Source organism: Pseudophryne corroboree, chromosome 8 (assembly GCF_028390025.1).
Source record: "Pseudophryne corroboree isolate aPseCor3 chromosome 8, aPseCor3.hap2, whole genome shotgun sequence".
NCBI classification, from domain to species: Eukaryota; Metazoa; Chordata; class Amphibia; order Anura; family Myobatrachidae; genus Pseudophryne; species Pseudophryne corroboree.
The window spans coordinates 71,974,191-72,118,369 of record NC_086451.1 but is presented as its reverse complement, the minus strand read 5'-3'; the positions used below and the strand labels follow the sequence as shown (position 1 = coordinate 72,118,369).

At 47.3% G+C, this 144,179-nt stretch overlaps 2 protein-coding genes across 6 annotated transcripts in view; both read right to left on the bottom strand.

The window, feature by feature from the left end:
• Positions 1-27,957: 27,957 nt before the first annotated feature.
• On the bottom strand, positions 27,958-80,307 carry FPGS (folylpolyglutamate synthase). 2 transcript variants are annotated; one of them, XM_063936642.1, is made up of 15 exons: positions 80,086-80,307; positions 74,091-74,219; positions 71,416-71,469; positions 70,753-70,817; positions 69,651-69,765; positions 67,322-67,399; positions 67,178-67,239; positions 65,451-65,553; positions 63,715-63,792; positions 63,490-63,637; positions 62,826-62,921; positions 35,957-36,107; positions 31,442-31,517; positions 30,535-30,601; positions 27,958-28,739 (listed from the first exon to the last, which is right to left on the bottom strand). In XM_063936642.1, exons 1-15 carry the CDS (start codon positions 80,209-80,211, stop codon positions 28,312-28,314), a joined length of 1,776 nt encoding a protein of 591 aa, XP_063792712.1. In that variant the 5' UTR covers positions 80,212-80,307; the 3' UTR covers positions 27,958-28,311. The 2 variants fall into 2 exon arrangements, with proteins under 2 accessions (XP_063792712.1, XP_063792711.1); XM_063936641.1 differs by lacking the exon at positions 80,086-80,307 and adding an exon at positions 76,357-76,477.
• A 58,633-nt stretch (positions 80,308-138,940) lies between these two features.
• Positions 138,941-144,179, bottom strand: part of CDK9 (cyclin dependent kinase 9) — a 13,623-nt gene continuing 8,384 nt past the window's right edge. For 2 of the 4 annotated variants that reach the window (XM_063936640.1, XM_063936638.1), the window contains exons 3-7: positions 143,827-143,917; positions 142,166-142,332; positions 141,275-141,446; positions 140,011-140,159; positions 138,941-139,798 (exon numbers count right to left, since the gene is read on the bottom strand). In XM_063936640.1, the coding sequence (XP_063792710.1) occupies positions 139,436-139,798; positions 140,011-140,159; positions 141,275-141,446; positions 142,166-142,332; positions 143,827-143,917 (942 nt within the window). In that variant the 3' untranslated portion in view covers positions 138,941-139,435. Of the gene's footprint in view, positions 139,799-140,010; positions 140,160-141,274; positions 141,447-142,165; positions 142,345-143,826; positions 143,918-144,179 lie in introns of all 4 variants that reach the window. The other 2 variants (XM_063936639.1, XM_063936637.1) reach the window with 1 other exon arrangement.

Below are 144,179 nucleotides of genomic sequence, written 5' to 3'. Positions count from 1 at the left end.
TACCACAAACTAAGTGAGGACCCCACAGCGGGTTTTATTAATGAATTAAAAACTCTTCTTGACCAGGGTATAGGGAACAAATGTATATCCCAAGAGGAATATAAATATCTATACAATATACACCCCAAGATTGCTACGTTCTATCATATACCTAAAATGCATAAAAATCCAATTAGACCACCGGGCCGGCCAATAGTAGCCGGCATAGGCTCTTTGACGTCTAATGTGTCTGAAATTGTGGACACTTACATAAAGAAATATGCCACCCATCTCCCATCCTACATCCGTGACTCTACTCATGTCCTGCAGATTTTAGAAAATGTAAAATGGGAAAGCAATTACATGTGGTGTACTGTGGATGTGCAGGCTCTGTATACGGCCATTCCTCACACGAAAGGCATCAACAGTGTGAGGAATGTATTATCAGATGATCCTGAACTAAACAATCCTCTGGTTAACTTTGTTTGTGACTGTCTCCATTATGTATTGGTGCACAACTACTTCACGTTCCTGGACGACTGGTATATCCAGTCGTGCGGGACAGCGATGGGCACGATTTGTGCACCAAGCCTAGCGAACATATATATGGGTGAATGGGAAAATTCATCAATAGGGCAATTCGCCGACCACATAGTCTTATTCAAAAGATTTATAGACGATATTCTGATAATATGGAAGGGGGGTGAGGAGCTGTTGAAGACATTCATTAACAGTATTAACATCAATGAATATAATTTAAAGTTCACACACAAGGTGGATAAATTTAAAATCGAATTTTTGGATCTTATCCTTGATAGCACTGAATCTACAACCACTGGAAAAATCAATACATGCACATTCCTTAAAAAAGTAGATTGCAACAGCTACCTTGATTTTTCTAGCTGTCATTTACCAAGCTGGAAAAGAAATATTCCTTTTTCTCAGTTCACTAGACTAAGACGAAATTGTGCCACTTTGGATAAATTTGATGAACAAGCCTTAATATATACAGAGAGGTTCTTAGATCGAGGTTACCCATTAGGCTTAATTGAACATTCCAAAAAACGAGCAAGGGATAAGGATAGACAAGACTTACTTGTATATAAGGATAAAGTAGGAAACATGGAGTTGGAGAAAAATAAAAATAAAAACATATGTCCATTTGTTACAGATTTTAATAATGAAGCAGGAGATATAAAAATGATACTTAAAAAGAACTGGCACATCTTACAATTAGACCCTGTACTAGGGGAACATCTTCCCAATCACCCAGGGGTTTTCTATAGGAAAGCTAAAAATGTTAAAACAATGGTATCAAGAAGTCGGCTAGAACCCATTAGAGAGAAAAAAGAAAAACATTTTTTGGATGACCTCAAAGGTAGTCATGCATGTGGCAGCTGTACGGTGTGCAAACTCCTTGATAAGGAGAAAACCGTTTTCTATGACAAAAATAAAACTAAAACATATCAAATTAACAGTTTTATTAATTGTAACTCCACTCATGTAGTATACATGATTATATGTCCTTGCGGATATAGATATATAGGTAAAACAAAAAGAATGCTAAAAACACGTATACTTGAACATACTAGAAACATAAAAAATCAGGTTACCAATCATAGTGTTCCACGGCACTTCAGGGAACACCATTCCAGTGACCCTATGAAGCTCCGATTTAAAGGTATCGAACACATAAGTGTGAATAAGAACGGTGGAGACAGGGACCTAGAACTGGAACGAAGAGAAACGTTCTGGATACTTACTCTTAAAACACTGAAGCCAGAGGGGTTAAATGAAGGGTTTGAGATCACCCCGTTCCTTAAATGAAATTTATAAATAAGACCTCAGCTAAAAATCCTATGCATATCCATATTAATATATTTGATTTAATTATTTTGTCATTCTTGTTTCTATTATTCTTCAATATACCTTTACTGTAGTTTTATATAAGCCAAACGAGTTGGTTATATTCTTATATGTATATATTTTCCACTAAAAACTAATTTATATTCATATAAAAAAAAAATATATATATATTTTTATAATTGGATGATTAAGTAATAAGTTTTGGCGTATACATCATTTATATACTGTATCACTAGGGTTGCTGGATAATGTCTCCATCATTTTAGATATATTGTTAAACCAAGCCGCACACTGTGGTCTGTTAATCGGCTAAATCTGTTAAATTATGGAAGCAATACTGCTCTTGTAACATATACATCTTCAATGCTGAGCACTACCAAGCTACTAAATTATAGTCAATGAATATCAGACTTTCATGCAGTATTTCGGAATAATCAGAACGTATACATCTACTATATAATCAAACGACAGCCTGCGGCTTAGGTGTTGTAGTTGAGATATCTGTGTAAATCAGACACTGAATGTATTGTAAACTCAGCTGCACACTGTGGTTTGTAAATTGGCTAAATTGGTGTAACTTCTTAAAAATAGAGCTAGTACAGCTCCTGTAACCCCTACACCTCTAACGGTGAGTTGGTATTAATATCATTTAAGACACTAATTTATAGTCTACTAGTATTAGGCATCCATGCAAAATCATGGAATACTCAGATGGTATATGCCCTACATAGCACCAAACGACAGCCTGCAGCTCAGGTGTAGTCATTTTCACATTTATGTAATAAATTAGACATTGAACACTTTATAATGGATCTGAACGTCACAGACTCCAGCCCTCTGACGAAGTCTATGACGAAACGCGTTGGGGCGGAGTCTGGTGACGTATAGGATCGTTGGTATTGCCGAGCGAGGAGTCGGGGACGTGTGTGATTCCTGCCCGAGACCCTGGGGAGACCAGCCGCCGGCGGGTGGAGGTATCCGGTATGATCGCTTGACACTCGTTCCTGCTATACCTATTGATCATTTGATTTGAATCACGTGGTAACCAGCCCACACTGGTTGCCTTCTGGTACGAATATAAAACAGCTGGTTTTAACACTTTGTGTATATTTTTAAAAATAAAAAGCTTTTACGCACTATGGAGCACCCCCTATATATGTTCTATTGACAGATACATATATATATACATATATACACATATATATACACATATACATACATATATATACACATATACATACATATACATACATATACATATATATACACACACACACATATAGACACAGTAAACTCCGGAAATCAGAATATCATGCAAAAGTTAATTTATTTCAGTAATTCAACTTAACAGGTGAAACTAATATAGTACATAGACTCATTACATGCTAAGTGAGATATTTCAAACCTTTATTTGTTATAATTTTGATGATTGTGTCTTACAGTTTAAGTAAACCCAAAATCCACAATCTCAGAAAATCAGAATATTACTGTGCTGGATTGGCCAGCAAACTCACCTTACCTGAACCCTAGAGAGAATCTACGGTGCATTGCCAAGAGAAAGATGAGAGACATGAGACCGAACAATGCAGAAGAGCTGAAGATCGCTATTGAAGCATCCTGCTCTTCCATAACACCTCAGCAGTGCCACAGGCTGATAGAATCCATGCCACGCCGCATGGCGGCAGTAATTCATGCAAAAGGGGCCCAAACCAAGTACTGAGTACATATGTATGATTAGACTTTTCAAAGGCCCGACATTTCTGTATGTAAAATCCTTTTTTTTAATTGATTTTATGTTATTTTCTAATTTTCTGAGATTTTTGATTTGGGTTTTTTTTAAGCTGTAAGCCACAATCATCAAAATTATAACAAATAAAGGCTTGAAATATCTCACTTTGCATGTAATGAGTCTATATATTCGTTTCATAAATGAACTTTTGCACAACATTCTAATTTTCTGAGTTTCACATATATGTTTCACATCAGAATATGAATTAAACCCATCAGATATGTTTCCAGATAACAGTGCTAAACATTAATCCTAGTATGGGGTTCAGTATGAGACTTGCTGAGATGTCACCAGCAATCTGTAACCACAGTTCCCTCCAAGATGAATAGTTAGAAATGACGTTGTGAAAGAGTGAATTTGTGAGGCAAAGTCATGTCGCTGGGTTGCAACTGAAAGCAAATTGTTATTGCAGAGTTGTTTTTTTAACTTCTTAGACCTATACTGATGGAAAGTATGCCAGGGTTACAGAGGCGTTATCACACCCTCCCTGCTGACCTGGAGCAATGTAGAGGGGATGCTGGTCCGATGGTTGGATGTGGAGGTATAACATGGTTTATGGGGTCTATTCATCATCACCTAAATGTCACAATTTCTACACTTCCCAGGAGATGTAGAAATTGTGACATTCATTATACTCCAAAAAAGCATTTTTTTCGGAGTTTGATCGTGAAACTGTTCGTCCCCGAAACTCACCACAAGCTGCCGTGTGCAGCAGGGGTAGGAGAGAGAGAAGGGGGGTTGCGGCTGCAGAGTTACCTATACTGGGGGGGGGGGGTTTGGCTGCGGTGCCCCCTATACTGCCGAAAGGGGGCACTGTTGTTGCAGTGAACCTTAACGTGCAGACACTGTGGTCCGCCGCTACAGTGGAAGCTGGAGGAAGGGATGTCAATCCCGGGGACAATCTGTGGTGCACGGGGGTGAGGAGGAGCATTAACCTGCAGCCACGTAGGAAGCAGTGAGGGGCAATGTGCGGGGGGACTGCTGCTACAGTGGAAGCCAGGGTGGGTCACGTAAATAACATGCCGCTTGGGGAGCGGCTGCGACACATAACTTGGCGGCCAGGACACACACGTAGTGCCGGCGGGGGAGCAGCGGCTGTAGCGCTGCCTTCATCAGCCGGGCAGCCCAGTACAGTGCCGGCAGAGGGATCAGTACTCTAGCAGTGGCATGGGCAGTGTGAGGAAGTCTTTATGGACACCTCAGCTGCAAGGGGAAAAATTATAAATTTTCTGAAAACCTGCTTCTCAAATTTAGAAGTTTTTCGGAAATGATATTTTCTCTGAGAGGCATGATGAATAGTGAAAAGAATTGTGAAATATAAGGGTGAGAATTTCATGATGAATACACCCCTATGTGTCCTGTTGGTACGGGTGTGGTTCGTTTTATCAACAGTATCTAGGTCGACAATGTTTAGGTCGACCACTATAGGTCGACAGTCACTAGGTCGACATGGATGGAAGGTCGACAGGGTTTCTAGGTCGACATGTGCTAGGTCGACAGGTCTAAAGGTCGACATGATGATTTTTTTTTTTTTGTGTCGTTTTCTTCGTAGAGTGACCGGGATCCCAAATTAGTAAAGCGCTTCGCTCGCCATGCTTCGGGCATGGTGCCTTCGCTCCGCTACCGCTTCGCTCGGCACACTTTACCTTTCCAATCGTAGTCCACGTGGATCGTTAAGTATGAAAAAATAAAAAAAAATAAAAAAAGTGAAAAACTCATGTCGACCTTTAGACCTGTCGACCTAGAAACCCTGTCGACCTTCCATCCATGTCGACCTAGAGTGGTCGACCTAAACATTGTCGACCTAGACACTGTCGATCTTCAGACCGGATCCCGTTGGTACAGACCATGTTGTACAGGGACATTAACTCACTTTAGACAGTATAAGACCACAGGCGAAGCTCATCTGCGTCAGCAATACTGGCCGGGAGCGGGTAACTTTCTGCTCTGCCTGGCCAGTCTCAGGGTAGTTTTTCTAAAAATGAAGCATTTTTTGTTTCTTTTCTGAGTTGGCGATAACTGAACAGGTACTGCCTCAGTGCGTGTAAATAGGTGTCAGTGTTGTTACCGGTTTTACAGCCTTAATTTAGGGCAACGTGTTTTTTATTCATATCCATTAATATGGGATGCGGTCAAGATGCCGGCTGTTGAGATCCCCGGCAGTCGAAATAGCAACATCGGGATCCCAACACCCTTCAGAATCCCGACATCGGAACTCCGAATGGATCGAAATGCCAACGCAGGAATCCTGACAGCCGCCATCCTGACCGTAAGTATCCCTGCAATCTTAGGTTAAGGGCAGGGGGAGGGGGTTAGGTTTAGGCGTCAGGCAGGGGGTATCCCCGGGGGAAGTTAGGTTTAGGCAGCGGGGACGGGGGTTAGGGTTAGGAACCTCCGCGGTGGTGTTAGGGTTAGGCACTAAGGGGGGAGGTTAGTGCTGTTCCTCCTTTGATAAATATATACATCATAATTGTTACCTACATCTTTATTTTGCAAAACTGGCTCCCTTATTGGTGATGGCGAGTCAGTATTTAGTTTATTATCCACTAGCTGTTCTACCCGTTCTTCGCTCAGGAGTTTCTGATGTTAACGGTTGTAAATATAATGAATGTTAAAAATTTGGTAAATCTATAGCGATATAAATTTGAGACTTAATTTAAGTAAATATTAAGTAAATATTAAGCCTTGGTTCTTGGAGTTACCCGATGAGCACCCCTAGCAGAGACGGTAAAATGTTACAGGACCATTTTTGTAGTTTATTAAACTCTACACACTGGAGGTGCAATTATAATTTTGATCCGATTGTCCGTTTGGGAGTCATCATTCACGCAACACAAGCCATGCAACCATAATAAAGTCATTCTGTCAATCCCCTTAGGGTAGATATAATATAATTCTGATTATGTAGTTTTCCTATTTTCCACCTGAAGAATACCTATGTTAATTTTCAGCTTTCTAACATATCGGGAAGTAAGAGAATAAGTGATTAGTCAGTGAGTGAGTGAGGGCTTTCACATTTGTATATATAGATAAACCCAGGGTCTGGACAATGAGAATAGGCTCCCATATACTCATACTCCTGGTCCCCATATATTTCTCCGGGTGAGAACAGCACCATATGCAATACTGTTTTCCTGCCCACAAGGTGAAGACAAGGCTGTCAGAAAATAAAACTTTATTTATATAACTTGGACAGAGCTGACCAGCATGAGAATTATTCATTCCTGTGTGCTCCAGCCGTCACTCACTGATAGTGGGATTAGTGAGTGTGAGTTTGGGTTGCCTGTAGGGCTGCAGTAACATGAATATATGCAGCCAGATTGAGAGGAATTAGAATATGGACAGAGACCACGCAGGACAGGTAACTGGTTATCACTGAGTGTGGAAGGGGCGCTGTGTAGTGCATGAGGCAGCATAGAGTAAATATGGATGTGTATTTGGGGGTGTAGAATCAGACCAAGAATGTAATGTGTCTGACTGATATAACTTGGCAACCACACTAGTCCAAAGTATGGGTCACACAATGTAATGCGTTTCGTGGTGGGTGTAGACGTTATATTATTGGATTTGGGGACTTGGTGTAACCTGTGGGGTTCAGCAGACAACAAGGGGTGTGATAGGATGGGGTTACTGTGACAGATTACCTAGCAGGAAGACTCAGCAGGGACCATCCTAGTATAACTTTACACGGAGAGGAAGTAGAGGGTGTTCTCCAGAGCTGTTACTAAACATTTTGATGTCCCCTCTCCCCCCATATTTAAAATAGGCACAGCGTGCGCCAAAAGGTGCATTAAAAAAAAATAGTATTTTAATACCTACCGGTAAATCCTTTTCTCCTAGTCCATAGAGGATGCTGGGGACTTCAAAAGGACCATGGGGTATAGACGGGATGCGCAGGAGACATGGGTACACTAAAAGACTTTGACTGGGTGTGAACTGGCTCCTCCCTCTATGCCCCTCCTCCAGACCTCAGTTATAGGAACTGTGCCCAGGGGAGACGGACATTTTGAGGAAAAGGATTTTTGTTAAACTAAGGGTGAGATACATATCAGCTCACACCGTACAACTTGATTAGCAGGAATACCAGATAACAGTATGCACGAAAAAACAGCAACAAGCTGAACATAACCGTTACACAACCATTGTGTAACCGAAAACAACAACCAACAATACAACTGCAAGTAACAGTACACACTGGGATGGGCGCCCAGCATCCTCTACGGACTAGGAGAAAAGGATTTACCAGTAGGTATTAAAATCCTATTTTCTCTTACATCCTAGAGGATGCTGGGGACTCCAAAAGGACCATGGGGTCTATACCAAAGCTCCAGACCGGGCGAGAGAGTGCGGACGACTCTGCAGCACCGATTGGGCAAACATGATGTCCTCCTCAGCCAGGGTATCAAACTTATAGAATTTAGCAAAAGTGTTTGAACCTGACCACGTAGCTGCTCGGCAAAGTTGAAGTGCTGAGACCCCTCGGGCAGCCGCCCAAGATGAGCCCACCTTCCTGGTAGAATGGGCCTTTACTGACTTCGGCAACGGCAACCCAGCCGAAGAATGAGCGTGCTGAATCGTATTACAAATCCAGCGTGCAATAATCTGCTTGGAAGCAGGATTTCCAATCTTGTTGGAAGCATACAGGACAAACAGAGCTTCCGTTTTCCTAACAAGAGCCGTTCTGGCGACATAAATTTTCAAAGCTCTTACGACATCATGAGATTTTGGGACTGCCACAGCATCCGCAGCCACAGGTAACACAATAGGTTGATTTATGTGAAACGAAGAAACCACCTTCTGCAGAAATTGTTGACGAGTCCTCAATTCCGCTCTACCCACATGAAAAATCAAATAGGGGTTCTTGTGAGACAAAGCCGCCAATTCTGACACTCGTCTGGCAGACGCCAAGGCCAAAAGCATGACTACTTTCCAAGTGAGAAACTTTAACTCAACCTTTCGCAAAGGTTCAAACCAGTGAGACATAAGAAACTGTAACACCACATCAAGATCCCACGGTGGCACAAATATAGGATGGATATGCAGCACTCCCTTTACGAAAGTCTAAACCTCAGGAAGGGCGGCCAATTCTTTTTGAAAGAAAATAGATAAAGCCGAAATCTGCACTTTGATGGAACCCAATTTCAGGCCTGCATCCACGCCTGCCTGCAAAAAATGGAGGAAACGACCCAAGTGAAATTCCTCCACAGGAGCGGTTTTGGTTTCACACCACGACACACATTTTCTCCAAATACGGTGATAATGTTTTGCCGTGACCTCCTTTCTAACCTTAAGGAGAGTGGTGATGACTTCCCCGGGAATACCTTTATGAGCTAGGATTTGGCGTTTAACCTCCACGCCGTCAAACGCAGCCGCGGTAAGTCCGGAAACACGCACGGCCCCTGCAGTAACAGGTCCTCTCTTAGAGGAAGCGGCCAAGGATCTTCTATGAGCAATTCCTGAAGATCCGGATACCAGGCCCTCCGTGGCCAATCTGGAACGACGAGTATTGCCTGAACCCTTGTTCGTCTTATGATCCTCAGCACTCTTGGAATGAGAGGAAGCGGGGGAAACACATACACCGACTGAAACACCCATGGAGTTACCAGGGCGTCCACTGCACTGGCTTGGGGGTCCCTTGACCTGGAACAATACCTTGGAAGCTTCTTGTTGAGGCGAGACGCCATTATGTCTATTTGAGGAATTCCCCAACGCTTTGTCACTTCTGCAAATACCTCTGGATGAAGGGCCCACTCTCCTGGATGGAGATCGTGTCTGCTGAGAAAGTCTGCTTCCCAGTTGTCCACGCCCGGAAAGGAAAACTGCTGACCGAGCACTCACGTGCTGTTCCGCCCATCGGAGAACTCTTGTGGCCTCCACCATTGCCGCCCTGCTTTTTGTTCCGCCCTTGCGGTTTACGTACGCCACTGCTGTTACGTTGTCCGACTGGATCAGGACAGGTAGACCTTGAAAAAGGTTCTTCGCTTGCAGAAGGCCGTTGTAAATGGCTCTTAACTCCAGAACATTTATGTGGAGACAAGATTCCTGGCTTGACCATTTTTCCTGGAAACTTCTTCCTTGTGTGACTGCACCCCAGCCTCGGAGACTTGCATCTGTGGTCAGCAGGACCCAATCCTGGATTCTGAATCTGCGTCCCTCTAGAAGGTGAGAACTTTGCAGCCACCACAGGAGAGAAATTCTGGTCCTGGAAGATAGACTTATTTTCCGGTGCATGTGCAGGTGAGACCCGGACCATTTGTTCAGCAGGTCCCACTGAAACACCCGGGCATGAAACCTGCCGAACGGAATTGCTTCGTAAGCCGCAACCATCTTCCCTAGCACTCGAGTGCAATGATGAATTGACACTCTTGCCGGTTTCAGAATCTCCTTGACCATGGTCTGGATTTCCAGGACTTTTTTTCGCCAGAAGAAACACTCTCCGTAGTTCTGTGTCTAGGATCATGCCCAAGAAGGGCAGCCGAGTTGTCGGAATCAACTGAGACTTTCACAAATTTAGAATCCAACCATGATGTTGCAGAACAGTCAGGGAGAGTTCCACATTTCTCAGCAACTGCTCTTGTGATCTCGCCTTTATCAGGAGATCGTCCAAGTACGGGATAATTGTGACACCCTGCTTGCGTAGTAGTACCATCATTTCCGCCATCACCTTGGTGAAGACCCTCGGGGCCGTGGAAAGCCCAAACGGCAACGTCTGAAATTGGTAATGACAATCCTGCACTGCAAATCTTAGCAAGGCCTGATGAGGATATATCGAGACGTGTAAGTAGGCATCCTTTATGTCGACTGACGCCATAAAATTCTCCCCTTCTAGGCTGGAGATCACAGCTCGAAGAGATTCCATCTTGAACTTGAAAGTTTTCAAGTATGGATTGAGGGATTTTAAGTTCAGAATCGGTCTGACCGAGCCGTCTGGCTTCGGCACGACAAAGAGGCTCGAATAGAACCCTTCCCCCCGTTGGGACGGGGGAACCGGGACAATGACCCCCTGTTGACACCGCTTTTGTATCACAGCATTTACTACTTCTCTTTCTGGACGGGAAACTGGCAAGGCCGATTTGAAAAAGCGGCGGGTGGGGGGCATCTCCTGAAACTCCAGTTTGTACCCTTGGGACACTATGTCTAAGACCCAAGGATACAGGGCCGACTGAAGATTCGGAGACGGCCCCCCACCGGCACGGACTCCCGTAGGGGAGCCCCAGCGTCATGCGGTGGACTTGGCAGAGGTGGGGGAGGACTTTTGGTCCTGGGCGCCAGACACAGCAGGCAACCTTTTTCCCCTTCCTCTATCTTTTGAAGCGAGGAAGGACGAGCCCCTTCCTTTTTTGTATTTATTAGGCCGAAAGGACTGCATCTGATAATGGGGCGCTTTTTTCTTTTGTGCGGGAACATAAGGAAGAAAAGATGACTTACCCGCAGTAGCGGTAGACACCAGGTCAGCAAGGCCGTCACCAAACAAGACGCTACCTTTAAAAGGGAGAGCTTCCATAGCTTTCTTGGAGTCGGCATCAGCATTCCATTGATGAATCCACAGCGCCCTCCTGGCCGAGACCGCCATGGCATTGGCCCTTGATCCCAAGAAGCCAATATCCCTCGCCGCATCCTTTAGGTAAGCTGCAGCATCCCTGATATAACCAAGAGTCAAAAGAATGTTATCCTTATCAAGGGTATCCATGTCAGATGCCAAATTATCAGCCCACTTAGCAATAGCACTACTCACCCACGCCGACACCACGGCAGGCCTGAGGAGTGCACCCGTAGTGGCTTTTAATGTCGTTTCCTGCTTGCGATCCGCAGGATCCTTAAGGGCAGCCGTATCAGGAGACGGAAGCGCCACCTTTTTGGACAGTCGGGACAGAGCCTTGTCCACATTGGGAGACGACTCCCATGTCTCCCTGTCGTCAGAGGGGAAAGGATATGCCATAAAAATTCTCTTGGGAATCTGCCACCTTTTGTCAGGTGACTCCCAAGCCTTTTCATAAAGAGCGTTCAGTTCACGAGAGGGGGGAAACTTCACCTCAGGCTTTTTCCCTTTAAAATAAGAATTTACTCACCGGTAATTCTATTTCTCGTAGTCCGTAGTGGATGCTGGGTACTCCGTAAGGACCATGGGGTATAGACGGGCTCCGCAGGAGACTGGGCACTCTTAAAAGAAAGATTAGGTACTATATCTGGTGTGCACTGGCTCCTCCCTCTATGCTCCTCCTCCAGACCTCAGTTAGGGAAACTGTGCCCGGAAGAGCTGACATTACTAGGAAAGGATTTGGAATCCAGGGTAAGACTCATACCAGCCACACCAATCACACCGTACAACTCGTGATAACTATACCCAGTTAACAGTATGAACAATAACTGAGCCTCTCTCAACAGATGGCTCATACAATAAACCCTTTAGTTAAGCAATAACTATATACATGTATTGCAGAGAGTCCGCACTTGGGACGGGCTCCCAGCATCCACTACGGACTACGAGAAATAGAATTACCGGTGAGTAAATTCTTATTTTCTCTGACGTCCTAGTGGATGCTGGGTACTCCGTAAGGACCATGGGGATTATACCAAAGCTCCCAAACGGGCGGGAGAGTGCGGATGACTCTGCAGCACCGAATGAGCAAACTCAAGTTTCTCCTCAGCCAGGGTATCAAACTTGTAGAATTTTGCAAAAGTGTTTGAACCCGACCAAGTAGCAGCGCGGCAAAGTTGTAAAGCAGAGACCCCTCGGGCAGCCGCCCAAGAAGAGCCCACCTTCCTCGTGGAATGGGCTTTTACTAATTTAGGATGCGGCAGTCCAGCCGCAGAATGTGCAAGCTGAATCGTGCTACAGATCCAGCGAGCAATAGTCTGCTTTGAAGCAGGAGCACCCAGCTTGTTGGGTGCATGCAGGACAAATAGCGAGTCAGTTTTTCTGACTCTAGCCGTCATGGAAACAAAGTTTCAGGGCCCGGACTACGTCCAGCAACTAGGAATCCTCCAAGTCGCCAGTAGCCGCAGGCACCACAATAGGTTGGTTCAAATGAAACGATGATACCACCTTAGGGAGAAATTGGGAACGAGTCCTCCATTCTGCCCTTTCCATATGGAATATCAGATATGGGCTTTTACATGACAAAGCCGCCAATTCTGACACACGCCTAGTCCAAGCTAAGGCCAAAAGCATGACCACTTTCCACGTGAGATATTTTAGCTCCACGGTCTTAAGTGGCTCAAACCAGTGGGATTTTAGGAATCCAACACACGTTAAGATCCCAAGGTGCCACTGGAGGCACAAAAGGGGCTGAATATGCAGCACCCCTGTAATAACGTCCGAACTTCAGGCAGTGAAGCCAGTTCTTTTTGAGAGAAAAAGGGATAGGGCCGAAATCTTGGCCTTTATGGATCCTAATTTTAGGCCCATAGTCACTCCTGACTGTAGGAAGTGCAGGAATCGACCCCCCTGGAATTCCTCTGTAGGGCCTTCCCGGCCACACACCAAGCAACCTATTTTCGCCATATACAGTGAAAAAGTCTTGCTGTCACGTCTTTCCTAGCCTTTATCAGCGTAGGAATAACTGCATCCGGAATGCCCTTTTCCGCTAGGATCCGTCGTTCAACCGCCATGCCGTCCAACGCAGCCGCGGTAAGTCTTAGATCAGACAGGGTCCCTGTTGCAACATGTCCTGACTGAGAGGCAGAGGCCATAGGTCCTCTGAGAGCATTTCTTGCAGTTCCGGGTACCGAGTCCTTCTTGGCCAATCCGGAGCAAAGAATATTGTTCACACTCCTCCGTTTATTACAATTCTCAGCCCTCGGGTCTGAGGAAGAGGAGGGAATATATAGACCGACTGGAACACCCACGGTGTTACTAGTGCGACCACAGCTATCGCCAGAGAGTCCCTTGACCCAGCGTAAAACCTTTATCTTTTTATTGAGGTGGGGCGCCATGTAGTCCACCTGAGGCAGTTTCCATCAATTTGCAAAACTGCGTGAAGACTTCCTGATGAAGTCACCACTTTCCCGGGTGGAGGTCGTGTCCACTCCCGGAATGAACACTGCTGACAGTGCGCTTACTTGATTCTCCGCCCAGCGAAGAATTCTGGTGGCTTCTACCCTCGCCACCCTGCTCCTTGTGCCGCCCTGGCGGTTTACATGAGCCCCTGCGGTCTGACTGGATCAGAACCGGTTTCGAAGCAGGAACTCCGCTTGACTTAGGGCGTTGTATATGGCCCTTAGTTCCATGATATTGATGTGAAGGCAAGTCTGTTAGCTTGACCACAAACCTTGGAGTTTTCTTCCCTGTGTAACTGCCCCCCACCCTCAGAGGCTTGCATCCGTGGTCACCAGGACCCAGTCCTGAATGCCGAATCTGCGGCCCTCGAGAAGGTGAGCACTCCGCAGCCACCACAGGAGAGACACCCTGGCCCTGGGGGATAGGGTGATTAACCGATGCATCTGAAGATGTGATCCGGACCACTTGTCCAGTAAGTTCCATTGTCCTTGCATGGAACCAGCCGAAGGGGATGGTCTCGTATGATGCCATCATCCTTCCCAGGACTCGAGTGCAGTGATGCACTGACACCAGTTTTGGTTTTCAATGGATTCCTGACCAGTGTCATGAGCTCCTGAGCTCTCTCTATCGGGAAATAAACCCTCTTCTGGTCTGTGTCTAGGATCATGCCTAGGCGAGGCAGATGAGCTGTAGGAACCAACTGCGACTTCGGAATATATAGAATCCAGTCGTGTTGCCGTTTCACTTCCAGAGAAGGTGATACGCTGTCCAGCAACTGCTCTCTTGATCTCGCTTTTATGAGATGATCATCCAAGTATGTGATAATAGTGACACCTTGCTTCCGCAGGAGCACCATCATATCCGCCATTACCTTGGTGAATTGGTAATGACAATCCCGTACCGCAATTCTGAGGTACGCCTGATGAGGTGGATAAATGGGGACACGAAGGTATGCATCCCTTATGTCCCGATTCATTTCAGGCTTGCAATGACCGCTCTTAGCGATTCCATCTTGAACCTGAACCTTTTCAGGTATATGTTCAGGGATTTTAATACAATATGGGTCTAACCGAACCGTCTGGTTTCGGGATTATAACATGGTCGAATAATAACACCCTCTTGGGTGGGAGGGGACCCTTGACCACCACCTGTTGAAGATACAATTTACGAATTGCAGTTAACACTGGCTCCCTCTCTTGGGGGGAAGCCCGCCGGGTCCTCGGTGAGGGGGCATCTTCTCACAGTCCAGCCTGTATCCCTGCGATACAATTTCTATTGCCCAGGGATCTAACAGGGAGTGAACCCACTTGTGGCTGAACTTACGAAGGCGTGTCCCCACCGGGCCTAGCTCCGCCTGTGGAGCCCCAGCGACATGCGGTGGATTTTTGTAGAGGCCGGGGAGGACTTCTGTTCCTGGGGACTAGCTGTGTTGTACAGCTTCTTTCCTCTGCCCCCGGCTCTGACAAGAAAGGACGCACCTCAGACTTTCTTGTTTCTTTATTCGAAAAGCTGCATTTAATAATGTCGTGCTTTCCTAGGCTGTGCAGGAATATAAGGCAAAATATCAGAATTACCAGCTATAGCTGTGGAGACCAGGCCCGAGAACCTTTCTCCACACAATCCTCAGCTTTCCATATGCCTCTTAAGTCGGCATCATCTGTCCAATGTATATTCTACAGGACACGTCAAGCAGAAATCGACATAGCTTTTGTCTCTAGGACCCAGTATACTCATGTCCCTTTGGGCATGCTTTATAATTATATATCTATCACTTAAGACAGCATCTTAAAATATTTATATGCATACTAGGGTCTCAATCTCTGCTGATAAGGTACCTGTCCACGCTGCCACAGCGCTATAAACCCATGCCGACACAATCGCCGGTCTGGGTAGTATACTAGAATGTGCACACTATCTGCAGGATCCCTGAGAATAGCTAGTGCAAACAGGACACCCAAGGGGAAGATTCTCAACACATCCTGGCCCTAGTGGGGAAAGGATACTGCCTGAGAATTCTCTTGTCTAAAGATTCCCGCTCTTTTTCCTCATGAGAGGAGGGAAATTTACCTCAGCATTCTTCCCCTTAACATGTGTACTCTCGTGTCAGGGACAGATGAGTAATCAGTGATATGCAAATCATCTTTTATTCCAATAAACATATATTGAATATCTTTTAGCCCTCTTGGCTGTAACTTTGCATTATCGTAGTCGACAGTGGAGTTAAACTCCGTGTCGATACTTTGTTATTTTGGATAGTGAACATAGAGAGACTCTGAAGGACTCTGTGACATAGGGACAGACCAGGGTAGATTTCCTTTCTGTTCCCTAACCTTTTGTGCAATAATTTTACCTCAGCACTTACACATATCCAAACAGGTGTCGGCGTTGTCGACGGAGACACCCTCCTACACACATATCCGCTAGTGATGAGCGGGTTCGGTTCCTCGGAATCCGAACCCCCCCGAACTTCAGCCTTTTTACACGGGTCCGAGGCAGGTTCGAACCTTCCCGCCTTGCTCGGCTAACCCGAGCGCGCCCGAACGTCATCATCCCGCTGTCGGATTCTCGCAAGGCTCGAATTCTATCGCGAGACTCGGATTCTATATAAGGTGCCGCGCGTCGCCGCTTTTTTCACACGTGCATTGAGATTGATAGGGAGAGGACGTGGCTGGCGTCCTCTCCGTTTATAGAGAAGAGAGTAGAGAGTTAGAGACACTATTTAGTATTTACTAATTTTGGGGAGCATATTAGGACTGGAGTACTACTACTTGCTGATAGTGTGACCATTGACCACCAGTTTAATTAATCCGATCTCTGCCTGAAAAAAAACGATACACAGTGTGACACAGTCACATACCATATCTGTGCTCAGCCTCAGTGTGCTGCATCATCATATGTAATACTGTATATCTGACTGTGCTGAGTGCTCACTGCTCACACAGCTTAATTGTGGGGGAGACTGGGGAGCAGTTATAGCAGGAGTACATATTTTAAGTACAGTGCACACTTTTGCTGCCAGAGTGCCACTGCCAGTGTGACTGACCAGTGACCACTGACCACCAGTATATTGTGATTGTCTGCTGACCACCAGTATATTGTGATTGTCTGCCTGAAAAAGTTAAACACTCGTCGTGTGGTGTTTTTATAAACGCATTCTGCAGACAGTGTCCAGCAGGTCCGTCATTACATAATATATATACCTGTCCGGCTGCAGTACTAGTGTGATATATATATATATTTTAATTTTATCTCATTATCATCCAGTCTATATTACCAGCAGACACAGTACGGTAGTCCACGGCTGTAGCTACCTCTGTGTCGGCAGTCGCTCGTCCATCCATAATTGTATACCACGTACCCGTGTTTTTTTTTTCTATCTTCTTGATACTAGTAGCTTACTTTAGGAGTCTGCAGTGCTGACAGACAGTGTCCAGCAGGTCCGTCATTACATAATATATATACCTGTCCGGCTGCAGTACTAGTGTGATATATATATATATATATATATATATATATTATTTTTATCTCATTATCATCCAGTCTATATTACCAGCAGACACAGTACGGTAGTCCACGGCTGTAGCTACCTCTGTGTCGGCAGTCGCTCGTCCATCCATAATTGTATACCACCTACCCGTGGTTTTTTTTTCTATCTTCTTGATACTAGTAGCTTACTTTAGGAGTCTGCAGTGCTGACAGACAGTGTCCAGCAGGTCCGTCATTACATAATATATATACCTGTCCGGCTGCAGTACTAGTGTGATATATATATATATATTATTTTTATCTCATTATCATCCAGTCTATATTAGCAGCAGACACAGTACGGTAGTCCACGGCTGTAGCTACCTCTGTGTCGGCAGTCGCTCGTCCATCCATAATTGTATACCACCTACCCGTGTTTTTTTTTTCTATCTTCTTGATACTAGTAGCTTACTTTAGGGTTTGGGGAGTGTTTTTTGGAAGGGCCATCCTGCGTGACAATGCAGTGCCACTCCTAGATGGGCCAGGTGTTTGTGTCGGCCACTTGGGTCGCTTAGCTTAGTCATCCAGCGACCTCGGTGCAAATTTTAGGACTAAAAATAATATTGTGAGGTGTTCAGAATAGAGAAAATGAGTGGAAATTATGGTTTTTGAGGTTAATAATACTTTGGGATCAAAATGACCCCCAAATTCTATGATTTAAGCTGTTTTTTAGGGTTTTTTGAAAAAAACACCCGAATCCAAAACACACCCGAATCCGACAAAAAAAATTAGGTGAGGTTTTGCCAAAACGCGGTCGAACCCAAAACCCGAAAAATTTCAAGTGCACATCTCTAATATCCGCTCTATCACCTCCTTAGAGGAGCCTTTTACCTCAGACATGTCGACACACGCGTACAGACACACCACACACACAGGGGATGCTCTATTTGAAGACAGTTCCCCCACCAGGCCCTTTGGAGAGACAGAGAGTATGCCAGCACACACCACAGCGCTATATAATACAGGGATGTACACTATACTGAGTGATTTTTCCCCTATAGCAGCTTATATACACAGTTTTGCGCCTAAATTTATGTGCCCCCCCTTTCTTTTTTACCCTTTGTGTACCAGGATACTGCAGGGGAGAGCCTGGGGAGCTTCCTTCCAGCTGAGCTGTGAAGAGAAAATGGCGCCGGTGTGCTGAGGAAGAAGGCCCGGCCCCCTCAGCGGCGGGCTTCTGTCCTTTTATGTACTTTAATGGCGGGGGTTAATGCACATATACAGCTTATCAGACTGTATTATGTGCTTTTCGCCAAGTAAGGTAATCTAATTGCTGCCCAGTGCGCCCCCCCCAGCGCCCTGCACCCATCAGTGACCGGAGTGTGTGGTGTGCTAAGGGAGCAATGGCGCACAGCTGCAGTGCTGTGCGCTACCTTAATGAAGACCGGAGTCTTCAGCCGCCGATTTTCAACTTCTCTTCGTTCTTCTGGCTCTGCAAGGGGGACGGCGGCGCGGCTCCGGGACCGGACGACCGAGGACTGGGCCTGTGTTCGATCCCTCTGGAGCCAATGGTGTCCAGTAGCCTTAGAAGCCCAAGCTAGCTGCAAGCAGGTAGGTTCGCTTCTCTCCCCTCAGTCCCACGTAGCAGTGAGTCTGTTGCCAGCAGATCTCACTGAAAATAAAAAACCTAAATACTTTCTTTTCTAGGAAGCTCAGGAGAGCCCCTAGGGTGCATCCAGCTCTGGCCGGGCACAGATACTAACTGAGGTCTGGAGGAGGAGCATAGAGGGAGGAGCCAGTGCACACCAGATATAGTACCTAATCTTTCTTTTAAGAGTGCCCAGTCTCCTGCGGAGCCCGTCTATACCCCATGGTCCTTACGAAGTACCCAGCATCCACTAGGACGTCAGAGAAATAAACAAACCATTGTATCTGGAACAGGAGATTCCCCAGAAATATGTAAAACATCTTTAATAGCCACAATCATGTACTGAATACTCTTTACCAATTTTGGATGTAAAGTGGCTTCGCTAAAGTCGACACTGGAATCAGAGTCCGTGTCGGTATCCGTATCTGCCATCTGGGTAAAGGAACGTTTCTGTGACTCTGAGGGGGCTTGTACCTGAGACAAGGCGTCCTCCATGGATTTTCTCCACGTTTGAGTCTGAGAATCAGATTTATCCAGCCTCTTAGATAATAACGCCACATTTGCATTCAGTGTACTCAACATATTCACCCAATCAGCAGTCGGCTGTGCCGACAGAACCACTCCCAAATCCTTCTCTGCGCCCCCAATAACTTCCTCCGGGGAGAAGCACTCAGCCTCAGACATGTCGACACACGGTACAGACACACACTCTCACACTGGCCAAAGGGGACAGACCACAGGGAAGCCTGTAGAGAGAACTCACACACCAGCGCCCATATTCTACTAAAACAATAATAGAAGCTAAATTGCACTGTATTACATAGCACCAATTCGACTGTGCCCCCCCCCACCCCCAACCTTTTTGCTCCCAGTACTTGAAAGGAGAGTGGAGGTCCGGGCCAGCGTCTCTGCATGCACTGTGAAGAGAAAATGGCGCTGGTAAGCTGTGCGGCTAAGCCCCGCCCCTTCCCGGCACGCTGTAGTCCCGCTTAAATTTAAATCTTTATACTGGCGGGGGATTCATACTCAGTGCCCCGGCACCCAAAAATGCTGATTTTGCCAGGCTTAACAACTTCAATAACTTGCTGCCCAGGGCGCTTTCCCCCCCCCCCAGCGCCCTGCACCCTGTGAGTGCCGTTGGTGTGTGGGAGCATGGAGCGCAGCACGACCGCTGCGCTGTACCTCCGTTACTAAAGTCTTCTGCAGTCACTGAAGTCTTCTGTTCTTCTATATACTCCCCCGGCTTCTGTGAGGGGGTTGACGGCGCGGCTCTGGGAACAAGCAGCTAGGCGCACCAAGTGATCGAACCCTCTGGAGCTAATGGTGTCCAGTAGCCTAAGAAGCAGAGCCCTTAACTCAGCAGAAGTAGGTCTGACTTCTCTCCCCTCAGTCCCACGAAGCAGAGAGCCAGCAGGTCTCTCTGAAAATAAAAAACCTAACAAAGTCTTTTCCAGAGAAACTCAGTAGAGCTCCCCTAGTGTGTGTCCAGTCTCTCCTGGGCACAGAATCTAACGGAGGTCTGGAGGAGGGGCATAGAGGGAGGAGCCAGTTCACACCAAGTCAAAGTCTTTTAGTGTGCCCATGTCTCCTGCGGATCCAGTCTATACCCGATGGTCCTTTTAGAGTCCCCAGCATCCTCTAGGACGCAAGAGAAATATAGGGGCATGGATTCATGAGGAAGGGGCGTGGCCACAGAATAGTACCAATTCACATTACAGCACACAGTAGTATTCGTTAGCCATATTACACCACACGGAAGAGACCCTTATACACATTACGCCCCAGTAGCCTCTACTTCATCCCTCCTCATCATCATCATTCCTGGTCTGTGTCTCCGTCGTCACACCAACTATTCGCCTAAATTACACGACTCACATACTGAGAGCCAGGAGACAACTCCTATACCCAGGCGTCACTACTCACTGCAAATTCACAGCACAAGGGACGGCCGAGCACATGGAGGCACTTCCCAGTACTGCCTGCTATCATGGCTGCCAGCGCTGCAGTTCTCAGCACATATACCAAGGCGCCGGTAGACAGCTGCTATACCCAGACGTCACACACGCTGCAGATTCACAGCCAAAGCGAGGCACTGGCACACACCTGCGCCACCCTAGGTATGGCCCTGATGTTCTTATAACACAAGGGGGTGCTCAGGGCCCTCTCTAGAGAGACTGGAAATGGGAGATGAGTGGCACTAGGAATCGGATCCAGGGAAACTGCGCATCCATCAAGCAGTGATTCTGACTCTGGCACATCTCAGTTGCTTTTCACATAGGGCAGGTAAAGCTCCCGGTTTAATGGCTGGGAGATATTCAATTATTCAATTTCCCCTTGAGGTAAACCTGAGGCAATGCGCGTTACATAGTTGTTGAGGTTGAAAAGACAAATGTCCATAGAGGAGTTCAACCTATTGTACAATACATTTTATTTAATTAATTTTTTCTTTAAATATCAATTAAATGCTGTATCCCTGGATATTTTTTTCAGCTAGGAATTTATCGAATCCATTTTTAAACTTAGTGTCCACCATTACTACCTTCTGTAGAAGAGAATTCCAAATCCTTACTGCTCTTACTGTGAAGAATCCTTTTCTCCATTGGGTATGGAATTTTTTTCTCCTTTAACCTCAGTGGGTGTCCTCGTGTCCTATGTAGTGTTGTTTTGGTAAACAAATCATTTGATAGATCCTTGTATTGTCCCTTAATGCATTTATAAATATTAATGATAACCCATAGATTCCAGGTTACGTGCCAGGATCTATGGGGTTCCCTGTGTGGTAAGCCCCAATGGGTGGATTTATCACAGATTTTTCGTGGCAACTCCCAAGGCTGTGGGGAAAGCAATGCAGATGACTAGATTCGGGGGAAAGCAACGCAGATGACTAGATTCGGGGTTAAATGAAGTGTTATTGGGATAGAATGAACAATAGCATTCCGCATGTAGGGAGTGTGGATAGTCCAACAACATGCTTAACCTATATATTCACAATCATTCTATATCTAGTGTAGACATGCGGTTCTACCACAGCTGGATGTATACAGCACATAACGGTGGAAGAATGACTGTAGACAGCAGATGAGGATGTGTATTGAGATTTAGGCACCCTGTACTTGGACCAAATTGCTCCGAGTGTTGGAACGCCGACTCTACTAGTAGGCAGAAATTCCATGGGCAGAATCTATATTTTGCAGCTTGGTTTCTAACCTGGTGTTTGTTGGTGGTCTGTTTACCCAGACTCTGCTATAGCCATCATCTATGATTACTATGGAAACTAAATATGTCCAGGTGCAGCAGGAGAGGAGCAAAGGGGCATATAGCCACCACGCCCACATCCGTGGATAAGGTTATGCTGCAGAGATGTCTCTAATTTCCCCCTCCTTCAACTGTGCAATATAAAAAATAGGATTTTAGTACCTACCGGTAAATCCTTTTCTCCTAGTCCTTAGAGGATGCTGGGGACTCCAAAAGGACCATGGGGTATAGACGGATCCGCAGGAGCTTGGGCACACTATAAAGACTTAAACTGGGTATGAACTAGCTCCTCCCTCTAAGACCCTCCTCCAGACCGCAGTTAGAAACTGTGCCCAGGAGAGATGGACATTTCGAGAAAAGAATTTATAATTTAAACACAGTGAGTGTTATACCAGCTCACACCACAAACATACCGCAAGACATGGCCTTCAACAGAATACCAGCCCACTAATGGAAAAAAAAACAGCCATATGCTGAGAGAATATGCAACACAACCTGTGTGTCAACACAACCAATAATAAGAAACCGCATGCAACAGCATGAACAACGTCAGCGACAACCTGACAGAAAGGAAACACCACGAAGTGCAACCATAACCAATAACTGCAGAGACAGTACGCACTGGGACGGGCGCCCAGCATCCTCTACGGACTAGGAGAAAAGGATTTACCGGTAGGTACTAAAATCCTATTTTCTCTTACGTCCTAGAGGATGCTGGGGACTCCAAAAGGACCATGGGGTTTATACCAAAGCTCCAGACCGGGCGGGAGAGTGCGGACGACTGCAGCACCGATTGAGCAAACATGAGGTCTCCATCAGCCAGGGTATCAAACTTGTAGAACTTAGCAAAGTGTTTCAACCCAACCAAGTAGCCGCTCGGCAAAGTTGAACCACCGAGACTCCTCGGGTATCCGCCCAAGAAGAGCCCACCTTCCTGGGCCTTCACAGACTTCAGTAACGGCAATTCAGCCGTAGAATGAACATGCCGAACCTATCACAGATCCAGCTTGTAACCGTCTGCTTAGAAGAAGGGGCCCCAATTTTGTTGGGAGCATACAGGATAAACAGAGCCTCTGTTTCCCCAAACCGAGCCTTTCTGGTGACACAAATATTCAAAACTCTGACTAAATCGGAGAGACTTCGAGTAAGCCAAGGCTTAAGTAGCCCCAGGCACCACAACAGGCTGGTTCCTGTGAAACGCAGAAACCACCTTCGGCAGAAATTATTACCGAGTTCTCAATTCCGCTCTATCCACATGGAAGATCAAATAGGGGCTCTTGTGAGCCAAAGCCGCTAATTCCTACACCCGCCTTGCGGACGCCAAGGCCAATAGCATGACCATCTTCCAAGTGAGAAATTTTAACTTAACCTCACGAAAAGGTTCCAACCAGTGTGACATAAGAAACTGCAACACCATGTTAGGGTCCCATGGTGCCATTGGGGCACAAATGGAGGTTGGATGTGCAGCACTCCTTTCACGAAAGTCTGAACTTCTGGAAAGGTGGGCAAATCTTTTTGAAAGAAAATTGATAAGTGAAATTCTTCCGTAGGAGCCTTCTTGGATTCACACCAAGACACATACTTCCTCCCAATACGGTGGTAAAGTTTCACCGTTACTCCTTTCCTAGCCTGAAGCAATGTGGGAATGACTTCACCGGAAACACCCTTACGGGCTAGGATATGGCGTTCAACTGTCATGCCGTCAAACACCGCCGCGGTAAGTCTTGATACACACTCGGTCCTTGCTGTAACAGGTCCCCTCGTAGATGAAGAGGCCAGGGAACTTCGAGTAAGACTTGAAGATCTGGATACCAAGCCCTCCTTGGCTAGACCGGAACAATGAGGATCGCCTGAACCTTTGTTCTTCTTAGGTTTATCACCATTGGAAAGAGTGAAAGTGGAGGGATCACATAGACCGACTGAAACACCCAAGGTGTCACGAGGGCGTCCACTGCTATAGCTGGAGTGTTCCTTGACCTGGAACAATATCCCTGAAGTTTCTTGTTGAGGCGAGACGCCATCATGTCGAATGGAGGAATTCCCCAAAAACTTGTCAGTTCTGTGAAAACTTCTTGATGAAGACCCCACTCTCCTAGATGGAGATAGTGTCCGCTGAGGAAGTTTATTTCTCCGTTGTCTACACCCGGAACGAAGACCGCTAATAGAGCGTTTACATGTCTTTCCGCCCAGCGGAAAACTTTTGCGGCTTCTGCCATTGTCGCTCTGCTCCTCGTTCCGCCCTAGCGGCTTACTTACGCCACTGCTGTTAAGTCGTCCTACAGAATTAAGACGGGCAGATCGCGAAGAAGATGTTCGTTGTAAATAGCTCTTAATTCAAGAATGCTTATTGCAGACAAGCTTACCAGCTTGACCTTTTCCCCTAGAACTTCTTCCCCTGGAAAGACTGCTCCCCAGCCTCGGAGACCTGCATCCATGGACACCAGGATCTAATCCTGGATCCCGAACCTTTGTCCCTCTAGGAGGTGAGAACTGTGCAGCCACCCCAGGAGAAATACCCTGGTCCTGGACCATAGGATTATTTTCCGGTGCATGTGCAGGTGAGACCCGGACCACATGTCCAACTGGTCCCGCCAAAACCACTCTGGCATTTGACCTGCTCACCGAATGGCCTCGTAGGCCGCAACAATCTTCTTCATCAACGGAACGTATTGATGGGTTTACACTGTTGCAAATCTGAGCCGACTCTGGATCCTCAGATCTCTTTTCCCAGGAAAAAACACAGAACCTCAACCGGTCAGTATTCACTCTGACACCCACCTCCGAACTCTGCGTCGTTGGGAACAGTCATTCCCACTGTTGAAAGAACAGTCAGAGAGAAACAACGATTTGCACCACTCGTTTCTTGATCTCGCCTTAATCTGGAGAGCGTCCTGGAACAGAATAAGAATGACTCCTACTGTTGAAAGAGAACCATCATACCGCCATTACTCCTATGGATGGCAAAGAATCCTGGATATCCACCCAGGTAATCCGAATGCGGAGAACTACGCATTGAAACCTTAGTCTTTTTTTTTTTTTTTTTTGGAACAGCAGAACAATTCCCTGAACCTGACGCACCTCTGTACGGCGTCACGTACTACCTCCCCTTCCAGAAGGGAAACGGCAAGATTTAATAGAAAAACAGTGAAGGGTAACATTTGTAACTCAGAATGTCCCCCCTCGGATTATACAATCAAGTCACAGGTCCTAGTCAATTTTCAGACTAACGGAAAATTAGTAGACGAGTCCCCACCAGAGTGGGATCCAGCCAGATAGACTGAGCGACCTGTGGCGGACGTGTTAAAAAACAGAAACCGATATCCGGTTCCGCGGACCAAGCAGGGCTGCAGAACTCTTACCTTTTCAGCTTCCACTGTCTGCATAGAAAAGGAAAAAAGAACGGTATCTAACAATTAAAACAACTGCATCCCACCAAAGAATGCGTCCCCAACCGTTGCGAAGGAGTCTAACTCACAAGCTAGACTTACCAGTGGTATCCGCCGAGATTGACTGAACTGAGGCATCCCAGTATCTTTCGGAAACAACCTCAGCAGTTTTCCCCGGCCACACCTCCTGCCGTCACGCGGCAACCTGCTGCAATGTTATAGAATATAATCAACATAAGCAACCTTACACACACACTGTAGGGTAATTCTATCGGATGTCTGTCCGAACAGAACACTCCCCCATGTACATGCAGTGCAAATAGGTATAGAAATAAAATATCACTTAGCTTCCTGTGTAAGATCCTTTGCGACCGGCTCTGCGTCGACCAGGAGTTGACTGCCACAAAGTTCTCTCCGCGTCGGGAAGAGAATAATATTCGGACTCCTTGAGAGGATCGAAACCAACTCATCACGGCCAATCTAGAGCTTAATCAACAGAGCGACCAGCACATGATAAGAATACCATTATTTCAGCATTCCTGGATATACATCATGTAATACACAATAAATCACACATATCCTAACCATATGTATATATATATATATATATATATATATATATATATATATATATATATATATATATATATATATATATATCCTATACGCAAGTGGATTGTCCAGACCTGTCAGGTCCCTAGTGACAGTAATGTGTTCTGAATGTGTATGACCATGTACTGACACGCCCCAGATGTGGATCTACCAGGAACGTTATGGTCGACAGAAACTTAGTATATGTCGACAGCAGGGAATAGTAAACGGGTAAAACATAACAATCTTGGAACCCCGAGGGGTCTGAGGGAAGCATACATATAAATTTTTTCAATAAGACTCCCCCCACATATATCTATCTATCTATATATATATATATATCTATATATCTATATATATATATCTATATATATATATATCTATATATATCTATATATATATCTCTATCTATCTATCTATCTATATATATATATATATATATATATATCTATATCTATATATCTATATATATATATGTACAAGGCAATAACAGCCTGTTAATTTTTTTACCCAGTAAATACCGTTGATGCCGACAGGGCACCCACAAACCACCGTGTCTCCCCTAGCGTGTTTACTTTTTCAAGCACACACCCCAATCTGCTAATACTTAATCTTCCGAATCAAGTACCGTCATGCGCCGGCGAAGCAGACAGCTATCCCCACAGCAGCTTGTGACACAGCCCTCACATATGTCGACATATGTCGACTAACAGATAGTGGGTAAACAAACAGGGAAACACTGAATGTACGTATCACAACAAAGATTATGCGCCCCTTATAAAACATAATGCTATATGACTCCATATAGCATTAAAAAACACTGTGCCCCCCCCTCCTACTTACTATACAGCAAGCCTTGGCAGGGACCTGAGGAAAATGGCGCTGACACCGCTGTGAGGGCTAAGCTCCGCCCCTTCTCGGTGTGCTGAAGCCCGCTCAATAAGCATATATAAAACTACATATATTGAGCTGGGGGAACCTCTATACAGGGTATAACCCCCTGTATATACACATAAATAGCATCGCTGCCCAGGGCGCCCCCCTCTGCGCCCTCGGAAGCCGGCGGTGTGTGGGAGCAAAGGCGCGCAGCGCGATCGCTGCGGCGCCCTGGCGGGGTGACATACCCGGTGTCCAGCCAACAAAATATGTCCCCCCACCAGCGATTTAAGTCAGTATATGCCGCCCAGGGCGCTCCCCCCCCCCAGCGCCCTGCAAGAGCCGATGGTGTGCAGGAGCAGGGAGCGCAGCGCTACCGCTGCTGCTCCCTCCGTTTCGCGGCACACTGGCGGGGTGAACATACCCGGTGTCCGAACACCTAAATATGTCCCCCCGCCAGAAATCCAGACCTCAGCAACATGCTGCCAGGGCGCTCCCCCCCCCAGCGCCCTGCACCCTGCCAGAGACGTTGGTGTGTGGGAGCATGGAGCGCAGCATTACCGCTGCTGTTACCTCCGTTACTGAAGTCTTCTGTTCTTCTGCATACTCACCCGGCTTCTTTCTTCAGGCTTCTGTGAGGGGGGTGACGGTGCGGCTCCAGGAACAAGCAGCTAGGCGCACCAAGTGATCGAACCCTCTGGAGGTAATGGTGTCCAGTAGCCGAGAAGCAGAACCCTTAAACTAAAGTAGGTCCTGCTTCTCTCCCCTCACTCCCACGATGCAGGGAGCCTGTAGCCAGCAGGTCTCCCTGAAAATAAAAAACCTAACAAAGTCTTTTAGAGAAACTCAGGAGAGCTCCCCTAGTGTGTGTCCCATCACTCCTGGGCACAAAGTCTAACTGAGGTCTGGAGGAGGGGCATAGAGGGAGGAGCCAGTTCACACCCAGTTTAAGTCTTTATAGTGTGCACAAGCTCCTGTGGATCCGTCTATACCCCATGGTCCTTTTGGAGTCCCCAGCATCCTCTAGGACGTAAGAGGGGGAAAAAACAAAAAAAAAGTGTGTGTACCCCCCTCCCCACATTAAGAACACAACACACAAACATTGTTAATAAATACTTTTCTTCAGGAATGAAATAAAAAATATGCAAGGCAATTATCCAAATTTCTCCCACCTATGTACAGCGAGGTTGTCAGGAATTCCATGAACCGTTATCTGGGCAGAATAAAATAGCAGCCCTTTTGTAAAAGATGTTCCAGAGGTGATGATTATTAGTAAGGTTAAACCAGCATTGCTTCCAGAAACCCCAACACAAGGGGGCAAAAACAACACAAAACCCACCAATGTTAGAATATGGCTCTGGCAACTAAGAGGGTTTCCCACTCCAGGCAGCAGGTGGGGCGGCCGATTTCAAGTAATCATGAAGGTGTCAGATCTGTAAACTGTGCACAGGGCAGGTCACTGAGTAAGCGATTGGTCGAGCAGTTTCAGAGCTCCGCCCACTAGGTGGAGGCTCCCTGTGATGAGAACCTGGATGTGAGCAGCCTCCCGCAGCAGGATGGAACCAGAACTAGCCACGGGGTTGTGGTGGTGAAGGAGATTGGTGTCCAGGCAAGGGAAGTCGGGGTCTCTCCCCTGGGTGGCCCACTGCAAAGCATGAGAGATACACGGGAACACAAGGGAGTTACAGTTTAAGAGACGCTCTGAAGAGGGGGCAAGGAGCAGGGGGGTGCCACGGGGGCTGCCTCTAATCAGAGAGTCAACAGGCAAAGAAGAGCCCCAGGGGTCAGAGCAGCCTCGCTCCTCCATCAGCAGGTTCCATTTCTTCTGGTTCTCCAGACAACGGGTCAGGACGTTCTCTAGAGTCACGTTATAATTCTGCTGATCTGAGGAGAGAAAGCACAGGTTATACACTGCCAATAAGACACTCTGCTCATATAATACATTGATACAATGATGCTCTGTACATATATATCAGCTATCTGCTTACATGATGACATGGGGATGTAGAATCATCATGCCAGGAGATCACCTAATTCAGAGTCTCACATGAGAGGCATTTTACATGGTCTATCAGGCGTATACATACATTACACCATCACTCATGTACTTCTAACAGCTCTGTACATAGACACGAGGGCATTAGGGGTCAGATCTGCCAGGTCCTCCCCCACCTTCCACTGTGGTCATAAAGTTTAACATTTAACAAACTTTGGGGCAGATTTAACGGGTGTGGGTTGATAGACAGTGTCTAGTTAGACAGTCAATAGACAGACACCATATGTTAAACAGACATTAGGTCGACAGGGTCAAAGGGTCGATACGAAAAATGTAGACACCATGTTTTTTGCATTTTTGTGGTTTGTGTGGATAGTTTTGTCATCTGGGGACCCCCAGTTGTAGAAAGGAATACCCTCGCCACGCTTCAGGCTCGCTACAAGGTTTATAACCATCTCTATGCTAACATGGATAGAGAAGGTATGAAATAGTCCAAAAATATGTTAAGTTTAAAAAAAAAAAAAAAAAAATTCTATCTTTATGTCGATCTTTTGACCCTGTCGACCTACTGCCTGTCTAACATACGGTGTCTACCTATTGACTGTCTAACTAGACACTATCAACCAGATACCGATTTAACAGCGAGTGATATTCTTGTTATCACGTTACTAATAGTCAATGGTGCTCCGGCCAATCAGCTTCTAACTCATTTTTTAAATACCGGACATGAATCATTGCAGGAGAATTTTAGAGAACATATAGTAACTGCGGTACAATCATTTTTACTATAAATGATATGATCAGAAGAGGTGACTGTACGCCAAGACTCCATTTTATTAGCCATGTTGGTCACCACTACCCGGATAATATGCAACAAAATATAATCTGCCACAATAGGAAATTTGTTACAATTAAAAGCTGAAGCTTTGCAAAGTCTGTCCATTTCCAGTGCTGTTGTGTCACAGTCATTTATCGATCATCATCTATATAGTGAATTTCATCTAAACAGAACCTATTTGTAGATCCTCAAACATTATAATTCTTCCGAATGAATGAGGACCACGACACTGTGGCAGCAGCAATTAGGGCAGTGGACTGAGGGCAGACCTGATCGCTATGCTGCGTTTTTTGCATCCCTGTGATCAGGTAGTTGCCGCCTACAGGATGAGGGTATAGAGAGTGTGCAGGTGTGCGATTACATTTGTAGCAGAACTGCACAAACATCAGTTAGCCAAGGACTTACTCAGCCGCTGCGATTATTTAGGACCAGAGCAAACGTCAGAATACCTCCCTCCAAAAGCCTGGTCCCTCCTGTCAGTTGCCACCCACAAACGCCCTCTTCCTGTCAATCTCCTTGCAATTGCCAGTGCGTTGGGAAATTTCGCACCATCCCGTTGCTGACCGGCGATCCCTGTTGCTGCACAGGTGCGCAGTTCAGATCTGATCGCAGGCTTAGAGAAAAAACGCAGCCTAGCGATCAGGTCTGAATTACTCCCAATGATGGGATCAATGTAAATCAGACATCATAGCCAACTTAAAGCCACGTGGTTGGTGATCTGGAATAGCAGATATTAGCTGCTGTGTTGCAGCAGAATGCCAGCATTACAGAATGCACAGAAGCTGCTTCTGTAGATACCAGCTTGTATTATCTCTGGATGTGACAATGGGGGATTACATTCTTACCTGCTATCCCCACACCCGATACCTCACTGATGTTGGGGCAGAACACAGCGTAGTCAAAATCACAGGGCTGAAATACAAGAGAAGCTGGTGAGACGCTGACATTTCTCACAGTACAGGAAACATGACCATAGGACAGCTAGGAAGATACCGGTAGGCTGCAGCTACAATGGCTTAATGTAATAACCTGGCGCTGTGTGACTGAGCACGGACTGCATACAATTCCCATAAGGCCGTAATGTTGGACGCACGCTGTGTATTTGCAGCCAGATGTTGGTCTTGGCCAAGCAATCAGCCAACATAACGACTGCCAATCAAATTAATAATACAAATGTTTAGGAAGTAAGAACGCTTTATAAATGTATACCCAGTCCTTGGCTTGTTACACATTTATATATTTTTTCAAAGATCATTAATATTGAAGAATGATGACTGTAGCATGAACTTGTATATAATAATGGAGATTGTTGCGTGCTCGAGTGTTCATGCACGAGGATCAGTGACGTGCGGTGGGGTGAGGCAGGTGAGGCAGAGCCTTTCCCGTCATACTAACATTTGTACCAGAGTTTTGATTGTATAAAGTATATGAAAAATAGAAAGAATATATGTTTGAAATATCTTCTTTGAATTATTCTAATCATTTGTATAGCAAAAACTCTGGAGTTAAAAGTCTATGGCAGGTGAGGCAGTGCTGACCTTTTCTGCACTTCTCAGATCAAAACTCACCAAATTTCCAGAAGTTTATACTGCTGCACCTGTGTATAATGCCCAGACGTACCCTTTGGCTCATATGTTGCGTTTAAATCTGGCTCTGCTGCTAGCCAGTGCCTCCTGAGCCATTTAGCTCACCGCACATCACTGACGAGGATACATGTGAATTTATGTCGGGCAGATGCATGCTCGGACTTACATGTAGGAGCTTTAACAGTGCGGCGGTGTCTCTCTCCCCTGTGGCGTTAAAAACCAGTACTCGGACCACAGACCCCCTGCAAAAAAACATGATCAGTACTGTGCCTGTAACCACACAGATAGTACAAATTCCACCGTGGCAGACAGCGACACCTTGAGCAGGGCCGAAACTAGGGAGGGGCTAGGGGGGCATGTGACCCGGGCGCAGGATCGGATAGGGCGCTGGGATCCTGCTGCGCCTGATACAGCAAAAGGAGGAAGTGGAGGAACATGGGATTTGTAGTAAAGTCTGTTACTGGTTATACTTGGAGCTGTAACAGAAAGACTACAAATCCCATGAGGCATTTCACTCACCCTGCAGAGATATGGCCGCCGCTGGAGATGAAGTAGTAGTCGGCTATTCTGAGCGGCAAGCCGCACGCTCTGGCTGTGACTCGATGCAAAGCTTTCTCCAGCCCCACGCTGCCCTGCTGAGTCGCTGACAGAGACACCAGCAGTGATTGATTGCAGCAGCCCAGCACCCGTCACCTCTGTCTGATTAAAGAGTGAGGACGGAGGTAAAACACACACACTCCCTCACTCTAGTGTTAACCCCTGCAGCTCATTTAAAGCAGTTATTTAAGTTTATACAGTATATATTGCTTTAGTATATACCACTGTGACAACTAAAGTTCATATGGATAAATGTATGTATGTATATATGAAAGTGTATGTATGTGTGTGTATATATATATATATATATATATATATATATATATATATATATATATATATATATATATATATACCCCCAGCATGTCCGGTGGCACTCCATTAACTCAAAGTAAACTCAGTAATGCCGGTGCCCTCCACACGGAAAAGGGACAGTCCCCCTCCAAACGTACAACAGCAGTCAGGCGTTATCCCCCCGGGGCCTTAATGAACATCATGGGCTAGCCTGCTTTATTTGATACATCATGGGTTAGGCTATCCTATTTGATTTATCTGAGTTTATCTCATACCTGTGTCCTACAGTCATAACCTTGGCTTTTTTTCTTTTTTTCCAAATTTTTTTGTGTTAGGTGTGGAGTTTGGATGTTCTCCATATGTTTTTCACTGTTTATTAATATATATTCTTTTATGATTTTCTGCTTTACTCTGTCATAAACTTGTCTTTGTACATACACCTGCCGAAATCTCTTGCTGGATTGTTGGACCAACTCTGCAACAAGGAGAAGTGCTCTCATTGCGGAATTGGTACTATGTATTTACTATATAAGTTATTGAAGTTCATTTTGTATAGCAATCTCTTAGTAGCTATAGATTTATTGTACACAGACTTGCGGAGATAGCTGATTCTGTATGGTGCTTTTAGATTTTTCTATACGATCACTGTGTGTATGTAATTTCTTTCTTTCTGTATTAGATGTATGGTGAATCTTGTCTGGTTGTCATGACGCCGGCGGATGACGTCATTCGGCTGAGCGGGACGCGGCGGGCGGACGGCGCCATGCACAGACGGAGAAGACTATATAGGTAAGTTGGTTTCTTATGCCTTGTTGTCCTGACGAAAATTTATTTTATGCATTGAAAACGTTGACAGCTCCGCAAGGTGTCTGTGTTTCTTTCTTGTCGCCGTGAGTGCCACCTGACTGCTGATGTATGTATGTATGTATGTATGTATGTATGTATGTATGTATGTATGTATGTATGTATGTATGTATGTATGTGTATATATATATATATATATATATATATATATATATATATATATATATATATATACATACATATACACACACACATACTGTGTGTTTTACTTGGGGTCTGCTTGTCTGAGGGATATTACGGAGCATATTATTTTTTTAATTCTATTTTAGTGTATTTTTTAATCTATTTTCTACTTTTATTATCTTATTATATATATATATATATCTATATATATCTATAATAAAAAATGTTTTTATTCTTTTCAGTGTGTGTGTGTGTCGGGGGGGGGGCGCTAACTTACTGCCTTGCCCCGGGTGCCGTAAATCCTAGTTTCGGCCCTGCCTTGAGGCAGACATAGGTCGCTGCAGCCTCCTGAACATGCAATTAAAGTGGCTGAAATTTGTATTATAAAAAATCACGGTAAAGTCAAAATTCCAAATAAAACTGCAGCCGCCACTTCCTACACACGTTATAGTAGCATTTTTAACCGGTAGCAAACAGATCGGACATTATAAACCATTGTGGCTACTGTCACAATAACCATGAAGTTTTATTAGCGCATTACACTCTCCATACATATGTGGTGGAAGATATTTTGTAAAGCACCTTGTAAAGCACCTTATGTATATATACACACACACAGGTTGAGTATCCCATATCCAAATATTCCGAAATACGGAATATTCCGAAATACGGACTTCTTTGAGTGAGACTGAGATAGTGAAACCTTTATTTTCTGATGGCTCAATGTACACAAACTTTGTTTAATACACAAAGTTATCAAAAATATTCTATTAAACGACCTTCAGGCTGTGTATAAGGTGTATTTGAGACATAAATGAATTGTGTGAATGTACACACACTTTGTTTAATGCACAAAGTTAAAAAAAATATTGTCTAAAATGACCTCCAGGCTGTGTGTATAAGGTGTATATGTAACATAAATGCATTCTGTGCTTAGACTTAGGTCCCATCACCATGATATCTCATTATGGTATGCAATTATTCCAAAATACGGAAAGATCCCATATCCAAAATTCCTCTGGTCCCAGGCATTTTGGATAAGGGATACTCAATATATTATATATATATATATATATATATATATATATATATATATATATATTTATTAATAGTATATGTGTAGGTAATAGTGCTGCCTTCAGCTCATGAGCTTGGGCAGAGGTAACTAGAAGCATCAGAAATCTCCCAGCTGTTCCGGCGTCATCTCATGGATCCTGATGAGGCGATGCATGAGGGAAGGGACTGGTTGCATTTACATGCCGTAATCAATTCCTAATGTTGGGGAGTTGCAAACATCAGTGATAATACAGCCAAGCATACTATGCTGAGCCTGGAAGGTGTGATGCCCCCTGGGAGTCCCTTGCAGGGGCATAGCCAGAACTTTGGGCTCCATTGCAACAAGACCTATTATTTTGTAGGTCTACCCCAGTAATTATAACTGAAAACATTAGCTGTGCTCAACTCAGACAGACAAGCCTGCTATGAGGCTGCAGGAGCGGCAGAAAGCTATTACACAGAGCAGCAACAGTGACTCCAAGCTGGGGTGTCAGGTTACCTGCTGGATGTTGCACAAAACAGGTGTCACAAGTGCTCTTTGCAAGGAGAGGTTCTTCATACAGGGTGCTACCCAGGGACTGGCCTGTCCTAGCGAAGGTGGGACGGGATACACAGAGAACTGCCTGGCCACGCAGGGTCTACCAACCCACTTATCACATCGCAAAGCCGGGTCGCAACCAGTAATTTGAACGAGTCCTTCCCGGGTGCGACCCGGCATTGGACCCTTACGGACTGGCTCCCCAACCAGGCAATATGCCAGGTCGGGTTGCCATCAGGGGTTGGGACCACGGGGGCGGCGCTGGGAGATGAGATAATCTCCACGCCGCCTCTGCCTATACTGTGAATGGGTCGCATCGACCCAGCAACCCGTTCACACTGCACCTGACCCGGGAATAACCCTTCTTTATTCCCAGGTTGAATTACCGGGTCATTCGTCAGTGACCCCTTTCACACCGCACAGCGACCCGCATCGACCTGGCAATATACCGGGTTATTTGTGCGGTGTGAAAGGGGAACAACACACAGGCCTTCTATAGAAGGAGGATGGTGAGCGTAGTCATGCTGCAGGTGCCGCGTAGCAGGGCAAATGGTGGCATTCTCATGGAGGACGCGCACCCAGCATGGGAGAGGCAGATTTTAGCGCCCTCCTGAGCTTTCAAAATGTTTGGACCACTGGGGAGCTTCCCTTACCGCGAAAGCCCCCTGGCGCTACCATCTGAGCAGGGGTGTGGTAGTTCCTTCCCCAGCCTTGTACCCGCTCCAGTTTGAATAACGGCGATGTTTATGGCAGTAGTCTGAGGCAGTAACAATGCCATCTGCAGCGCAGGAAAACCCCACCGCTGCCACCATTCTGTACAGTGCATGGAAATCACACTGATGCAGAAGAATGAGAGCGCTATCCACTCCACAATGGTGGCAGCTCTGCCAGCGCTACACACGGTGCTGTGTAATACTATGTGGGAGCTGCCATGGCGGCCGGAGCGCGACATAGGGCAGCTGTCACATACCGTGCAGCCTAGCGCTGCTTATCCTTATGGGCTGGGGGCATCCATGTCTATAAAAGGACACATCCCCCTTGCTACTCAAGTGAGTTGGGGCGCAAGAAAGGAATGCTTGTGAGCAGGTGGTCGTAGGATGCACCTCATCATTCCACTACCAACATTATAAGAGCTGTACTACGCCAATACCCCATAAACATACAGCTTCATGTTGCCTCATTACTGGCACGCACAGAGCAAGGTCTTACATTTCAGCTTTCTCCTCGTTGAGCGCCATCTGCTGGAACCATTTGACACAGGCTTTTATACTGCTGCTGGTGTGTGCACCATCAATGTAATAGGATATGGGGCCGTGCTGTAATACCTGCGTACGTCCCAGCCATACAGTATCCTGTAAACCTGTAAGAAGATATATAGAGCACGGATTATACAATGCTGGAGGCAGTCGTGACAACATCAAAGAAAGCTGATATAAGTCCGTAAGTCTTGTGTGTTTAGACAGAAGAAAAAATGATTTGCAGGGTGACCACTTCATTCTAAAAATATACCTCAGAACGGCCGGAGGGTACTACATAAACTTCATTACCTTCACATTTGGGCGAAAACGTAAATTAACAATTCTGTAATATTTCCCACTGAATATTGCAATTTGAAAAAAAACACTCCTAATAATTAAGAACAGGAAGAGAAACGCTTACGTGACTTTTAAATTATTTTTAATTAAAAAAAACAATTGATTTTTTTTTTTTTTATAGGATTTTAAATTACCTATCGGTAAATCCTTTTCTCATAGTCCATAAGGGATATTGGGGGAGACTTAGTACGATGGGTATAGACGGGGTCCAAAGGAGCCGCTGCACTTTAAATTTTCTTCACTGGGTGTGCTGGCTTCTGCCCTCTATGCCCCCTCCCACAGGCAGTTATAGGTAAAAACGTGCCCGAAGGAGAAAGTACATATAGGAGAGAAGGAAATATGACAACAAAGAGTGGTGAGATTATAAACCAGCACACCACTAAGATACAACTACCAGCAACGACTGGAACAATAACAGCTGAACAGGTAACCATATAAAAGAAAACCTGCAGAAAAGTCACCGCACTGAGGCAGGCACCCAATATCCCTTATGGACTACAAGAAAATAATTTACTGGTAGGTAGGGAGGCCAATCCCGGGCCGTTTTTTTTCAATCCCGGGATTCGGGATTGAAAAACGCTCAATCCCGGGATTCCCGAGATCCCAGTAGGGATCAGTGAAAAGGGTGTAGGGAGCAGCGCTGGAGGGTAGGGAGCGGTGCGGGAGGCTGTAGGTAGCGGCGCGGAAGGGAGGGAGGGTGTAGGTAGCGGTGCGGGAGGGTGTAGGTAGCGGTGCGGGAGGGTGTAGGTAGCATTGCACGGAGGGAGGGTGGGTGTAAGTAATACCACTTACTATTAGGTGGGTGGCAGCCATGGACACACTGAACGCGGCGGCATTTCAAATGAAGTCGCTCCTGATTGGCTGCCGGTCCGCCAGCTCTGATTGGCTGGCGGCCGGCGCTACATTTGAAGTGCCGCCGCGTTCAGCGTTTTTCTATGGCTGCCGCCCGCCTAATACTAAGTAGTAATACTTACACATCCACCCTCCCGCACATGCGCAATGTAATCCCGTGAATCCCGGGATTGGATGCTCCAATCCCGGGATTCAAATCCCGGCATTTTTGGGCCCAAATCCCGGGAGTGGCCTCCCTACTGGTAGGTAATTAAAATCCTATTTTCTCCTGCATCCATAAGGGATATTGGGGGAGACTTAGTACGATGGGGACGTCCCAAAGCTTCCAGAACGGGCGGGAACGTGCAGATACTGCTGCAGCACCACCTGCCCAAACTGGGTATCCTCCTTGGCCAGGGTATCAAACTTGTAAAACTTAAAAGTGTTCCTCCCCCAACAGGTAGCAGCTCGGCATAGTTGCAAGGCCGAGACTCCATGGGCAGCCGCCCAGGAAGAGCCCACGGATCTCGTAGAGTGGGCTTTCAGAGACTTAGGAACAGGTAAGGCTGCCGACACATAGGCCTGTTGTATAGTAAGCCTAATCCAATGAGCAATGGACTGCTTCACGAACACGGAATCAGTCTTTCTGATCCGAGCTGTTCGCTTGACAGATTTTAAAGGCACGCACAGCATCCAATGCCTCCAGAGGAGCAGAAGTATCAGAACTGGACGGGACCACAATAGGTGAAACATGGAGACAACCTTCGGCAGGAACTGCTGTCTAGTCCGGAGCTCCACTCTGTCCTCGTAAAAGACCAAGTACAGACTTTTACACAATAAAGCCCCCAATTCTGAAACACGACGAGCAGAAGCCAGGGCCAGTAACATCAACGTCTTCCACGTGAGGTACTTGTCTTCTACCGTCAGCAGAGGTTCAAACCAGGAGGACTGTAGAAATTCCAACACTACATTCAAATCCCAGGGTGCCGTTGGCGGCACAAAAGGAGGTTGTATGTGGAGTACCCCTTGCAAAAAGGTCTGAACTTCTGGCAACACGGCCAATTTCTTATGGAAGAAAATGGAGAGAGCTGAAATCTTGACCTTAATGGAACCCAGATGTAAGCCCTTATCCACACCAGCCTGCAGGAAACGCAAGAAACGTCCCAAGTGGCACCCGCAGGCAGATAATAGGATTTTGGTACTTACCAGGTAAATCCTTTTCTTTGAATCCATAGGGGGCACTGGAGTACTCTTGGGATTCGGACGGTTTCCGTAGGAACAGGACACTGAATATTTAAATTTAGAACACTCCACCCCTCCATATCCCCGAGTACCTCAGTGTTTTTTACTGAGCCGAACAGGAACTATAGAGAGGTTGACAATGGAGTATTACATATAACATAACGGACAACAACAAAGTTGACACATAACGTTACTGACAACTAAACAGTTGACACCATAACCAGCACTTGATAATGTGAACCAGTCGGTGAGAGTGTGTTACCATAATATCCCCTGAACTTACCACAAACCAGGTAATACTGCTCTGGGTGGGCGTCCAGTGCCCCCTATGGATTCAAAGAAAAGGATTTACCTGGTAAGTACCAAAATCCTATTTTCTTTTTCATCCACTAGGGGTCACTGGAGTACTCTTGGGACGTACCAAAGCTTCCCCCGTGGGCGGGAGAGCCGTTTGGCACCTGTAGCACTAGGCGGCCAAAGCTAGATGCTGATGCCGCAAACGTATCAAACTTGTAAAAGCGCACTAACGTGTGCACTGAAGACCATGTAGCCGCACGGCAAAGCTGCGTCGTAGAAGCTCCCCGACCAGCTGCCCATGAAGTTCCCACAGAACGTGTGGAATGAGCTGTTACTGATGTAGGCGGCTGTAACCTAGCATGAAGGTAAGCCTGACGTATGGTCAGTTTTATCCATCTGGATAAGGTTTGTTTAGACGCTGGCCAACCCATCTTGGCAGCATCATAGAGAACAAACAACGTATCCGTCTTACGAACTGAAGACGTTCGGGATACATAAACGCGTAATGCGCGTACTGCATCCAGAGTTCCAGAATGTGCTGTCAACACAGGAACTACTATTGGTTGATTGATGTGAAAAGATGACACTACCTTTGGTAAGAAAGCGGGATTCGTCCGAAGTTCCGCTCTGTCATCATGAAACACCAAATACGGTGGCTTGCATGACAAGGCCCCCAAATCTGAAACACGCCTTGCCGAAGCTAAGGCTAGAAGAAAATAAGAATTTACTTACCGATAATTCTATTTCTCGTAGTCCGTAGTGGATGCTGGGAACTCCGTAAGGACCATGGGGAATAGCGGCTCCGCAGGAGACTGGGCACATCTAAAGAAAGCTTTAGGATCACCTGGTGTGCACTGGCTCCTCCCCCTATGACCCTCCTCCAAGCCTCAGTTAGGATACTGTGCCCGGACGAGCGTACACAATAAGGAAGGATTTTGAATCCCGGGTAAGACTCATACCAGCCACACCAATCACACTGTACAACTTGTGATCTGAACCCAGTTAACAGCATGATAATAGAGGAGCCTCTAGAAAAGATGGCTCACTACAACAATAACCCGAATTTTTTGGTAACAATAATTATGTACCAGTATTGCAGACAATCCGCACTTGGGATGGGCGCCCAGCATCCACTACGGACTACGAGAAATAGAATTATCGGTAAGTAAATTCTTATTTTCTCTGACGTCCTAGTGGATGCTGGGAACTCCGTAAGGACCATGGGGATTATACCAAAGCTCCCAAACGGGCGGGAGAGTGCGGATGACTCTGCAGCACCGAATGAGAGAACTCCAGGTCCTCCTCAGCCAAGATATCAACTTTGTAGAATTTTACAAACGTATTTGCTCCTGACCAAGTAACTGCTCGGCAAAGTTGTAAAGCCGAGACCCCTCGGGCAGCTGCCCAAGATGAGCCCACCTTCCTTGTGGAGTGGGCATTTTAAGATTTTGGGCTGTGGCAGGCCTGCCACAGAATGTGCAAGCTGAATTGTACTACAAATCCAACGAGCAATCGTCTGCTTAGAAGCAGGAGCACCCAGTTTTTTGGGGGCATACAGGATAAACAGCGAGTCAGATTTTCTGACTCCAGCCGTCCTGGAAACATGTATTTTCAGGGTCCTGACCACGTCAAGCAACTTGGAATCCTCCAAGTCCTTAGTAGCCGCAGGTACCACAATAGGTTGGTTCATGTGAAATGCAGAAACCACCTTAGGTAGAAAATTTGAGGACGAGTCCTCAATTCTGCCCTTTCAGAATGAAATATTAAGTAAGGGCTTTTATATGATAAAGCCGCCAATTCTGACACCCGCCTGGCTGAAACCAGGGCTAACTCGTCACTTCCATGTGAGATATTTTAAGTCCACAGTGGTGAGTGGTTCAAACCAATGTGACTTTAGGAAACTCAACACAACATTGAGATCCCCAAGGTGCCACTGGAGGCACAAAAGGAGACTGTATATGCAGTACCCCTTTTACAAATGTCTGAACTTCAGGCACTGAAGCCAGTTCTTTTTGGAAGAAAATCGACAGGGCCGAAATTTGAACCTTAATGGACCCCAATTTTAGGCCCATAGACAGTCCTGTTTGCAGGAAATGGAGGAAACGACCCAGTTGAAATTCCTCTGTAGGGGCCTTCTTGGCCTCACCCCACGCAACATATTTTCGCCAAATGCGGTGATAATGTTTTGCGGTTACGTCTTTCCTGGCCTTGACCAGGGTAGGGATCTTCAGGATCCGGCGTTCAACCGCCATGCCGTCAAACGCAGCCGCGGTAAGTCTTGGAACAGACAAGGCCCTTGCTGGAGCAGGTCCTTTCTTAGAGGTAAAAGCCACGGTTCGTCCGTGAGCAGCTCTTGAAGTTCCGGATACCAAGTCCTTCTTGGCCAATCCGGAACCACGAGTATAGTTCTTACTCCTCTCCTTCTTATGATTCTCAGTACTTTTGGTATGAGGGGCAGAGGAGGGAACACATACACTGACTGGTACACCCACGGTGTTACCAGAGCGTCCACCGCTATTGCCTGAGGGTCCCTTGACCTGGCGCAATATCTGTCTAGTTTTTTGTTTAGACGGGACGCCATTATGTCCACCTTTTGTTTTTCCCAACGGTTTACAATCAGGTGGAAGACTTCTGGGTGAAGTCCCCACTCTCCCGGGTGAAGGTCGTGTCTGCTGAGGAAGTCTGCTTCCCAGTTGTCCACTCCCGGAATGAACACTGCTGACAGTGCTATCACATGATTTTCCGCCCAGCGAAAATCCTTGCAGCTTCTGCCATTGCCCTCCTGCTTCTCGTGCCGCCCTGTCTGTTTACGTGGGCGACTGACGTGATGTTGTCCGATTGGATCAATACCGCCTGACCCTGAAGCAGGGGTTTCGCTTGACTTAGGGCATTGTAAATGGCCCTTAGTTCCAGAATGTTTATATGAAGAGATGTCTCCAGGCTTGACCATAAGCCCTGGAAATTCCTTCCCTGTGTGACTGCTCCCCAGCCTCGCAGGCTGGCATCCGTGGCCACCAGGACCCAGTCCCGAATGCCGAATCTGCGGCCCTCTAGAAGATGAGCACTCTGCAACCACCACAGGAGGGATACCCTTGTCCCTGGTGACAGGGTTATCCGCTGAAGCATCTGAAGATGCGACCCGGACCATTTGTCCAGAAGGTTCCACTGTGCGTGGAATCTGCCGAATGGGATTGCTTCGTAGGAAGCCACCATTTTTACCCAGAACCCTTGTGCATTGATGCACTGAGACTTGGTTCGGTTTTAGGATGTTCCTGACTAGCTCGGATAACTCCCTGGCTTTCTCCTCCGGGAGAAGCACCTTCTTTCTGGACTATGTCCAGAATCATCCCTAGGAACAGAAGACAAGTCGTCGGAACCAGCTGTGATTTTGGAATATTGAAAATCCAATCGTGCTGCCGCAACACTACCTGATATAGTGCTACACCGATCTCCAACTGTTCCCTGGATCTTACCCTTATCAGGGAATCGTCCAAGTAAAGGATAACTAAAATTCCCTTCCTTCGAAGGAATATCATCATTTCGGTCATTACTTCAGTAAAGACCCGGGGTGCCGTGGACCATCCCTACGGCAGCGTCCGAACTGATACAGTTCTGTACCATAACCTGAAATACCCTTGGTGAGAAGGGTAAATTTTGACATGAAGGTAAGCCTCCTTGATGTCCCGAGACATCATGTAGTCCCCTTCTTCCAGGTTTGCAATCACTGCTCTGAGTGACTCAATTTTGAATTTGAACCTCTGTATGCAAGTGTTCAAAGATTTTAGATTTTAAAATCGGTCTCACCGAGCCGTCTGGCTTCGGTACCACAATAGTGTGGAATAATACCCCGTTCCCTGTTGCAGGAGGGGTACCTTGATTATCACCTGCTGGGAATACAGCTTGTGAATGGCTTCCAAAACTGCCTCCCTGTCAGCGGGAGACGTCGGTAAAACAGACTTTTGGAAACGGCGAGGGGAATACGTCTCGAATTCCAATTTGTACCCCTGAAATATTATCTGAAGGATCCAGGGGTCTACTTGCGAGTGAGCCCACTGCGCACTGAAATTCATTGAGAACGGGACCCCACCGTGCCTGAACTTGTAAAGCCCTAGCGTCATACTGAGGTCTTGGCAGCGGCGGAAAAGGGTTTCTGTTCCTTGGAACTGGCTGATCTCTGCAGCCATTTTCCTCTCCCTCTGTCACGAGCAGAAAAGAGGAACCCTTTTGTCCGCCTGCCAACCAGGACTGCGCCTGATAATACGGCGTCTTATTTTGAGAGGCGACCTGGGGTACATCCCCTCTTTTAAGGCAATACTTCCAAATGCCGTTTGGAATCCGCATCACCTGACCACTTTACTGGAATAATTGGACAACGCACTTATACTTGATGCCAGTCGGCAAATATTCCGCTGTGCATCCTGCCTATATAGAAATGCATCTTTTAATTGCTCTATAGGCAATAATATACTGTCCTTATCTAGGATATCATATTTCCAGTCAGGGAATCCGACCACGCCAACCCAGCACTGCACATCCAGGCTGAGGCGATTGCTGGTCGCAGTATAACACCAGTATGTGTGTAAATACATTTTAGGATACGCTCCTGCTTTCTATCAGCAGGATCCTTAAGGGCGGCCATCTCAGGAGAGGGTAGAGCCCTTGTTTTTACAAGCGTGTGAGCGCTTTATCCACCCTAGGGGGTGTTTCCCAACGCACCCTAACCTCTGGCGGGAAAAGGTATACTGCCAATAACTTTTTAGAAAATATCAATTGTTATCGGGGGGAAACCCACGCATCATCACACACCTCATTTTATTTCTCAGATTCAGGAAAACTACAGGAAGTTTTTCCTCACCAAACATAATACCCCTTTTTTTGGTGGTATTCATATTATCAGAAAAGTGTAAACTTTTTCCATTGCCTCAATCATGCAATGTGTGGCCCTATTGGAAATCACGGTTGTCTCTTCACCGTCGACACAGGAGTCAGTACCCCTGTCGGCGTCTGTATCTGAGGTAACGGGCGCTTTAGGGCCCCTGTATAAGACGTCTGGACATGCACAAGCTGAGTAGCCGGCTGTCTCATGTCAACCACTGTCTTTTATACAAAGCTGACACTGTCACGCAATTTCAACAGTACATCCACTCAGGTGTCGACCCCCTAGGGGGTGACAACACTATTTCAGACACTCTACTCCGTCTCCTCATCATTTTTCTCCTCATACATGTCGACACCAACGTACCGACACACAGCACACACACAGGGAATGCTCTGATAGAGGACAGGACCCCACTAGCCCTTTGGGGAGACAGAGGGAGAGTTTGCCAGCACACACCAGAGCGCTATATATATACAGGGATAACCTTATATAAGTGTTTTTCCTTTTATAGCTGCTGTATTGTTATATACTGCGCCTAATTTGTGCCCCCCTCTCTTTTTTAACCCCTTTCTGTAGTGTAGTGACTGCAGGGGAGAGCCAGGGAGCTTCCCTCCAACTGAGCTGTGAGGGAAAATGGCGCCAGTGTGCTGAGGAGATAGGCTCCGCCCCTTTCTCGGCGTCCTTATCATCCGTTTTTCTATATGTTTTGGCAGGGGTTAAATGCATCCATATAGCCCAGGAGTTATATGTGATGCATTTATTTTAGCCATATAAGGTTTTATCGATTTATTGCGTCTCAGGGCGCTGCCCCCCCCAGCGCCCTGCACCCTCAGTGACCGGAGTGTGAAGTGTGCTGAGAGCAATGGCGCACAGCTGCGGTGCTGTGCGCTACCTTATCTGAAGACAGGATCGTCTTCTGCCGCCGATTTCACCGGACCTCTTCGCTCTTCTGGCTCTGTAAGGGGGCCGGCGGCGCGGCTCCGGGACCCATCCAGGCTGAACCTGTGATCGTCCCTCTGGAGCTAATGTCCAGTAGCCTAAGAAACCCGATCCACTCTGCACGCAGGTGAGTCCGTTTCTTCTCCCCTTAGTCCCACGATGCAGTGAGCCTGTTGCCAGCAGGTCTCACTGAAAATAATAAACCTAAACTAAAACTTTCACAAAGAGCTCAGGAGAGCCCCTAGTGTGCACCCTTCTCGTCGGGCACAGAAATCTAACTGAGGCTTGGAGGAGGGTCATAGGGGGAGGAGCCAGTGCACACCAGGTGATCCTAAAGCTTTCTTTAGATGTGCCCAGTCTCCTGCGGAGCCGCTATTCCCCATGGTCCTTACGGAGTTCCCAGCATCCACTAGGACGTCAGAGAAAAATTGTTTTCCAAGTGAGAAACTTTATATCCACTTGCTGTAAGGGTTCAAAATACGAAGACTTGAAGAAATCTAAAACCAGATTCAAGTCCCAAGTAGGTGGAATGAATGGAGGCTGTACTCTGAGGACACCCTGCAGAAAAGTGTGTACCGACGGCAATAGAGCCAATCGTCTTTGAAAATAAATTGACAACGCAGATACCTGCACCTTTAGTGTAGATAAACGCAGTCCTCCATCCAACCCCATCTGTAGAAATAACAGAAGATGGGATAACTTGAAAGATGATGTCGGAAACTTACGAGTTTCACACCAACCTATATAGGCACGCCAAATTCTGTAATAATGAGCTGCCGTAACTGGCTTCCTAGCTCGTAACATTGTTGGTATAATAGATTCTGGATTGCCCACTCTTCTTAAGAGGGCGGTCTCAACAGCCACCCCGTCAAACGCAGCCGCCATAAATCGGGGTAAAGGAACGGACCGTGCTGTAACAAGTCCGGACGTAGAGGGAGCGGCCAAGGTTAGTCTGCGAGTAGTCCGCGGAGATCCGAGAACCAAGCTCTCCGAGGCCAATGAGGCGCCACTAGTATGACTGTGACAGACTCTCTTTTGATCCGTTTTAGCACCAGAGGGAGCAACGGAAACGGTGGAAACAGATACAACAAGGCTGTACGGCCACGCGACGGTGAGAGCATCCACCGCCACTGCCTTTGGATCTCTCGTTCTGGACACATACTGGAGCGTCTGGTGATTGTGTCGAGATGCCATCAGGTCCACCTGAGGATAACCCCACCGCTGAACCAACATGTGAAACACTTCTGGATTTAATGCCCATTCTCCTGGATGAAAATCCCGACGACTGAGATAATCTGCTTCCCAGTTGTTCACTCCCGGAATGAACACTGCCGACAATATCACCTGGTGGTATTCCGCCCAATTGAGGATTCGAGCTACTTCCCGCATTGCCATTCGGCTTCTCGTTCCTCCTTGTTTGTTGATGTATGCGACCGCCGTCGCATTGTCTGACTGCACCTGGACAGTGTGAGACCGAAGCATGTGCACTGCTTGTCGTAACGCATTGTAAATTGCGCGGAGTTCCAGGACATTTATAGACCGCAATCTCTCGTGATCCGCCCAGAGACCCTGGAGCTGACAATTTTGAACTACAGCTCCCCAACCTCTGAGACTGGCGTCCGTCGTTAGAATTATCCAGTTCCAGCCGCCGAACAGTCTCCCTGCGGTTAGATTGTGTTTCTTGAGCCACCAGAGCAGAGACACCCTTGCCCTTGGCGACAACCTCACCCTGTGGTGAATCTGCAGATACGAGCCCGACCACTGTGCGAGCACATCCAGTTGAAATGGACGCGAGTGAAATCTTCCGAACTGAAGCGCTTCGAAAGCTGCCACCATTGTGCCTAAGAGGCGAATGCACAAATGTACCGACACTGTGCGTGGCTTGAGCACTAATTGTACCAGATGGCGTAGAATCTGTACTTTCTGTTGTGGTAGGTAAATTCTTTGATTGACCGTATCGAAAATCATACCTAGGAATTGAAGGCGTTGAGACGGAATTAGATGTGATTTCTTGAAGTTGACAATCCAACCGTGGTGAACCAGTACATTGTACGTTAGCAGCGCATGTTGGAGAAGTATGTGTTGAGACGGGGCTTTGATGAGCAGATCGTCTAAATACGGAACTATTGTCACTCCCAGGGATCTGAGATGAGCTATCATCACAGACATCACTTTGGTGAATACCCGAGGCGCTGACGATAGGCCAAACGGTAGAGCCTGAAACTGGTAATGGTTCTGGCGTATTGCAAACCGCAAGAATCTCTGATGAGGCTGCCAAATCGGAATGTGTAAGTACGCATCCTTGAGATCTAGCGCAATCATGAATTCGTTTGGCTCTAAACCCGCAATCACGGAACGCAGAGATTCCATCTTGAATCTGTAGTAAGTTACGTACCGATTGAGACCCTTTAAGTTCAATATTGGTCTGAATGAGCCATCCGGCTTCGGTACCACAAACAGACTGGAATAATAACCCAGACCCTGTTGGTGTACAGGGACCGGAATCAAAACTGCTGAATCCAGTAGGGACTGAATGGCAATTTGCAGAACCGCCCTCTTGTCGTCCGACAGAGGCAATCCTGTCTTGAAAAACCGCAGTGGCGGAAGACAGTCGAACTCTATTTTGTAACCTTTTAACACTAAATTGCAGATCCACCCATCCGCGGATGTCTGGAACCACGCCAACTGGAACGTCTGAAGGCGTGCTCCCACAATCGGAGAACCGAGATGGGCTGGGAGCCAGTCATGCCACTGGCTTGTCGGTAACCTTAGCGTCCTGACGACTTGTGTTGGTTTGTTGGAAACCACGTCCACGACCACGTCTACCAGGCGTGGCTGTTCCTCTAGTGTTTTGCGCTTGGTGCACTGATTATCTAGATTTTGATAAATGGATAGGCAAATAGATAGCACTATTTAATTGTGTGTCTGTTTTACTTCAATTAACACACATGGAACTTGCTTTCATAAAAACCAACTAGAATATTTTAATAGCATTACACATACATAAATCATGTATACCAATATTGGATATATTAAAAATCAATAAACTATAACACACTGAAAGAATGCGCTTAAATTGTCTAAAACACAGATTATATAATAGTGTCCATAAGTAGTAACAAGTGGACGGCAACAATGTATCATGTGAGTGCTACACAAGCATGCCTCATCAATTTACAGCAGCTGCTGGAGCCTACTGATTTGTATCTAATGTCTCTAATCCTCTTGCTACTGGCGTCCCAGTGCAGAGGAATATTACTAGCAATATATTTACCCGAACAGCGGGATTCTCCACATATAGCGTATATTACCAAGAGGATATCCTTAAGGCGTGCAGCCACAGCGTCCGCCGCTTGCACTGTTCTTGGTGCAGTGAGGATCTCTGTCCTGGCAGGCGGATAAGGATCCTTCAGGTGTCAACAATCAGCGGGTTGATTCAGGTAATGGTTCAATTTTGCAGAGAGAAATCCTAAGACGTGAAGCCACAGCGTCTTGCCGCTAGCACTATCTGTGGTACAGGAGAAGTCTCTGTCCTGGCAAAGCGGGTGGGCGCTTACGTGGCCGCTGTTCTGATCAGCAAGTATCTGTGCTATGGTTACCTCCACAGGGATGACCGTCGGCACCAAGCACAGATTGTAGGCACCAGTGATTGCACTCAGGTCAGTGTTGCCGTCAGTGTGAAAAGCGGGGAGATGACGTCAACGCGTTTCGTCCCGTCACAGCTCGGGACTTCCTCAAGACTATGCCTATCCATTTATCAAAATCTAGATAATCTAGATAATCAGTGCACCAAGCGCAAAACACTAGTTTTATCTTTTTTCTTGTGCTTCTCCGAGGATATTGCCAATCCTTTAGTGTGTGCAGCTGGTGTACTGAATAAATTAACTACATATTTAATTATATTTGCGCCAGGAGCTGGGGTGTTAATCACTCCTAAATTTTGTTTTTTTGTGTGGCTGTTCCTCTGCCACGTCCTCGAAAGGACTGAGGTCTAAAGGATTTGAACGAAGGTCCAGAGTACCTCGTTCTTGGTACCGGTGGAGGCAATGGTAAGAAAACCGACTTTCCTCCCGTAGCCTCAGCAATCCATGTGTCCAATTCAGGACCAAACAACTTCTTGCCATCGTAAGTTAACGCCTCTATACCTCGTTTGACCTCTGCCTCCGCTTGCCAAGCACGCAGCCAGAGTGCTCGTCGTGCCGTAACTAGCGACGATGAAATACGAGAAGTGAGCTGACAGACGTCAGTAGAAGCTGTACAGAGATACTCTGCAGCCTCACACATTTGCTCAGCAAGAAGTATAAGGTGTTCGTCATGTAAGACAGACTTAAGTTCTGTTATCCATACTATGAGCGCCTTAGTGACCCAGATACCAACCAAGCCAGGTCTCAGCAGCACTCCTGCTGCTACATACATGGACTTTAGCATAGTTTCTATTTTGCGATCTGAAGGGTCTTTAAGCGTAGTAGCCGCTGGCACTGGTATGGTTAATTTCTTTGTAAGCTTCGACACTGACGAATCAACTATTGGTGGATTCTCCCATGTACATGTCACAGAATCTGGAAACGGGTAACTAGACTTAAATCTGCGAGGTATAGAAAACCGTTTATCTGGAGCCTGTCGTGTTTCTACTAACATCTTATTAAGAGACTCCGACACAGGAAAACTTATTGGAGTTCTTTGTCGTTTAGTAAAGACAACCTGATCATTTGTGAGAGGCTCCTCAGTTTCTGTAAACTTCAGAGACTGACGCACCGCTCTGATGAGATTATCAATGCCGGAGCTGTTAAAATCCTCACCATCTGACTCCACTTCGCCCTCCTCACCCTCATCTTGTGCCGTGAGGTCTGGCATGGAATCGTCAGAAACTGGTAAATCATAAGACATATGAAATTTATCCCCTCTACCCAAATTGGATTTAGACCTTTCGCAAGGCTGAGACGCCTCCGGTAGTTCTGGCGGTCTCACCCTAGACTCAGATCTTGCCGTTTCCCGCTCCTGTCGAGCGGCGGTCAATTCTGATTGCAACCCAGCCAGTACATTGGCTAGCATTTCCCAAGGCGGGTTCGGGGAGGAAATTGGCTTTAAAACCGGAGCAGAAATTGTATTCTGAACCGAATCCACAAAACATACTGTACATGTGGTAGATCCATCCGCTAACACACTGCTACAGACTTTGCAATTATGCTTTTTAGTTTTTGCTGGTGCCTTACTCATTATGGCGACAGACAATACAATACACAAAAAACAGACACTTGCACGACTCAGTAAAATAGTACTAAGGTGTCTCTATATATATATATCTGGGCAAGTGCAGTACACGTGGCCAGTACTATGTAATGCGATCCCAAATTCCCTCTAACACCCCTGCGCCTCCGGTGGAGTAGAGATGTAGTACTGGAACGTTCTGGAATCACAGAGGAAGACACAGGAAGCATGGTTAAAAATGGCTGCCATGCTCTCACATATAATCACAGTGCAGTTACTATCCTGTGTAAATACCCCTGCAGCCTAGCATCTGCTGTTGCTGCAGGTTTATCTTATGCCACTGTATTGCCCCCTTCTATTGCCCCTCTGTTATCTATCTCCGTTTATTGCCCCCCTCCGTGAGGTAATGCCCCCTCTTCCCCCTGCATGCTCTTTCAGATGCAGAGCGGCGGGCAGCGCAGCGTGTGGGGCCGCCAGCGGGAGCCAGGTATCAGGCGCAATGACAGAAAGACAGAGAGCGGGGATCGTGAAGTGCTGTGAGCAGCGGGAGCCGGGTATCGAGCGCTGTGAGCAGCGGGAGTACAGCGGTGGGGGCCGGAGCAGCGTGAGCGGGCAGAGCAGCGGCGGCGGCCGGAGAGGGATCTCGGTGCATAACAATGTCCCCACACCTCGGGGCGGCAGCGGGAGCTGACCGCCCCGTTCACATACCTTCACTCCTGCAGCGTGTGATGAGGCTCCGACGGGGCTTCTGTACAAGCACCGGCCAGCCTGTGCAGGAGGATCTTTGTGTGGCTGTGAGGGAGCTCATTTAGTGAGGACCGACACGCCACTGCTGCTATCAGCAGCTTACACTATCCCTGACCCTGCCTTTTGGAAGGGGGAAAGGGATGTCAAAAAAAAAATATTAAAATTTTAAAACAAAAATTCAAAAGAATTGTGGACCCAGCCACAAACGACCTGTTGCTACTTCGAGCACAGAAAAAACACTGAGGTACTCGGGGATATGGAGGGGTGGAGTGTTCTAAATTTAAATATTCAGTGCCCTGTTCCTACGGAAACCGTCCATATCCCAAGAGTACTCCAGTGACCCCTAGTGGATGAAAAAGAAACGTGCGTTCCTTGCACTAAGACATGGGTCTTCAACCTGCGACCCTCCAGCTGCTGTGGAACTACACATCCCAGCATGCCCTGCCTCAGTTTTAGCATACCTTAATAGCAAAACTGTGGCAGGGCATGCTGGGATGTGTAGTTTCACAGCAGCTGGAGGGCCACAGGATGAAGACCCATGCACTAAGACATATCTTCTCCAGATATGATGATAGTGTTTTGACGTCACAGGTTTCCTGGCCTGAACCATGGTAGCAATAACCTTCTTGGAAAGGCCCTTGTGAGCTAGGATGTTGCGCTCAACATCCATGCCGTCAGACGAAGTAGCAGTAAGTCCGGGTAGACGAACGGTCCTTGATGAAGAAGATCTCTTCTGAGAGGTAGAGGCCAAGGGTCTTCTCCAGAAATGTCCAGAAGATCTGCCTACCACACCCTCCGAGGCCAATCCGGGGCCATCAGAATTGCCTGTCTGATGCGCCTGAGCACCCTTGGGAACAACGGAATCGGAGGAAACCGGTAGACCAGCCGGTAAGGCCAATACAACGTCAGTGCATCTACTGCCCTCGCCTGAGGGTCCCTGGTTCGTGAGCAATACCAATGAAGCTTCTTGTTGAGACGAAAAGCAATCATGTCTATCTGTGGGCAGCCCCACCGGTGAACCATCTGTTGGAAAACCTGCTGGTGGAGACCCCACTTCCCCACGACTCAGGAAATCCGCTTCCCAGTTGTCCACACCCGGAATGAAGATTGCCGACATTGCTCTTGCGTTTGTTTCTGCCCAGAGGAGTATTTTTTACACCTCTCACATGCAGGCTCTGCTTTTTGTTCCTCCTTGTCGATTGATATACGCCACTGACTGTACTTGGATCGCGCGATCCGTGAGCAGAGGAGAGGCCTGAAGCAGAGCATTGTAGATCGCCCAAAGTTCCAGAATGTTGATCGGAAGGAGGGCTTCGTGGGCTGACCACCTGCCCAGGAACTGCGCCCCTTGGGTGACAGCTCCCCATCCTCTCAGACTCGCATCCGTTGTCAGGAGGATCCAAACCTGAATCCCGAACCTCCAGCCTCCCAGGAGATTGGAGGATTGCAGCCACCAGAGGAGGGAAATCCTGGCTTGAGGCGATGGCCGTATCATCCAGTGCATCTGAAGATGTGATCCGGACCATTTTCCCAGGAGATCCAGCTGAAAAGTTCTGGCATGGAACCTGCCATATTGGATCGCCTCGAATGAGGAGACCATCTTTCCCAACAATCTTATGCAAAGATGGATGGACACTCGAGTAGGTCGGAGTACCATGCGGACCATCTCCTGAAGTGTTCTCACCTTGTCCTCTGGTAGGAACACCTACCGGGCCACAGTATCCAGCAACATCCCCAGGAACAGGAGCCGCTGAGAAGGCTCCAGGTGGGACTTCTGTAAGTTGAGAATCCACCCATGATGTGACAAAAAGTTGGATAGTGCGGTCGATATGGAGCAGCAAAAGCTCCCTGGGCCTTGCTTTGATCAGAAAATAGTCCAGGTAAGGAACAATATTGACTCCCTGGACTCGGAGCTGGTATATCATCTCTGCCATCACTTTCGTAAACACCCTCTGAGCTGTGGACAGGCCGAGGGGTAGTGCCTGGATTTGGTAGTGATTGTCCAGCAGAGCAAACCTCAGGTACGCCTGATGAGGCCGCCAAATAGGAATATGGAGATAGGCGTCCTTGATATCCAAGGAAACCATAAATTCCTGGTCTTCCAGGCCCACATTCACTGCTTGCAAGGATTCCATTTTGAACTTGAACACCTTTCAGGTAAGGGTTCAAGGACTTTCGCTTCAAAATGGGTCTTACTGAACTGTCCGGTTTCGGCACCACAAACAGGTTGGAGTAATATCTCTTGCCTCGTTGTGGACTTGGTACTGGAACAATGATGTGGGACTGGACCAACTTTAGGATAGCCTGTTGCAACGTAACCCGCATATCCTCCAAAAGCTGGAAAGCTTGATTTGAAAAATCGTTGGGGAGGAGCACTTTCGAACTTAAGCTTGTAGCCTTGAAAAACGAGATCCCTGACCCAGGTATCCTGGCAGGAGATCTCCCAGACGCGGCTGAAGTGACGCAGTCGAGCTCCCACCTCGATATCCCCTCGGGGTAGGTGGGCACCGTCATGCTGAGGCCTTAGTGGAAACAGAACTGGTCTGTTCCGGAGAGCTGGTGCTGGCAGTTTTTCTTGACTTACCTCTGGTGCCTCTAGTCGCATTGGAGGCACCTCTGGCCTTAGATCGAAATCTTTTAAACCGAAAGGACTGAACAGATGGACGCGGGTAGGAGCGACTCGCCGGCGGGGCCCCAGAGGGGAGAAACGTGCATTTCCCAGCCGTAACTTTGGAAATCCAGGTATCCAACTCAACCTCAAAGAGCCATTACCCTGAAAAAGGGGAGGGTTTCCACATAGTGTTTGGATTCCGCGTCCGCTATAAACTGACGCAACCAAAAGGCCATGCGCGCCGACACTGCCATCGCAGAAGTCCTAGAATTAAACTTACAGATCTCCTTGAGCGAATCACACAGGACGCGTGTAGTGCCTGAATGTGCTTAAGGAGGGTCACCATAGTGATTAGAGGCATAGCCCCGGAGAGGTCCTCCTAAATTTGAGTGGCCCAGGAATGAATGGCATGGGTCATCCAGCAACCTGCAATGACCAGTCTTTGCGAGACACCCGCTGCCACGTAAATAGATTTAAAGCGTGGCTTCTATTTTTCTATCCCCAGGATCCTTTATGGTAAAGGCAGCACCGCCTTTTTGGAAAGGCGAAAGACTGACACATCAACCCCCGGGGGTTCCTCACAAAATTTCCTACCTTCAGGAGCAAATGGGAAAGTGCGCAAAAACAGTTTTTTTTTGCCTGGATTTTTCCAGGCCAGCTTGAATAGGTCATCTAACTCTGCAGAATCAGGGAAAGAGACATTATGCTTGTTTCGTGTAAAGAAAGAATAGGATTTTGATACCTACCGGTAAATCCTTTTCTCTTAATCCGTAGAGGATGCTGGGGATACCATAAGAACCATGGGGTATAGACGGGATCCGCAGGAGACAAGGGCACTTTAAGACTTTGAAAGGGTGTTTACTGGCTCCTCCCTCTATGCCCCTCCTCCAGACTCCAGTTATAGGAACTGTGCCCAGGGATACGGACATTTCGAGGAAAGGATTTTATTGTTAAACTAAGGTGAGATTCATACCAGCTCACACCTCAAGCACGCCATACAACTTGGCATTCAACATAACTCAAGGCAACGGCCTGAACAATGTCGGCAACAGGCTGACTATAACGTAATCCAATCTGTGTGTAACCATAACGAATAACTGCAGACACAGACCGCACAGGGACGGGCGCCCAGCATCCTCTACGGACTAAGAGAAAAGGATTTATCGGTAGGTATCAAAATCTTATTTTCTCATACGTCCTAGAGGATGCTGGGGATACCATAAGAACCATGGGGTTTATACCAAAGCCCTAGAACGGGCGGGAGAGTGCGGATGACTCTGCAGCACCGATTGACAAAACATGAGGTCCTCCTCAGCCAGGGTATCAAACTTATAAAATTTTGCAAAAGTGTTTGGACCCGACCAAGTAGCTGCTCGGCAGAGTTGTAATGCCGAGGTCCCCCGGGTAGCCGCCCAGGACGAGCTCACCTTTCTGGTAGAATGGGCTTTCACCGATTTTGGCAACGGCAATCCACCCGTAGAATGAGCATGCTGGATTGTATTACAGATCCAGCGTGCAATAGTCTCCTTGGTAGCAGGAGCCCCAATTTTGTTGGGAGCATACAGGACAAACAGAGCCTCTGTTTTCCTAATTTGAGCCGTTCTGGCGACATACATTTTCAAAGCTCTGACCACATCCAGAGATTTCGACTCAATCAAGGTATCAGTAGCCACTGGCACCACAATAGGTTGGTTCATGTGGAAAGATGAAATCACCTTCGGCAGAAATTGCTGACGAGTCCTCAACTCTGCTCTATCTACATGAAATATCAAATAAGGGCTCTTGTGAGACAAAGCCGCTAACTCAGACACCCGCCTCGCGGATGCCAAGGCCAACAGCATGACCACTTTCCAAGTGACAGATTTCAACTCCACCTTCTGTAAAGGCTCAAACCAATGTGATTGAAGGAACTGCAACACCACGTTAAGATCCCATGGTGCCACTGGGGGCACAAAGGGAGGTTGGATGTGCAACACACCTTTCACGAAAGTCTGAACTTCTGGAAGGCAGGCCAAGGGTTTCTGAAAGAAAACAGATATGGCTGAAATCTGTACCTTAATTGAGCCCAACTTTAGGCCCGCATCCACACCTGCTTGCAGAAAATGGAGAAAAAGTCATAACTGAAATTCTTCCGTAGGAGCCTTCTTGGATTCACACCAAGACACATTTTCTCCAAATACGGTGGTAATGTTTAGACGTTACTCCTTTTCTAGCCTGAAGTAGTGTGGGAATGACCTCACTGGGAATACCCTTTTGGGCTAGGATTTGTCGTTCAACCGCCATGCCGTCAAACGTAGCCGCAGTAAGTCTTGGTATACGCACGCCCCTGTTGTAACAGGTCCTCGCGTAGAGGAAGAGGCCAGGGATCTCCTATAAGTAATTCCTGAAGATCTGGATACCAAGCCCTCCTTGGCCAGTCTGGAACAAAGAGGATCGCCTGAACCTTTGTTCTTCTTATGATCTTTAGAACTTTCGGAATGAGAGGAAGTGGAGGGAATACATACACCGACTGAAAAACCCACGGTGTCACTAGGGCGTCCACTGCTATTGCTTGAGGGTCCCTTGACCTGGAACAATATCTCTGAAGCTTCTTGTTGAGACGAGACGCCATCATGTCTATTTGAGGAGTTCCCCATAGACTCGTCACTTCTGTGAAGACCTCTTGATGAAGACCCCACTCTCCTGGATGGAGATCGTCTGCGCTGAGGAAGTCTGCTTCCCAGTTGTCCACTCCTGAAATGAAGATAGCCGACAACGCGCTTGTATGCCTTTCCGCCCAGCAGAGAATCTTTGTGGCCTGTGCCATCGCCGCTCTGCTTTTTGTTCCGCCCTGGCGGTTTATGTACGCTACTGCAGTTATATTGTCCGACTGGATCAGTACGGGCAGTTTTCGAAGAAGATGTTCCGCTTGCAGAAGGCCGTTGTAAATGGCCCTTAACTCCAGAACGTTTATGTGAGGACAAGTTTCCTGGCTTGACCATCTTCCCTGGAAGTTTCCCCCCTGCGTGACTGCCCCCCAGCCTCGGAGACTCGCATCCGTGGTTACTAGGATCCAGTCCTGGATCCCGAACCTGCGCCCCTCTAGGAGGTGAGAGCTGTGCAGCCACCACAGAAGTGAGAATCTGGTTTTTAAAGACAGGACTATCTTCCGGTGCATGTGCAGGTGGGATCAGGAGCACTTGTCCAACAGGTCCCACTGAAAAACTCTGGCATGGAATCTGCCAAACTGAATGGCCTCGTAGGCCGCTACCATCTTCCCCAGTAATCGAGTGCATTGATGGATTGACACTTTTGCTGGTTTCAGAATTTGTTTGACCAGACTCTGAATTTTCAGAGCCTTTTCCACTGGAAGGAAAACCCTCTGTAATTCTGTGTCCAGAACCATTCCCAAAAACGACAGCCGCTTCGTCGGAGTCAACTGCAATTTTGGCAAGTTTAGGAGCCAACCATGATGTTGCAGAACTGTCAGGGAGAGTGAAATGTTCTGGACCAGTTGGTCCCTGGATCTCGCCTTTATCAGGAGATCGTCCAAGTATGGGATAATTGTGACTCCCTGCTTGCGCAGGAGAACCATAATTTCCGCCATTACCTTGGTGAAAACTCTTGGGAGCCGTGGACAGACCAAACGGCAACGTCTGAAATTGGTAATGACAATCCTGAATTGCAAACCTCAGGTAAGCTTGATGCGGAGGATATATGGGGACATGTAAGTAGGCGTCCTTTATGTCCACCGACACCATAAAATCCCCTTCCTCCAGACTGGAGATTACTGCTCGGAGAGACTCCATCTTGAATTTGAATCTTCTTAGGTAGAAATTGAGGGATTTTAGGTTCAGAGTTGGTCTGACCGAGCCGTCCGGCTTCGGGACCACGAACAGGCTCGAATAAAAGCCTTCTGCCTGTTGCGACGGGGGAACCTCGATAATGATTTTGACACAACTTTTGTATTGCGTCGTATACTACCTCCCTGTCCGGAAGAAAAATTGTTAAGGCCGGTTTGAAAAATCGTCGAGGGGGAACGTCTTGAAACTCCAATTTGTACCCCATGGACACTATTTCTAATACCCACGGGTCCAGGTCCGAGCGAACCCAGAACTGACTGAAAAGTTTGAGACGTGCCCTCTCCGGTGCGGACTCCCGCAAAGGAGCCCCAGCGTCATGCGCTGGATTTGGCAGAAACCGGGGAGGACTTCTGCTCCTGGGAACCTGCCACTGCCGGTGATCTTTTCCCTTCCCTCTAGTAGCAAGGAAGGAAGAACCTCGGCCCTTTCTGTATTTATTGGGCCGAAAGGACTGCGTGTGTTTTCTTTTGTTGTGGAGGAACATAAGGTAAAAATGATGACTTACCCGCGGTAGCCATAGATACCAAATCAGCGAGACCGTCACCAAACAAGACACCACCTTTATATGGTAGAGATTCCATATTTTTCTTGGAGTCAGCATCAGCATTCCATTGATGAATCCACAAAGCTCGCCTTGCCGAGACTGCCATGGCATTGGCCTTTGATCCCAAAAGGCCTATATCTCTTGCAGCTTCCTTTAGGTAGGCCGCAGCGTCCCTGATATAACCAAGCGTTAAGAGGATGCTACCCTATCTAGGGTATCTATATCAGATGACAAGTTATCTGCCCACTTCTCGATAGCACTACTCACCCACGCAGATGCAATTGTTGGTCTGAGCAGTGTACCTGTGGTGACATAAATGGATTTTAACGTAGTTTCCGGTCTACGATCCGCAGGATCCTTAAGGGCTGCCATGTCAGGAGACGGGAGAGCCACCTATTTTGACAACCGGGATAGAGCCTTGTCCACCATGGGTGGTGACTCCCACTTTTCTCCATCCCCAGAGAGAAACGGATATGCTGCCGGAATCCTTTTGGGAATTTGAAACTTTTTGTCAGGATTTTCCCAAAGCTTTTCAAAAAGAGTGTTCAGTTCATGAGAGGGAGGAAACGTTACCTCAGGTTTCTTTTCCTTGTACATACAGACCCTTTTATCTGGGACAGCAGGGTCTTCAGAGATATGTAATACATCTTATCGCCACAATCATGTACTGAATGCTCTTTGCCAATTTTGAATCTAATCTGGCAGCACTAGAATGGACACTGGAGTCGGTGTCCGTGGCGGTATCCGTGTCTGCCGACTGGGCAAACGAACGTTTTTGTGACGCCGAGGGGGTCTGAACTTGTAATAACACATCCTCCACAGATTTCCTCCATGCCTGGTTCCGAGATTCAGATTTATCTAATCTCTTGGTAATAAGTGCCACATTAGCATTTAAAGCATTCAACACATTTACCCAATCAGGAGTCGGTGGTGCCAACAGGGTCACCCCCACAGCCATTTGTGTGCCTAATAGTCTCCTCCTGGGAAGAGCACTCAGCCTCAGACATGCAGACACACGTGCACAAAACACCCACAAACATACTGGGCATATAGGGGACATACCCACAATAAAGCCTGTCAGAGAGACACAGAGGAAGTTTGCCAGTTCACAACCCAGCGCTTAAACCCGGTTCTGAAACAGTTACAGAACGTCCCAGACCTGCAGCGCTTTTATAATAACTTATATTGCACCAAAAATCACTGTGCTCCCCCCCCCCCCCTTCCCGGTTTGCACCCTGTTACTTGTACAGCAGTGTGAGGAAGGACCAGCATCTCTGCAGCTTCTGTGAAGAGAAAATGGCGCTGATGTGAGCTGTGAGGACTAAGCCCCGCCCCCATAATGGCGCGCTTCAGCCCCGCTATTTTTCAAAATCTTTATACTGGCGGGGGTTAGGACAGTGGCTCGGCACCTTGTCCTCTCTTGCCAGTCACTTTTTTAGAGGTATATATGCTGCCCAGGGCCCCCCCCCCCCATGCCCTGCACCCTGTAGTGCCGCTGAGTGTGGGAGCATGGCGCGCAGCGCGGCCGTTGTGCGGTACCTCTGAAGCAGTCACTGAAGTCTTCTGTCTTCTTCTACTCACCTGTCTTCTGACTTCAGGCTCTGCAAGGGGGGTGACGGCCAGCTATGGGAATTAGCCCCTAGGCGTACTTAGTGATCAAACCCTCAGGAGCTAATGGTGTCCTGTAGCCAAGAAGCAGAGCCTTTAACTCACTGGAAGTAGGTCATACTTCTCTCCCCTAAGTCCCATGAAGCAGGGAGACTGTTGCCAGCAGATCTCCCTGAAAATAAAAAACCCAACAGTCTTTTCAGAGAAACTTGGTAGAGCTCCTCAGAGTGCATCCAGTCTGCCTGGGCACAAGTCTAAAACTGGAGTCTGGAGGAGGGGCATAGAGGGAGGAGCCAGTTCACACCCTTTCAAAGTCTTAAAGTGCCCATGTCTCCTGCGGATCCAGTCTATACCCAATGGTTCTTATGGTATCCCCAGCATCCTCTAGGACGTATGAGAAACTAATCCTGCAAGGCAGTGTACTCTAGAGGGAACTTTAACACGTCTCGAATAGCCAGAATTAGGGGTTCAATACCCTGAGCAGAATCAGGATCCCCACTAACGGGGTCTAAGTCCTCCCCATCCCTCCTGTACATCGTCATCTGTGTAATGGTGGGTACACACTAATAGATATATCTACAGATATATCTATGGACAGATCGAGCAGTGTGTTCAGCATACACACTGCCCGATCCGTCGGGGACTGACGTCATGAACTGGGCGGGCGTGTACACACACCCGCCCAGTTCAGCTGTCAATCATCGCCGGCCGCCGCAGCATGTGTACGGGCGGTCGTACACACAGCGGCGCGCCAATATATCGGTAGACATATTGGCCGTCGGCTGTGCTGCGCGGCAGACGCGATACGTCTGTGAACGACGAAATTCACAGACGTATCGGCCGTACACACTGGACGACGGTCCCGCGATATATCGGCCGTTCAAGAGAACGGACGATATATCGACCAGTGTGTACGGGCCTTTAGATAGTAGAGCGGGCAAACCACGCTTTTGTGGCCCTGCCTGAGAGGAGGAGGGCTGTGTAACATCTACCCTAGCAGCTAAATCTGCAACAGCTTGTTGTAGTAGCTGAGTTTTCTGCACATTAGTAGTGAGTGGTGATGACATATCAGACATCATACTTTTAAGAGACCCTAGCCATGTGGGCTCTGAACATTCTCCCCCATTCTCTTCACCGAGTTGTGACGATTGGCTGCATTTGTCACATGAAACCGAATCAGATGACAATGGAGAGAATCCGGTGTGGCATACACTGCACAGTTTTTGTTTACCCATGTTTCACAGTAAACACAATAACATACACACAGACAGTACACTAGCAAGCCTGCCCTACTGTATGTGAGAGGAGACATAGGCCCTCATTCCGAGTTGTTCGCTCGTTGCCAATTTTCTCTATTTTGCGATTAGTCGCTTACTGTGCATGCGCAATGTTCGCAGAGCGCATGCGCTTAGTTATTTTACTCAACAGTTAGGTATTTTACTCACGGCATTACGAGGATTTTTCTTCGTTCTGGTGATCGTAGTATGATTGACAGGAAGTGGGCGTTTCTGGGCGGAAACTGGCCGTTTTACGGGTGTGTGTGAAAAAACGCTGCAGTTTCTGGGAAAAACGCGGGAGTGGCTGGAGAAATGGAGGAGTGTCTGGGCGAACGCTGGGTGTGTTTGTGACGTCAAACCAGGAACGAAACTGACTGAACTGATCGCAGTGGCAGAGTAAGTGTCGAGCTACTCAGAAACTGCTAAGAAATTTCTATTCGCAATTTTGCAAATCTTTTGTTCGCAATTCTGCTAAGCTAAGATTCACTCCCAGTAGGCGGCGGCTTAGCGTGTGCAATGCTGCTAAAAGCAGCTAGCGAGCGAACAACTCGGAATGAGGGCCATAGAGAAAGAAGGAAACCAGCACACCCTTTAGCTGCACAGCCCCAGTGAGGTTGTCAGCTTACTATATCACAGTAAACACTAAAGGCCCACAGTAAACACTGTGGGGGTAATTCCAAGTTGATCGCAGCAGGAAATTTTTTTAGCAGTTGGGCAAAACCATTTGCACTGCAGGGGGGACAGATATAACATGTGCAGAGAGAGTTAGAGATGGGTGGGGTGTGTTCAATCTGCAATCTAATTTGCAGTGTAAAAATAAAGCAGCCAGTATTTACCCTGCACAGAAACAAAATAACCCACCCAAATCTAACTCTCTCTGCACATGTTATATCTGCCTCCCCTGCAGTGCACATGGTTTTGCCCAACTGCTAAAAAATTTCCTGCTGCGATCAACTTGGAATTACCCCCTAAAGGCGATACTGACTGTGCGATTTTGGCTAAGTGTCAATTTTGACTATCTCTTCTAAAGAGAGAGTCAAAATTTACTTGCCTGCACAGTCCATCTATTCTTGCGATGCCGACCGCGCATCGGCATCGAATCGGGATCGCAAGGTGACTTCCACCTTGCGATCTGCAGTAACTTTTCTTATGATTTTGACTATATAGTCAAAATCCCAAGAAAATATCTCACCGTGTGTACTGTACACACCATAAGAGTTCTGTCCTACAGAGGACCCAGATAGTGTACAATAGCGACTCTCCCCCTTTGCTACACCCTGTACCAGTTTTCCAGCGTGTCTTGTGAGGCAGGAAGCGCTGTGTGCGCTGTCTGTGGCTGCATTAAGCAGAGTAAGGCACCAAAACGCCTCTGGTCCCATTCTGAGGTAGCTCCGGCCCCCCTAATGGCGCCGGAGATACAGTAAATATATATACTGGCAATGTCTCCGTTTTGCTTAAAAACATCACAAAATAGTCAGTCTACACGGGGTGCTCTAGCGGGACCCCCCCCCAGGAGAGTCCCGTATGCCGCGCCCAGCCGCTCTTTGAACCAGGGTACCCCCCCTTGCGGGGCCCCCCGGTTTGCACTCACCACAGACGTCACCTTCAGGCAGTGTTAGGGGTGTGCGGCGTGCTGCGGTTGTGACAGCCAAGGTGCAGTGCCCCACTGAAAACCCCTCAGGACAGTGGTCCTGCAGCGGGAAAGAGGCTCTGCACCTCGCAAGGCCGGTGACCTTCCCCCTCTAACTCCCACGGTGCAGGTATGCTGCTGCCCAAACAGCATACCGACAACAAACAAGAAAAATAAATTGAAGAAAACTCTCTGGAGCTCAGAGATGTGCATCCTCTCCTGAGGGCACTTTTTTCTAAACTGCCTGTGGGAAGGGGCATAGAGGGGAGGAGACAGCACACCAAGTGAAGAAAATTTAGAGTGCACTGGCTCCTTTGGACCCCGTCTATACCCATCGTCCCCCACTATCCCTTATGGATGCTAGAGAAATTCATTTATTTTTAATACTAAATTGGCAAGCATTGAAGGAGTGTCATCACTGCCATCTAGTGGTCAACCGTTCAATTTACATTATACTACAAACACCACATTGGAACCACCACTAACAGTCATGAATATGGGCTTGATTTAATTATGGGTAAGTCAGCTTACCTCACGTATTTCCCAACCCCTGTTATTCTTCAATTTAAATGTTTTAAATGAGATAAATTATTAATAGCCAGAGTGGTTTACTTCCCTTACACGACACTGCTTGGCGGCATTTACTGGATACAAGTAGAGAGTGGACCCAAACTATTTACAAGTAATGTATGCAGTGAATGTTGCAGGTATGTACGGACAAGCCAATTAGTGTAAGTTATCAGACAGTGGACAAGCCTGTAAGTGTACATTATGCCTTCATGCACCTTAGCACGATTTGGCTCTTCTGCCAGGAATGCCATCTCTCACCTTTAACCATTGGTATAGTGGGGCGGAAAGCAGACGCCATGGGCAGAGGCCACTTCACTGGAGGATGTTGCTGTCTTTGCTTACACTCTCCAATACCTGAAAAGGAGTTGGTAAAGCAGAATGGTGTCACATTGAAATGATACAAACGAATGTTATAGCTATGAGAACAGTGTCATGCCGCTTGTTCCCGACAAACACCTCATTCAGGATCTACAGAACTGAATACGCATGGCATCTCCTATTCACAATCGAGAACAAGCGTCACTGTGAGGAGAACCGCTAAACATTTACATGAAAAGGGAGATTGCTAAGGACTGTGGCCTAATTCACGTATTGTTGGAGTGAGCATCGTTGCGGCTTGCTTGTAAGCGACGCCCTGATATGGTAATTCAGCAGGAGGGGTCTGGTATAAGTAGAACATCAGATCACCTGCGACACCATCGGCCGGCTGTGTGATCATGGGGAAATCTCCATCAGTCTTCCCAGCTGAGATCCTGACTCGGCACTCCACCAAAACAAAGGCAACATGCCTCCACTATGGGAAACAGAGTCCGTCACCACCCCCTCCCCTAAACGGCTTCAGAAAGTCAATCTCTTTACATCAGGCATAACGAGGACTTTGGTGCGCGTTACACACATAAAGCGTGCGCTGTATGTACCGCACCTTGCCAGTCTTGCTGTTGGAGCCACATCTGAGCCAGCTGCAGCGCCAGGGAAGCGTTCGTTTTCTGATGGTCTCCGGCCAGACCCAGGCGTAGTGAGATGTCCTCCTCCTCATACTCTGCCAAGTCCGGGCACATGTACAGGGGGCACTATAATAGACAGCACTAATGGGTGAACATGCCAGGCAGGCTGGGTGGGAGAGAGCATATAATGGGGAGACACTTACACCAATCTCCTGGGCTCGCTGTTTCAGCACCTCTAGGGGACCTGCAGGCTGGGGAACGGTGAGTGCTGGAACACCTGGCTGAGAAACACAAGATGTCAGGCCCGGAAGCACAAACTGTTTAAGGCAGAGTGCGAGATTCCCCGAGTGGCTTAAAGGGCATTCGCCAAAGACTCATCTTACATGGAAAACCACATATACAAACTATGGGGGGGGGGGACTCAATTGTTATCGCGTCCGCTCTTCCATGTAAAAAGTGACGGGAGATCGCAGAGTGATAAATTGTATACAGCACAGTCTGATATCAGAACAAAAAAAAACAAAAAAAGATACTGTATAGGGAGTGGGACTCCTAACAACATGGTAAAAATAGCAACAAGCAGCTGTAGCCCATAGAAAACAGTCATGTACGCTTTTAGCTGGTTGTGTACAGGGGCATAACTCCCCGAGGCAATGGAGATGCGTGCCTCCGGGATCAAAGCCCTGAAGGGGCACTTACATGTACACAGCACCCAAGTGGTTCAGAGCGGGCTCCAAGTGTGACCGCTTCTCTTCCGGGATGTAGTTATGTGACCGGTGGTCAGGAGACCGCCAGTCACATTACCTCCCCCTACATCCTGCCCCCTTACACAGACAGTCAGCATGCCAACCAACAGGAACTATTCCCACTCGTGGGTGTCCACAACACCCACAGGGTGGGAAAAGAACCCTGCGGTCGCCACCGAGCCCGCAAGGGGCTTGTTGCACTTGCCCCCCCGCCGGTATTCTGCCCGCCTGTCACGCAATTACACACCCGCTCTTCCAATAGAGCTCTGCAGCGCACGTACTACTGGATAGTTAACTAACTATATCCCGGAAGCCCTGCTAACACCTGCAACAGGGGACGGCTCCGCTTGGTACCGCTCATCGACTTTGTACCCGCCGCTGCTGGACCGTGAGATGGGACCGACAGGCGAACGCTAATTCTGCATGCCGCTGTGTCTCGCGAGTCTGACCTTAACCCACCGGCCATTGTCACACAGCGTAGCTGGAGCCCTGCAAAGTCACTAGACCGGCTGCGAGTGCGCTATATAGCTATATATATATATATATATATATATATATATATATATATATATATATATATATAAATAATCAAACACATTCGTACACACCAGACTTGTGTACCAATTTATTTATTTTTTGGGGGGGGGGATTTAGGGAGATGAGTACCCCACATCATCCCATAATGGGTACAGATCTGGTGGCTGAAGGTCATGCACTATGGACACTATCAATGTAAGTCTCAAACAACTGGGTGACCACAAGTTCTGTGGATGAGGGGCATTATTCCCCTGAAAGAGAATAACCACATTTACAGCGTGCATGGGTATTGTCTAGCCGCTCTATCTACTTGGCTAAAGCGTAAGCACTTATCGGGGCAAGTCCACTCGGGTTAGTTGAGGAACTGGATCTGCCCATGTACCAGAACCTCTCGATTACACAAGTGATGTCTGTGGCAGACAAGACTGATAGATCAGTCGATTATCAGTGATTACAGTCCCCTGTGGTACAGTACATGCAATCTATTGTCAGATAACCCAGTTACAGCTCTGCCACACACATACATTTCTCTACTGCCCAGTGATGCCCTACGTCGCTGCCTCTCTAAGCGGATATACAGTAATACGCTAAAGTGCAAGATGTACAAATACCAGAAGTGACAGCACACTTCATCCAATGGCTACCGCCCTCCTAACCTTAAATATGCCCCCTTTCTGCCAAGCGATCTTCTCAATTGTGTCCCCCAAGATAGCCGTGTGGTCAATACCAAGTGAAGACACTCCGCAAACTACGGGTTTCCTGGAATAAAAAAAGAATAATAATGGTCTTCTAAAATCATATTATTTACCAATGTTAAGGGAAAATAAGAATTAAAAAAAAAAAAAAATTCTAAAAAAAAATTTCTGCACATTGTTAAAAGCGTAAAAAAATCTTATTGATGGTAAAGTTATTGTCTCTATAAAATAAATTATTGTTCTGGGCGATGTCTGCGTTGTAACATTGTTGCAACCAATGATAATTTTGTTGACAAATTCTTAACTAAAAGTAATTGCCGACTATTCATTTATTATTTATTTAGTTTATTTCAGGACTAAAATTAGACTATAGTAAACCGAGAGCCACTGACTAAATCTTAACTAAAACAAAGCAAAAAAAAAAGGCGACTAAAGGCCCATACACACTTGACGATGCACACATCGTTAACGACCGTCGTTAACGACTTCCCTTGAACTTCCCTTGAATAGCTGAGCAAACGACATGAGCATACACACTACCAACGACCAAAGACGAAAGACCAAAGACCATAGACCATTCATCGTTGAAGCATCCAAGCTGAACAGTTTATTAAACTAATGAGCTGGGAACAGGGCTGGTGAACAGTGGCTTGGTCGTTGGTCTTTCACACCATACACATTCAACGATGTCTCTGGTCGGTAACGACCATAGTGGAAATTGAGCATACATGCTCCACAGATAAGCGAGGGTCGTTAACGTCCCGCGGGGCCGCGCATCGGTGGTCGTCGGATGCATACACACTTGACGATATAATGAGCGACGTCGTTGATGAGGGCTGAAATGAACGACGTCGTTCATTTTATCGTCAAGTGTGTATGGGCCGACTAAAATTACATTTCAAATCCTTGTCAAAATTAACCCTCAAAGTAGGGTTTTACATTTTTTAACAAACTATTGTGTGCTCAGAAAATAAGTATGACCTGCTGTGAAGGCAATATGATTGTGTACTGCACTTGTTTGTTCTAACAAACCTAAGGCCTTTATTTGTAGGAGATATATGGGAGCACTACCGTAAGAGACTCAGTAGGTAACACATTCTCAGTCTCCAGAGCCTAGATTACTATTGATATATGGAAGTACTACGGTAAGTCAGAATCAGTATGTAACACAATCTCAGCCTACTGAGCCTAGATTACGAAACAGTTAAAAAGGTATACAAACTTCTCAAAGGAAATTTAGAGAAATGTTCTTCAGCCACATCCATTACAGTATCACTAAGCTATTTACAAAAGTTCTGACTAAAACAGTGACTAAAATTAGACTAAAAATGAGTAATTCAGATCCACCGACTAAATCTGGACTAAAACAAAGCAAAAAGTGAAAAATCTACATCTACATTACATCTGATGTGCGCACTGCATTGCCGATGATTTAATTAACCCCATAATGTCAATTAACAATCATCTAATTATTCAGTTGAGGCATTAGTATAAGGACAATTTTGAATTCCCGTCTCTAATCCTAATAAAATTTTGGAGAATTATTACTACCAGATGCTCAAGATGTATATGGAGAGCTCTTCAACCTTGAAGACCCCTTAAGTGTAACAATCGGTACACAGCTGTCTAACTCTAAGATTCAGCAATTACATACATCAGGCCAGTTCCATATTGTCAGTGTTACTAACCTTATGATATTCGTACAGTCATAAGCGCCACCAATCCCAACTTCCAATACAGCCAAGTCTACCTGCATGAGAAAGAGTGGGTGAGACGTAGGCTTGGTCCATCTGCATGGGACCAGGGAGGCACCAGTGTCACGGAATACATACCTTCTCCTGCAGAAACACGTGGAACGCCATAATTGTCAGGAACCGGAAGTAAGGCGGCATGGAAAACAAGCCTTCGTTCTGAGGCAGCAGCAGGAGGAGCAGGAAAATAAGAGGGTCAGACAGATGAGTACTGCAGGGATACACACGTCTGCAACAGCCAAAAGCTTTACATGAAGCAAATGGAGAGTCTTCCCCCATAGGGCAGGATGCAGTCACGTATGCAAGCGGTAAGCAATATTAGTTATATTACTGCAGTATGCCAGATTATTACCAGCGTCACATGGAAACACTCATGCAGCAACTTCTAAGAGGACAAGTTACCATGTCCTGTGCAACTCTTTTTTGCCTGAAAGTGCATCTTAGTCACATCCGCTTGCAATAAGCCACTTCATGAGATTGCACAAATTATTTTTTTGGTTGCGACACTTGCACATGTGTCAGAGTCTGTGTACAAAACACCAGAACCTAGAGGTGAATGTATTACAGCGCCATTGTGCCGCTATAACACTTCCTGCTTCGCCTTATTACCGAGACGAAGCAGGAAGGGAAATGGACAAGATGTACCAACATCTTGTCTGCGGAGGTGGTCAAAACTCCCCCACTCCGGTGATGCCCCATTAAGGACACAGCGCATTAGCTTAGTGCTGATGCGCTGCGTCTCCCTGCCCTGGCGGCTCCTCTGCGCATGCACGGGATCTCATTTCTCACTCGAGATCCCCTGCGCAGTCGTAAGCTGGCACGCGCCATAGCAATCTCTGTCCCTGCTGTGGAGATAGGGCATCGCCACCTACAGCTGTCGAAATCGATAGCTGCTGGTGTGGGAACATTCAGCAGCTCATAATTGCCAACACATATCGGTGTGCTATCTTATACATACCGGTACATTCATGCATGGGGGAGCAGCAGTATAGCACACAAAGTTCACCGATACCGCTTCTCCCCCATAACAATGGATGATACATTTGCCCCTTGGTGTGAAAAAAAGTGCTGCATCATAGCACTTCACATACAGACTCAGGCGCACACAGATATAAAACTTGTATATCAAATTAATCAGCGCAGTCTCATGAAGCAGCTTGCATGGATACATTTTCAGGCCAAACAAGATACAAAAGCCACTTTGCGCAAGCTGATTCGCACGGAACCTAGTGTGCCGGGAACGGCTGTTTGGCACAACTGCATTAATACTGTATGAGGACACGTCTGTTTACACACACACACACACACACACACCCCATCATGGCCTACAGTATCTAGCACTCCCAGCACAGTGTTCTTTCATGATCCAGAGTGCCAATCGCTGATTGTGCAGAAAGTCAGTCTGCACATTAGATGCAATGTACTGGGAATGATCACTTTGTAAGATTCAGTTGGGATCGTCTTTTTATTACTTCTCAGTCACCCCGACACTGATGAGCAAGCGAGGATGAAACAGTTTGCCTGTAGGCTTGGCGCCTTCTCAGCCCTAACTCTTGTGCGCTGAATACACAGAAGTCTCTAAAGAATGGAAGTTGCTGGATTTGCAGCATGAAATCCTAATATCGATACGGTGCATTACCCGTAGCCATAGGCAGCTGGTTCTGTGACTGATCTCATAACAAAAGGAGCCTTTTGTATAATCACATTAATAACGGCTTTCCACGTTACACACATCCTTTATCCTATGATCAAATCTGGATCATGGCTGGGAGGTTTTTTTCTATTCAGGATAACAGGGACAATGAATGATACACCAACCACTCTAGTGACAAGATGGCCTTTACAGTGATGCACCATTTTACTGCTATTAGATTTCTGAAATAAGACTCTTAAGCATTGATTTTCTTCCTACTCAAGCAATAAATACACTAAGTAGGTCAGAAATGGACGATGACTTAATAATGATTAAACTTTGGCCGCAGAAGGGAGTGAACTGTACTTTAATGGATTTTCATAGGGTAGCTGTATATGAGAGGGGCACAGATATCAGTAAAGGTGTGATACGTAAACAGGTAATGGAAGTTCTACACCCCGGGGCACAGGGCTGCCTGTGTATTAAAGCCAGTAACTGTAAATGTGACAGAATTGCCAGTACTCCGCAGCATGCAGTGAGCAACTTCTACATAAATCTGATTGACTGGAACGGTACTAAAATTCAAATGTTCAAGATTTAGAGGCGATTGATCAAACCTTCTAAAAAGTAAAGTGGATAGGTTGCCCATAGCAACCAGTATTTACTAGAATGTACTGGATAAATTGTAAAAACCTAACATTTTAGAAGGTTTCATTAATCTCCTCCTTAGTTCCACATTAATTACACATAACAGCAAAGGCTCAGTCACTGACTCACCTTGGTCTCCTCCAGGCGGTTGTACACCTGCCAGAAGTATTTGCTGAATAGCTCCTTGCTGATTGGCTGCCCATTGATACAGATCCTCTCTCTCACCTGCACCAGGTGTGGGGAGCTGGGGATGGAGGGAGTCCAAGAGGGCACAGATTACAGACTGTACATTATCTAACAGCCTGAGAAAGTTGTATTAGTTCAAATGAAAAATTATCAGGGAAGACAAAGACACTGCAGGGAATACAGCAAGAAAATACAGCTGTGCGAAAAAGTGAACAAATGCAACCAAAAAAGGCCATAAGAGTTTTACCTAATTTTTTGTTTTTTTTATTTACATAAAAGCACCCCGATTGACAACTGGGAGACCCAGTGTTTCGGGAAATACATCAATGCAGTCACTAGTTCCACTAGTCACTAGTAAGCGGATTGTGCAATTAACAGCTACTATTGTATGTCAGCAACAGGCATACTTTATATATTATATAGATTGTTGTTTTTTTTCATTCAAATTAGCAGTTCTATCCCTCTCTGGGACATTCCTACACTTGTTTGTTTCACACACTTCAGGTGGGGTTATAACATAAACCTGTTGAGAAATAGAGATTACATAAGCATTTTGTATCAGTTTGTCATCTGGGAACATATATAACTATAGGGGTCATTCCGACCCAAATCGCATGCTGCACTTCTTCGCAGCCGTGCGACTGGGTCGGAAATGCGCATGCGTGGCGGCATTGCACAGGTGCGGCATTGCACAGGTGCGCCGTTGCCCAGTGACAGCAGTGACGCCACGAATAAAAGAAAGCGGTCGCAGCAGCGACCGTAAGAAGATTGACAGAAGGAAGGCGTACCCGTCGCAGCTCTGCTATGCAAAAAAACAATCCCCCATAGGCGGCGTCTAGTTGATCGCACGTGCAACAAAAAGTTGCTACGTGCCATCAACTCAGAATGACCCCCTATATACTGTACATATCTTCCCCAGAATGTCAAATAGTGTCCATTGTGTTGAAGGCAAGTTACTTCAATGGATTAAACCACTCCTCGTGCTAGAACCTATGATCACGTTTCCATAAATACTCTAGTAGAGTACTGGAGGGGACAATAATACCTGTAGAAGCCCGTCTTCAAGCCACAGTTACGCAGAATCTTCTCTGTGAAGGCACACGTGGATCCCTTAAAAGACCAGAGCAAAGCTAAGGACTCTCATAATAAAATAATGGTATATTACGCTAAACAGTAGGAAATTTATCAACTAAATAAAATACATGGTCGCACTCCTCAAAATAAAGGAAATATGTAATACTCTGCTATACAGGCCTGGCAATAGTTTAACACATTTTTAATTAGAAAAAAGGCTCCGGTCAAAGGGGTTTATCATATAGACCAGTATGTTTGATATGAAGTACGTTCTCATGTCAGACTACTGAGTATATTTTTTGGTGACGTCTTCTTGTGATTTCCACCAAGGCCTTTAAAACAGATTCAGAGTATTATTTTTCCCAGCAGATAGGACATAAAAGTCTGCTCTACACATCAACAGAGCAGCGCTGTGCCATATCCAAGGGAACAAAAACCAACACTGTACAGAGGATATAATGGCTCTAGTGAAAATTAAAGCCAGAAGAGAAAAGCAATGTAGCCAAAAGTTCTGATCTACAAACAATACTACTACACACATCAGGCTCGTGGCTTTCTGGAAATATCATATTTGTCAGATATAAATGGGATGAGGGACATGTAAATCACATTTTATATCTGCAACAGGACTCACCTTGCCCTTTGTTCCGGTCACGTGAATTATATTCAGCTGATCCAAATCTTCAACCTGGAGTCACAAGATTAGAGTCAGTTCAGTAACGAACAACACCCTCAGGCAAGAGAGAGTCAAGCTATCATGGACGGATCCTGCTACTTGTTCTCAGTTATAATGTCTGTATTACCATTATCTTTTATATGTTTGGCATCACACGGTTTTCGCCTTGCTGTGCAGAAATTAAACACAACCACACTGGCTTAGAACCTATGGGGGGTGAGATTATAATTTCGTCTTGCGGCAGCATTGTGTGTTTTTTGAACAGCGCATGCTCCAGAGCTGAGCAACGATGCTAAGTTGTATGCAACAAGTGTGGCTATAGGGGAGTTCACACCTAGGCTTTAGTGAGGGTGTGCCGAAGAAACTGTTCTCAGCAGAGTTGTGCAGAGGTAAGTACTTCAAATAAGCGGTCTAATGGACATGCGGAGGACCAACAGACAAGAGCAAGCAAGTGTGTGTGGGGGGGGGGGGGGGGGGGTTCAAGCGCCATGTAGGGTAGTCTGAGTGACATGTGGATAGCATGAGGACTCTGTGAAACACAGGTGGCATGTGAGGTGCTCTGGAAACACGAGAAGAGATCTCACTAGCATAGTAAGGGAACTTTTGGCATACCAGGGATTGAGTAAATGTGGGATATGAGGGCTTGTGTATAGGGTGGTATTGGATTGGAGATCTGAGCTATTTTGGAGCACATTTGAAGTCTGTCATTTCGCAGCAAGTAAAGGGCTTAGGGGTATATTCAATAAGAGTCGGGTCCATTCTGACATGCAGTTAAAAAGGGCAGACAAATCCGACTGTCGGATTTGGCCGCTCCCGGTGTCCTGTCCTGCTGCTGTCAGCGCCGGGGCGAAGGAGAGCCGCCTGCGGCGCCAGGAAGGGGGGGGCTTGCTTTTTTGAGAGCAGAGGAGGAGCCGGAGCTGATGGGGGAGGAGAGGAGGAGACGGGGGAGCAGTGGCTGCAACAGCGTAACAGGAGGCTCGCGGCAGCATTCACCTGGCTCCAGCAAGCGGGACCTCGCTTGCTGGAGCCGGGTGGAAGCTGCCGCTGGGTTCCTGCTCTCCCCGCTGCTCCCCCGTCTCTTGCTCTCCGCTCACTCATCTCAATCCGATTTTTTTTTAAAGTCGGATTGGGATTGTCGAAAACGTGGCTAAAACCTGTTGGGTTTGGCCCTGCTTCCGACAATGCACACTGATCGGCGGCTGAAACCGCCTATCAACGTGCATTCCGACAAGTCGGGTTTCCTGACTTGTTGGGATAAATGGGGCCGTAATGAATAGGTTGGAACCCCTTTCGACCTAAAACTGTCGGAAGCTGCAGTCTTTCCGACAAGACGGCAGCTTCCGACAGTTATTGAATATACCCCTTAGAGGGGCAGTTGGGAATGAGTAATGAGGGGATGGCATTGTCATTCAGGGTTTATCTTTACATGCATCTTTCAGGATACGATCTAACCAATGCTCACTTCGGAAATTCAATAACGAATTCCATGACCATGTAAGAATATATTACAGTTGTAAATACATCATTTCATTTATTTCAAAGCGTGGAATAATCTGTTTGGGACCTTTGTAATTCTAAAGGCTGCATCATTACCCTTCCCTCCTCCCCACAGACCAAGGACCACATTCATTGTGTATACTTTTCTAGGGGTCAGTAGGCATCATGGGGTCCCCATTAAAGCAAGAAATTATTTTGCACAATTTAGTGCCTGCATACAGAACATAAATGGCTGTAGTAAGGCGCTGAACCAAATAAATTGTTCCACCGCCTTCCTTATCTGTGTTGTTAGACAAGCAACGGTGTCAAGGAGGGGAGAACATTTAATATGACCTGTATCAGAAACCACAGAACACTTGCGTCTCTAACAACAATGGGTGAAGATAGACTTGGGCTCTAGGTGACTGCGGCTCATCCATACTTTAGCACCTGGGTTACTGCCCTTGCTGGGCTCTTTTAGCCATGCCCTGTCTGGCATATAAATAGGCCCTGTCTTTTTCTGGAGCACCATGAATCGCTGGCTGCAATCCGAACTATGGGGGGTGTAGTGTAGCCGGAGATCATCAGACCTGGCAGATATGCTTTATACTGTATACCATGGTGTTCTCACCTGAAACCAATGCCTTCAGCAGCCGGGAGGTTAACTCAGCATTGCCTTTGCTCTACTGGGACAACCTGGCCTGATGGAGCTCAATCTAAGTCGAGGCCGGCTCTAGAACACAGCGGTGGTTCAGAGCCGAGGAACCTAGCTCTCTGACTGCATCTGAGATCCTATGCCTCTGGATAACCCTGCTGCTTCCCTGCAACCCTGGCAAATCAAAAATCCTAGAGTGAACGTTACTGGATAATCTACTAGAACAGGACCCAACTAACCCAAAGCAATATTTATATAGTCATCCACACAATCCATACTTTTAAGCAATCTTTGCAAAGCACTGAATATTACGTTGGAACTACATAAAGGGGAATAATAAAACCAAACTCCAAGCTCAGGTTCTCACAGCAGTCAGATTGGAGCACGGTTTTCATCTCTGTAATGATCTCTGGTTTTGTGCTTTTGCCATCTGAATTACACTAGGAAATCTAGTCAGCACAGCAAATATAGTACATATACCTCTATGTACAAGGTCACTTACCTGCAGGCCACTCCTCTCCAGAAACACCTTCATAGCCGCTAGCTGTTCCTGAGGGTCATTCCGCTGTCTCTTCACCTGGTCCAGGTAACTAGCATTTGTCTGCAGGGTGTTAAGGGTGCGTATGGCATCCTAAATACAAGAACAGTCTGGTTATCAATGGAGTCACTCAGTAAAACGCAAACTACTAGCATAACCACGCATATCACAAAGTGATGGAAAAAAGAATGCAGAACATACATAGACCGAAGCGCGCAAATCTGGGCGCAGAAAGTTACAAAGTGCTTTATTCATTAATATGCACACTGAACAGATGTCTATGCTAAAACAGGCACTATACTAACATATAATGGCAGCCCAGTTTATTGCAGCAAAGCTGCAAGTACAGTACTTTGGGACAGATTTATTAAGCCTGGTGAAGTGATAAAGTGGAAGGTGATAAAGTACCAGCCAGTTCGTTCTTAACTTCCATGTCACAGTCTGGGTTTGAAAAATGACAGTAAGGAGCTGACTGGCTGGTGTGTTATCACCTTCCACTTTATCACTTCACCAGGCTTAATAAATCGGTTGCTGAATGTGCATTTCGGGTATCAACTCACTGCCAAATCTTTCTCTAAAAGATGGCTCCTGTGTGACGTAGGAGGGGACAGAACAATGTGCAACCAATCAGATCATCAGCATGCTCTCACCAAAGTGCTATGCTACAAGAGCGGGCATTAGAGGGCGCTAAGTAAAAGGGACAATTATAAGAAAAAAAGGCAAAGAGTGGCCCAACACACTAATAACTTTCTGCTCCTGTACCACAAAAATAAGCAACCAATGGTTTTAAAAGAGTCACCAGAGGTACCAAAAAAAATAAAAATAAATATAATATAATATAATATAATATAAATATATATATATAAATATATATATATATATATATATATATATATATATATATATATATATATATATATATATAGTGATGGTGGGGGCCAATCATATCAAATTACACTGTATAGTGCACAATATTAATAGTCCATATTCAAATATACAGAAGAGAATACAAAAGGATGTTTGTAGAACTGTATATTGAAAATATCCCTCACCCATAAATAAGTTATATATTTGTAGAATTCCTTGTACCATCTTTCATGTATACCACAACTTGTGTTGGGAAAGCTCAGAGTTTTCCTAGTAAATTCCTTCTTAAATAAAGATCGTATTTAAACTTTTATAGTATGTCTTGTGTTTGAAGCATGAGAGAGAGAGAGAGAGAGAGAGAGAGAGAGAGAGAGAGAGAGAGAGAGAGAGAGAGAGAGAGAGAGAGAGAGAGAGAGAGAGAGAGAGAGAGAGAGAGAGAGACTCACTGACATGTAGATATTACCTGGGAATCCTGTGTGTGTTGTGGGCCTCAACAGCATTTTATTTTGTGTATAAATTTGGATAATTGTATATGTAAAGTATTCACATCTAGTTAGGAGTACAATTTTATAATGGTATGGTCTGTCTATTTTTTAATTAATATATAATTAAAGGACACTTTAACCATACACAAACAGGTCGATTCAATTCGGCAACAGATGAATAGCGCCGGGAATTAGCTCCCGACGCTATTCAATTCAGCTATTAGTTACCCGCAATTGTCGGGAATTCTTCTCTCACCCCCGGGGGGGTGAGAGAAGAAAACAGACAAAAGTGCTGCCGCATGGCCGGCGCGAGGCCGATTCTGTCGGGAATCAGCATCGCCGCGGGTAGTTAAGTCGGAGAATGCCTGTTCTCCCGACAAAACTACCTGTTAAGTCGGAGAGAACAGGCATTCACCGACTTAACTTTAGCTGAATTGAATAGCGTCGGGAGCTAATTCCCGGCGCTATTCATCTGTTGCCGAATTGAATCGACCCCAAAGAGGGGAACTGAGTTCAGCATAAAGAAAGAGTCTTGCCGTTCCGGAATAGCAGAATGCGTCCATCTGCATTGCATGATCCACCTCTCACCCCATACAGGTGCGCAGGAAAACTTGAGATACCAGCATTGCTGCAACTGCCCGTTACGTGAGCAGCTGAGCATCACGCCTGCTAACGACTTACTCCAGATACAGCATAATAAACACTACTCCAATGATGGCCAACCGCTTTAAACCTTTGTCCACAATGTATACCATAGCTATTTAACTTGGAAAGGGACAAATTCCCTCCAACCCCTCTTTAAGCAGTGACCAGCACAAAGCAGGTGCTAGTCACCGTACCCCACCGCACGTTTCCCCAGTCTTCCAGCATTTACTCACCCAGATATTTACATCAGCCCCGGACAGCAGGTTTAGGTAACAGTAGTGCAATAAGGAGAAGGAACCCAACTGCTTACACATGGGAGTGTGCTACCCAGCGGGTGGGCCGTGTCCTACTGCCGAAAACCACCTCAAAACTTCTGTAGTTTAATTCAGTTTACTTGTCCTGCATTTATTTAGACACAGCATGGTCTAATCAATGAACAGAAACTGGAGCAGGCCAACCAATGACCCCATTGTCTCTTTCCACTCCTCCGTTACAAACTGGTGTTGTGTAATGATCGTTCTTCTTGATTGTACTGGATTGTGTTGCCAAGTTTAATAAGAGGTCAGGTTTATTTACCGCACGGTCTAGAAATTAATGTTTAATCAAGAAGTCAGAACAAGCAGCTAGGAAGTGAGGGCAGATCCCTACGCCTCAGCTACAGAGGCCAGGTACCATAAAATAGCTTCAGGTTAAAGGCAAGAGAGCCGCAAACCAGATTAGCAGCCATGACCGCACACATAATGCTCCTTCCAGCATGCCATGTTTCTTATCAGGTGGTGGGACACCTACAGCAGCCAGACGGCTTGCACCACGAGAAAAGGAAAGTGGTAGATGCCACACGGAGAAGCTCATGCGGCATCAGTGAAAGAGCTTAAATGCCACAGTGCTGCCAATATTAACTTGCATATTTACCCTGAATGATGTCCAACAAGGATTGTACGTTACACTCTGGTAGTACACTTGTTTGATGTGAACTCAGATGACTTGGGAAAACATGTGCACAGCGTGTAAGGCAAGTTCTCAATGTGATTCACAAACCCACCTCCCTCATATCCTATTACATTACATGTTACATTTCCTAGTATAAAGACATGAGAAGAAGGGGGCAAACTGCTATCAGTGACGATACCTCTCTATCAGGCTGAGAGGACATGGCACAGAGTAGATGCAAGTGGTAATTATAGGACCTAACCTGATCTTATCCTTCTGCAAACACAGAAACCCAGCTAAGTAATCACTACACACACAGTACAGATAAATAGAACACCAGCAACCCAACCCCCATTAAGATCAGTTACCTGTACTTCAAAAATTGCAGTTTAAAAAAAAATACAGAAATATATATATATATATATATATATATATATATATATATATATATATATATAAAAAAAATTATAAAATTACTAAGGAGAGTGCGGGGTTCCCGATAATATTTTTTTTTTTTTTTTTTATAATATAATATAATATATACACACACACACACACACAGTCAGGTCGATAAATATTGGGACATCAACACAAATCTCATATTTTGGGCTCTATACACCATGTGCTTTAACTGCAGACTTTCCGCTTTAATTTGATATTTACATCCAAATCAGGTGAACAGTGTAGGAATTACAACGGTTTCTATATGTGCCTCCCACTTTTTAAAGGGACCAAAAGTAATGGGACAATCGACTCAAAAGCTATTTCATGGACAGGAGTGGGCTATTCCCTCTTTATATCATCAATTAAGCAGGTAAAAGGTCTGAAGTAGATTCCAGGCGTGACATGTGCATTTGGAATCTGTTGCTGTCGACTCTCAATCAATATGAGATCCAAAGAGCTGCCACTATCAGTGAAGCAAGCCATCATTAGGCTGAAAAATCAACACAAACCCATCAGAGAGATAGCAAAAACATTAGGTGTGGCCAAATCAACTGTTTGGAACATTCTTAAAAAGAAAGAACGCACCGGAGAGCTCATCAACACCAAAAGACCCGGAAGACCAGGGAAAAACAACTGTGGTGGATGACAGAAGAATTATTTCCCTGGTGAAGAAAAACCCGTTTACAACAGTTGCCCAGATCAAGAACAGTCTCCAGGAGGCAGGTGTATATGTGTCAAAGTCAACAATCAAGAGAAGACTTCAGAAGAGTGAATATAGAGGGTTCACCACAAGATGTAAACCATTGGGGAGCCACAAAAACAGGAAGACCAGATTAGAGTTTTCCAAACAACATCTAAAAAAAAAGCCTTTACAGTTCTGGAACAACATCCTATGGACAGATGAGACAAAGATCAGCTTGTACCAGGGTGATGGGAAGAGAAGAGTATGGAGAAGGAAAGGAACTGCTCATGATCCAAAACATACCACCTCATCAGTGAAGCATGGTGGTGGTAGTGTCATGGCGTGGGCATGTATGGCTGCCAATGGAACTGGTTCCCTTGTATTTATTGATAATGTGACTGCTGACAAAAGCAGCAGGATGAATTCTGAAGTGTTTCGGGCACTATTATCTGCTCATATTCAGTCAAACGCTTCAGAACTCATTGGATGGCGCTTCACAGTGCAGATGGACAATGACCCGAAGCATACTGCGAAAGCAACCAAAGAGTTTTTTAAGGCAAATAAATTGAATGTTATGCAATGGCCAAGTCAATCATCTGACCTGAATCCAATTGAGCATGCATGATGAAGACAAAACTGGAGGGAAAATGCCCCAAGAACACGCAGGAACTGAAGACATTTGCAGTAGAGGCCTGGCAGAGCATCACCAGGGATGAAACCCAGCGTCTGGTGATGTCTATGCCTTGCAGACTTCAGGCTGTAATTGACTGCAAAGGATTTGCAACAAAATTAAAAAGTGAAAGTTTGATTTAGGATTGATTAGTTTGTCCCATTACTTTTGATCCCTTAAAAAGTATGAGGCACATATAGAAACCGTTGTAATTCCTACACCATTCACCTGATTTGGATGTAAATACCCTCAAATTAAAGCAGAAAGTCAGCAGTTAAAGCACATCTTGTAGGTTTCATTTCAAATCCATTGTGGTAGTGTATAGAGGCCAAAATGTGAGAATTGTGTCAATGTCCCACTGTTTATGGACGTGTGTGTGTGTGTGTGTGTGTGTGTGTGTGTGTGTGTGTGTGTGTGTGTGTATGTATGTATGTATATATATATATATATATATATATATATATATATATATATATATATATATATATATATATATATATATATATATATATATATATATACACACGTCAAATGTGAAGTACTTTATATAGAGGCAGGTCCCGCAAATGGGTGACATATACATGCACAGGGTTACAGCGGTATGTACACAAGCAGAGATAGGTCTTTACATGTTTCCTTATTTCACACCATGCCTTTACATAGAATTCCGGGGAATAGTGACGCATCCGACAGTGCTGTTAGAACACACATGTGGAAACACATGCACTGACCTTGTTGCATGAGAAAAATCTGACATCTAGGAAAAACTGAAAACAAAAACATAAAACTATTTTCCACCTGGGATTTAGGACACTACACAACTATTGACAGAGCTTGGCCACTGTATATACACAAACTCATTTTTATATTGCAAAATTTCGTTGAAAGGTAGGCAAGCTGAGCCAGGCATGATGGGTCTTTTAGTTCCACAACAGTTGGATAATATTTTTGTGCTACTTCCAGGGGCTGTTTGCTGTGGGTACAGCGCCTGGATGCAATACCTGTACCACCTCTGCAACCTGACATACACTGCGCAGTACATCATGTCATGCAGCATTAGGCTATACTAAAATATAGAACTGCAATAAGCACTGAACGTAACATGCAGAACAGTGGGCACTGCTGGGAAAACCGGGACATCTGCAGAAGGGGAGTAATGCGGGGGCCTCCTCCTGACCCCAGTAACAACGTGTCAGGCTGATGTAACCCTCTCCCCTGCTCCCGGACAGCAGCTACCTGGTACTCCATCCTGACCGCCGGGAGAGCCTGGGCGCTGAAGCCTCGGAACCGCAGCCCGCCACACTGGTACGGAAGCTGTCGGAGCACCGCGTGTAATGCCGCCCGGTACCGTGGTGGAGCCATGCTGGGAGCGCAGGACACACCCCGTGACCCCGCGGGAACCCGGAGAGGCAGAACATCACCGCCATCTTGCGTGTGGCAGGCCACTTCGATACGTAGGCGGTGAGCTGGGTGACGCCTTCATCTGGGCACTGAGCCGTGATTTCATCTTGTGCGGTCCGCCTGACAATGCTTATGTTACTGTCATATCCCACATAGTTCTGAATGCTAATACAGCTTGTGGGACTACAAGTGTCAGCATGGTAAATGCACTTATGCTTCCCAGTAGTTGGAGAACTGCAGCTTTGCTGCTTACGGGCACTATATATGCACAGTAAGACAGGATTATGGGGGTCATTCCGAGTTGATTGCTCGCTAGCAACTATTTGCTGTGCTGCGATCAGATAGTCGCCGCCTATGGAGGAGTGTATTTTCGCTTTTCAAGTGTGCAATCGATTTTGCAGCTGACGGCACAAAAAAGTTTTTGGTAGTTTCTGAGTAGCTCTGGCAGCGTCGGACTGGCCCACAGGGGTACAGGGGAAACCACCGATGGGCCCCACTGCCCCTCTAGTGATCAGGTTCTAGACTGTGTTCTTGAATTATACTTTATACATATGTTACCTTATACTGCACAGGGCTATGATGTATTTTCTACAGTGCATTGCTAATATTTATCTGGTACATTATCATGCACGCACTAGCAGTGTTTATAGATTTGTCAAGGGGCCCAGCCCATGCTCTCACTAATGGTTAGTCAAACCAATGTAGCGGATGGCCACACCCCCTCTGGAGACTGGCCACACCCCTAAACATGGGCCCCTACCCCTGGTAGGGCCCTTCATGCCCCAGTCTGACACTGAGCTCTGGACTTGCTCAGGCGCTGCGATCACTTCAGTCTTTTTGGTCCCGTCAGACACCTGTTCTGCAAATGCTTGGACACGCCTGCGTTTTTCCAAACACTCCCAGAAAACGGTCAGTTGACACCCATAAACGCCCTCTTTCTGTCAATCACCTTGCGATCGGCTGTGCGAATGGATTCTTCGTTAAATCCACCGATCCTCTTTGTACCCGTACGACGCGCCTGCGCATTGCTGTGCATACGCATGCGCAGTTTCCGCCTCCTCCGGCTCACCTCACCCGATATGTGCCGGCGCCTCAGGGAGATGCTGGGCGCCCGCTGTTAGCAGCGGCGCCCGGCTCTCCCCGCACAGTGGAAGCCTGGCGGCAGGAGTACTGAGCTCCTGCTTCCGGCTCTAGTGTGCGCTATGAGAGAGACGTCATGACGTCTCTCTCATAGTGCAAGGAGCCGGACGCCAGGAGATCACAGTGGTCGGATGTGGGAGCGGGGCTTGGTAAGTATGTTTTTTTTTTCTTTAAGGCACGTCTACTGGGGGCAAGCTACAAGGAGTAAACTACTGGGGGCAAACTACAGGGGCGCATTACTACTGGGGGCATTACTACTTGGGGCACACTACTGGGGGCATTACTACTTGGGGCACACTACTGGGGGCATAACTACAGGGGCTAAGCTACTGGAGACATTACTATTTGGGGACTAAACTACAGGGGGGCTAAACTACAAGGGGCATTACTACAGGGGGCTAAACTACAAGGGGGCAAACTACAGAGGGCATTACTACTGGGGGCATTACTACTTGAGGTAAGCTACATGGGGCTAACTACTGGGGGCAAGCTACTGGGGCAAACTACAGGGGTGCATTACTACTGGGGCGCATTACTACTGGGGCATTACTACTGGGGGCATAACTACTGGGGGTAAACTACAGGGGCATTACTACTGGGGGTAAATTACAGGGGCATTACTACAGCGGGGCTAAACTACAAGGGGGCATTACTACTTGGGGCAAGCTACAGGGGGCTAACTACTGGGGGCAAACTACAAGAGTGCATTACTACTGGGGGCATAACTACAGGGGCACATTACTACTGGGGGATAACTACAGGGGGGATAAACTACAAGGGGGCAAACTACTGGGGGGAAACTACAAGAGTGCATTACTACTGGGGGCATAACTACAGGGGCACATTACTACTGGGGGATAACTACAGGGGGGATAAACTACAAGGGGCAAACTACAGGGGGCATAACTACAGGGGCTAAACTACTGGGGGCATTCCTACTTGGGGCAAACTATATGGGGCTAAACTAATGGGGGCATTACTACTGGGGGGGCTAAACTACTGGGGGCATAACTGCAGGGGCTAAACTACAGGGGGCAGTACCACTGGGGGCTAAACTACTGGGGGCATTACCACTGGGAGGCTAAACTAAAGTGGGGGTAAACTACTGGGGTCATAACTGCAGGGGCATTACTACTGGGGGCATAACTACTGGGGGCTAAACTACTGGGGGCATAACTACTGGGGCTAAACTACAGGGGGCTAAACGACTGGGGGCATTACTACTGGGGGCAATACTACACAGGGGCATTACCATTAAGGGCATTACTAATGGGGGCACTACTAATGGGGGCATTGTAAAAAGGGGACTTCATAAGGGGCATCACTCCTGAGGACATAAGGGGCACTACTACTGGGGGCATTGCATAAGGGGCACCACTACTATGAGCTCTATATAAGGGGAACTACCAGTACAGTGGACATTGCATAAGGAGCACTACTACTGTGGTCATTGTAAAAAGGGCGCTACTGCTGTGGGCATTGTGTATTACGGGGTGCTACTACTGTGGGCATTATGTGTATTAGGAGTGCTACTACTGTGGGCATTATTACTATTGTGTGACCACGCCCCTTTCATTTTGAGACCACGCCTCTTGTTGGGGCATTCGCAATACTTTTATTCCGTGGGGGGAGGGGAGGTGAGTTCCACCACCTCACTAGGACCACTTTAAGCACTGCCCATAACAGTATTATGCAGACATCCAAGTTAAATGTCCATTCATTGATGAGTTCCAACGGCAGATACCAATGTGCCGGAGCAATTCAGTATCTCTAAAGGTGGGTACACACTTAGCGATAAAGTAATGACGTCGCTCAGGAAGGGTCAAAATGAGCGAAGTTGTTTAATTTATCGCTAAGTGTGTATGCCGCCGCCGAGCGATGCACGGCCCCATGGGTCGTTAACGACCCTCACTGTCGGCTGTGCATGCGGCTCAATTTGGACTGTCGTCCAAAAACTGCATACACGGCCCGCCACTGCGTGACGTCACTGAGCAAAACCTGCTATGAAAAACTGCTTCTGATTGGCTGCCCATCTATTAAGTAGGAGGGATTATGGGACATTAACTTATTGGGAATCGGGCAGTCTGGATCATTTATGTGGGGTTTTATTCTTTTCCCAATGTCAATAATATTGGATCCCAAAAAAAAAAAAAGTTGGAGTATCCTCTGCAGTACAAAAAAATAATTGGGGACAAATAATTGGATTTTTAAGAGTGACACCATTATAATTATTTCTTTTTTTGGAAAAATGTTTTTATTGAAGCAATGGATGTTACAATAAACATTACATTTAAATGAAAGTGTCCGTCATTCCATCACTATTATTAATTTAGCCATGGCACTATGAATTATTTATTTGGTGTGGGCTCTATAAATTATTTGATCAACACTACACTATGAGATGTTTATTCACAATTTATGCTTTTGGGGCACTATGACAGATTTGATCAGCTGTGCACTATTTATTCATTGGGGGCGCTATGAATTTTTTGATCAGTAGGACACTGAAATATTCAGTGGATGCACAATTATTTCTGCAGGGCTTCTATGAATTTTTTGATCAGTAGTTCACTATTATTTTTTCAGTGGGGGGGGGGGGGGGGGCACTACAAGTTTTTTAATTAGTGGGCAGTATTATTTATTTCGTGAGGGCACTATGAATTTTTAGATCAACAGGACACTATGTTTTTATTGATTTATTACTGAGCAAACATTAAACACAATTTCCTATTTTCCTGGTATCCAACAGCCCAATGTTAAGTTGGGCAACAGGTGTGAGGGCGAATGTTAGTTTGCCCTCTCACCCCTAAAGGACAGGGCTTAAAGCTTCATAGACTGAGGCTCTTACATAGTGCAGGTTTCATGTATGTGGTCATTTCTGCTTTTGTGTCCCAGGTTTTGTTGTGTTTATATAAGTCAGAGCCCAAAGGCATTTAGAAACTGAAGCATAAGCCAGAATTCACTGACGTCAGCCGACCGTACACAAAATGTTTTCAATGTGTTGTGACCTGGCACCTAATCTGTAAGCATGTGTTTGGCGAGTGTCCTCTGTCAACTAGGGATTTGTTGCTCACCTGGGTAGTGCTTTTATTCAGGTGAATAGGGCCAGCCACCTACTGTGCGCCAGCTCTGTCAGCGGTTGCACCATGTAATCAGAGCCTCTTGGCCTGTCACCCACATTGAACACCCACTCTGGGGTGCTGTGATGAAAGAAAGTTTGAGAACCACTGTTCTATTGTGTTTCAGCAGACACTGTATATGTTTGAAGAACCACTGGTTTATAGGAGTGCGGTACGATATACCGGCAGACCGGATGCCTGCTGTAAGTATACCGACAGCAGCATCCCGCCTATTGGACTGGTACAGGGCTGCCAAGAGAAATCCTGGGCCCCGGTACAGCAACTTTCTGGGCCCCCTGCCTTCCCGGAGGGGGTGTGACCACAGCATGCGGGGTGTGTGACCACACCTCTTTGGGGGCGTGTCGTAGCACGAGAAGCACCCACTCACAGGAGCATGGCATGCCTCCCAGCCAGGGCAGTAGAGAGCCTTGCTGTGCCCAGGTACTTTTCAGGGGGCATGGCCTAATCACAGGAGGCATGGGCCTGGGCCCCCACTGAGCCCCTCCATCAGACCTGGGCCCAGGTTATTTGTACCCTCTGCCCCCTCTCTCGGCACCACTGGACTGGTATGCTGGCAGTGAGTCCGCTCGCCATGCTTTGGACCCGTGGACTCACCAACCTCGTGGGAAGTACGGGGGGGTCTCCATTTCCAGGGAGGAGACGGAGCATTGCGGGGGCGACCCAAGCAGTGGGCGGTGCGGCGCGTACGGGGGCGTGTTGTGGGCGTGGTTTCGGTGGCTGCGTGACGTCACACGCAGCCACCGCGACAGGTAAGATGGCGCCGGGACTCCTGCGGCCGCAGCTATGCTGCGTCGGCAGGAGTCATCCTTAGTTTCTGCTGACAAGCAGAAATTGCAAAGCGATCGCAATTTCTGCTTGTTGAAGGGGGGGAGGCACCGGTCAGCATGCTGGGCGGCCTTGCCCTGCGATGGGCGGCTCCCAGCATGTTAGGAAAAGGATAGAAAAGTCTGCTGATTAGTAGAATTTGCTATCCTTACTGAATTAGCCCCTCTATCTCTAATCCGGACTCAACTTTTCTCTCTATCTCTAATCCGCCACTTATGTACAAACATGCACCATCGCTCGCACATCAAACTTCCAAGCAACCCTAGGGCTGCACAGAATGTCCATATGAACTAAGGGACTAAATCATGTCTGTAAGAAAATGCAATTGCAATTATATAGGCTACAGAGTTCCTAATGTTAGCAAGTGAAGCTGCAGCACAGAAATGGAAAGAAACGCCCACCGGAGCCATATCAAAATCATTCCCAATTGCGTACATATTCACAGACTATACACAAAAATGAGGAACATCGGGTCTAAGGGTTGGGCTACAGCTATACAGACTGGACACGGCAGTAGCGACGCAGGCGCCATGTTTTGGCAAGCTTGCAGCCAACAGCAGATACACAGGGCCTAATTCAGCATGGATCGCTATTTTGAGAATTCGCCAATTGAGCGATTATCAAACGACTGCGCATGTGCGAGAGGCAATAGCGACAGAAATTGCGTACAGATCATAATCGCAATGTAGCCGCTGTTTGACTGACAGGAAGCCGGCGTTTCTGGGCGGAAACCTGTCGTTTTCTGGGTGTGTCAGAAAAAACCCAGGCATGACCAGGCATTTTTGGGGAGGGTCTCTGATGTCAGCGCAGACCAATCACAGGCCGTCTCAGTCGCAGATTAGTGGCAGCCTCAGACCTACTCACATTTGGTCAGACGGCAAAGATTCTTTGATGCTCCGTAAATTGCGTATGCATCAGCGAGTGGATAGCAATGCATTCACAATTTTGCAAGGGGCGTTTTTTCTTCCTATCGGGTCGGCGCCTTTCTACTTGCAGACAACTGCAATTTCTCAGAATAAGGATCCATAATGAATTAGGCCCATACACTGAAAACGGCCATGACATGCCTGTGTTTTTCCAACCACTCTCCGCTAACACCTCCAAACGATCACTTCCTGTCAGTCACTTCTCCATGAAATCCTCATTGCGAGCAAAATCGCAGCGCACTTTGACACATGCGCATTGCGATTGCAGCACATGCGCAGTCTGCAGATATTCGCTCCGTTGCGTGAACATCAGCCATTGCATACAAACATGAATTAGGCCCCAAGACACAGGAGTTTTTACACTTGCATTAAAATAAGCAGTTGCTGGCTGCGACATGCCCGTGAAACCCCACTATTACCTCCCATAAGCTCTCAGTAACTGTCAACCACTCTGCGACCTTGATTGGTGATCAATCGCAACGCATGCGCAATGCAACTCAGATGCATGTACAATAAAAAAAAAATGGCTCAACTGTGCAAACATCGGCATAGCATCTTCCTCTGATCAGGCCCTGTGGGCTCCTCATGTTGATTCTAACATCGGCTCTTGGAGGTCATTCCGAGTTGTTCGCTCGGTAAAAATCTTCGCATCGCAGCGATTTTCCGCTTAATGCGCATGCGCAATGTCCGCACTGCGACTGCGCCAAGTAAATTTGCTATGCAGTTAGGTATTTTACTCACGGCATTTTCATCGTTCTGGCGATCGTAATGTGATTGACAGGAAATGGGTGTTACTGGGCGGAAACAGGCCGTTTTATGGGCGTGTGGGAAAAAACGCTACCGTTTCCGGAAAAAACGCAGGAGTGGCTGGAGAAACGGGGGAGTGTCTGGGCGAATGCTGGGTGTGTTTGTGACGTCAAACCAGGAACGACAAGCAGTGAAATGATCGCAGATGCCGAGTAAGTCTGAAGCTACTCAGAAACTGCTACGAGGTGTGTAATCGCAATATTGCGAATACATCGTTCGCAATTTTAAGATGCTAAGATTCACTCCCAGTAGGCGGCGGCTTAGCATGAGCAAATCTGCTAAAATTCACTTGCGAGTGAACAACTCGGAATGACCCCACTTGAGAGAGTCTACAATTGATCATTACAAATAACTGGTGGGATCCAGTATTAGGTTACTCTGGGAAAGGGGGCGGTTTGCGCAGCCCAAAGAGCTGCATGTTTTACCTTTCAAGGGCACAGTGTATAAGTAAAAATAATAGCAAATATTAGCTTGGAGTTAATCTTTGACCGAGACAGTTGCACAATCTGTATGATCAGGGCCGGTTCAAGCCCGCTCTGCGCCCCGGGCAGGAAACGGGGGTGTGGCTTAATACAGGGGGCGTGGCCAGTTACGCCCCCTGTACATTAGTAGCGCCGCTTGAATGCTGAGCGGTGCGCGATGACGTCATCGCGCACCGCACAGCAAAAGGTCCTCTCCACGAAGGGAAACTAGACGCGTAGCGTCTAGTTCCCTTCGTGGAGAGGACCTTTGCTGTGCGCGATGATGTCATCGCGCACCGTTCAGCAAAGGTACTCTCCATGAAGGGAAACTAGACGCTACGCGTCTAGTTCCCTTCACAGGAGGCACAGACGGGGGACACAGCGGGCAGCGGAGGGCACAGCAGTGGCGGATCTTGCCATGGTGCGGCGCCCTCCGGATGGCGCCAGCGCCCTCCGGAAGGCGGCGCCCCGGGCAAAAGTCCTGCTTGCCCGTGGCAAGATCCGCTACTGTGTATGATACGGCAGGAAATGTGTGACCCCATTTCGGTAAGTGTGATTTCAGTTTTTGGATTTATTGAATTTAGGGGGTGATTCAGATCTGATCGCTGGGCTGCTAATTTTGCTGTCCTGCGATCAGATAGTCGCCGCCTCCAGGGGGAGTGTATATTCGCTGTGCAAGTGTGCGTTCCAATGTTTACGCCGAGCTGCTAAAATTCACTTTGTGCAGTCTGCGCGCAGCCCAGGACTTACTCCTCCAGTGCGATCACATCAGGCTGATCGGGGCCGGAGCTAACGTCACACACCCTCCCTGAAAACGTTTGGTCACGCCTGTGTTTTTCGGTTGCTGCGTTTACTCCCTGTAAACGCTCAGTTGCCACCCTCTTCCTGTCAATCACCTTGCGAACACCCGTGCGATCGGATTTTTCGCACCACCCTGTCGTTGACCGGCGATGCCCGTTCTTGTTGTCCAATGCGCGTGCACATTGCGGTGCATACGCAGGCGCAGTTAGGACCTGATCGCCCGCTGTACGAAAATGCACAGCAGCAATCGGGTCTGAATTACCCCCTTAATACAAACACATCCTCCTCTCTCTCGTCAACCAATTATAACAAAACATGTATATTGACCATTGGTTTCTTCATGTAAGGTTGCACCGTGGATGATCTGACTCTGAAATGAACCGTACACATAAACTCATGCCAAAGCCAGATGTGATCATTACAGCCATTAGCATCATACCCTGTTAATGAGAAAGTTAACTATTAGTAAAGCGATTAACTTAAAAATTCACATTATAAATAGAGTATCTAAAATGTTTCAAATGGAAGCATGACACATTATATTGATTCATTTATATAAAGGACATTGTTATTTATACCCAAACTATTCCTACTAAAATACCACAGATTTTGGTGGGATTGCCCTAATTATACAACCAGCCAAACAAAGTGGGTGTTCTTATAACAAATCTTGGGATGGCCATGATTTGTTTGAGATAATGGCCCTCATTCCGAGTTGTTCGCTCGCTAGCTGCTTTTAGCAGCATTGCACACGCTAAGCCGCCGCCCTCTGGGAGTGTATCTTAGCATAGCAGAATTGCGAACGAAAGATTAGCGGATTTGCGAATAGAAAATTCTTAGCAGTTTCTGAGTAGCTCGAGACTTACTCAGCCATTGCGATCAGTTCAGTCAGTTTCGTTCCTGGTTTGACGTCACAAACACACCCAGCGTTCGTCCAGACATTCCCCCGTTTCTTCAGACACTCCCGCGTTTTTCCCAGAAACGCCAGCGTTTTTTCGCTCACTCCCATAAAACGGCAAGTTTCCGCCCAGAAACACCCACTTCCTGTCAATCACAGTACGATCACCAGAACGATGAAAAATCCTTGTTATGCCGTGAGTAAAATACCTAACTTTTGAGTAAAATAACTAAGCGCATGCGCTCTGCGACCCTTGCGCATGCGCAGTAAGCGACTAAACGCAATATAGCGAAACTCGGCAACGAGCGAACAACTCGGAATGAGGGCCATTGTTCTTTGAAAGGTTCAGTGCTACCATTGGCAGATGCAGAGAGTGGGGAAGGGGGGGGGGGGGGGGGGGGGGTCCAGTTTCCAGGAAATTTGTTCTGAACTGTCTCTTCATATTCTTTTGTATTGACTAAGTTGCAGGTATGTTTTTAAGTTATGGTTACAGTAGCTACCATCATTTACACATGCCAACGTGGGACAAAGTAAAGCCCTGTCCCTGGTTCACTCTAAACGCTGCCCCAATCAACCTTGAAATATCTACTTTTTGTCAAAACTCTGCCTTTTTTGTGTCCCATGAATCAGAGCAGGATACGGTCCCTGGAATACGAGGACAACTGCAACGGACCTGTGTTCGCCATCACTGAGAACAACGTTGCTGCCATATGGGCCATAGTTGAGGTGGACACCAGGGTGACTGTGGCCCAGATAGAGAAGGAGATACAGTAGGCATCCATCTGTATGATACTCCACAATAAAGCCTGGCCTGAGCAAGGTTTCTGCATGCTGGGTGACACATCGGCTGACTCGAAAGCAGACAGAAGCTCGGGTGATTTGGTGCCGGCGTGCCGCAACATGCTGAACAAGGTTTTATGGTGGTCACTCAAACTCTGGGAGATCATCAGTGGCGATGAATCCTGGGTCTACAGTTTTGAGTCCGAGACCAAACAACAGTTGGCCCAGTGGACCCCAGGCGGAGGTGCACCGCCACACAATTTCTCTGCAAGTTACATCTGCCCCACCTGCAGTGCAGCATGGTGTGCTTTTTTGGTTTGCTAACAAACCTGAATAACCCTCAATGACAGGTGCGTTGGCTGTGAAATGCAGCTGACACCCCCCAGGAGAAAAAAATAATAATGTAACTCCATACCTGCACTAATTACTAAAAAAAACACAAAAAAAAACAACAACTGCACACTGCCATATTTCTGTTTATCTCTAGCTCATATCGGAAAGTAATTCATTTGGAGAAAAACATAATCCAGACTGCTAACAAACCTTCTCCGTACATACGCTTTAAACAAAATACGTATTTAAAAACAAAGAAGTTATAATCCAAAAAGAATACGCATGTCTACAAACGAAAGCTGAGATTGTAAACTTGTGGCACTGTATAATACTGTTTACCACCGTCACAAGTGTGTGTGCAGCTGATTCAGATCTTCTGGTTTCAATACCCTTTAACGAGTACAGGGGATAGATTACTATAGCATACATCAGTAATACTGCTTTCACATCGCTATACTGGGTCGCACCCGGAACATATGCACAGATTCTTCCCGGGTGCAACCTGGTTGAGACCTGTTTCAGACTGGCGGCACCAATCCGGCAAATTGCCTGGTTGGTGATGTCAGTGGTGACGTGTGTAGAGGCAGCGCCTGGAGATCAGATCATCTCAAAGCGCCGCCTGATCCTCTGCCTGCATCCAAAGACTCAGCATCAAATCAACACTACGACTGTTGGTTGCAACATCGGACCACTCAACAAGCCTAGGGTTCTCATAATGACTGACACAACTAAGCTGCCGACTCCAGTAAAGCTGCATCCATCTAAAAATGCAGCCAATAGCTTTGGTATGCCCGGAAATGGAGGCGATATGCCTCACCGCCTCCCCCAATGCCTGCAGCCTGTCAATCACTGCGACACATTCGCACTGCGGCTCCAAAATAGTGACGGAATCAGACCCACTGTTCCTTAACAAGTATATGTTAATGAAACCCATAGCAGAATCTAGCTTATACAGTATACAAGTGTCATGCAGGATCTCATTGCCCCAGAATGAACCTGACTTTACCTTGTGTTGGTGCTTGATCATTATGAGCAGGTCCACTCTGATGTATGCACCACTGTCAGCGGCCGGCCAAAGGTTATAGTAACTAACAGTGTGTCATATGAATATAATGTGCTGCATACTGTAAGAAGGTGTCTGGGAAATCCTCACCCAGTCCTGTACAATAGTTTGGGGGTGTATACAGTGCACACAGAGGTGGAGCTGGGAGGATCCGTCAGGTGATCATTTACAGAACAGAAAACCAGCAGTGTGATTCCTATTACTAACAGCATGTGTATCATAATGAGATTCCTCTGACAAACCCTCGGGCTGTCATCTGCAGAGATCATGATTGAAAAGATAGAACGTCCTTTTTATAGTGAGATGCTGGATACTGCCAAACAACTGAATAATGTTAGTATTACCAGTATCCGGATAATAGGTCAACAGTCAATGGGTAGACTTTCAATAGGTCGACCCCGTATGGTCGACGTGCATTAGGTCGCCATGTACAAAAGATCGTCAGGGTCATCAATAGGTCGACATGTAAAAGGTCGACTGTGCTAAAGGTTAACAGGCTCAAACGGTCGACATGTTCAAATGGTCGACGTGACAATGATTGACACACGTATGATCGACACAAGCTTTTTTTATTTCAATTTTTTTACAACTTTTTCATACTTTACAATTCACAAGGACTACAGTTATGAATAGTAACGTTGCCTGAAGTGCGGCGAGCGAAGTTAGACCGCAAGGGGTACATGTTTCCACTAATTTGGCTTCTACATGTTTCAACATGCAAAATTACACCCAAAATTATAAAAAGAACATGCGTCGAACATTTTTTTTATGTCGACCATCTTCATGTTGACCTTTTGTACTTGTCGACATTTCCAGGTCTACCTTTTACACATCGACCTAATGACCCTGTCGACCGTGTGCATGTTGACCATATGGGGCCAACCTAGTGACTGTCGGCCATATTCTGGTCGACACCCAATATTATCCTGGCAATGCCGTCATTATTAAGAAAGACCCAAGGGAGCAATTGTTAGAGCATTTTTTACATCAACAGTGACCTAATAGTTAATTACAATCTAGATAATGTGACACGGGATGACTGAGAGGTGGACGCTATTTTGCTGTTCACACTAAACGTTGATGTTTTTAGATCAGCGAATGCGCAGAAGCATCACTGCACATGTGCAGATCTGGGTTTGCGATGTCGCTTACAGTGCCCCAAAAGTCGCAGCCTGATTGACACACTGCATGGAATTTGGGGGCGCTACAGGCACACTGGGAGCAGGGTTACTTAACGTGTTTCTAGGACACACAAAGATTGACACCAACTAATATTATCATTATTTTGTTTAGTTTATAAAAAGTTAGAAGGGTTCCTAAAGGTGCATACACACGGAGCGATATAACTGAGCGATTTTGACTATATAGTCAAAATCGCTCAGAAAGTTAGTGCATATCTATCCATGTGTACACAGCCAGCGATAGCGATGCGCATCCCCGCCAGGTCACTATCGCTGCTAAAAATAGACTGTGCAGGCAAGTCAATTTTGGCTATGTCGCTGGGAGAAAAAAAGCATTCCTTTGCTTGACTGAGTTAGCCAAAATCGCTCATAGCCAAAATCGCTGGTAAAGTTAGTCAAAATCTCCTACTGCCAGTTCAAGGGAAATCTCTCAGTCAAAATCTCTCCGTGTGTATGCACCTTAAGAGTCATACTATAATCAGACCAGTGTCGGACTGGGGCATGTAGGGCCCACCGGGGGAATGCAGTGGTAGGGGCCCATGTTTAGGGGTGTGGCCAGTCTGCAGAGGGGGTGTGGCCTGCCACCTCATTTGTTTGACTAACCATTAGAGAGTGCAACGTCTGGGCCCCTTCATAAATATATACCGTAAATTCAGCTGCTGCATGCATGATAATGTACCAGATTAATAACAGCAATGCTCTGCAGAAAATACACCATAGTCCAGTATAAGGTAACATATGTATAATGTATAATTCAAGTGCACAGTCTGGAACCTGATCCTTAGAGCAGGAGGCGGGAGGCCCTGACAGTGGGGCCCACCGGTGGTTTCCCCTGTACCCCTATGGGCCAGTCTAAGCCTAAATCAGACTATATGTAAATTCACAGATACATAGGGGTAGATGTGTTATTCCTGCACAGATCGTGAGGGTACAGCAGGGGAGTAACATGAACTTTGTGGGCCCCATAGTAAAATCTTGAAACGGGGCAACACCTGCATCTGTCAAAATCATTAGCTGCAGGTGTCGGAATGGTCAGTGCTGCTGACCGTTCATACATTGTCCTGCATATAATCGGCACACTATCTTGTAGATAGCAGCACTGATATAGACAGGGGCACTATATACCACACACCGGCACATTAATACATGGGGGAGAATCTTATATCTACCCCCATAATTACATTTGAGAAGAAAGAATACTTCAGAGCGTGTCTCCATCATCTCAGGTGTCAGACTACTAGTGACAATAAACACAGAGATTCCTCTGTGAACTATTTATAGACTTATATGACCATTCCAGTATGGTATCTGAGGTAAAGGTCTAAATCACCAACCTACTGTATAAATTAGAAAAGCAAACTAAACTGGATAATCCACTAAAACGAGGCTACAAGAGCTCACTGGCTAGCATTCAATAACACCTGGGGCAGATTAGGCGGACCACACCCGACCACAAAATGTATTGCTCTCAGGTACATTGTATTCTCTGTACTACTTTACTCAGAGGTTCTCAAACTCGGTCCTCGGGGGCACACACAGTGCATGTTTTGCAGGTAACCCAGCAGGTGCACAGGTGTATTCATTACTCACTGACACATTTTAAAAGGTCCACAGGTGGAGCTAATTATGTCACTTGCGATTCTGTGAGGAGACCTGCAAAACATGCACTGTGTATGCCCCCGAGGACCGAGTTTGAGAACCTCTGACTTTACTCAACAGAGGAGCAAAATGTACAATGCTTTAGTGACATCACCAGGTGGATGTTATTTCAAAACTGCATATACAGTATTCCTCCATATGCAGCATTCTAGCATCTGGAGACCAAACCATCCCTATTTGTGAGTCTGGTTTGATGCAAGTCGTTATCATCATCATCAGTGCACTTTTCGCATTTGGCCGGGAGATCTTTCATGTGTTGCACTGAGAATTTGGCGTTCGCCGTTCCCAGTTTTACCGTAAACGCAGCACACATAACAATGAATTGACCGATGTTGGTTCTCACCTCTGTTCATTCCAATGTGTGCAAAGTTACAAATACAGGCACAGATTTATCAAAGTTTCGGGAGAGATAAAGTGGAGAGAGATAAAGTACCAACCAATCTGCTCCTAAGTGTAATTTTCCAAACAGAGCCTGTAACATGGCAGTTAGGAGCTGATTGGTTGGTACTTTTTCTCTTTCCACTTTATCTTTCTCCAAGCGTTAATAAATCTGGGTTACAGTGTGGATTAGTGCCAGCAAACATGGAATTTGAAGACTGTAAAACGGACGGTTTGTGGAACACAATTTGTATAAAAATCCACTGCAATTGCTGTTATCTACTGTATGTGTTTCAAGTGCAGGTCTTTGTTGCTTTTAGTATTCACTGACTGATAGTGTGTTTCTTCTGTATATATAAATTATGGTCTGCTATCTGGCGTAATAGCTTTTTAAGAGTTGGATAAACAACATTGAAGTCGGATGGCTTCTAAAACAAAACTCAAAGGCATTCCGTCTTAATCTCAGCATATTTTGCATACAATTAAACTCCCTCTGTGTCGGCCCGTTTGTGTGGAGCCATTATTTGCTCCTGTCAGCTCAGCCCACAAAATAAAATGCCTACACTATAAGTGATGGGTGCACTTTCCTCTATATTACATAAACACCTACTGACGTAGGTTAATATACAAATTATTTTGCTCAATTCAATTTAGCTTCATATTGCAAATTGCGTATTTATATACTAATAACTAGGTGATTCATCGCCCGCTCTTGACACCGTCGTAAGGGGCTACGCCCCCTTAACCCTTGCACACTCTTGTGGCGTGCAATATTTTTATTCTATGGAGTATTTCCTTTAATAATAATTGTGTGAGAGGTTAAATACTGCATGGACAAAGGGTGTGCGATGGTTAAGGGGTTGAAGCCGCTTCCAACAGCGTGAACAGCGCACACAGGGCCTGATGAATCACCTAGTAGGTGCTGTGGTTGGGGGAGTGGCGGGTGCGGGGGAGAGGTGGATGGGGTCTGGGGGTGCCGTGGGTGGGGAGGGACGGTTGCGGGGGTGCTGTGGGTGGGGGAGGGTCTGGTGTGGTGGTGCCGCGGGTGGGGGAGGGTGCGTGGGTGCGGTGGGTGGGGGTCCGGAGCTACAGCGGGTGGGGGAGTAGCGGTTGCGGGGATGCCGCGTGTGGGAGAGGGGCAGCTGTGGGGGTGCCGCGGATGGGGCCCAGAGGTACTGCGAGTGGGGGAGTGCCGAGTAATGCTTCTCCTGCTTCTCCTCCTGGAAGCAGCTAAGACGCAGTCCTCCCTTTAACAGTGGCTCTCCCGGAGACTCGCACAGCAGCCAAGCAGCCAGTCACTATTGTTAGCACCGGTGTCCCAACGCGTCACATTACAGGGAAGAAGATGCACTGAATAAACTATAGCTCCCAGCAGCCCTTAGCTCCAGAATGCTTTGGCGCTAAGGGCTGCTGGTAGCTGTAGTTTATTTAGTGCGTCTACTTCCCTGTAATGCGACGTGTTGGGACACCAGCGCTAACAATAGTGACTGGCTGGCAGAACTGACTGACTCGCTGAATCAATGTAAAAGGTGAGAGTGCTGTGCAGTGCAGAGACACTTCACACCCACTGCACTGCACAGCATTGTCACCTTTTACATTGATTCAGCGTCCAGACATTACCGTCCGCGATATCACCCACTCTATCCGTTACATTAGCCATCTTGGGGCTTCCAGGCCGGCAGCCCAGGTGTTGTGTTACGGAGTCTGGGGCTCTGGGCGCGGCTGTGGCGGGGAGACACTTCTGTGACATCACGCACAGAGGAGGCTCCGGGGCTCAGAGAGTATGCGGCGCAGGGAGGGCTATGAAAGCCTTCCGCTGCACCGCTTTCACACACATCTATGCTGGTGGCCGCAGCAGCTTTTGTTCCACCTGCACCGCGGCTAGGGAGTGGGGATTGTTGATGCCGGAGGGGACAGGCGGACTGGCAGCAGGACATAGGGGGTTATTCCGAGTTGATCGATCGCTAGGTACTTTTTGCAGCCGTGCGAACGCATTGTCACTGCCCACTGGGGTGCGATCACATGTGCAGCCGAGCACTACAAAAATAGTTTGTGCAGTTTCTGAGTAGCTCAGAACTTACTCAGCCGCTGCAATCACTTCAGCCTGTCCGGTCCTGGAATTGACGTCAGACACCCGCCCTGAAAACGCCTGGACACGCCTGTGTTTTTCCAAACACTCCAAGAAAACGGTCAGTTGACACCCATAAGCGCCTTCTTTCTGTCAATCTCCTTGTGATCGGCTGTGCGAATGGATTCTTCGTTAAATCCATCGCACAGCAACGATCCGCTTTGTAACCGTACGACACGCCAGCGCATTGCGGTGCATACGCATGCACAGTAGTGACCTGATCGCTGCGCTGCGAAAAACTGCAGCGTGCGATCAGGTCGGGATGACCCCCATAGGACGCTGCAGTGAATTATTTTTTTTTCCCTATCTACAGCGCAGAGACTTGCTGCAGATGCAGTGACATACCCTCCAACTTTACCTTTTTGGCAGGTACAGGACCTTTTTTTTATGGTCTGTACCGATTTTTGGCTCTCCAAACTTTAATTGAAAGTATAGGGAATGGGGCGTTGCCACGCCACTTTACCCGTGGCCACACCCCTTTTTGAATTTGTAGTGATTTTATGTGTAAATTGTTGGAGGGTATGTTGCTGCAGATGCAGTGGGCCTATTTTGGGGTGTGGGCCTGGATCTGCAGCCCCATTGTTAATCCTGCTCTGGAAACACACAGCAGCCAAAGGGCAGAGCCTCCCATTGGATTTAACCTGTGTGGGAGGGCATTTCTCGCCCAATCAGCTGTGGATTGGGTGTGATAGACCTGCTGCTAACCCAATGAGAGCTCCTAGCCACGCCCAGCGTTATACACACAGGCACAGATCTGGGCTATCATATAGGAGATGAGACCCAACATATGCCAGGCCACCTCAGTCTGCCTGCTGCTCAACCCAATCCCCTTTTGTCCACTGATTCATTCCATCCCACTCACTGCTCTGTCCCGCTCCTCCATGTATGCTACTCTGCCCTATCCTGACCCCCGCCCTCCCCCACTCTCTGTCTGCTGCTCTGTTCTGCACCCGCCCTCCTTCTGTAGCTGCATACTTACCTGTTACTGGTGTGTCCTCTTCCTCTCTAGCTAGGGTCTGTCCTGTCATTCTAGCAGTAGGAGCCATTGAAGGGGTGCTGCACATGCATGTAGGGGATGGGACAGACCTTATAGGATTATTATATACTACAAAAGGGACTCAGTCACCTCAGTCTGACTCCCCCACCCAGGCCTCCCCCTCCCTGCTGCACTGTCCCAGCCTGACCCCCACTCCATCCTCCAACAATTAAACTGCTCCTGTGTATCACTATACCCACAGTGCCCCCGTACACATTGAAATGCTTGTGATCTGGATCTTGAAATTTGAAAATGCATTATACTTCCAGAGTAAAATGACAACTATCCTCAAAATATGCTTTTACCCTGTCCTGTGATAGCTAGAGCTGGGTGCAGATCCTATAAGATCTACAACTGGGTACAACTCCTATAAAAACTAAAACTCTGTGTAACTCCTATAATAGCTACAACTGGGTGCAACTCATGAAATCTACAATTGGGTGCAACTCCTATAATATCTACAGCAGTGGCGGATCCAGCAGGGGGCGATGAGGGCAATCGCCCCCCGTAACACACCGACCCAGCCCCGCACACTTGTTGTTCCTGCAGGCAGCAGCACCTGCGCCAGAGGTTAAGGGAGCTGTGTGTGACGGCCGGGACCTTCACGCACTGGCCACATTCATGCAGTGCAGCTGAGACTGCGCCGTGTGGGACCAACTCTCTGTGCGCAGCGGAGGAGCTGCCGCCACCATGTCTGACTACCCCGGAGCCCAGCCCCAGACCGGGAACCACATGGATGCGACTCCATACCGAGGGCCGACAGGTGAGGGGCATGGAGACGACAGGAGGCGAGTGGGTGGTGATGAGAGAGCGGCCGGTGTGCTGTGCTGGCGAGAGACAGGGGACCCGTTCCGGCAGATGGAGGAGGAGAGCTGGTTGGTTGGGACTGTTTGTCCAGGCCGTTCTTTCACTTCTTCAACAGTGCATACTGAAACTGCTTGATTCGGACATATGACCTCCTAACCTGACGCGGCGCTAATGTCTGTGACTTCTGTCAAAACACAATGTGGGCTCTGTTCAGTGGGACAGTGAAATGCAGATTTTGCTCAATATTATTCTACATAAACTACTCTGGTTGTGCTGTTCTTCTGTCTATGCTATAGGCTTCATCCTATGGTCCCTTAGACTATCATTGCTGGTTTTAATTTATGTCATAGAGGTTCTTATTCATATAGAGAGCTTCTGTTTAGTGATATTCTGCAATGTGTTTTTTCTCTCTCCATTTTTTTAAATATATTTAAAACTGTTTTTGTTAATATGTGATATATATTTTTGTATTTTTGTCTCTCTCTCTCTCTCACCCCCACGTCTCGCTCACTCACCCCCATGTATCTTACTCACCCCCATGTGTCTCGCTCTCTCTTACCCCCACGTCTCGCTCACTCACCCCCATGTATCTTGCTCACTCACCCCCATGTATCCTGCTCTCTCACCCCACGTGTCTCTCTCTCGCCCTTATATATCTCTCTACCCCTATATATCTCTCTCCTCCCATCTCTCTCTCTCCCCCACCATTGTCTCTCTTTCCCTGTCAGTGTGTACTAGCCTACTGAGGCAATCATGGCCACAGCAACCTGGTCCTTCTCCAGTCACACTCTCACTCTTTAGTCTGACCATGTATCACAGACCCGACCTCTATACTAATTAAAGTTATAGGGGAAATTCAATTGGCCGCAGGGATTATCCTGCGACTAATTGCCACGATGGAGGTATTCAATTAGCAGGTAACACCCCGTGCATGAGTCAATGCAGTCAGACTAAACTATGATGTGCGAGGTAAAATCCGTGGAAAAAAAACAAAATCGGGTTTGCGCACAGGAAAAAAAACATTGTTTATGTAGAATCAGTAGGTTTCCACGGGATGTGGTCAACATCCCGCTGGACGGGATCCCGGCGGTCGAAATACCGACGCCGGAATCCCGACCGCCACAATCCCGACATATTCTCACTCCGTGGGTGTCCACGACACCCATAGAGGGAGAATATAATAGTGTGCGGAGCGTAGCGAGGCACCGTGCCCGCAAGGGGCTGCGTTCCGCTCGCCACCCCTGTCGGGTTTGTGTGGTCGGGATTCCGGTGTCGGTATTTCGACCGCCGGGATCCCGTCCAGCGGGATTACGTACTGATCCCGGTTTCCACGCGTGAATCCTGATATTTTTTTTGTCGTAGGAAAAAGGGTTTTCAATTGATTACCCTTTACAGGGATTTTAGCTGGAAATTATTTGCGTAAACCCCACAGCTAATTGAATACCCCCCATAGACAGAAAAAAATGAATAACATCCTATATCAATATAGCAATCCTATACTATTAATATTAGATAGTATAGGAAATTCTTACAAATTTCCTCCCTATAACTCTGACTACATCAGGTACAACACATATAAGGCGCTTTAGTTGTAATAACCAATTTATGGTTTACATTGTCATTTAAGATTGTGAGGGGCTTGAGGGGGCTAGGTGTATGCAGTATAGGGGAGGTTAGGGTTAGGCTGCAGTGGTGGGTGTTAGTGTTAGTCTGCGGGGAGGGATGGTTAGGCCTAGCGGACTGGAAGGGGGAGGAGTCCGGATTAATTTTAAAACCGCCCCCCTATAGGAGAAGTCTAGATCCGCCCCTGATCTACAGCTGGGCGCAACTCCTATAAAATCTACAACTGGGTGCATCTCCTAGAAAATCAACAGTTCCGTGCAACTCCTATAAAATCTACAACTGGGTGCAAATCAACAATTCAGTGATGCAGCATGTCTTACTATGTACATAACAATTTGTTGCTTTTATGAAGTATGACGTCCCATGGAACGTTATAGCATTATGTTATGAATATGTTTCATTGTTAAACAGACACTCCTTGTTTTAATAAGACAGTAATTATAGAGTAATCACGAGTCCTACTTGATTTCAACACTATGGGCAACAGTGATGACTAGGGCTAGATTACCTTTTGCAAATCACCAAGTCTCTGTGGTTTCAACTCAGAAATTTAAAATGGCAATCGTATCAAATGTGAAACACACCAGGTTTTCCATTTCCGGTTCAAAACCGCTGCTTAGTAAATCTAGCCCCTAGGGCAGTGATGCTGTAGGACTAAGTTCTTTTTCTTTTTTTTATATGTTTATTGAAGTGCATTGCAACAATACAAAAGGTACTTCACATTACTACAGAAGATGTTCAAAACAGTCTTTGGGGGATATTCAATTTGGTCCGAAGAGACATCGGGAGTAAAAACCCCCGATGTTTCTTCGGGTGCTGCGGTCGGGCTATTTAATTTGCTCGGCCGGTAACAAGTCCTCTTACACCCGAAAACACACAGGTTCAGTGAAACCTGTGTGTTTTCGGGTGAAACAGCCCTGTTTTCGCTTGAAAACGGGGCTGTTATCGGGCATTTTGCTTCGCCTGCCGGAGGCAGGTGAAGCAAAACCCCCGATAAGCCGCGGCACGCGCCGGCTTATCGGGGCCAATTAAATAGCCCCCACCAGCCGATACTTATCACCCGGCACCCCGGGCCAAATTGAATATCCCCCGTTTATCTTCCAGAACTGCTGGATGCAATATAAACTTCCATATCTCAATGTGGAGGAGACATATTCTGTTGCCTGTCTTTCCCCGACAACACACAGAAGGATTGTGAGATATTATCATTGCAGAAGACCTCTTGGATAACAATGAGGAATGTGTTAATAAGTGCTCATTCGTTATTGCAGTTGCACATCTCTACTTACTGTAGCCGCAATTCTACAACTGACTTGCGTACAGCTTTGGACCACCAGTAGATGCCTACACTTGGCTCCAAAGCATGCACAGACCAAAGACTCGTTTGATCCTACTGCTAAATTTTCTCGTGTTCAACTTGGCCTCTGTATTATGGAAATGTGATCCTATTACTGCTACTTAACTGTGACACAAAAAGAAGTATGGAGAGATTTTATAGTCTGAGCATATTATTTCAGCATTTCATAGTCTTCCAGCCATATGGGTGTTCCCAGTTTTTCATTACAAAACAATGGTAGCCCTAAATATGTACCACAGTTATGCCAAGGGCCAGTAAAGCACAGACCAAGAGGGATCCTAGCAGGAACATAGCCAGAACTTTGTGGGCCACATAGCAATATGTTGAAGGGGCCCCTGTCCAAATGCTTGTAGACAGACTCCTCTCGGCAGCAGTTGTTAATGTTATGCCCCATAGTAGTGCCATAGTATATTTTCTGAACTACTAGCTGAAGTAGCTGGCATTGCCCAGGTTTAAAATTTCCAGTTATTAAACTATCAATGAGTTGGATGTAACTGTCAACATATTAAAAATAATTAGTAGCTTAATAGCTCTTCCAACACACCCTGAGGTCGCTACCCAGTGTTGTTTTTGTTTTTAGGGTGTCGTCAGTAGTCCTGATCCCCAGCTTCCTTTTCTGTTCAGATTTATAATCACTTTTACATTGCGAGATGAGTTTAAAGTTTTCCTTCTTTTATCAATGTTGCTATTCCAAGGCTTTTGGGTACACAACATTTTGTTGTCTTCCCACCTCTATTTCTATCCGTTATTTTAGTTAATTAATGTATGGTTATTTCAGTAATGATTTCAGGTCATTGAATAATGGTTATTTATGTCAGTTATTACAGCTTATTAAAGTTTTCATCTAAATCCATTTAGTGGAAGGCCCAGAACAGGCTCCCTGGGTCAAAGTTCTGCCCAGCACACTCTGCCATAAGGTCTGACCAGGACTCCAACCCCAGGTAAAACCTGACTAGGATCCAAGTGGACAACCTCGCGTTGCTTCATACTGTTCGGTGCAGTGGTGTCTGAATGCATAACCCGGACAGGCAAACAGACCAATTAATTTTATATATAAGATAGCAGTGCGCTAGTTCATGTTATGTCACATTGTATGGGTGTCAGTATATATTATAGCACACAGTACCCCCAGTTCATATTATATCACACTACAGTGCCTCCACTTAATATTGTGCCACATTACAGTGCCCAGTTCATATCATGTAAATTGATAATGTCCTCCAGTTATTTTCCAACACATTACAATAAGCAGGTCCTGGGGGATAGCTAGATATATTCTAGGTCCCAAGGCAAAAATTTGTAAGGGCCTCCATGTACCAACCAAGAGTGAAAATGTATAAAGCACATGTAACTGTGACAGGGAAGGTGGATCCCCCCAACTCCGGGCCCCATAGCAGCTGTACTCTCTGCACCTATGCCCTTGTATATAACACATGCACTGTGACAGAGAAGGTGGAACCTCCACCCCTCACCAGCTCTGGGCACCATAGCAGCTGCACTCCCTGTACCTATACCCTTGTACATAACACATGCACTGTGACAGGGAAGGTGGGCCTCTCTCAGCTCTTGGCCCCATAGCAGTTGCACTTACTGTACCTACAGTAGCTACGCTCTTGGATTCTGCGGAAGTTCACCACCCTGGGGTCCCATCTTGCAGCACAAATCATAAAATTCTTCCACTAAATAACACGTTCTGCATAGCACAGGCCTGTTAAACCTGTTTAGAACCAAGTATAGCTGTGTAGCTTTGCCACCTATGGTTCAGTTTTAATTCAAAATGTTATTTATTTTGCTGTTAATTATTTTACTGTTGTTTACTAAACGGACATGTCCATTTTCAGACGTGACCTGAAGGGTAAAAAAATGGGAACTTGCTCAATATATTATGTCAATTTAATGAATAATTGCTTTATATGTTGCTAGTAAATAATAAGGGGGGTATTTCTTTAAAAAATAGCAAAAAGCCCCCAGAAAATTAATTATTTATCACTGCATATCACAGCAATAAGGAATTTTCTTGGTTATTTATCAATGTGAAGTCGCCATGCCATGGGCTCCGATAAGAGGCAGTCCTGACGATCAGTAAAGAATTAAACGGATAGTTTGGACAATCAGTTTACTCTCAGATTTATTCCTAGACCGGCACACGCAGAGTGGAAACTAGTATTGGGCATCGTGTTCACTCCAGCCCATAGGGAACAGAGGCTACTGCAGGCAGCTTCTGAAAAGCTGAGACTTTCAGAGATTGCTAAGTAGCCGTCCCCATAGATAACTATGGGGACGGCAGCTGTGAGCGCTGGTGATCACAAAGCAGCCGATATCTCCAATAGCTTCTGCTTTACAGCTTGGATAAATCTGTGTAAAATTTTATCCAGCCTTATACAGGGCTGCCATTAGGAATTGTTGGGCCTGGGAATAACAAAATAGGCAGCTCCCCCCTAAAAACAAAAAAACAACAACCCTACATTGGGTTGCGCAGGGTCGGATTAAGCCTTGGGGGAGCCCAAGGCACTTAAGTGGGTGGAAGGGGGGATGTATATTAGATTGTGCATACCCTCCCAACATGACCAATTCCAGGAGGGGCAATATGCTCTGTATCTGGACTTCCCTCTCAATACGATTGGCTTTACCTGTGTGGAACGATTGCAAGAGGGAAGTCCAGGTAGAGAGCATTTTGTCCCTACTGGAATGGGTCATGTTGGGAGGTAAGCATTGCGTATATTAAATTTTAATTAATGTGTATATTAGATTTATACAAATAGTTTAATAATGCCTGAGTAGTGTTCATAGCGACACCTAATTGAAAGACAGCTATTTTATAACATTTTCTTGTAGAGGAACAAAAACAACTTAAACAACCTTAAAATACACATAGAAAAATAAAATCTATAATTTATCTTGTCACGTGCATAGAATAGCAGCAGCCTCTGGCCCTTATTCAGGTTTGTTAGCAAACCCAAAAAGTTAGTAATTGGACAAAACCATGTTGCACTGCAGGTGGGGCAGATGTAACATGTGCAGAGAGAGTTAGATTTGGGTGGGGTGTGTTCAAACTGAAACCTAAATTGCAGTGTAACAATAAATCAGTCAGTATTTACCCTGCACAGAAAATAAGAATTTACTCACCGGTAATTCTATTTCTCGTAGTCCGTAGTGGATGCTGGGGACTCCGTAAGGACCATGGGGAATAGACGGCTCCGCAGGAGACTGGGCACATCTAAAAAAAGATTTAGGTCTATCTGGTGTGCACTGGCTCCTCCCCCTATGACCCTCCTCCAAGCCTCAGTTAGGAAACTGTGCCCGGAAGAGCTGACACAATAAGGAAGGATTTTGAATCCCGGGTAAGACTCATTCCAGCCACACCAATCACACCATATAACTCGTGATAGGAACCCCGGTTAACAGTATGATAACAACGGAGCCTCTGAACAGATGGCTCGCAATAACAACCCGATTTGTGTAACAATAACTATTTACAAGTATTGCAGACAATCCGCACTTGGGATGGGCGCCCAGCATCCACTACGGACTACGAGAAATAGAATTACCGGTGAGTAAATTCTTATTTTCTCTGACGTCCTGGTGGATGCTGGGGACTCCGTAAGGACCATGGGGATTATACCAAAGCTCCCAAACGGGCGGGAGAGTGCGGACGACTCTGCAACACCGAATGAGAGAACTCCAGGTCCTCCTCAGCCAGGGTATCAAATTTGTAGAATTTTGCAAACGTGTTTGCCCCTGACCAAGTAGCAGCTCGGCAAAGTTGTAAAGCCGAGACCCCTCGGGCAGCCGCCCAAGATGAGCCCACCTTCCTTGTGGAATGGGCTTTTACAGATTTAGGCTGCGGTAGTCCCACCGCAGAATGCGCCAGCTGAATAGTGCTACAAATCCAGCGCGCGATAGTCTGCTTAGAAGCAGGAGCACCCAGTTTGTTGGGTGCATACAGGATAAACAGCGAGTCAGTTTTCCTGACTCCAGCCGTCCTGGAAACATAAATTTTCAGGGCCCTGACTACGTCCAGTAACGTGGAATCCTCCAAGTTCCTAGTAGCCGCAGGCACCACAATAGGCTGGTTCAAGTGAAAACGCTGATACCACCTTCGGGAGAAACTGAGGACGAGACCTCAACTCTGCCCTATCCATATGGAAAATCAGATAAGGGCTTTTATAGGACAAAGCCGCCAATTCTGACACACGCCTGGCCGAAGCCAGAGCCAACAGCATGACCACTTTCCACGTGAGATATTTCAAATCCACAGTCTTAAGTGGTTCAAACCAATGTGATTTCAGGAACTCCAAAACCACATTGAGATCCCAAGGTGCCACTGGGGGCACAAAAGGAGGCTGAATACGCAGAACTCCTTTGACAAAAGTCTGAACTTCAGGCAGTGAAGCCAGTTCTTTTTGGAAGAAAATCGACAGGGCCGAAATCTGGACCTTAATGGACCCCAATTTGAGGCCCAACGTCATTCCTGCTTGCAGGAAATGCAGGAATCGACCCAGTTGAAATTCCTCCGTTGGGGCCTTCCTGGCCTCACACCAAGCAACATATTTCCGCCAAATGCGGTGATAATGTTTTACGGTGACATCCTTCCTGGCATTGATCAGGGTAGGGATGACTTCCTCCGGAATGCCCTTTTCCTTCAGGATCCGGTGTTCAACCGCCATGCCGTCAAACGTAGCCGCGGTAAGTCTTGGAACAGACAAGGCCCCTGCTGCAGCAGGTCCTGTCTGACCGGCAGAGGCCAAGGGTCCTCTGAAAGCATCTCTTGAAGTTCCGGGTACCAAGCTCTTCTTGGCCAATCCGGAACCACGGGTATAGTTTTCACTCCTCGCCTTCGTATTATTCTCAGTACCTTGGGAATGAGAGGCAGAGGAGGAAACACATAAACCGACTGGTACACCCACGGTGTTACTAGAGCGTCCACAGCGATCGCCTGAGGGTCCCTTGACCTGGCGCAATATCTTTTCAGCTTTTTGTTGAGGCGGGACGCCATCATGTCCACCTGTGGTCTTTCCCACCGGTTTACCAGCATTTGGAAGACTTCTGGATTAAGTCCCCATTCTCCCGGGTGGAGGTCGTGCCTGCTGAGGAAGTCTGCTTCCCAGTTGTCCACTCCCAGAATGAACACTGCTGTCAGTGCTAACACATGATTTTCCGCCCATCGGAGAATCCTTGTGGCTTCTGCCATTGCCCTCCTGCTTCTTGTGCCGCCCTGTCTGTTTACATGGGCGACCGCCGTGATGTTGTCTGATTGGATCAGTACCGGCTGGTTCTGAAGCAGGGGCCTTGCTTGGCTTAGGGCATTGTAAATGGCCCTTAGCTCTAGAATATTTATGTGAAGCGAAATCTCCTGATTTGACCACAGTCCTTGGAAATTTCTTCCCTGTGTGACTGCGCCCCAGCCCCGAAGGCTGGCATCCGTGGGCACCAGGACCCAGTCCTGTATTCCGAATCTGCGGCCCTCTAGTAAATGAGCCCTCTGCAGCCACCACAGCAGCGACACCCTGGTACTTGCCGACAGGGTTATCCGCTGTTGCATCTGGAGATGGGACCCGGACCATTTGTCCAACAGGTCCCACTGGAAAGTCCTTGCGTGGAACCTTCCGAATGGAATCGCTTCATATGAAGCTACCATTTTTCCCAGGACTCGTGTGCATTGATGTACCGACACCTGTCCCGGTTTTAGGAGGTCTCTGACTAGAGATGACAACTCCTCTGCTTTTTCCACTGGAAGAAACACTTTTTTCTGGTCTGTGTCCAGAATCATTCCCAGGAACAGAAGACGTGTCGTCGGGACCAGCTGTGACTTTGGAATATTGAGAATCCAGCCGTGCTGTTGTAGCACTTCCCGAGAAAGTGCTACCCCCACTACCAACTGTTCCTTGGACCTCGCCTTTATCAGGAGATCGTCCAAGTACGGGATAATTAAAACTCCCTTCTTGCGAAGGAGTATCATCATTTCGGCCATTACCTTGGTAAAGACCCTCGGTGCCGTGGATAACCCGAACGGTAGCGTCTGGAACTGATAGTGACAGTCCTGTACCACAAATCTGAGGTACTTCTGGTGAGGAGGGTAAATGGGGACATGCAGGTACGCATCCTTGATGTCCAGGGAGACCATGTAATCCCCCTCGTCCAGGCTCGCAATAACCGCCCTGAGCGATTCCATCTTGAACTTGAACCTTTTGATATAAGTGTTCAAGGATTTTAAATTTAAGATGGGTCTCACCGAACCGTCCGGTTTCGGTACCACAAACATTGTGGAATAGTAACCCTTCCCTTGCTGAAGGAGGGGTACCTTGACAATCACTTGCTGTGAATACAGTTTTTGGATAGCCACCAACACTGCCTCCCTGGCAGAGGGAGTTGCTGGTAAGGCAGATTTTAGAAAACGGCGGGGGGGGGGGGGGGGGGGGGGGGGACACGTCTCGAATTCCAGCCTGTACCCCTGAGATACTACTTGAAGGGCCCAGGGATCCACCTGTGAGAGAGCCCACTGTGTGCTGAAATTTCTGAGACGGGCCCCCACCGTACCCGGATCCGCCTGTGAAGCCCCAGCGTCATGCTGTGGACTTACCGGACGCGGGGGAGGACTTTTGCTCTTGGGAACTGGCTGTATGCTGCAGCTTTTTCCCTCTACCTTTGCCTCTCGGCAGAAAGGATGCGCCTCGCGCCCTCTTGTGTTTATGGGGCCGAAAGGACTGTACTTGATAATACGGTGCCTTCTTTTCTGTGGGGTAGCCTGTGGCAAAAATGTCGATTTCCCAGCCGTAGCTGTGGAAACGAGGTCTGAAAGACCATCCCCAAACAGTTCCACCCCCTTATAAGGCAAAACTTCCATGTGCCTTTTTGAATCGGCATCACCTGACCACTGCCGAGTCCATAACCCCCTTCTGGCGGCAATGGACATTGCGCTTATTTTTGATGTCAGCCGGCAAATATCCCTCTGTGCATCACGCGTGTATAAGACAGCGTCCTTTATATGCTCCACTGTCAGCAAAATAGTGTCCATATCCAGGGTATCAATATTATCTGACAGGGAATCTGACCACGCAGCAGCAGCACTGCACATCCATGCTGATGCAATCGCTGGTCGCAATATAATGCCCGTGTGTGTATATATAGCTTTTAGGGTAGCCTCCTGCTTTCTATCAGCAGGATCCTTTAGGGCGGCCGTATCCGGAGATGGTAGTGCCACCTGTTTTGATAAACGTGTAAGCGCTTTATCTACCCTAGGGGACGTTTCCCAACGTGACCTATCCTCTGGCGGGAAAGGGTACGCTGCCAATAACCGTTTAGAAATTATAAATTTCTTATCGGGGGAAGTCCAGGCTTCCTCACACACCTCATTTAATTCCTCAGATGCAGGAAAAACTACTGGTAGTTTTTTCTCACCGAACATAATACCCTTTTTTGTGGTACCTGGGGTACTATCAGAAATGTGTAATACATTTTTCATTGCCTCAATCATGTAACGGGTGGACCTATTGGAGGGTACACTAGTCTCATCATAGTCGACACTGGAGTCGGTATCCGTGTCGACATCTGTGTCTGCCATCTGAGGTAGCGGGCGTTTTAAAGCCCCTGATGACATTTGAGACGCTGGAACAGTCACAAGCTGAGTAGCCGGCTGCCCTATGTCGTCAAACCTTTTATGTAAGGAGCTGACACTGTCACGTAATTCCTTCCATAAGTCCATCCACACAGGTGTCGACCCCACAGGGGGTGACAACACATTTACAGGCATTTGCTCTGCCTCCACATCATTTTCCTCATCATACATGTCGACACAGCGGTACCGACACACAGCACACACACAGGGAATGCTCTGACAGAGGACAGGACCCCACAAAGCCCTTTGGGGCGACAGAGGGAGAGTATGCCAGCACACACCAGAGCGCTATATACCACAGGGATATCACCTATAAAGAGTGTTTTCCCTTATAGCTGCATATATATTATTATACTAGGTGCTTCATCGCGCCCTACGGGCGCTCTTCACACCGTCGCAAGGGGCTACGCCCCCTTAACCCTTGCATGCCTTTCTGGGGTTTAATATTTGTATTATATGGAGTATTACCTGCATTCCTTTGTTAGTGGTTAAATATTGCACAATGAAAGGGCGTGCGATGGTGAAGGAGGCGCAGCCCCTTACGACGGCGTGAACAGCACCTGCAGGGCACGATGTACAGAATGTAGCAGGTGCGGGGGGGACTGCGGATGGTGTCTGTAGATGCTGCGGGTGGAGGGGAGGCAGAAGTGGGGTTGGGGCCCGGATGGGGAAGGTTCGGGAGGTGCTGCGTGTGGGGGAGGGGCAGAGGAGTGGGGGATGCAGATGGGGGAGGGGTCCGGAGGCACTGAAGGTGGGGGAGGGGCAGGGGTGCCACGGGTGGGAGAGGGGCAGGTGTGGGGGATGTTGTGGATGGATGAAGGGTTCCGGAGGTGCTGTGGGATGGGAAGGGACGGGAGTGCCGGGGGTGGGGTAGGGGACCGCTGGCACCATGGGTAGGGTAGGGGCAGGTAAGGGTGTTGCGGCGGATGCGAAAGGAGGTCCGGAGGTGCTGCAGGTGGTGGAGGGGCAGGTGCGGGGGTGCCATTGGTGGGGGAGGGGTGGGTGAGGGGGGGACCGCAGATGGAGGAGGGTGTCTGCAGATGCTGCGGGTGGAGGGGGGCAGGTGTGGGGGGAGACATATAAGAGGGGTGAATGGTGGAAGGGGCCTGGAGGTGCTGTGGGTGGTGAAGGGGTGGAGAAGTGGGAGTCACAGGTGGTGTAGGGGGTCTGGAGGCACAGCATGTGGGGGAGGGGTGGAGTGCCGCATGTGGTGGAGGGGAAGGTGCGGAGGTGTGGTGCATTGGGGAGAGGTCTGGAGGCGCTGCGGGTACTGTACATGCCATAAAAGGTAGCTGGAGGGTATGCAGTAACAGGGCCAGGACAGGGGTGACAGGGTCAGTACAGGGTTGACGGGGCCAGGACAGGGGTGACAGGGTCAGGACAGGGGTGACGGGGCCAGGACAGGGGTGACGGGGCCAGGACAGGGGTGACGGGGCCAGGACAGGGGTGACGGGGCCAGGACAGAAATGATAGGGACAGGATAAGGGTGACAGGGCCAGGATAAGGGTGAAAGGGCCAGGATAAGGGTGGCAGGGCAAGGCCAGGGGTGACAGGGACATGACAGAACACAGGGCACGGGAGAGATTGGTATTAGGGACAAAACAGTGGTGACAGACAGATGTGTCTTACCGGAGTCACTGCTGCTGGCTGCTGCTGTTCCACTCCAACCTGTTGGGATCTGCTGCTGCTGGAGACTTGGCATGGCTGACTCTCTCAGGCTGGAGTCCTGCTTCCTCTGCCTGTCCGCATCCCTCCCCCCCTCCTCAGTCACACACCGCAGACCTCGCGCAGCTGCCGGGCACTGTGGTAAGGTGAGACTGGAAATGACTGGTTAGCCCCCAGGAGATGCTGCGGCTGGAGGGAGGAGGGGGTCATAGCATGCACGTGGCGCGGACCTCACGGCTTCCGGGCACTGTGGTAAGGGGAGACTGGGAGTGACTGGTTAGCTCCCAGGAGACGCTGCGGCTGGAGGGAGGAGTGGGTCAGAGGCTGCAAGCAGCTCGGATTTCTGCAGCGCTACCCGCCAGCTAGTGTGTGTGAATGAGCTGGGCGCACTCCACTGCGGGTGGCAGCGCTGCAGCTAGCGGTGGGGTTGCCGGGGCTGGAGATAACAGAGGCAGTATGGAACCTGCACAGCGGCAGGTGCCCCACTAAACTGCAGCTAAGAAGCGTGGAGTGTGCCAGAAAGTGACGCTCCTCCGCACCAGAGAGACCCTGCTGAGTATGCCGATGTGGGGGGTCAAGCACACAGTGAGCCGGTGCCCGTCTGTCTGTATGACATACCCCTCACACACCCCCATACCTCCCAAATGTCCCGATTTTCGCGGGACAGTCCCATTTTTTGGGGTCTGTCCCGCTGTCCCACCCGCGGGTCGCAGTGTCCGGCGGTGGGGAGGGGTTCAGTTGGAAAGCTCCTGTACTCGCTGTTGTGCTTAGCAGAGCAGCGGTGAATAGTGGAGACAGAGGGAGAGGGGGCATCAGGGGGTACAGATTAATGGGGGGGGTTCCAGCAGCAGAGCCGGATTAAGGTGGGGGGGCAGGGCATACGTACCATTGGCCCCACAGTTTTAGGGGACCCCCCGGCTGGAGTAGCTCTGTCCCAGCTCAGAAGCTCCCCCAGCAACAACGGCAGCATTGTGCTACAGTCAGCACACGCTGCTGCGTATTGGCAGGTCTGTGGTGTTGCAGGGAGGCAGCAGTCTCCCTGCTTTCTTCTCCCTGTGCGGGTGTGTAGAGGGGAGCGACCACCTCCTCTGGATTTAGCCCTAGCTGAGGGGCCAAAATCCCATCAAAAAAATAAAAATAAAAAAATGAAATTTGCATAAGGAGGCGCGATTAGGCCACGCCCCCAACCCACAGTAGGCACAGCAATGAGATAGGGCTCCCCTGTCACAAGTGCCCTGGGCCCCCCGGACTCATAATCAGCCCCTGGGAGCATGCCAGCAGCTCACAGAGCGCTGGGCATGCCCCCTCACTGACGAAAACGGGGCCCTCCCGTGAAGCCACGCCCCCTTTTCGCCGAGTGTGTGTCTCTCCTTCTGCCTGAAGAAAGCTCCTGCAGAAAGCTGGGAGGTATGCACCCCCTGCCTGTGCCATGCCCAATGCCCATGCTATCTGCTTCTGCTCCTAGTCTCCTGTAGATTTGGCCAGATCTCTGTGACTCATTTGACTAACTCCGCCCAGTGTTGTAACTCCGCCCAGCGTTAGCAAATGAATCACAAGGTCACAGAATAGGGCTATTATATAGGAGACTGCGCCTAAATTTGTGCCCCCCCTCTCTTTTTTACCCTTTCTGTAGTGCAGGACTGCAGGGGAGAGCCAGGGAGCGATCCTTCCAGCGGAGCTGTGAGGGAAAATGGCGCCAGTGTGCTGAGGGAGATGGCTCCGCCCCTTTCTCGGCGGGCTTTCTCCCGCTTTTTGTGTTATTCTGGCAGGGGTAATTTACACCTATATAGCCTCTGGGGCTATATATGGTGTCAGTTTTGCCAGCCAAGGTGTTAATATTGCTGCTCAGGGCGCCCCCCCCCCAGCGCCCTGCACCCATCAGTGACCGAAGTGTGTGGTGTGCATGAGGAGCAATGGCGCACAGCTGCAGTGCTGTGCGCTACCTTGGAGAAGACAGAAGTCTTCAGCCGCCGATTTTCCGGACCTTCTTGCTTCTGGCTCTGTAAGGGGGACGGCGGCGCGGCTCCGGGAACGGACGACGAGGTCGGGTCCTGTGTGCGATCCCTTTGGAGCTAATGGTGTCCAGTAGCCTAAGAAGCCCAAGCTACCACCACTTAGGTAGGTTCGCTTCTTCTCCCCTTAGTCCCTCGCTGCAGTGAGCCTGTTGCCAGCAGGTCTCACTGTAAAATAAAAAACCTAAACTATACTTTCTTTCTAGGAGCTCAGGAGAGCCCCTAGTGTGCATCCAGCTCGGCCGGGCACAGAAATCTAACTGAGGCTTGGAGGAGGGTCATAGGGGGAGGAGCCAGTGCACACCAGATAGACCTAAATCTTTCTTTAGATGTGCCCAGTCTCCTGCGGAGCCGTCTATTCCCCATGGTCCTTACGGAGTCCCCAGCATCCACTAGGACATCAGAGAAACAATATAACCCACCCAAATCTAACTCTCTCTGCAAATGTTATATCTGCCACACCTGCGCTGACAAAGGGGGGCCGGGGTACATTATGCCTTGGACCCCCTCCCTTCATCTGGTGTTGCGGTGGCATCAGTTGCTGCATAAACCTTTTTTTCTTTAAATGTCAAAGTTTGAACAACAAAAATACAGAAATATATGAGAGAAGACTGCTATAAATTCTCTCTCTCTCTCTCACACACACATCGACAGAAAACCAGAATCCATACTGCATATTTATTTATTTATTTATTTATTATCAGTTTCTTATATAACGCAGCAAATTCCGTTGCGCTTTACAACTGGTCACAATGAGAAGACAAAACTGGGTAATAACAAGCAGTCATAGAGGTAGGAGGGCCCTGCTCTCAAGCTTACAATCTATGGGGAAATAGGCATTGATACAGGTGCTATCTATTGCATAGTTGTCCACCAGATTGCAAAGGTTCTTGCTGGGCTGCATGATATCACATCACAGCATTGATAAACCAGGACCAGGAGGGAGACTGAAGAAAGAAAATATGTGGGGGAAACAGTATGTGTGGACTGTACTGTGGGGATATAATTGGATAGGAAAGCGATAAAGGTAATGTGAGCGGTTCTGGAATTTGATAAGCTTGTCTGAATAGGTGAGTTTTCAGGGAACGCTTGAAGGTTTGAAGACTAGAGGAGAGTCTTAATGTTCGTGGTAGGTCATTACATAGAGTGGGTGCAGCCCGAAGAAAGTCCTGTAAACGTGCATGGGAGCAAGTAATGAGTGTGGATGAGCAGGGCTGGCAACAGAAATCTTGGAGCCCGGTACACTGATGTCTCTGGGGCCCACGCAGATTATTCCCAGCTCCCTAACCCGATCCCAAAGCTCTGTATCCCCTCACCAATCCACTGTTATCCCAGGGGGTGACTCACCTGTGCTGCACTCCCCAGTATCTAGACCCAAACACCGCACAGCAGGTACCATGCAGCCCTCACAACCCACCAGAAGAGGCCGGCACAGGGCATGGGAAATTCTGGCCAGTGGAGTTGCTGCCATGTCCTGTAACTACCTGTAACTGAGCTGCACCCAGAAGAACAGATGCACACTAACACTGCACAGTCCCTCAGAGGCTCCTGTCACTCTGAGGCTGCGCCTACTGCTCCCTGCCCTAATTGGACAAGTCGGCTAACTTCACTGCCGGGGCACTAAGTGGCATATCTTTGGGGCCCCTCTGATCCTTGGGGCCCGGTATAGGTGTCCGCTTTAACCCCCCACTGTCGCCGGCCCTGTGGATGAGAGACGTAGATATTGTGAAGAGTGAAGGGGCCGGGTTGGGAGATATTTTGAGACAAGCGAAGAGATGTACATTGGTGTAGTTTGGTTAATAGCCTTGTGTGTGAGAAGTATTTTATATTGAATGCGGTAGAATACAGGTAACCAATGGAGGGACTGGCAGAGTGGATCTGCAGACGATGAACATCTACCGAGGCAAATTAGCCTTGCAGCTGCATTCACAATGGATTGTAATGGTGAGAGTCTCCTCTTGCTAAGACCAGTATATATAGACTGAAAAGGTAATATCATCACCGTCATCAGGATGTGAGACCCCCCGAAACGTAGATGTACCACTAAAGGTTTTTCACTTTTTGTCAAGCTGGTAGTGCCGCCTCATTTGTTCTTGTATCTACATAGGGCTTGCATATCCCTGGGAAGGTACACCAGTAAGTTATACTTAAGGGACCACGCTGCCCTGGGTGAGTTCCGGGTTTGGACATTCGTATATGTGTGTGTGTGTGTATATATATATATATATATATATATATATATTTATTCTGAGGTCGCAGACAGGCAGCCATGGAGATACAGTGGCAGCAGTTCAAAATTGGCGCTGGCTGCGAGCCATTTGCAGCTTGTGCAGACCGGCAACCAATCAGGAGTGGCCACTGAAAACGTCATCTACAGTACAGATTTGTTTGAATAGTGAACGAGAGCTACAACAGTTTCAACTCTCCCTTTCGCCAACTCAGTCAAAAGGGGGTTATATGGAAGAAGGCCCAGGATGGCCTCACTGCTGAGTGACTTAAGAAAGCCTGAATGCAGTTTGCTTTAACACAACTAAACAAGCCTGTATCCTCCTGGGGGGAATGCTTTGTGGACGTAGACGTCGAAATTGGCAAAGTACACCATCCCTATGTTTACAGAAAACAATATTGAGCTCAGCAAAAACAGAGCACACATTATCCAAATTTGCACAGGAACAACAACTGCTGATCCATCTACTTCTGGTCATAAATACATAAAGAAACCCTATACATATTTATATTACCTAGCTTATAATATCCAATGATAACACACACACACACACAATCCCAACACCCGGCACAATACAGGCGGTTGGAATCCCGACTGCCGGGCAGATTCCCCACTTGGATGGTTTATTCCCGAGGGGGAATAAATTAGTGTGGTGACCTAAGTTTGCCACTGGACCCACAGTGTGGCGTATGCAGCTGCGCTCGCCGCCGGTATTCTGGCTGTCGGGATCGCAGCGTCGGTCTCCTGACCGCCGGTATCCCAACAACCAGGATGTCATACTGAATCTTTACCAACATTTGCAATTTCCTCAATGCTTTGCAGGGTAATATTAACCGTTTGATAGCTGTTTTCCGCCTTACTTTATTTTTCTAACATATATGCTCTATTTATCCTTAGTCCAGTGCAGAGTCAACCAAACTTTCTAAGTATTAATATACTAACCTATACATTAGCTTCAAAACTTACATCTCACTCTACATGTAGTGAGCAAGCACCACCTTGTGTCAGACTGTGGTACTGCATTTGGCATTCCAGGCCAAAATGGACTTGCAAACCAACCATCATTAATTCAATTAACGATAACTAAAGTGCCAGGAGATGTACATGGGAGATTGTGTGCTGAAAGAAGCAGGGTTACCAACAGCACAAAGTCTTAGAGGTACAATTGTCAGCTTTGCAAAGAGGTTACCGGTCGGCAGTGCTGGAAGTGGGATTTAGAAATGGGAATAGTATAAAATGTAAAACAATACTGGTTTTGCATTTTATTTTGGCCGTTTTAAAGTCCGATGCCAGCACCGCCGACAAGCAGCTGCCAGGAAACTTTACTTCTTGGAGTAGATGTACTAACCAGAGTGTTGTTAGAGCCTGGGATCATCAGCGACCTTGACTGATGCATTTATTTGTATTGTAGTTTTAAATGCATCAGTCAGAGATGCTGATGATCGGAAGCTCTCACAAGTTCACTGGTTGACCTGCTTATTGATAAATTTGTTCACAGAGGTTATCATGTTAATAACCTGGTTATAACCACTGGTTAGTAAACACACCCCTAAGTCCGTGGCTCCCTGCTCGTCTTCACGTTTCTTCTCACTTCATGACAGAGGCCCGTCACATGCCTTTTTTGTCAGGTGTCTTCTAAACATAATGGAGTTTTTTATACTGTTTGAGGCTAAAAACTATTTTCCATTTCACAAGAAAAGGCTGTGGACAGAGAAAGCTGACCTTTGTACACCCTTTGAAATGAGGGTACGTCTGCATCTGTGGGCACCAAGATTGGGGAGATAGGGTCTTTACAAATCTCTTTATGTTGGTTGGGAGTAGGTGGCACTTAATGACACCTTCACCCCTGACACAGTTATGGCCAGGGGCGGATCCAGAAAAAAATTACAGGGGGGGGGGGCACCATAAGGGGCGTGGCTTCGTTGGAATGGGCGTGGCTTCGTTGGAATGGGCGTGGTATTGCAGGAAAAGACTACCTTATACCCCAGTTTTGCAACCTGCACGCCCAGACGTTGGCCACCACAGGAAAGAAAAATAATCCTGATTCATGCCCCTTACATTATTTGTCATTTTTCCTCCTTATAGTAATGCCCAGTATACATTATGCCACATACTGCAATGGCCCTTAGACATTATGCCACACACAATAATGCACATGACACAATATGCACACACCATAATGCCCCCGACACATTATGCCACACACTATAATGCCTGTGACACATTATGACAGGAATCGCAATGCCCGTTATACATTATGCTACACACTGCACTGCCCCTGATACATTATAGCACATACAATGTCTGTGACACATTATGACACACACTGCAATGTCCGTGATACATTATACCACACACTGCAATGCCCGATACATTATAGCACATACAATGCCTGTGACACATTATGCCACACACTGCAATGACCTTGAGACATTATACCACAATGCCCGTGATATAGTATACCCTACACCGTAATGCCTGTGACACATACCGCAATGCCCGTTATACCCTATGCCACACACCGCAATGCCCGTTATATATTATGCCACACTGCAATGACCCTGAGACATTATACCACATACCACAATGCCCGTGATATAGTATACCACACACCGTAATGCCTGACACATTATGACACACACCGCAATGTCCGTGATACATTATGCCACACACTGCAATGACCCTGAGACATTATACCACATATCACAATGCCAGCGATATAGTATACCATACACCGTAATGCCTGTGACACATTATGACACACACCGCAATGTCCGTGATACATTATGCCACACACCGTAATGCCCATTACACATTAAGTCCTACAGTAAGGCTTCTAATTACTTTTCAAATACCTGCTCGTTGTCAGGGGATTCATGCACTGGGTGTCATGCTCGTTGCCAGGGGTTTCATGCTCTTGGTTCCATGCACGGTGCCAGGGGTTTTCATGCTCAGGGTGTCATGCTCGTTGCCAGGGGTTTCATGCACTGGGTGTCATGCTCGTTGCCAGGGGTTTCATGCACTGGGTGTCATGCTCGTTGCTAGGAGGTAGTCCTTGTTGCTAGGGCTGTGCTCCCAGTGCCACATATGTCCCCAGTGCCAGATATTCCCCCACGGTGCCAGGTACTCACATGCCCCCAGTGCCAAATATAGCCCCCCCCCCCCCCCATGTGCCAGGTACATATACCCCCCCAGTGCCACATATGCCCCCAGTGCCAGATATTCCCCGACAGTGCCACATATGCCCCCAGTGCCAGATATCCCCCCCCCAGTGCCACATATGCCCCAGTGCCACATATGCCCCAGTGCCAGATATTCCCCCCAGTGCCACATATGCCCCCAGTGCCAGATATTCCCCCCCCCCCAGTGCCACATATGCCCCCAGTGCCAGATATTCCCCCCCCCAGTGCCATATATGCCCCCAGTGCCAGATATTCCCCCCCAGTGCCATATATGTCCTCAGTGCCAGATATTCTCCCCCCCCCTCCCTGCCAAATATGCCCCCAGTGCCAGATATTCCCCCCCAGTGCCAGATATGCCCCCTCAGTGCGTCCCCCCCGCTTCCTCCGCCGCTCCCCTGCTGTTAGGAGGGACACGGAGGGCACAGTGCACGCCTCTCTGTGTCCCTCCTGTGTCTCCGGCGGCCGCGGGTCACTCTAATAAAGGAAGTGCTCACGAACGGCACTTCCTTTATGAGACCCGCGGCCGCCGGAGACCCAGGAGGGACACAGGGAGGCGTGCACTGTGCCCTCCGTGTCCCTCCTAACAGCAGGGGAGGAAACGAGACCGCAGACTGACATGCGGACGCTCGTCCGCATGTCAGTCTGCACTAAATTAGCAATACAAAAATCAACTAAAAATGACAGGGGGGGCACGTGCCTTGGTGCCCCCCCCCCCCCTAAATCCGCCACTGGTTATGGCACTAGGCTCTACCTCCTCCCAGGTACCCACCAGCAGGAGGCACGTTTAGGTAAGCATCCCCCTACTTGTCATCATCACTTTAATATATACACACAGAGTTCCACTGATCCCGTCTCCAATGTTTCCAATTCACGTCAAAATTTTAAGAACATCAACAGTGTAGAATATCGGTATAAACATCAATGGCCATAACATCGCAACTTCATTTTCCCAGCACGTGATCCTCTCTGCAGCCTCTGGAGCTCCATAGGAAAGGTGAGAGCTGCTTATTTTTACATGTCCCTAGCGGCTGCTAGTGTATGCAGCCGCTGGGTGGAGGGTGCCGCTCGGCTGACTGATCAGCAGTGAGTGACATGCACTGGGAGGGGTTTACGGAGCTGAGAGCGGCAATTGTAGGAAGCTTCTATTCCTGCAGCCACACGGTAAGCTTTCTGACAGGTTGCATCAGATGTCAGGCAAAGTCCAGTCTGGTGTGGTCGCATCTGATGCGACCATGCCAGGCAAGTGGTTAATGGGTGCCCAAAATTGCATTTCCCACAGTCACTTAAGACAGGGTGATCTGCATTTGCTTTGTCACAATTGTTTTATTGCACTGATCGCGCCCTGAAGTGTCTGGTTTAGCCGCGTAAAACCCAACTAAAGTTCTGGGCGCAATGCGAAAAAAGTGCAGTTTGGGCATCCAAACAGGTCACTTTCACATCTTTCTGCTCGCCACCTCGGGAGGCTGAGAGCAGAAATTCCGGCAGCTGTCCGCGTTCAAACGGGCCAACAGTTAAATTGCACCGTTGTCAGCCCAGCACTGACAGCCGTTGGTGCATACTGAATCCCCCCCATATTATCCTTGGACTACCCCTATATTGGAGTAAATGAATAGTGCATGGTGAACGTCTCCATATTTTTTAATAATTTCTTTTAGATTGGCCCATTTTGCACTACCGTATTCCAACTGGTCTTAAACCCTTTAACTTACTAACTCCAGAGTGGAGGATGTATAAATATGCAACTGCCTACATCAGTGGTTCACAAACTTTTTTAAACCACGACACCTTAGAGGATCAGCATGTTTTCCACAGCACCCCTAGGCCAAAGTTCTCTTCTAAAGAAATTCAGTAAAAATAAGTAAATTGTGTTTTTTAGTCATCCTTGGGTCCAGTTATGTGATGGTGGAAAAGGTGGCGCTTCTGTTTTAACACATTTTATAACTGGCAGCCTCCAGCACTGGTTTTGCCCATTGACCATAATTAATTTGATTTGGTCCCTGACCACCAACCCGTGGCACCACTGCAAATTCACAGCGGTACCCAGTCTGGGAACCACTGGCCTATGTGCTCCATGCAACAAATGCCATGATAACCCACTCATGGATCACTATGGATTGTTTACTAACAGTAACATAAATAGAGCCAGAACATTCCTTTCCGCTTTACAATTCTCTGCAGACTGTTTACAAAACTTGCTGGTCTGGCTTTCAGACAGTATTCGTGTTCACTTGATGTCCTTACAAAACCCCACTTTGCACAGGACAATGCATATAAAGCATTTTCTCTTTTGTAGCCACAGGGAAGCAAATAAGTAATTAAATCCAAATTTAACAAATACACAAAGTAAAAGCTCAGCCACTGAGATAATGAGATAAATTTGCAGCTCTTAATGGCGGTATAGTATACTATAGGTATTTCCTGCAGCAGAGTATAAATGCTCCGGCAGTAGGATCAGTATGAAATGCCGGTGGATGGGGTCCAGACTGTCATGATCCCAACAGCGGGATCCCATCCCCCGCAATGCTGGCAGCGGGGCGAGCGCTAGAAAGACCCTTGCAGGCTCGCACAGGTTCTATTCTCCCTGTATGGGTTTCGTGGACACCCACAGAGGGAGAATAGGCTGTGGCGTCGTTATTCCAGCGTCTGCATTTCACCGCTAGTCTGATCCCGGCGTCGGCATGAGACTTTGTTAACTTGATCCCTGCAGTTTGCATCATATAAGCTGCAGCTACAACAGTGACCAACTCCCCCTCCCCAAGTTCAAACATTCAGATGCCATCAAAGCATCACAGCATGACTGACCAGCTACACCGCAAATGCTAGCATCTAAATCAATTCTCTAGTCCGTAGGGGATACTATCATGGGGTATAGATGGGGTCCATTGGAGCCTGGCACTTTAAATTTCTTCAGAGTGTGCTGGCTCCTCCCCTCTATGCCCTCCTGCAGACCCACTCTAGGAAAACTGTGCCCGAGGAGATGGACATACTTTGATAGGAGGAAAATAGGCAAGAAAATGGTGAGAAACGAACCAGCACACACCACAAGAGGATAGCAACGCTAACCACAACTTAAAACTAAGGACAGCAACAGCAGACCAAAACAAGAACACTTGCAGAAATAAACGAAGCACAGAGGAGGGCGCCCAGTATCCCCTACGGACTACGAGACAAGGAATTACCGGCCGGTATTAAATTCCTATTTTCTCTAACGTCCTAGGGGATACTGGTATGGTCTAGTATCACGGGGAAGTCCCAAAGCTCCCAGACCGGGTGGGAGTGTGCAGACCCCTGCAAAACCGATTGACCAAACTGAAGGTCCTCTGTAGCCAAGGTATCGAACTTGGCTAATTTTAACAAACGTGTTTGAACCTGGCCAAGTAGCAGCTCGGCATAATTGTTAAGCCAAGCCGCCCAGGAAGAACCCACCGACCGCGTGGAGTGGGCCTGAACAGACCTCGGCAGCGGCAAAGCTGGCGAAGAGTAAGCCTGTTGGATCCAACGCACAATTGACTGCTTAGAAGCAGGAAAACCAATCTTGGTAACGTCATAGAGAACAAAAAGTGACTCAGACTTCCTGTGATGAGCCTTTCTCTTGACAAACTTTCAATGCCCAAATCACGTCTAAGTACTTTGGCGTAACAGACGTGTCAGACACCACAAGAACCACTATCGGCTGATTGATGTGAAATGACGACACCACCTTAGGTAAGAACTGCGGGCGAGTTCTAAACTCCGTTCTGTCCACCAGATAAGGGCTTTTACAGGACAAGGCCCACAACTCTGAAACACGCTTTGCAGAGGCCAAGGCCAACAACATGACAGTCTTCCATGTCAAATACTTCATGTGCACCCTGTGTAAAGGTTCAAACCAGTCCGATTGGAGAAAGGTCAGAAACAAATTGAGATCCCACGGCGCCGTGGGAGGCACAAAGGGTGGTTGAATATGAAGGACACCCTTCAAGAACGTCTGGACTTCCGGGAAAACAGCCAACTGTCTCTGAAAGAAGATAGACAAGGCTGAGATCTGAACCTTGATGGTGCCTAAGCGTAGGCCCATAGCCACACCTGCCTGCAGGAAGAGTAATAACCGACCTACAAGAAAAGCCACAGTAGAATACTGTCGAGCCTCACACCAAGAGACATACTTCCATATGCGATGGTAATGTTTCGACGTGACCAACTTCCTGGCTTGGACCATAGTCGAGATAACTTTGCCGGGAAGACCTTTCCTGGCTAAAATCTCCCTTTCAACTTCCACGCCGTCAAACGTAACCGCAGTAAGTCTGGATAAACGAACGGCCAGGGCTCTTTGAGGGACATGGCTAGGAGGTCCTCATACCAGGCCCGGTGAGGCCAATCTGGGGCAATCAGAATTGCCTGAACGCTTTCCCTTTTTAGTCTTTTCAGAACTCTTGGAATGAGAGGAATTGGAGGGAACAGGTAGACCAACCGGTAAACCCACTGCATTGTCAGAGCGTCCACTGCTCCGGCCAGAGTATCCCTCGTTCTGGAACAGTAACGCAGCAGCTTCTTTTTGAGCCGAGAAGTCATCATGTCAATCTGCGGGCAGACCCACCGATGAATCCACAGCTGAAACACCTGCAGGTGAAGGCCTCATTCCCCCAGGTGCAGATTGTGTCTGCTGTGGAAGTCCACTTCCCAGTTGTCCACTCCCGGAACGAATATGGCAGACACGGACCAGGCATTGTGTTCCGCCCAGAGGAGCATCTTGGACACTTCTCGCATTGCGGCCCTACCTTTTGTTCCCCAGTCGGTTTATGTATGGCATGATGTTGAAGAGAGAAGAGGCCTGTAGAAGGGCGTGGTAAATCGCCCTGAGCTCCAGAATATTTATTGGAAGAGAAGCATCCTGAGGCAACCACCTTTCTTGGAATGGAGCCCCCTGGGTCACCGCAATCCAAATGCGGAGGCTTGCATCCGTAATCAACAGAATCCAAGTTTGGATATCCGAATAGTCAACCCTCCACTAGGTGGGAGATTTGCAACCACCGCAGCAGGGAAATCCTTGCTTTTGGTGAAAGGGCTATGCTCTGGTGCGATCCTGACCACTTGGTCCAGTAGATCCAGCTGGAACAGACAGGCATGGAATCTTCCATATTGAATTGCTTCGTATGAGGCCATCATCTTTCCCAGTAGGTGTATGCAAAGATGCACCGAGATCTTGGTCGGTTTCAGAACGGAGCAAACCATTGCATGAATTGTCAGTGCCTTGTCCATAGGAAGGAACACTTTCTGAGACACTGTGTCCCGTATCATCCCCAGGAACTGAATGTAAGGTTCCAGTTGGGATTTCTGTAAATTGAGAATCCACCTGTGGTTTCTGAGCAGCCGCATAGTCAGGTCGATGCTTTCCAACAAACGTCGTCTGGACACTGCTTTTATGAGAAGATCGTCCCAAGTACGGAACAATGTTCCCATCACACAGAGCTGGAGCATCATCTCCACCATCACCTTTGTAAACACCCTCAGTGCTGTAGAGAAACCAAAGGGTAAGGCCCGGAACTGGAAGTGACTGTCCTGCAATGCAAACCTGAGTTAAGCTTGATGAGGCGGCCATATCGGGATGTGAAGGTACGCATCCTTCCAGGCCAGCAACCACCACTTTCAGAGACTCCATCTTGAATTTGAACACCCGTAAGAACGGGTTCAGAGATTTGAGGTTCAAAATCGTCCGAACCTTACGGTTTCAGTACCACGAACAGGCTGGAATAAAAGCCCGTGTGTTGGAGCAGAGGTAGGACTGGAACAATTACCCACATTCGCTGCAGGTTTTTAATGGCTTCTTGCAAGCTAGCCCTTATTACAGGCAAAACTGGCAAGCTTGACTTGAAGAATCTGAGGTGGGAGCGTTTGAAATTCCAACCAGTAGCCCTGGGAGATTAGGTCTCGCAGCCAAGGGTCCCGGCCTGATTTCGCCCAAACGTGACTGAAAAATTTGAGGCACACCCGCACCTGTAAGTCTTCCCATAGCTTGGGCCAACCGGCAGGCGGAGGTCTCAGAAGAGGCAGAGATTGCGCTCTGCTCCAGGGAACCAACGGTCGCTGGTCTGCGTTGTTTACCTCGGTTTCCTCTTGCAGCGTTGGAACCAACCCGATCCTTGCCTCGAAACCTGGCCACTCGAAAAGGACTGCAGAGAGGGGCCGCCGACGTCAGATATGTGGACATACCTGCCGTCGCTTGTGAATCCACTTATTTGGTTCTTCACCAAATAAAGCCTCCCCCGTAAAGGGAAGATTATCAACACCCCTTTTGGAATCCGCGTCCGCTGTTCACTGCCGCAGCCATAATGCCCTGCGTGCTGACACGGCCATAGCGTGCATTTGTCAGGCCAATCTCTTTGATTGCTTCACTCATGAAATTAACAGAATCCTGCACATGTTGCAGGAGTGTGACAATCTCATCCTGAGGCACAGTGTCAAAACAGTCATTATATTACCCGTCCAATTAACAATGGCACATGTAATCCAACCACAAGCAATTGTGGGTCTCTGACCAACTCCCACTGCTGTGTAAATAGATTTGAGTGTAGTCTCAATTTTACGATCAGCAGGGTCTTTTTAAGGGGAACGCTCCTGGCACTGGCAGTACGAGTTTACGTGACAGCCTGGATACAGAAGTAACCACTGTAGGAGGATTTTCCCACACCTTTCTATCCTCAGAGGGAAAAGGAAACAATGTCAGTAACCGCTTAGGTATCTGAAATGTTAAATTCTTTTTAGACTAGAAACGTAGCAGTAGACTTTGGTTTTACATTAAATAAATCTTCTACTATTTCCGTCTCCTTATCAGGGACATTCAGTAACTCCCGTATAGAGTTGTCAAAGTCGAAAAATATCCTGATACATATGCCTTGTACTAACCCCTCATGCACATGCCCGTTGCACGTGCACACGCTCTGCCGTGCGTGCACATATCCGCAATTTGCGTAAGATCGCTCCGGCGATCACACGCGGTGTATGCGCATTTACGGTAGAGTTTGTAAGCGTCTAGCGTGTGACTCGATCATAACATATTTAACCCATATAGTGTGTTTTATAGATAATATTCCCCTTAACAATGTCAGCAAGTATGTTTAGTTTAAACGGTACTTGGACAGAGAAATTCCTCTTTGCATGATGGGAAGGGTCAGATAAAGGCTGAACGGTGGTGTCTAGTACCCAGCTGTAGAGTATTTTAATAGTAACATTTCGGTGTTGGTTAGGAAGAGATTGCTCGCTCCTGCGTATAGTTATGTACAAAAGTAGTTTATAGACATTTACTGTATTTACTGTTCATTATCCATGCGGCGGGAATCCTGAGGATACCTCCCACCTGAGCAGTTGGAGAAAGGCACAGCCCACCTGTTCGAACCCACCTATGACCTTTTGTTATAATGCAGAGACATATTCCTGTGTCCAATGAACCATGAGATTATAGGGACCATTGGATTGTTACTGTATGTTGTGTATATAAAGACCACCATTGCCTGTCCAGTCACTCACTCTCTCTGCAAGGTTTTCACATTGAAGGCTGAGGGCTGGATCCAGGACGCGCTTGCGAATCATTCCCACGTGTGTAAGTTCTCTGTAGCCATTTTGTTATCCTTTGTGTTTGCCATTCGTTCTCATTCTGTTTGCAATCGTTCGCTATTGTTCATATTATTCCTTGTTATTCTGTTTAGATTTTTATGTTAGTTCTGTAGTGTATAAGCTGTATTGTTTTCCCCTTTTTACTCTAAAGCAATCCACGAAGGTGTTAGAGCCCGAGTGGTTTTTAAATCCAAACAAGGTCATGCGTATTCACTAGTTACTGTAAAGGGTTTTCTTAGCGTCTCAATCGCTCAAACAGCTTTTTATATTATCAAGGTTAATAAGACTTACATCATTATAGTATTACATTGCCAAGGTTTGGAGCAGTGGTTCTCGGGCTCGGTCCTCAGGGCCCCACGCGGTGCATGTTTTGCAGGTGGCCCGGCAAGTGCACAGGTGTATTAGTTACTCAGACACATTTTAAAAGGTCCACAGGTGGAGCTAATTGTTTCACTTGTGATTCTGTGGGGAGACCTGCGAGGCATGCACTGTGTGGGGTCATGAGGACCGAGTTTGAGAGCCACTGGTTTAGAGTATAAGCATACCCTTACTGTGTGTTATTACTAAGGTTTACTGTGTATCATTCCGTGAGCGTACGTGTCGCTCGTGCGTCACGGCCTAGTGTCTGCTACGCTAAGTGCGTACCCTTACGGTACTCAGTGCGCCAATTGCGTACTTAGTCCATAATAAGTATAGCTTACGTTTAAAGGTAATAACTGACATTATCAGAGTATATAAGAGCTTCCACACCCTGAAACAGGGTACAGTCTACTTTGTCAAGCTTCCACCTCCCCCTACTCCAGGTCTGGCATAACGTCATCTGAGTCAGACTGGAGAACATGGGGCAGTGTGTGTTTCTGCGAAAAAAGCAGAGGAGGCTGAGAAGCTGGCCTCTGGTCAGACTCAGTCAGATTTTTTTTAGATCTCGCCTCTCTTGCCTGGCAGTAGCCAGTTCAGAGGATATGTCTAATCATTCCTTTGAGTTCAACCACACTGGCTCTGGAGTGTTGCTTCCCTGTGAAGAGGGGCTGCACTGTGCACATCGAGATCACCCCAGGGGAGGGAGAAACTTCTTTTTTAAACTCTTCATTTATTCAATAAGAGCCAAATGGACGTAGAGAAATAATAAGATTTTACTTACCGATAAATCTATTTCTCGTAGTCCGTAGTGGATGCTGGGGACTCCGTCAGGACCATGGGGATTAGCGGCTCCGCAGGAGACAGGGCACAAAAATAAAGCTTTAGGATCAGGTGGTGTGCACTGGCTCCTCCCCCTATGACCCTCCTCCAAGCCTCAGTTAGGATACTGTGCCCGGACGAGCGTACACAATAAGGAAGGATTTTGAATCCCGGGTAAGACTCATACCAGCCACACCAATCACACCGTACAACTTGTGATCTGAACCCAGTTAACAGTATGACAACGTAGGAGCCTCTGAACAGACGGCTCACAACAAGAAACAAGCCGATTTTTTTGTAACAATAACTATGTACCAGTATTGCAGACAATCCGCACTTGGGATGGGCGCCCAGCATCCACTACGGACTACGAGAAATAGATTTATCGGTAAGTAAAATCTTATTTTCTCTAACGTCCTAGTGGATGCTGGGGACTCCGTCAGGACCATGGGGATTATACCAAAGCTCCCAAACGGGCAGGAGAGTGCGGATGACTCTGCAGCACCGAATGAGAGAACTCCAGGTCCTCTTTAGCCAGGGTATCAAATTTGTAGAATTTTACAAACGTGTTCTCCCCCGACCACGTAGCTGCTCGGCAGAGTTGTAATGCCGAGACCCCTCGGGCAGCCGCCCAGGATAAGCCCACCTTCCTTGTGGAATGGGCCTTGACAGATTTAGGCTGTGGCAGGCCTGCCACAGAATGTGCAAGTTGAATTGTGCTACTAATCCAACGAGCAATCGTCTGCTTAGAAGCAGGAGCACCCAGCTTGTTGGGTGCATACAGTATAAACAGCGAGTCAGATTTTCTGACTCCAGCCGTCCTTGAAATATATATTTTCAATGCCCTGACAACGTCCAGCAACTTGGAATCCTCCAAATCGCTAGTAGCCGCAGGCACCACAATAGGCTGATTCAGATGAAACGCTGACACCACCTTAGGCAGAAAATGAGGACGCGTCCGCAGTTCTGCCCTGTCCGAATGGAAAATCAGATATGGGCTTTTATACGATAAAGCCGCCAATTCTGACACTCTCCTGGCTGAAGCCAGGGCCAGTAGCATGGTTACTTTCCATGTAAGATATTTCAAATCCGCCGATTTGAGTGGCTCAAACCAATGGGATTTGAGAAAATCCAAAACTACATTAAGGTCCCACGGAGCCACTGGGGGCACAACCGGGGGCTGTATATGTAGTACTCCTTTTACAAAAGTCTGGACTTCAGGAACTGAAGCCAATTCTTTCTGGAAGAAAATCGACAGGGCCGAAATTTGAACCTTAATGGACCCCAACTTGAGGCCCATAGACAATCCTGTTTGTAGGAAATGTAGGAATCGACCCAATTGAAATTCCTCCGTGGGGGCCTTCCTGGCCTCACACCACGCAACATATTTTCTCCAAATGCGGTGATAATGTTGTGCAGTCACCTCCTTCCTGGCTTTAACCAGTGTAGGAATGACCTCTTCTGGAATGCCTTTTTCCCTTAGGATTCGGCGTTCAACCGCCACGCCGTCAAACGCAGCCGCGGTAAGTCTTGGAATAGACACGGTCCCTGCTGAATCAGGTCCCGTCTTAGAGGTAGAGGCCACGAATTTTCCGTGAGCATCTCCTGAAGTTCCGGGTACCAAGTTCTTCTTGGCCAATCCGGAGCCACGAGTATCGTCCTTACTCCCCTTTGCCGTATAATTCTCAGTACTTTGGGTATGAGAGGCAGAGGAGGAAACACATACACTGACTGGAACACCCACAGTGTTACCAGAGCGTCCACAGCTATTGCCTGAGGGTCTCTTGACCTGGCGCAATACCTGTCCAGTTTTTTGTTGAGGCGAGACGCCATCATATCCACCTTTGGTTTTTCCCAACGGTTCACAATCATGTGGAAGACTTCTGGATGAAGTCCCCACTCTCCCGGGTGTAGATCGTGTCTGCTGAGGAAGTCTGCTTCCCAGTTGTCCACTCCCGGAATGAACACTGCTGACAGTGCTATCACATGATCTTCCGCCCAGCGAAGAATCCTTGCAGCTTCTGCCATTGCTCTCCTGCTTCTTGTGCCGCCCTGTCTGTTTACATGGGCGACTGCCGTGATGTTGTCCGACTGGATCAACACCGGCTGACCCTGAAGCAGGGGGTTTGCCAGGCTTAGAGCATTGTAAATCGCTCTTAGCTCCAGTATATTTATGTGAAGAGACATCTCCAGGCTTGACCATACTCCCTGGAAGTTTCTTCCCTGTGTGACCGCTCCCCAGCCTCTCAGACTGGCATCCGTGGTCACCAGGACCCAGTCCTGTATGCCGAATCTGCGGCCCTCTAACAGATGAGCACTCTGCAACCACCACAGAAGAGACACCCTTGTCCGTGGCGATAAGGTTATCCGCTGATGCATCTGCAGATGCGATCCGGACCATTTGTCCAGCAGATCCCACTGAAAAGTTTGTGCGTGGAATCTGCCGAATGGGATTGCTTCGTAAGAAGCCACCATCTTTCCCAGGACTCTTGTGCATTGATGCACAGACACTTTTCCTGGTTTTAGGAGGTTCCTGACAAGTTCAGATAACTCCTTGGCTTTCTCCTCCGGAAGAAACACCTTTTTCTGAACCGTGTCCAGAATCATTCCCAGGAACAGCAGACGTGTTGTCGGGGTCAACTGAGATTTTGGAAAATTCAGAATCCACCCGTGTTGTTGCAGCACTACTTGAGTTAGTGCTACTCCGTCCTCCAGCTGTTCTCTGGACCTTGCCCTTATCAGGAGATCGTCCAAGTAAGGGATAATTAATACGCCTCTTCTTCGCAGAAGAATCATCATTTCGGCCATTACCTTGGTAAAGACCCGAGGTGCCGTGGACAATCCAAACGGCAGCGTCTGAAACTGATAATGACAGTTTTGCACCACGAACCTGAGGTACCCTTGATGTGAAGGGCAAATTGGGACATGCAGGTAAGCATCTTTTATGTCCAGGGACACCATAAAGTCCCCTTCTTCCAGATTCGCTATCACTGCTCTGAGTGATTCCATCTTGAACTTGAATTTTTGTATGTACAGGTTCAAAGATTTCAGATTTAGAATAGGTCTTACCGAGCCGTCCGGCTTCGGTACCACAAATAGCGTGGAGTAATACCCCTTTTCCTGTTGTAGGAGGGGTACCTTGACTATCACCTGCTGAGAAAACAGCTTGTGAATGGCTTCCAATACCGTCGCCCTGTCTGAGGGAGACGTTGGCAAAGCAGACTTTAGGAACCGGCGAGGGGGAGACTTCTCGAATTCCAACCTGTAACCCTGAGATACTACCTGCAGGATCCAGGGGTCCACCTGTGAGCAAGCCCACTGCGCGCTGAAATTCTTGAGTCGACCCCCCACCGTTCCTGAGTCCGCTTGTAAAGCCCCAGCGTCATGCTGAGGGCTTTGCAGAAACCGCGGAGGGCTTCTGTTCCTGGGAAGGAGCTGCTTGCTGCCCTCTCTTACCCTTTCCTCTGCCTCGGGGCAGATATGACTGTCCTTTTGCCCGCTTCTTATAGGACCGAAAGGACTGCGGCTGAAAAGACGGTGTCTTTTTCTGTTGGGAGGGGGTCTGAGGTAAAAAGGTGGATTTCCCGGCAGTTGCCGTGGCCACCAAATCCGATAGACCGACGCCAAATAATTCCTCCCCTTTATACGGCAATACTTCCATATGCCGCTTGGAATCCGCATCACCTGACCACTGTCGTGTCCATAAACTTCTTCTGGCAGATATGGACATCGCACTTACTCTCGATGCCAGAGTGCAAATATCCCTCTGAGCATCTCGCATATAAAGAAAAGCATCCTTTAATTGCTCTAAAGTCTGTAAAATACTGTCCCTATCCAGGGTATCAATATTTTCAGTCAGGGAATCCGACCAGACCACCCCAGCACTGCACATCCAGGCTGAGGCTACGGCTGGTCGCAGTATAACACCAGTATGTGTGTATATACTTTTTAGGGTAGTTTCCAGCCTCCTATCAGCTGGATCCTTGAGGGCAGCCGTATCAGGAGACGGTAACGCCACTTGTTTTGACAAGCGTGTGAGGGCCTTATCCACCTTAGGGGGTGTTTCCCAGCGCGCCCTAACCGCTGGCGGGAAAGGGTATAATGCCAATAACTTTTTTGAAATTAGCACTTTTCTATCTGGGTTAACCCACGCTTCATCACATACATCATTCAATTCCTCTGATTCAGGAAAAACTACAGGTAGTTTTTTCACCCCCCACATAATACCCCTTTTTGTGGTACTTGTAGTATCAGAGATATGCAAAGCCTCCTTCATTGCCGTGATCATATAACGTGTGGCCCTACTGGAAAATACGTTTGTTTCTTCACCGTCGACACTAGATTCAGTGTCCGTGTCTGGGTCTGTGTCGACCGACTGAGGTAAAGGGCGTTTTACAGTCCCTGACGGTGTCTGAGACGCCTGGGCAGGTACTAACTGGTTTTCCGGCCGTCTCATGTCGTCAACTGATTTTTGTAATGTGCTGACATTATCACGTAATTCCATAAACAAAGCCATCCATTCCGGTGTCGACTCCCTGGGGGGTGACATCACCATTACCGGCAATTGCTCTGCCTCCACACCAACATCGTCCTCATACATGTCGACACACACGTACCGACACACAGCAGACACACAGGGAATGCTCTATTGAAGACAGGACCCCACTAGCCCTTTGGGGAGACAGAGGGAGAGTTTGCCAGCACACACCCAAGCGCTATAATATATATGGGAACAACCCTATATAAGTGTTGTATCCTTATAGCAGCTCAAATATAGTAATATCGCCAAAAAAAGTGCCCCCCCTCTCTGTTTTACCCTGTTTCTGTAGTGCAGTGCAGGGGAGAGTCCTGGGAGCCTTCCTCACAGCGGAGCTGAGCAGGAAAATGGCGCTGTGTGCTGAGGAGAATAAGCCCCGCCCCCTATTTCGGCGGGCTCTTCTCCGGAGTTTGTGAGATCTGGCAGGGGTTAAATACATCCATATAGCCTCAAGGGCTATATGTGATGTATTTTTTAGCCATAAAAAGGTATTATACATTGCTGCCCAGGGCGCCCCCCCAGCGCCCTGCACCCTCCGTGACCGCTGTGTGAAGTGTGCTGACAACAATGGCGCACAGCTGCAGTGCTGTGCGCTACCTCAGGAAGACTGAAAAGTCTTCTGCCGCCTGCTTCTGGACCTCTTCCATCTTCGGCATCTGCAAGGGGGGTCGGCGGCGCGGCTCCGGGACCGGACTCCATGGCTGGGCCTGTGTTCGATCCCTCTGGAGCTAATGGTGTCCAGTAGCCTAAGAAGCCAATCCATCCTGCACGCAGGTGAGTTGACTTCTCTCCCCTAAGTCCCTCGATGCAGTGAGCCTGTTGCCAGCAGGACTCACTGAAAATAAAAAACCTAAAAACTTTTTCTAAGCAGCTCTTTAGGAGAGCCACCTAGATTGCACCCTGCTCGGACGGGCACAAAAACCTAACTGAGGCTTGGAGGAGGGTCATAGGGGGAGGAGCCAGTGCACACCACCTGATCCTAAAGCTTTATTTTTGTGCCCTGTCTCCTGCGGAGCCGCTAATCCCCATGGTCCTGACGGAGTCCCCAGCATCCACTAGGACGTTAGAGAAAATATGATTATGGTTACCTACCGGTAAATCCTTTTCTCGTAGTCCGTAGAGGATGCTGGGGTCCACATTAGTACCATGGGGTATAGACAGGTCCACCAGGAGCCATTGGCACTTTAAGAGTTTGAGAGTGTGGGCTGGCTCCTCCCTCTATGCCACTACTACCAGACTCAGTCTAGAAACTGTGCCAAAGGAGACTGACATCTTCCAGAGAAGGATTTAACACAGATAGCAGCGAGATTCATACCAGCTCACACATCAAGCTAACTAACTTGAAAAACTCAGCAACTGCTGAAACATTACTTACCAAGTAACAATGCAGTACCTAACTAAACAAAAGTTGTACTGAACCAGATAATGGTTGCAGGAAAACGAAGCGCTGGGCGGACGCCCAGCATCCTCTATGGACTACAAGAAAAGGATTTACCGGTAGGTAACCAAACTCCTATTTTCTCTTACGTCCTAGAGGATGCTGGGGTCCACATTAGTACCATGAGGATGTACCAAAGCTCCCAGAATGGGAGGGAGAGCGCGGAGGCTCCTGCAGAACGGATTGACTGAATTTGAGATCATCAGAGGCCGAATTTGTAAAAACTTTGCAAACGTGTTCAACCCAGATCAAGTTGCAGCTCGGCAAAGTTGCCCTGCCGAGACACCCCGGGCAGCCACCCAGGAAGACCCTACCTTACGAGTAGAGTGGGCCTTAACATATCTTGGACACAGCAGTTCTGACGTAGACTAAGAATGCTGGATAGTGACCCGAATCCAGCGAGAAATAGTCTGCTTATAAGCAGGACACCCAATTTTCTTGGGATCACAGAGGACAAACAGAGTCTGACTTTCTGTGATAAGAAGTTCTCTTCACATATATCTTCAGAGCCCTTACAACATCCAAGGACTTTAATGTGATTGAGGAGTCAGTAGCCACTGGCACCACAATAGGTTGGTTGATATGAAATGCCGACACAACCTTCGGAAGAAACTGCTGACATGTCCGGAGCTCAGCTCTATCTTCGTGGAAGATCAAGTAAGGGCTTTTACAGGATAAAGCCCCCAATTCGGACACGCGTCTAGAAGAAGCTAAGGCCAACAACGTGACCGCCTTCCATGTAAGAAATTTGACCTCAACCTCCTGTAGAGGCTCAAAACAATCCGACTGGAGGAACTGCAGCACCACGTTAAAGGTCCCAAGGCGGTACAAAGGGAGGTTGGATGTGCAGAACTCCCTTCAAAAAAGTCTGAACCTCAGGGAGGGCAGCCAATTGTTTCTGGAAGAAAATAGATAGGGCCGAAATCTGTACCTTCACAGATCCCAACCTCAGGCCCATATCCACACCTGCCTGCAGGAAGAGGAGAAAACGTCCAAGTTGAAACTCCACCGTAGGAAACTTCTTGGATTCCCACCAAGAGACATATTTCTTCCAAATACGATGGTAATGTTTAGACATTACCCCTTTCCTTGCCTGTATCAGGGTAGGAATGACCTTCTTCGGAATACCCTTCCGAGCAAGAATCAGGCGCTCAACTTCCATGCCTTCAAACGTAGCCGCAGTAAGTCTTCATAGGCGAACGGCCCCTGCTGCAGCAGGTACTCCCAAAGAGGAAGAGGCCTCGGTTCTTCTTGCAGTAGATTCAGAAGATCCGCGTACCAAGCCCTTCTCGGGCAGTCTGGAGCAATGAGGATCGCTCGAACCCTTGTTCTCCTTATGAGCTTTAGGATTCTTGGGATGAGTGGGAGTGGTGTAAACACGTACACTGACTGGAACACCAACGGAGACACCAGGGCATCCACCGCCACTGCTTGTGGGTCCCTTGACCTGGAACAATAACACCGAAGCTTCTTGTTGAGACGAGAGGCCATATCATATCTATTTGGGGTAATCCCCAAAGGTCTGTTATTTCCTTGAATACCTCCGGATGGAGACCCTACTCCCCTGGATGGAGATCATGTCTGCTGAGGAAGTTTGCTTCTCAGTTGTCTACTCCCGAAATGAAGATGGCTGACAGCGCCAACACGTGTTTTTCTGTCCTGAGGAGTATTCTGGTCACCTCTGACATTGCCGCTCTGCTCTTCGTTCCGCCCTGTCGGTTTATGTAAGCCACTGTTACGTTGTCCGACTGCACTTGAATGGCCCGCTTTCTTAAAAGAGGGGACGCCTGAAGAAGACCGTTGTAGACAGCTCTTAGTTCCAGGATGTTGATGGGCAGGCCGGCTTCCAGGCTTGACCACCGTCCTTGGAAAGTTACGCCTTGAGTGACTGCTCCCCAGCCCCGAAGGCTCGCATCAGTGGTCAGAAGGACCCAACCCTGAATCCCGAACCTGTGGCCCTCCAGAAGGTGAGGTAATTGTAACCACCAGAGGAGCGAAATCCTGACCTTCAGCGACAGACAAATTCTCTGGTGCATGTGGAGATGAGATCCCGACCACTTGTCCAGAAGATCCAGTTGGAATGTGCAAGCGTGGAACCTCCCATACTGGAGAGCTTCGTAAGAGGCCACCATCTTTCCCAACAGGCAAATGCATTGATGGACCGACACCCGGGCTGGCTTCAGGACATCCCGTACCAGAGTTTGTATTACCAACACCTTTTCCTGCGGAAGAAACACCTTCTGCACTTCCGTGTCCAGGATCATTCGCAGAAAAGGACAACCTCTGGGTTGGTTTCAAATGTGACTTTGGAAGGTTCAGAATTCAACCATGACTCTTGAGGCGGCATGTTGTGAGAACAATGGAATGCAGCAGCTTCTCCTTGGACGATGCCTTTATCAGATCGTCCAGATAGGGAATGATGTTCATCCCTTGTTTGCGGAGAACCATCATCTCTGCCATCACCTTGGTTAACACCCTCGGTGCTGTGGAGAGGCCGAATGGCAGGGCCTGGATCTGGAAATGACAGTCCAGCAATGCGAAACGGAGATAAGCCTGATGCGGCAAGCCATATCGGAATGTGGAGGTACGCATCCTTGATATCCAGGGATACCAGGAATTCCCCTTCTTCCAGACCTGATATCACCACTCTGAGATACTCCATCTTGAACTCCTTTAGAAAGGGGTTCAATGATTTTAGGTTCAGAATGGGTCTGACCGAACCATCCGGTTTCGGTACCACGAAAAGGTTCGAATAGTAACCTGTGGCCTGCGTAGGAGGAGGAACCGGCACAATGACCTGTGCCTCCACCAGCTTTTGGACAGGGTCTTGTAAAACAGTGCTGTCTGCCAACAGAGCTGGCAAGCCTGATTTGAAAAAACGATGAGGAGGGATACTTTGAAATTCCAGCCTGTATCCCTGGGATACATTACCTATCACCCAGGGATCCAGCCCAGACGATACCCAGACGTGACTGAATTGTCCGAGTCTCGCTCCCACCGGCCCCACCTCCAGGCCGTGCAGTCCACCATCATGCGGAGGACTTTGGCGTACCTGAAGCAGGCTTTTGTTCCTGGGAACCTGCAGCGGCAGGTTTCTTGGACTTAACTCAACCTCCCCTAAAGGTGGTATTGGACAGTCTGGCCTTTCTAGGCTTGTTAGGCTGAAAGGACTGTGTTGCAGATGGAGAAGGAATTCTTCGGAGCAGGTGCTGCTGAGGGAAGAAACGGAGACTTACCCGCTGTAGCCGTGGATATCCACGCGTCTAGAACTTCCCCAAAGAGAGCCTGACCTGTTAGGGTAGGGACTCCACACTTTTTTGGATTCCGCATCTGCTAACCACTGCGCAGCCACAGTACCTGACCAGCTAAAACAGACATGGAAGATATTCCGGCAGCCATGGAACCCAGGATTTTCACAGATTCTACCAAAAAACCTGCTGAATCATGTATGTTGCGTAAAAATAAATGCAACATCATCCTTATCCATCGTATCCAAATCCTCAAGTAAGGTAGCCGACCACATTACTATAGCCTTTGCAATCCATGCACTAACAATAGTGGGACGAAATACAGCCCCTGAAGCAGTGTACATTGATTTAAGCGTGTAATCAATTTTGCGATCAGCCGGCTCCTTTAAAGGCGGTAGAGCCTGGAGCAGGTAAAACCACCTTCGAGAGTTTGGACACAGATGCGTCAACAATCGGCGGGTTTTCCCATTTTTTCCTATCCTCCTCAGGGCAAGGAAACGCCACCTGTACCAGTATAGGGATCTGGAATTTTTTCTCAGGGTTTTCCCATGCTTTCTCAAATATAGCATTCAGCTCCTTTGACGCAGGGAAGGTTAGCGAGGTTTTTTTATTTTCAGTTAAAAGGCCTCCTCAACCTTGTCAGGTGTCCTCAACCTTGTCATTAATATTCAACACATCCCTGATAGCCTCTATCATCAATTGCACCCCTTTTGCAAGAGATGCGGACCCCCGCGACACATCCCCATCACCGCCTGTGGTGTCAGAACCGGTATCCGTGTCGTCTTGTGACACATACACAAGCGCACGCTTATGGGGGTATATAGTGGAGCGCCCTGAGGTACCAGAAACCGGCCATACTGCCATAGAGTTCTGTTATACCTGGGTTGCAGATTCATTACTTGCAACCCTGTCAGAAATCTGAGAAATCCACGATTTGATAGAGGAAAACCACTCAGACTCCCTTGCTGGTTTCTGTGCTAAACCAGTGCTATCCTGATACATGGAATGGGATCATTCTGGGAGGACAAATCCTCTGCAGCATATGACAGTGTCCCTGGAGATAGCTAAAGGAGACCACCAAACACTCTATATACACACACACACACACACACACACACACACAGGTGAGGGCAGACAGAGTCCCCCCCCCCCCCCCCCTCTCAAGAATGGCAAGAGAGACACAGAGATTGGAGCCAACCCACACACAGCGCTTTTACCAAAGGGAGACCCCTTTTCAGCGCTGACTGTGAACCTTAATAGGACACACAGTCGTATTACAGCCTCCCCCCCCCCCCCCCATCTACAACCCCCTGGTACCGTTTATAGATATAGATAGCTGGAGTTGCTGTGGAGGGACCAGATTCTCCTTCTCAGCGCTGTGCAGGCATGAAAATGGCGCTGAAACGCTGCTGGGTCCGCTCTGAGAAGCTCCGCCCCATTAATGGCACTATCTTCCCGCTCTTCATGGATTATACTGGCCTGAGGAATTAGTGCTGGCTGAGATCCGAGGACCCAGACAGGCTTCTGGACCAGTGTAGGGGGTAAGCGCTGGCCCAGGGCGCCCCTCACAGCGCCGCACCATGTACCGCTGAGCCTTCCCAGGAGCCCAGTATTATGCGCTCCCTCCCCGCTGCCGCCATCTTCACACCGGCCCCACGCTTGCTAGGGGGGGTCGGTGTCTCACTCGCCACTTCTTCAGCTCTGTAAGGGGGTGACGGCATGCTGCTGGGGCGAGCGATCCCCTGTGGCGGAGAGCGATCAGACCCCTCTGTTGCTCAGTGTCCAGTCAGCGGAGACAGTGGCTCAGACCCCCCCCTTAGTCCCTCGCTGCAGGGAGGCTGTTGCCAGCAGCCTCCCTGTAAAATAATAAACTTTAAAATTAAACTTTACTAGAAAAGCTCTGTAGAGCTCCCCTAGCTGTGACCGTCTCCTCCGGGCACATTTTCTAAACAGAGTCTGGTAGGAGGGGCATAGAGGGAGGAGCCAGCCCACACTCAAACTCTTAAAGTGCCAATGGCTCCTGGTGGACTAGTCTATACGCCATGGTACTAATGTAGACCCCTGCATCCTCTAGGACAGGCATTCCCAACCACGGTCCTCAAGGCACACCAACAGTGCAGGTTTTAGTGATATCCAGGCTGCAGCACAGATGGTTAAATCAAAATAACTGAGGTGCTAATTAAGTCACCTGTGCTGAAGCCTGGATATCACTAAAACCTGCACTGTTAGTGTGCCTTGAGGACCGTGGTTGGGAATGCCTGCTCTAGGATGTAAGAGGAAAAAAAAAAGTAACCACCTCCATTGGCTGCAGTATGTCGATAGTAATATATTGCAATAGCAACACCATCAAAGAGCAGAACAGCAGGAAACCAATGTCTGCAAACCCTGTTTTCTTTGACAGTCAGTTAATACAAAGGGACAAATGTAACAGGGTCCGGAGTTTGCCAGAGGAGCGGGATGCCGGCTGATTTGACTTTTTTTTTTTTTTAAACGGAAATTTACAAGGTTATGCCTTGTAAATTATTTTTTTTTATTTTTTTATTAAAAGGGACAAAGAGTCTAAGATTGCCCGGCATCCCGCACCGCCGGCAAACTCAGGACCCTATTACATATGCCCCAGTGAGTCAGAATTGATGAATACACGATTCCAAGAATAGTAGTAAACAGGGACCATTTAATGTTACTTTTCAAGATACAGAGAAGTAGTAATTGAGAGTGAATAAACAAAACAGTTGTCAATCCACTATAGACCGACTCCAGGAAAGAGAATTTCAATCCCATCACGATAAAAAGTACAGATTACAGTAGCTGTACGAGAGGAAGACTAGGTCCGTGTAGCCAACAAACAGAATGGCCACCCCTTCTGGGCAAGAACCATATTAGTTCCAAGCTACTAATCCTGAATGCAAACTTCCATGATATGGAAAAGTCATCTATGGGTAGAGGAACATTTATATACATTTGTCTTTGGAAGGAAACTAGAGGTGTGTTTGTGTATTAGTCCCGGCATTGTGTGGCATAGACCAAGAGTTCTATAATCGTGTTCATTTGTCGTAATCCAAGCTTGAAAACCTGGGCAACTCTAAACATTAAGACTATTAAGAAAACTTTTCATTCTCATAAATAATGTTCACATCATCTGAAGGTCTTCAGAAGACCCGTTCAAACTCTGACTGACTTGTGGCGGGGTTCCTTCCCTGGTTAGTGGCTGGTTGCGGCATGTGACCGCCTCTTCTCCTGGGAGGGGCCAGATATTCAAACATGGACTGGTTGTGAGTGGAAAGCATGTTCTTCAGGTCAGAGGGCATGGGGTCAGACCAGAAGAAGTCATGGTTAAGTGCATCATCGCTGTCTGTCCTCTGTAGTGGATCCAAGACTAGCAGCTTATCTATAAGGTCTAGCGCATATGGGTCTTTCACATAGGCCTTTAATCGCTCTTTTACTTTCCTCTTTTGACCTTTTGGTAGTTCCAACTTTTGATATAGTTCATACTTGTCCACATTCGGCCAAACCTGAAAACAAACCACTCAAAATTAACTTACGTGAAGTATTAAAAAGAGAACAAAAAAATAAATAGAAAATGATAAACACCAGACCAGCAATTCTAGAACGTATGACCAGTGTTGGGTCTTTCTTTGCAGGAGCATGGCCTGGTAGCTTGCAATAGGCTAGTTCAATTAATCCATAGTGCCCATATTCTAGCCCCATCAAAAAATGCACTCACCTCAGGTGTTATAGACCCACACAACTGGCTGATCAGGGTCAGCTGATGCTGTTCTGTATTTCCCTGCATGATGGGGCTTCTGGTCCACATTTCCGCCATAATGCAACCTGCTCCCCACAAGTCAATTGGTGGGCCATAGTCACGCTCACCTAGAAAACAGGTTAGTTTTACAGCATTTAGTAAGAGCTTCAGTCGTCACCACAATCACAGGAATACAAGCTATGAGAATTATTATTATTATCAGTTATTTATATAGCGCACACATATTCCGCAGCGCTTTACAGAGAATATTTGCTCATTCACATCAATCCCCGCCCCAGTGGAGCTTACTCTATATTTCCTTCCACATGTACACACATTCACACTAGGGTTAATTTTGTTGGGAGCCAATTATCCTACCAGTATATTTTAGGATTTTGGGAGGAAACCCGAGTACCCGGAGGAAATCCACGCAAGTACGGGGAGAATATACAAACTCCGTACAGTTAGGGCCATGGTGGGAATGGAACCCATGACCTCAGTGCTGTGAGGCAGCAATGCTAACCATTACACCACCCGTACTGCCCAATGGTTAATGCTTATAGCAAATATGTAATTGGATATCTTGAATACAAAAAGGCTTACTTATTATACCATCTCTATAAAAAGGGGTGGGGTGGAGGCTCTTCAACCCTGAATTAAGAAGGATAACTGAAGAATCAAACTGTTGCATTTGCAACTTTAAGGTAATGGAGGTCGAGGTGTGCACCATAGAACCGGGTCACATACGTAATCCTGGCTGGCGAGATGCCGGCTGTCAATATCCCAGCAGAATGCCGGCAGCAGTGTAAGTGCCAAGAGTCCCCTTGCTGGATCTGTTGCTCACTGCGCTCACCACAGGATCTATTCCCACTCTATGGGTGTCATGGACACCCAAAGAGTGGGAAAAGCCCTGGTGCACTGGGATTCCGGCTGTCAGGATCTTGGGGTCTGTATCCTGAACACTGGTATCCCGGACAGCCAGTACTGTAACTGCATGCCACAGAACCAATTACAAGCCACAATCTTTTCCAACCAGAGCTGTGAAACGAACCTTAGAACCCTGGAAAAAAAATGGCTGCATAGAACAGTCTACGGGGCTCCAGTGAACGGTACCATAAAATAAAGTGATTTGGGGGATTGTAGCTGTAAGAATTTTTGAAATTATAATGTATATACTTTTCCATTAAGAGTTCAAATAAGTAAATCATACTATAAATGTGATCAAACCAGTAACTAATCTCACCTAAAAGCAGTTCGGGAGGCCGATACCATAAGGTGACCACACGATTAGTGTATTTGTTGGGCTGGCTGTTTTTGGCCAGGCTGAATGCCCTTGCCAGCCCAAAGTCTGCAAGTTTCAATACCCCATCTCTGGTAATGAGCACATTTGCTGCCTTCATATCTCTATGAAGTATCTGTTTAAAGAAAAACAAATTAAAAAATATTCACATTTAATAACATCTCATGAATTAGGGAGCCTTTGCTGTAAATTGTAAATGCAACATAAAAATACATTTATATTTAAATATAAATAGTGCAAAACTATAAAAAAAAAAATAAAAAAACAACAACTCAGTACAATATCAGATATAGTAGTTCTATGATGCTCTAAAAAGGCAACACAAACTTATATCACCCCAATATTTGTTATAACACATACTTGAAGGTTTTTGTTTTTTAGGGGGATGGGGGGATGGGGGGGGGGGGGTGGAGGAGGAGGAGGGGGAGAGATTGGGGCACAATACTTCCACCAGGCATCACCCGTTAGTGTGAAAATCAGCCAATTAAGGATGTTCCGGCATTGTAAGTAGTTTTCCCTTGCACTTTTGGGGTGCAAGGGAAGACTTGCAATACCGGCTGGAAACGATGTGCCATTCCATTGCATCGGTGTTGGGAACTGAATTCACCCATTAGTAACTGTGTTACCAAACATCTAGAAAAAGTTATGCAACTCCCACAACATGTATTTCTAAATGACATAATACCTGAGCTATGGGAAAACCACTGTTTCCACACAGTTTTTATAAACAGACCCTGAACGTTTGCAAATAGATTTGTGAATATTCGCATTAAAGTGTATAAAAACTCACAGGTTATTTATAAACAGAAACCCAAGTGCTGGGCTTTGGCGCACCTTGTTCCTGTGGATGTGGTACAGGCCATTGAGCAGCATCTGCATAACTTTCTTGATCTCGGAGAGCGTGAACTTGACGTGCGCATTGCTGAGCAGTCCCGCCAGATCATGCTCACAGAAATCAAACACCAAGAAGATGCTTCCTTTGCATCTATTATACTGGTTCGCTGTGGGAGAAACTAGGTGGGCGAAAAAGTCTCGGAAAGGCTCTGACACTCACACCGTAAGCTTATGCATTGAACACTCTGAAGTACACCCTTGGCCTACAAACAGTGGAAGGGTACTGCAGGAATGTCACCTCGGTCCTGGTGTAACCCACAAAATAATGGTCGTCACTGTGTGTAGGCGACAGGTGCACAGTTGGCAAAAACCACTAAGGACCAAACTGTACAACTTAATCTTACCACAAATAGGTTGGGGGGGGGGGGGGGGGGGGGTAAAAGAAGCCACAACCTCTGTGCAATCAGGAGTGCAACCTACCAACACCGAAGGGGTGAGTTCTATGCATACATTTAAAAGGCAAAGACTATTTTATAAAAATAGAGTAGTGCATTAGTGCATGCCAAAAATGGAAAACAACCCTTATTCCAAATTGGTGAGGGGCTAGGAAGTTCCTTCCATGCAAAACAAAGTAAACCCAGGGAGAACAGATGTCCTAATAGCCTTAAAATGATTTGTCAACTTTCCGGATCAGGACAGATTGCAATATATCAGCCATCATTGTTACCGTGGGGCCACACAGTGCCAATACCGGCACAGTTCATAAACCACGGAGCTAGTTTTATACTAAGGTACTTTAATATACTTCAGCCCATATGCTGCTTACTCCACCTTTATAAAGCAACGCCTACAGTGTCTTACAGGACAGTTCAGACTTAATAGACGTTAAAGAGTTATAGCTAAATAGGGAACTTAAGTTTCATCTATTAGGACTACACAGCTAATTTACCAATACTATTTATGTGCTAAATTTGCACTTTACTCCAGGATCTAATCCACATTTAGCTCATGTCTGCCTAATCCAACATATACAAAGAAAGCAAGTGTCCAATTAGTTTTAGTTTACGGCTTATTTCTACCTAAACGCCAGGTTAGTACATGTGTCCCTATATGTTTAGTTTGGTCTTTGGTAGTTTTGCCAATAATGTAAACCCCTTCACTGCCAGCGTACAGATCATGTTCCCAGTGTACTTTTTTTTTTTTTTTGGAAGGTCTTAAGGGCTACTACCTACTGAATCAATGGGTAGTACGGGTGGTGTAATAGTTAGAATTACTGCCACATGGCCATGGGTTCAAATCCCACCACAGCCTTAACTGTTTGACGTTTGTACATTCTCCTCATGCATGTGTGGGTTTCCTCTCACACTCTAGAAATATACCAGCAGGTTAAATGGCTCCCAACATAAAAATAACCCAAGTGTGCACGTCTATCTGTTTCGTGCAGTCTAGATGGGCAAAGTGGTTATTATCTGCCATCAAAGTCTATGTTTCATTCTTCAGTATAGACAAACCATCTGTATGAGCCGCTGGCAGTAAGTGGGATCACTTGTATATAGCCCCCGATCATGCACTCCCACCTCAGCTTGCTGCCAAGCACCCTACTCCAGCACATACCCCAGGAACCACGTGTACATGCAGCTCTAACACACAACATTCTCTACCTTTTGTCCTGCAGATCTCAATGAGGTTCACCACATTTTCGTGTTTCAGAAGCTGAAGAATTTTTATTTCACGCAGAGCGGTGATGGGGAACTTAGGATAGAAAGAAAGACATGTAAAAACAGATTCCCACAGAGAATCCCAATATTGTGTCCTACAACCAGGAGAAAGCATAGCACAGTGAATGTAGTGTCGCCAGATGACCATTCCACATTACAAGGTCCACTGTCCTGTCATTCAGCCTAGCATACCTCAAGAACCTCACTAGCCTTTATAGAAGGAATAGGTTCAATCCCAAATTCAAAGGCATCATGAAAGCTCACTGACTCGGTTTGAAACTTCAGAAAATGGAATG

Excerpts from the sequence above, each read along its gene's own strand:
- FPGS (XM_063936642.1), bottom strand. The coding sequence starts at position 80,211 with ATGGCTCCACCACGGTACCGGGCGGCATTACACGCGGTGCTCCGACAG. Across the intron at positions 71,470-74,090 it reads TGGAGAGGAGTGGCCTGCAG|GTTGAAGATTTGGATCAGCT; the intron begins GTAAGTGACCTT and ends TTGTGACTCCAG. Across the intron at positions 31,518-35,956 it reads AACGAGGAGAAAGCTGAAAT|GGGGTCTGTGGTCCGAGTAC; the intron begins GTAAGACCTTGC and ends GTTTTTTTGCAG.